Genomic DNA, 139991 nt, shown 5'->3' with positions numbered 1-139991 from the left:
ACATCCGCTGGGGAAATGCAAGCTTAGCAGGGTGAGTTTAGACGCTCATGGGCGAGAATGAGTGAGCTTCATTTATCCATTACCTTTGTCATTCAACAGACATGGATGGAGCACCCACTGGGTGCCAGCTCTGGGCTAGGGGAGACAAGAGGACTCGAGGAACTCCCATCTGGAGGAGAAGGCAGACATGCAGATGCTGAATCCCCTCGCTGCACAGTGAGCACCCTAAGAGAAGGCAGAGGAAGGAGTGTGGAGGCCAAAGGCCGGCTCCTGGGCAACCTTTTCCAGGAGGATGGGAGATGGAGCAAAGTCAGCGAAGGAGACAGGGCAAAGTGGTCAGAGAGCTTGCAGGAGAGTCAAGGGGGCAAAAATCGAGCCCACCCCTGACATTTGCAGGGCCTGGGAAATGCAAATGGCTTCTGGCTTCCAGCCTGCCCCTCCCCCTTTCTTTTCCCACTTTCAGCTTGTCCTGCAGAGTGAGGGTCTCCTATTAATGGAATGCATGCACATTCCAACCATAAACCCCAGCTCCGTCCCTGCGTCCCTGCTCTCCACCTGCAAACAGCTGCCCGTAATTGCCTCTCAGGCCCTGGGCACACGCACCCGTCATGCTTCACCCTCAAGAGGACAAACCAAGGCAGGAAGCCCTTGCAGGCTCTGGAAGTGGGCCTTGAGCTGTTTGGGCAAAGATGCCCAAATATTGGGTACCTGGAGTGTGGCCTAGAAGACAAGTCATGTGCTCGGGGGGTGGGGGGAGCATGCTCTTTGACCTCATGAACTCCTTGTTCTGTCAAGGACTCTGGTTGTCTGGGTCTAAAGGTCATTTTGCAGACAATTATGGAAGCCCTAAGAAGAGGTTTCCTCCTATGTCACATTCTCCAGGGAGGCTGAGTGAACAGGATTAAGAAAAGGCCACTGCCCGAGAAGGTGGCCCTGAGCTTGGTGAGAGTGGAGTCTGTGCAGGGCGGGCGGGGTGTGCAGAGATGTGGGGTGAGTGTGAGGTGAGGGATGGGAGGCAGAGAGCACAGAGCTCTCTTTCAAGAAATTTGGCAGAGAAAGGAAATAAAGCCAGAGGAAGGGAGCGTGAGGGGGAGGGAGACGAGAGGGAACGTTTGTGTTCCTTGGTGTTTAGAAGGCAGTAGACAGGAATATGTTTTAGTCGGAGGGAAAAGAGTCTGTGGAAAGAGAGAGAGGCTGAGAAATCAGGAGAAAATATGTCCAGAAAGGACCTTTTTAACTCATCAGACAGGGGATATGATGGCCTTAAAAAAAAAAAGAATAAAAAAAGGAAGGATTCCTCTTTCTCTGAGTGAAGATGGTGGGAGGAGATTGAGAGATGGAGGGAGCCCTAGTTGGGGGGTCTGGATTGTCCCTGAAATAATCCACATTTATCAAACACCCATTCACTATGTGTCGGGCACTGTTTTAGGGGTGCTAAGCATGTAAGATCTTACCCATGTCTCACGACAGTCCTTAGAGTCAATACAATTATTGTCCTCTCCATCTGACCATAATGAAAATAGGGGCACCAAGAGGACTAGTAACTGGCCCAAAGTAACACATCTAGTTACTAGTGATCTCAGACTTAGGCAAAGGGGCCTCCGACCAGGGATCTGCAGTTTAGAAGGTTCTGCATGTCACAGCCACATGGGAAAAGAAATTTACTAACAGAATGAGACTTCAGCTTCTGGCCATAAAGAACTGACAGGGGCTAGGTTTACTCTCCTGCCTTAAAAAACTAGGACTCCAGACAAAATAGCTGAAAAAATGATTTTCAGACTTTGGACAAAGGCAACACGGGACCAGTCCCTGGGGAGAGGGAAACAAATGAGGTGAGCCCTGTAATTACCCCAGCTCCCCGCCCCCGGCAGTTTCCAGGCTTCAGTGCAGGGAGGAGGGAATGCAAACAGAGCTTGGATGTCTTGCTGATTGAGAAGACAGATTTAGAAAGGTGCTAGAAATTCACAGGCCAGAGTCCCAGGGAAGTGGAGCTGAACATATATCCAGAGATCTGCAGAGGTGTCTCCTTGAGTCTGGCTGAGCACTGATTTGCACACACATGAAAGGAAAGGCTAGGAAAAGCGCCACTGAAGGCAGAGCAATGCCTGGAGCTCACACGGGGCAGGGATTAGTTTGTGTTCCCATCAGGCAGAGTGGAAAGACCTCATAATACACGGGGTATTGAGTATAGTCCTCAGAAGTGTATCCCCTTAGCAGAGGTCTAAATTAACCTTCGACTAACAGCTACTCTGTATCTGTCCTAAAAATCTTAAAAGCAAGCCTCAAAAGTATACATCTTACTTCAAGTATGTTAGCTGTGTGCCAGAACAAAGTCCAACACTGCTTAAAGGAATGCAACAAACTCCTACACCAAACAATGGAAAATTCACAAGGTCTAGCATCTAATCAAACTTCAGACCAATGGCCCTCACGAACGTAGATGCAAAAATTCTAAACAAAATTTTAGCAAATCAAATCCAACAATATATAAAAAGGATAATACATCGTTACAAAGTGGGGTTTATCTCAGGAATGCAAAGTTGGTTTAATGTTTGAAAACCAATCAATTGAATTCACCATATTAACAAATGAAAAAAGGGAAACCATAGGATCATTTTAATAGATGTAGAAAAACTGACAAAATCCAACATCCATTCCTGTTAAAAACTTTCAGAAGACTAGGAATAGAAGGGAAAGTTCCTCAGTCTGATAAAGAACATCTAGAAACGGGGAATTCCCTGATGGTCCAGTGGTTAGGACTTGATGCTTTCACTGTCATGGCCCTGGGTTCAATCCCTGGTTGAGGAGCTAAGATCCCACAAGATGTGCAGAGTGGCAAAAAAAAAAAAAAAAAATCTAGAAACAAACAAACAACAACAACAAAAGGACATGCTAACAAGTAGAAAGGTATGACCCACAATCAGGAGAAAAATCAATCAGTAGAAACAGATTTAGAAATGAAGAGATGAAGTAATTAGCAGAGGAAGACACTGAGATAATATAATTGTGCCTCACTCATATGTCTCATGTATTCAAGAAGGTAGAGAAACATATGAACATGATCAGGAGAGAAACAGAAGTTATAAAAAAAATCCAATTGTAATGTCCAGAAGTGAAAAATATAATATCTTAAATTTAAAAAAATACACTGAATGTGATTAGGAACAGATTAGACACTGTAGAAGAAATGATCAGTGAATATGCAGATACAGCAATAAAAAACATCCAAAATGAAGCCCAGAGACAAAAAGAAGAGGGGGAAAAAAACATAAATAGAACATCAGTGACATTTGAGATACTACCAAGTCATCTAACATATGAGAAATTGGAGACCCAGATTGGGGCAGGGAAATAAAATATATATTTCTCCAAAGGAGAAATAATGATAAAAAAATTTTCAGGTTTGATGAAAACTAAAAACAACAGAGCCAAGTGGCTCAATGAACCCAGGCAGAAGAAACATAAAGAAAACCACATAAGAACACATCATAATCAGATTGCTGAAAACCAGTGAGAAAGGGAAAACTGTATAAGCAGCCAGAGGGAAAAGAACACATCTCAGACAGAGGAACAAAGGAAAAGAGTGATAGCATATTTCTCGTGAGAAACTGTGCGAGCCATAGGACAATGGAGAGACATCTTTAAAGTACTTTAAAAAAAAAAAAAGAAAGAAAAGAAAAGAAAGAAACCATCAACCTAGAATTCTATACTTAGTAAAAATATCTTTCAAAATGAAGGCAACCTACCTAGACTTTCTCAGACCTAGAAAAACTGGGATCTGGAATAGTCAAAGCAAATTTGAAAAGAAGTAGAAAGTAGGAGGACTTATACTGATTTCAAGACTTATTATAAAATTACACAAAATTCAGTGACTTTTATATTCTTCTGTCTGTCATCGTAGAGAAAGCATAGCTTTGTGTACACATGCTTACACGTTTTTTGTTTTAAGGAAGATATATTTGTCAACCTAGGAAGCTGGACCATTTTTTACGTAATGGTTTGTTAGCTTTATTTGCAGCTTTTAACTCTCAAGATATGGAGCTGGGGAGTCTCCTCTGCACTCTTGCCCTGGGCTGCAAACATGAAATGTGGGGCTGTGTCTAGTAGGTGACAGACCCCAGACCTCACCAAAGTGGTCTGACCCCAAGTGCTTCCCATTGCACCACACTGCCTGCTAGTAGAGAATGGGGAGAGTATTGGGGAAGAGTAAAGCACAACTGTATAGCATAGGGAACTCTACTCAATACTCTGTAAAGACCAAGTGGGAAAAGAATCTAAAAAAGAGTAGATATATGTATATGTATAACAGATTCACTTTGCTGTACAGCAGAAAGTAACACAACATTGTAAATCAACTATACTCCAATAAAATTAATTTTAAAAATAAATAAAATAATGGGACTTCCCTGGTGATACAGTGGTTGAGACTCCGCACTTCCACTGCAGGGGACATGGGTTCTATCCCTGGCTGGGGAACTGGGATCTTGTGTGCCGTGCGGCATGGCCAAAAGAAAAAAAAAAATTAAAATAAATAAATAAATAAACAAAATACTGTATTCAAAAATAAATAAATTCCCACTATATTTCTTTCTTTCTTTTTTTTTTTGTGGTATGCGGGCCTCTCACTGTTGTGGCCTCTCCCGTTGCGGAGCACAGGCTCTGGATGCGCAGGCTCAGAGGCCATGGCTCACGGGCCCAGCCGCTCTGCGGCATGTTGGATCTTCCTGGACAGGGGCACGAACCCATGTCCCCTGCATTGGCAGGGGGATTCTCAACCACTACGCCACCAGGGAAGCCCTTTTTTTTTTTTTGCCGTACGCGGGCCTCTCACTGCTGTGGCCTCTCCCGCTGCAGAGCACAGGCTCCAGACACGCAGGCTCGGTGGCCATGGCTCACAGGCCCAGCCACTCCGCAGCATGCGGGATCCTCCCGGACCGGGGCACAAACCCGTGTCCTCTGCATCAGCAGGTGGACTCTCAACCACTGCGCCACCAGTGAAGCCCCCCACTATATTTCAATAAGGGGGAAAAAGGAATAAAGCACAGAGGAGTTTCTGGAAGAGGCCTGTAAAGATGCCAAGGAATGTCTGTGGGAGTGGAATTTAATGTACAGGAGGAAAGTTCAATGGGTGAAGGATGTAAGGGCGGTGGGGATGCTGAGGGCTTTTCTTTTGGGGACAACAGACTCACTGGAAGTAGGGTTATCAGGAGAGAGCTTGTAGCCTGGAGCTGGGAATTCCTTGGGTTCTGACCCCTCTGTTGAGATGATTCTCCTTACTTCAGCCAATGTTCTATTACCCTCAGGAGTGGAAAGCCAGTTCACTTGACGATTGTAAAGGTAAGTGCATGAGGGCTTCCCTGGTGGCACAGTGGTTGAGAATCTGCCTGCCAATGCAGGGGACACGGGTTCAAGCCCTGGTCCTGGGAGATCCCACATGCCGTGGAGCAACTAAGCCCATGCGCTATAACTACTAAGCCTGCACTCTAGAGCCGCGAGCCACAACTACTGAGCCCACGTGCCACAACTACTGAAGCCCACATGCTACAACTACTGAAGCCCACACACCTAGAGTCCATGTCCAGCAACAAGAGAAGCCACCGCAATGAGAAGCCTGTGCACTGCAACGAAGAGCTCGCAGCAACGAAGACCCAACACAGCCCCAAAATAAATAAATTTATTAAAATAAATAAATAAATGCATGAGAAACAAAGCAACATACTACTTTCTGGCAAGATACTTTGCCTGCCGGATACCACTAATGCCGAGCTAGCAATAGCTAGTGGTAGAGTGTGTTAGACATAGACTAGCACTAAGCCAACATCTTTCTCTTTGATGGTATCAAAAGGATTAAAAAAGACTCAAAGTGCAAAGTTACTTTTTAAAATATATTTTAATTAATTTATTTCTGGCTGTGTTTATTTTATTTTGGCTGTGTGAGTGGGCTTTCTCTAGTTGCAGCGAGAGGGGGCTACTCTTCGTTGTGGTGTGTGGGCTTCTCGTTGCGGTGACTTCTCTTGTTGCAGAGCATGGGCTCTAGGCGTGTGGACTTCAGTAGTTGTGGCGCTCGGGCTTCAGTAGTTGTGGCACACAGGCTTAGTTGCTCTGTGGCATGTGGGATTTTCCTGGACTAGGGATTGAACCTGTGTCCCTTGCATTGGCAGGTGGATTCTTAACCACTGCGCCACCAGGGAAATCCCAAGCAAAGTTACTTTTTGCCATCAAATCATCTCTGGGACACCAGTGATATAGCCCGCATCGTCTGGGCCAGACTTCTGAGGGTGCAAAGCCGAGTGGTCAAGCCAGACTTCCCCATCTACCACTGACCTAACGTTATGTGCTGGTACCTTGTCTCCAAAGACAGCCCCCAACAATCTCTCCCATCTCTGTGCCATGTCGCTCCTCCTACCAGGAGACAGAGGCTATCTCCACTCCCGTGAGTCTGAGCTGGCCTTGGGACTCACCTTGAACGATAGAATGCACCAGAAGGGACGTGTGCCAGTTCTAGCCCAGGCATTAACTGATGGCATCTCCCTGGACTCCTTGGGGCCCTGGGCTGCCATGCGAGAAACTCACTTTGCTGGAGAAGGAGGTCCAGCCACCACAGTTGAACTTCCAGCTGAATGTAACCAAGTGAGAGCCCCCACTGCCACCACAAGGAGCACAGGTGCTGCCCAGTTGAGCCCCCAGAATCATGAGAAGTAAATAGCTGTTCTTTTAAGTCACTATGTTTTGGAGCAGTTTTTACACAACAGTGGGCAACTGACCATATGCCAAGCACCGCCCACAGCCTTACACATGTTATTTGTTTAATCCTACAGCATCCCTGGGAGAAATGTTACCTTTTGCTCCATTTTACAGATGGGAAAACCCAGGCTCACAAGGGTGACATCACCATGCCCGTGGTCTCACAACTAGAAAGTGCTGGAGTGTAGACTGGACCTAGTCTGTCCAGCTCCAAGATGGGCAGGACAAGGGGCTGCGTGGGAGACCAGGGGAGAACCCGTGTTCCCATGCCAGGAGGGAGAGAGAGGTGCCTCCCAACTTGCTCTCGTCCAGGACCACCGTTCTGGTGCCCCGGCCTGAGTGCAGCCGGCTGAGGAGGGCACTGCAAGATGGAACAGGAGGCCAGGTTCTGCACTGGGGGTTAACGTGGGGAGAAAGGGGCTCCATGACCAGGAACTCTTTGACTCAGACGGACCCCAGCCCCCCACCCTGCCTGGGACACCACCAGACTTCACATGGTCCCAACTGGATATTATCTCTGAGACGGTCTCCTGGCTTGTCCAGCTTGCTGACCCCGGGACCCACGTGGCCAGCCTCCTGCTACCCAGTGCCCATGCTGTGATGGATACGGGACTGCCCACTGTGGGCATTTCCCTGGCACAGACGTCCCTCCTGCCTGTCTACTGGCATCCTGCCAAATAGTCTTTTCATGTCACAAGCTAAACCTGAAATTCCCCTCCTCCCTTGATCCTGGAGGCTTAGATGGCTGAGAGGGGACATTACGACACTAGTATCTCCTCAGGCCCATAGAGTCCGCACTGTGATTCAGAGCTGGGTGCCCAGGGGTCCCTCCAGGCATCTGTTTGCGTGAATTTACGAACAGACAGGTGGGCATTCCTTGGAGGGCAGGGAAGAGAAGGGATGTTTCTGGTGCCGTAGCCAGGGACAGAGGGAGACAGGAGAGGAATGAAGTGAAATCAACAGAGGGGACTGTGGAGTGTCACTCTCAACCTCCAGTCCACCCTTCTCTGGAGATGTCAGAGAGCTGAAAGCCACATTTCTCAGAACTCGCTGGCAATAGGGATCCGGGTGCAAATTAGTTTCCCCCTAATGTAGACGCATTGGGTGGTATTTGGAAGCAGCAGTGAATGCCCTTTTGGGCTGCTTTTGCTCCCGGGAAACGTGGAGAAAATGTGCCATTTTTCTGCCGCAGCCTCCCAGGGACCATTCTGTAGCTTCCTGGCTGTTGAGAGGCCGGTTTAGCAGAAGTAGTAGCAGCTTCCTGATCCCTGGATGGCAGCCATGGGGTGTGATCTTGAACTCTGAGCTCCAGTGGGGCCTCAGAGGGAGAAGTCCCTGGTGGGTCCCAGATGGTCACCTCCTCTTCTGGGAGATGTCGTTCTCCTGACTTGGGCAGGGCCACACCTTTCTGGTAGGAGCCACGTCCCGCTCTGCCTGTATGCTTGTCTCCCCTCTTCTTGTTACCCCTCCTCCCTCTTTCAGCCCTCTCCCCCCACGAGAGCAGCTCAGTTTCCACTCTGCCACTTATTCTGTAGATTCGAAGGTGGGCCCTGGGCTTGCAGGAGAATGGACAAAGAATCCAGAGGTTGACAGTGTAGCCTTGGAGCTGTCACTCACCACCTGAGCCCCGGGGAACACACCCTTTTTTTTGTGGGTCTCGGTTTTCTAACCTGTAAAATGATAGGGCTGAAATGAAAGTTCCCTCCCAGCTTGAACCGACGATGAGTCATTCCACAAACACACATAATTGAGGGTCTGCTGTCTGACAGGTACTGGGCTGGGCGCTGGGGCAACAAGATGAATGGGGCCTGTTTTTTGCAGAGCTCACCTTCTAGAAGACAGGCAGGTGAATAAGCACGGAATTAAACCACAGAGGGCTATGTGCTGTGCCGTGGTTGAAAGAATAGAGCTCTACCAGTCTTGTGAAGAAAGCAGTAGTGTCCTGGCTCCCTGCCCCCCACCTCCACCCCTCCACCCCACCCCCAGTCCCCCCACTCTCAATTCTTTTAGACGATTCCTTTGAGTTTTAGCATCATACATATCTGTAGAAAAGAGACTTGCATCGCTACTTTTTGACTTGTCAGTTTTAGGTGCCGATTAAGTTCTCACTTGATAAGATGTAGATTAACTTCCCTTTTATCCATCCTCCCCATTAGAACCTTCCCCCAGAATCCCTTCGTGTCTCCCCATTCTCCCAATATGGTTATATAGTCCTCTTGGTTAAATGGGATCTCAGTGTCTTCATTTTTATGACTAAATGTTATTTATAGCTAAACTATGTAGTTAGTATATTATTACTATTTCAACATGTTTTTCTCTCTAGAGTGAGCTGCCCTTTTTTATTTGCTTAGTTTTCCTCATACATATTAGTGATTCAATCTCTAAATCTTCCCTGGTAGTGTGGATCTCATCTCAATATGTCCATTTTAGGCATTCTGTGCACTTCATCTTCTTGAAGAAATCTCTCCCAGAGCCCTTTCACTTCTCCAGGAGGACCTGCTTGCTCTCTACTCCTGGCACGATCCTAATCTCTCTCTTACATTGATTTTCTGCTTTCTTTTTCTTGTGTTTGGGGGAGGGAACACATCCTCCATCCTCCCACTGTGAGAAATGGTAAATGAGAGTTGCAGTTTGGGGAGAATTTGCATGTCTCAACATGTTTTTATTTTACAAATTAATAGTTTAGCAGGGTATGGAATTTTAGGTTGGAAAAAAATCTCTTAGAACTTCTACGGCAATGCTCCATCATCTTCTATGACAGTGCTGTTGAACAACCAATGCTGTTTTGAGTCCTGATCCTTTCATGTGACTCAGTTTTCTCTCTAGAAGTTTGTAGCATCTGTGTCTCCAGTTCTGAAATTCCATGATGCTGTGCTTTGGTGAGGGTACATTTTTATATGCTCGTTGGCCTGTTTAGTTTGGAACTCATGTTCATCAGTTCTGGGAAATGTTCTTGAAATACTTTTAAAGGGATTTTCTCTTTTCTTTTTTTTCTGTTTTCCTTCTTTGTTTTTGTTTCTTTGTTTGCTTGCTACAGTTTGGGCGGATATCTTTAACTTCCAGTCTTCCTGTTTAATTTTCATTCCTGTTACGTTTTAAATTTCTGAGACCTCATTTTGTTCTCTGAATGTTCATTTTTATAGCATCTTATTCTTATTTCATGGATGCAATACAATATCACATGTCTCTGAGAATAAATAATTTTTTAAAAGTTTCTTTCTGTTTTCATAACAGTTTCCTCCAAATTGCTTTCATCTGTTTGTTTTGACCTCTGTTTTTCACATTATATGCTTTCCTCGTATGTCTGTGAATCTTTGGGTTTCTGTTTCTTTTTTTTTTAGTTTATTTAGTTTATTTATTTATTTTTGGCTGTGTTGGGTCTTCGTTGCCACACGCAGGCTTTCTCTAGTTGCGGTGAGTGGGGGCCACTCCTCATTGTGGCGCGGTGGCTTCTCTTGTTGCGGAGCGTGGGCTCTAGGCACATGGGCTTCAGTACTTGCAGCACGCAGTCTCAGTAGTTGAGGCACACAGGCCCTAGGGCTCGTAGGCTTCAGTAGTTGTGGCTCGTGGGCTCTAGAGAGCAGGCTCAGTCGTTGTGGCACACGGGCTTAGTTGCTCCACAGCATGTGGGATCTTCCCGGACCAGGGCTCGAACCCATGTCCCCTGCTTTGGCAGGCGGATTCTTAACCACTGCGCCACCAGGGAAGTCCCTGGGTTTCTGCTGAAGCATGGAACTCTAAAAGCTTTGCAACTGTGGGCAGACCTTTGCTGCCTCTGCCCTTTAGAAACCCTTGATATCAGAGTCCTTCACCCAATCCGCTGTAGTGGTCCTGCCTCTCCTCATCAGTGTTTCCTCCAGTCCAAAGGCCCTCCATTTTACTCACTCCAGAATATGCATCTCCCATCATCTACAGTGGTACAGGCAGGGGAAGGGACCTGCCTGCACAGAGTAGGGGAGGGATCTGGAGGACTAATTGCTCCTTAAACTGACTTTCAACTAGTTTGCTTTTTTTTTTTTTTAAATAGACTTTATTTTTTAGAGAAGTTTCAGGTTCACAGCAAAATTGGGTGGAAAGTGTAGAGAGTTCCCATATACCCCCTGCCACACACTTACTCAGCCTCCCCTGTCATCCACATCCTCACCCCAGGGGACATTTGTTACAACTGATGGACCTACACTGACATATCATTGTCCCCCAAAGTCCATAGTTTACATTCAGGGTTCACCCTTGGTGTTGAACATTCCATGGGTTGGGACCAATGTATAAAGACAAGTATCAACCATACAGTCTCACGAGTATTTTCACCACCCTAAAAATCCTGTGCTCCACCTTTTCATCCCTCCCTCTTCCCAGCCCCTGGCAACCACTTACATTTTACTTTTAAAAATTCACCTTATCACTACTTCTAGAGGTAACCAAGGTAACCCATGCCAACCCTCCCCTGACCTCTGGGCCCTGAGTGTGGAGCCAGGGGAGGCAGGGAGATTGTCTCTCAGCTGCCCTCTTCACTGGCTGAGGACTCAGCTTTCTCTGCCCATTCTCTCTCCAGCTTCTGGAACTTGTTGCTGTTGTCTTCTCCCTTGTTCTTTTTTTTTTTTTTTCTTTTTTTTGCTGTGCCGTGCATCTTGCGGGGATCTTAGTTCCCCAACCAGGGATCGAACCCAGGGATCTTGCAGTGAAAGCAGAGTCCTAACCACTGGACTGCCAGGGAATTCCCTCCCTTGTTCTATTGTATTTGTTTCTATGAGTCTACACCCTAAAACAAGTCTCTCTGCTGTAGTTTAGCAGGGCTTCAGGATGGCTGGAAGGGAAACGCATGAGCTCAACTGGCCACCTTTAATTAGAAGATGCTCCAGTTGGATTTTCTGTTGTCACCTCAAATTCAGCTTGACCCAGACACCCCCCCCCCCACACACACACACACATCTTCTCCTGCAAAATAAGCTCCTTTTCTTAGGAGATTCTTAGTAGGTTCTGATTTCTACCAGTGGCTTCCGCTGCTCTGTTACCTAAGGCTTAACACCATAGGGTCCTCTCTGCACCTGTGCGTCCCTTGCCTCCTGTTCATGAAACTAGTCTCCCCTCTGGTGTCCTTCCCGTTTCCCCTCCTCTGTTCACAAAGGCCACCCAGATCCAGCCTCTCACACCCAGGCCTGAAGGAACGGCCTGTTACTGATCTTCAAGCATCCTTCCTTCACATTTAACCCACGAAATGTCTTCAGACAAACAGACTTGCCATGGTCGTGTCATGCACGGCTGAAAAATATTTTGTCTAGAGTAAAAAGTGCCAATTTCTGAGTTAGGTAGGGGAGTTTCTACAACATGACTCCTAGCTGCCTCTCCTGGCCTCATTGTCCTGCTAGGACCGCTGGGCATGGTTACGGCCACTCTGAACACACACTGGCCCTTCCTGACTCTGTTCCCTCTGCCTGCACACCTTTCAAGACTCAGCTTAAATGCTGCCTCTGACGCAAAACTTCACAAGTTATCCCGGGGAAGTTGCCAACACCCTCTTCTGTGTTCCCAACCTCAAGTCGAATGTCCTAGTGCCATTTTTCTTTAAAAAAAAAAAACAACAAAAAAAATTTATTTATTTTGGCTGCACCAGGTCTTAGTTGCGGCATGGCATGCGGGATCTTTAATTAGGCATGCGGACTCTTAGCTACAGCTACGGCATGCATGCACGTGGGATCTAGTTCCCTGACCAGGGATCGAACCCGGGCCCCATGCATTGGGAGTGCGGAGTCTTACCCGCTGGACCACCAGGGAAGTCCTGTATTGCCATTTTTCGGCTTACATTATCTGTCCTCTTTGGGGTTCTTTGAGGGGAGGGACTGTGTCTTATCTATCTTGTACATTCAGGGCTTAGCTTGGTGCCTTGTATACATTAAGTTCTCAATAAATGTTGAATGTATGAATGATCGACTTTACAGTTATACTTCATTATTTGTGTCTATTCTTTTCTATGCTGCTGGCTTCATTATCACCATATTAATAACCCTTTGATAGGAAGGTCGTTTTAATAATTAAACTCCCTGCAAGTGTCATTAGAAGGACCTTCTTTGTACCAAAGATTGCTCGCAGCAAAAGGGAAAAGAGTATGTTCTTTTTGCATGTGGCCTAGCTTCATTTATTATTTTACTTCTTTACATATCTGTGTTCTTTCTCCAGCTGCTCTGTAAGCCTCCCCAAGGGCAGGGCCTGTGCCTAGCTCTTCCTTCCAGCATTCTCCATAGCAGCCAGCACCAGCCTAGGTAGAGAGTAGGGGCTCAGGGAAGATTTGTAGATGGAACGCGTGTGCTCTGAGGTCGGGGAGGATAAGTGGGCCGGTCTGGGGTGACTCTCTGATGTGGAAGCAAAATCAGGAAGCCCAGCTGGGCCTGGGTCAGGCCTGGGAGGAGGGAGATGGCAAGGTCCAGCGTGGACTATGGGAGAAGGCATCTGGGAACAGCCCATCACAGCCAAGTGTTCTTTGGGAAGCAGGGAGAAGAAGAAGGTGAGGAAGGAGGGAGAGGGAGGGAGGAGAGGAATGTGTGTGAACAGAGGGGCAGAGTGGGGTGGGAGGTGGCCAGTGCAATGGGGGAGGGGCTAAGTGGGTGGGAAGGCCTCCAGGGTCAAGGCCTCAGGGCGATTTCTTCACTCTAGGGGCTGACCAGCCCCGCTCCCCCCACTTCCCTGCCTCCCGTTCGCCTCCAGAGCCCCACTTTGCAGTGTGGGCATCAGAGCCACCTTCAACTTCATTGCTGCTGAATCTTCCCTCCCTCAAGTGAGCGGTACCAGGTCCAGGCCTCTGCTCCGGGATGGTGTGCCCTGCTCCCTCCCTCCTTCCCCTGGTGAGTCCCATGACCCGATTCCAGACTCTCCCTCCCAAAGGGGGCCCCACCCCTCTTCCTGAGCAGCTGTGGTCGAGTCCTGGGGGAGAGACTGAGAAAGGAGATGTGAGAGACACCTAATCTGATGGAGCAGGGAGAGTCCACTCACAGGTACTCATGGGAGAATCAACCCGAACCTCTGCTGCCCTCTCCCCACCCTGCTTAAATATGTATCAGAAAACACAAAATCATTACAGCCGAGGAAACTAATAGCAAAACCTTTTCTTGACATTCCATGGCGGTGTCTCCTCCCCTCCACCTCTGGGGTCCTCTTCTCTGTCTCCCTTTGCTGCTAAACTCAGTGAGAGAGAGATTCCCCCCTCGCCTCCTTACTGCTCCACACAAGGACTCCTTCATGCAGCTCTCCAGTGCTCCTCCTCTCCTCGGAAACTATGCTGTCCTAGGGTGCCAGGGGCCTCCTGTTGCCAAGTCCATGTTGGTGGCGGTGTCATGGAGCCCGAAGCTGTCCCTGGCCTTGCCTTCCGTGAGCACTGCAGCCCTGCCACTGCAGAGCCCCTGCCTCGGCCTCGGGACCGCCCTCTCACCAGTTCTCCTCCCTCCTTGCCCCCTGACCATCTCTGTCTTCCTTCACAGCCACGCCTCTTGCCCCACGACCAGATGTGTGCCCAGATGTGCTTCACCAAGGTCCATCTCTCCAGCCCCTCTGCACAGGGCCAGCTGGCTGTCCTGCCCCTCCCTCCAGGCCCAGTTGAACATCGAACCTCTTCCTTGGCTCTGTCTTGAGCCCAGAGGGGCTGAAAGCATGAGATTTCTTCCTCTGGCCCAGGACCCAAACCTTGGAATCATTCCTCTTTTGTTTTTAAATGAAACATTCCAGCCACACAAAGGTACAGGGAATAATGGAATGAACCCCTCCTGTGTTCCCACCAGCTGGCTCAAGAATAAACCATTATCGATATACTTGAAGCCCCTTGAGTACCTCTCTCCATCCCATCTCCCCTTCCCCAAAGAGGCAGCCACCATCCTGAATTTGTCATTTATCATTCCTACAATTTCTTTAAATGTTCGCTACATGTGTATGTGCCTTACACGATATATAGCTTTCATATGCATGGCTTTAAGCATTATGTAAATGGCAGCACTATGTATCTTTCTTCCATTTTCTCCCCTTCAAATATACCCTGCTGATGACAAGTAGCTCTGGTGTATCCCTTTTTCTCTGCAGTCTAATATTCCATTGTGAAAATGTGCCACACTTGACACCCCCCACCCCCGGTCCTGTGAATAGACATTTCAGATAACACTCAGCTGAGGTCCTTTTGGACCTCTCTTCTCTTGTGCAGTCACCTGTTTCTACACTGTCGTTCAGAAAGCTTCCTGATATCATTTTCGAAAGCAACCTCCCTATTTGGGACTCCTTCGCCCATCACCTAGACAACCCCAGTAGCCACCTAATGGCCCCTGCAGCCCCAGCTTAGCCCACTCGCCCCACAGCTACTTTCTCCCCACACCTGATGTCAGTTGGTACCCCTCTGCTCTAAACCCTCTCCTGAGGGCTGCCCCTGGCCCCCGGCCTGGACTCCCAGCTTACCTTTGGACCCTCCAACAGTCACTTCCGCTGGCTTTCCAATATCATCTCCCAGTCCTGCAGCCTCTCTGGCCTTCTTGACTCTCCCCTAAATGCCCTAACCCATCCCACCCCTGCTTTCTCTGGGTGGTTGCCCTGCTTGCCAGGCTCTCCTGCTGAAACTTACCTTTCCCTCGAGGCTACTACAGTGCCGTATCTTCTCCAAGAAGCCTGCTCTGAACACCTCTGCAGGCCACAGCATGGCGAGATGGAATCACTGATTTCGCCGCTGCCAAGCTCACTTATGTATTTATTGAAGTACCAGACTGTCCCCCTCTGATGCAAACTCCTCGGTGACATGGGCCACAAGTTTGAATCTTCATCAGCAGCACCAGCAGCATCGCTGCTGACAGGGTATCAGCAGGCGTGGGCCCGTATGCATGCTTCACATCCACGATTCCATTTAATTCTCCCCTCGATCTTCTGAGGAGTCAGGGATTCTGATCACCACTTTATAGATAAGGAGACTGCACCACAATTCACGTGCCGGGGGGCCTAGCCCGGTGCCAGAGGAGGTAAATGTGGGTCGGCAATGACAGTGGTGGGCTGGGTTTCTGTCAGTCCACTGGCTTCTCTGCCCCTGCCTCTCTCTCCTCACTCAGCCCTTTGTTTTCTGCCACATGAACCTTCCCGAAGCTCCATCTAGGTCTACCTACAAGCTTAGAACGTTTCTCCTCTTCCCGCTTCCTACCCAAGTTTCCCTCTCCCAGCTGCAGCCTCTCTTCCAGGAAGTCCTCCAGGAGTGCACCGGTCCCCTCACCCCCATGGTAATTGGCATCCAAGACCACATTTTGTTAACAGCTATTATGTGCTGTGGGCCTAATATGCACTAGACATGTTTTGATATGCTGTATAATTAATCTTCTCAACAAGCCAGTGACGATCACCCCACCCGTCTACAGACGAGGAAACTGAAGCCCAGAGAGGTCAGGAAGTTTTCCCAAGGCCACAGTCAGCAAGTAGCAGAGGCAGGATCTGAACCCATGCAGGCCCCGAGTTTTCTCCCCTGCAGTCCTCGGCACCTGGCTGATCACCGTCAGTTTCCCAGCCAGAGAACCAGCTCTCTGAGAGCTGAGTCCCGTGCGTCTCTGGTGTCTGCCCACCCGCGTTCCTGTGTTTGGCCTGCTCCTGAGCCCAGACAGTGCCCGATGGAGACAGTCTGAGTTCCAGGTCCGAGAGCAGGAGGGGCCCTGACCCCTAACAGGGGTAGAAGCCTTCTACTCAGGGCCAGGAGCTCCAGAATGCCCACCCCACCCTGTACCAATCTTGCTAATTCGACCCATCTCCCAAAGTGGCCAGTGCCCCCTCCCCACACCCCCTCCCCGGCCCCTCTTGGGTAGGACAGAGGGCCTTTCAGCCTTGGCTGCCACCGTGACCACCTTCTTGGGACGGGCTGTTTTTCTAAACTTTTGAACCTGAGGTGGAGGCAGACCGCAGGCGTGGAGGGGACCTGGGCCTGTGTGATGGGATGTCACGGTGACTACCGTGTGGTATGTGTCCCTGCCCTGGCTGGCCACAGGATAATTGCAGGCTTTCAAGATAGAAGGGACCTCTTGGTGTAAATGTAGGTAATTAGCAGCGTGTGTGTGTGTGTGTGTGTGTGTGTGTGTGTGTGTGTGTGTGCGCCTTGTGAATCTGCACCCACCCCCACCCCTGCCCAGGGGCCTCTTTGCCTTCATTGCTCACACTCACTCCGTTTTCCAGCAGAAGGCCTCCCAGTACCCACCTCCCAGCCTGATTAGTTTTATAGAGCGTTTCAGCCTTCTTTCTCTGGTTCCCTCTGTCCCTTACTGACATTCCAAGCCCCGACTTACCTCAATCTGCCGAGAGAAGAACAGCATCTGGGGAACTCTGAATTCAGAGCCTGATTCCTGGCTCTGAGGCACTCTGTAACTCGGTTTCCCCTTTGGGAGTCTCCCACAAGGGGTGAGGGGAAAGCCAAAGTGTATAGCGTCACTAGAAAGCTGAGACTAAGGCACCTAGCCGCTGTCTTCCCTTCCCCCACTGCAAACCAGATTCCTCATTCTTAATGCTTCATCTGTTAGCCTCTGAGTCCCTGAGTCTCAGTTTCCTCATCTGTCAAATGGGGATAATAACAGTATCTAACTCAGAGCTGTTGTGAGGATTACACAAAATATAAGGCTTCTAGAATAGTGTGTGGTATGCGATAAGAACATTAAATGTCAGTAATTATTGTTACCATTAAAAATCTTTACTGAGGGGCTTCCCTGGTGGCGCAGTGGTTGAGAGTCCGCCTGCCGATGCAGGGGACGCGGGTTCGTGCCCCGGTCCGGGAGGATCCCACATGCCGCGGAGCGGCTGGGCCCGAGAGCCATGGCCGCTGAACCTGCGCGTTCGGAGCCTGTGCTCCGCAATGGGAGAGGCCACAACAGTGAGAGGCCCGCGTACCGCAAAAAAATAAAAATAAAAATCTTTACTGAGCCCTTGTGGTGCGCAGTGTACTAGGCTCTAGAGGCCTCATGTCACCAGATCACGCTCATCTCTCTTCTCCTATTTCTGCTCAGGGTGCTTCATACGTCACAAGCTGGAGGGGGTCTGGAAGCTCCCAAACAGCAGGAGGAACCCTTTTCTGCCCTAGGCTAGAGACTGCTCTCAGGGACATGGGGTTGTAGGGCCGTGGTTGTCACAGGAAGTTGCGCGCCCTCTCCCCACATCCCCACCTCCCATCCTCCCCTGGAGGGGAAGTTTGCCCAAAGAGGAGCAGAAGCTCGGCTTTGTCTGAAGCGCCCTCTGCTGGCCGTCGGCGAAGGCCTTGGTCGAGGGCGGCGAGTTAAATAGAAGGTTGGGGGAGAGTAGAGCCTTCTGAATGTGAGGGGAAGGGGACTTCTGCCCGATGCAGAGCCCACCGTGCCACCTTCTCACCCTCAAAAAGCTTGGCTTGGAGTTTTTTTTTTTTTTTTTTTTTAACCAGGCTGAGAACAGTTTCCAAAGACAGCTTCTCTCTCCCCTGGTAAATGCAGAAATAGACCAGGACAAGCAGCCAGCCAGAGCTAACAACCTGCCCCCCAACAGCTGCACAGAACAGTAGGAAGGAAAGCAGCTAGACAGCATGCAGAACTTCCTGACAGCAAAACATGATTGGGAATGGGATGTGGGAGGCGGTTCTTATTTAGAAGGTAACAGTGTAATGATGGGGAGGAGTGTCCCGCGTGGGATCTGTCAGATCAGAAAGGAAGTTAATTATTGAGTCTGTACTCAGACGACGGAGGCCCACAGCAGCCTCCTGTTTCTCATGTAAGACCTTCTTCTCTGCCAACACCTGGGAATCATCTTCACCCCATGTCCAAATGTACTGACCAGACATTTGCTGGATCCCTGTGGGGAGGAATCAAAAAAAAGGACTCAAGTTTGAAGCAAGAGAAACTGAAGTTAGATCACTGGAAGGACTGTCCTGGAAGTGAGGCTGGGTGTATCCTTGTCCCTCTAGAGTCTCCCATGTGGCAAGGATGCTCCCAGGGCCAGCCTAGAAAACAAATCTTCTTCCGTGGGTGGAGTAGGGAGTTTGGCAGCCAACACCTCTGGATTTTCTAGAAGGCTGGTGGGTTCCAAGGGGAAGGGGGGGAGGGGAAGCGGCAGCTGCAGTGAAACTGAGGGTAACTGCTTTATTGCGTTGTAGAGAATGCCGTTATCCACACCAATTACATGCAGCTAGTTCTACCGTACAGAACCCTGGTGGCCTCCACGGAGAGCGAGGTGAGGCAGATTACTATATTATCAGTGCCACTTGTTCATAGCGTCTGGTGGGCGAGCTGGTGGGTGGAAGGTGAGGATTCCGAGCCCCCAGGCTGAGCTCCCCTGGCCTGACCTGGCTAGGTCCCTCCTGAGATGCCCTCTGAAAGGAGGGACAGGGGATTCACCCTGCGCTCTACAACAATGTCCAGAGGATTAGAGCAGGGGGAGGAGGCAGGGTGGACAGAAAGTGGGGAGAGTGAGACAGAAGGACACAGAGGATGGTTGAAAGGAGTAGGGAGGGCCTGAGACCCAGAAGTCAGCGGAGACTCAATCTCCAGCTCCTGCTGGTTCTTTTCAGCTCCACTTCCCTCAAGCTTGGCTTTCGTAAAGTTCCAGCAGTTTGGTGATTTGTGGGGTTACTGATTCCAGTTCTGCTTTCTCAACATCTTCCCCCCTCTCTCTGCACTTCCGCCAAGTACACACACTCCTTCCTGCGCCCTGCTCTGGAGGAGGGAGTGTCTGGAAGGTAAACACAGTGCGGGGAGTAGGGAACTGGCCGATAACCCGATAACCCAGTAATGGCACTGGGGTCTGAGGAAGGCGGGGGGGGGGGGTCCCTTGTTGGGGTGGGGCACAGACTACATGGGCTAGAATAACCTCTTTTTCGACCTGAGCCCACCAGTGCTATAGGAAATCTACTCCCTGATGAAAACATCCAGGCCAGGAACCTGGATTTCAAACCCACGAAGGAACCGGGGCAAGGAGCTGTGACTTTGGGAGAAAACAGGTGAACGATGGAGAGACGTGGTTTGAAATTTCCGAGAATGCTAAGAAGACGGATGGAAAAGGGGGCCAGGCGGAGCAGAGAGGAGCCAGAGCCCTGGCTGGGATGAACGTGGAGGCGCCCATGCCCAGGGCTCAAGCCCACTCCCATACTTGCAGGAAGTGCCCCTTCAGGAGCCCCCAGCTGTCCAGAGCCATCTTTGTGCTTTCACGCCCCTGCCCTCCCTCCCCTTGCTGACACACGCAGGGCCCTGTGAATAGAGGACGTTTAATATTTCTGTGCTGGTCAAACAGAACACAGGTGGGGAGTACATAGGGGAGGGGGCGGAGGGCCCCCTGCCTCTTGGGAGGGGTGGCTTGTGAAGGGGTGTATGTGGGGGGTTTCTTGGGAAATAGTCCAAGGAGTCTTCTCAGCAAAGGGGCCTGGCCTGGGGTGTCATAAGCATCAAATACACCCAGTCCTTGGCCTTAAGTTGGGGTCCCCCATAGGGGGTCTGTGGAGAGTCTCACTTTTTTTCCAGCTCCTTTGCTGGAATCCACACTCCCAGTGCGATGGGGGACTTGGTCCTGGAGAGAGGGGTCTGGGGAGCCCCCAGTGCGCAGCCCAGGGTTGGGAAGAGGGCTCCCGTGCCCACCGCCCAAGGGGCCGAGAACCCCGCGGGGTGCCAAGGGCTGCCCATCTCCTCCCCTCTGCCTGCTTTCCTTCCCCCGCCGCCCACCTCCCGCCCCGGGCCGGGCAAGAGCAGAGGGGAGGTGAGCAGGGCCGCCAACCTCTACTGAGTCCCAGGGTCCTCAGGGTGGGGTGGAGGGAGGGTGGAGAGAGAGGGTCTTGGCCACCAACAGACACTGTAAACTTTGGTTTAAAACAATAACTTAAGTTGGGGGGGGCTTCCAGCCTGGGGCCGGGAGAGCAGGGCATATGGGAGGCGACAAAGGAAAAAGCCAACAAAAAGTTTTGGTTTTTGCTTCCGGCATAAGAAAGGTCTTTGGTCATCTGTGTAACTGGGGGGAACGGGACAGGGAAGGGGTGCTGAGGGCGGGTGAGGGAAGACTGTGATGGGGGACCTGAAGGCTGGGGTGGGAGTGACCTGTCGGGTCCCAGCAGCCACCGTATCCATCCCACCCGCCCCTCAAGCCTGGTTTCAGCCTGGCCTTTCCCTGGGACACAGGTAGATGCTTCCCGCAGTCCTCGCACCACCTGGGGCCCCAACTCCAGCCTCAAGGGTAGCTCGGCCGCCTTTGGCGGCTCCACCTCCACGAGTGCACCGGGCACAGGCCTCTGTGGAGAAGGTGGGCACCGGGCCACTTCCTATGCTCCCTGGCCTGGGGGGCAGCACCCAGCAAATGGGGGTGGAGGCCCAGTTCGGCCTGCAGGGGACCTGGAACCAGGCAGCCCTGCTCCCACGGAGCCCCCCAGGCCACGCCACTTGTCCCCCCACCCCCTCACCAGCTGTGGCTCTTGATCGGGTACAGCTGAGGGGCAGGTTTTTTCTGGGGCTGCTCTGAGACTTTAGCTGCCCCCAGCCCAGGCCAGGGCAGGGGTAGGAGCGGGGGTGGAGCTACTTCTTCACAGTAAGGACAAGAAGGTAGAAGGGAGCACAAATTAGGGAAACGGGGGCCTCTGGCCAGAGAGTACCGCCAGAGCAAGATGGGGGGGGGCCCTGGGTGTGAGAGGGTGGCTCAGCCCCGCCTGCGGGTCTCCGTGGCACTGAGGGGCCCTTTGGGGGCGAGCTGGTGGGGGAGGAGGGCCCTGCTGCTGCTGCTGCTGGTGGTTGGGGGGCGGGGGAGGTGGGAATCGGATGTGGGCGGGGGAGTCTGAGGAGGGGTCTGGGCCCCCCGTGTCCTCTGCCGGTCCCAGACCAGGGGTTGTGTGTCCCCTCGGGGGCGGCCGGTCCCTGCCCTCCCACTCCGAGCGTCGTCGTAGGTCAGGTCACCTTGGGAGTTGCTGGCCCAGCCCCCCATCTGAGTCCTGGAAGTGCCTTGAGGTTGGGCGGGGCGAGGAGTCGGGGTAGGTGGGGCCTGGCTTCCGGGAGGGAGGGGTCTCACCCCTGCCCTGCCTGCCCCTAGAGGCCCTTAGGACAGTTCCTCTCCCGGCAGCTCCTCCTCCAGGTCCCTGTCTTCTGGAGGCCCCGAGGTGCTGGGGTTAGGGGGCCCCAGGGGGGGTCCCGGCCGCCTGTCTTCCTCCGCCTCAGCTGGCTCCTCTTTCACCTGCACCTGGTGGCTGTGACAGAAGGAATGATGTGGGCACCCTGGGGGTCCTCTCCTGCCGGCCCCAGCCCCAAATGCATCCAGGGTCTGGGGGCACAGGGATGTGTCCAGAGCTTGCCTCCCCAGGATCCCCTCATCTCTGAGCCGCTGGGGCCTGACGCCTCAGGTCTGGTCTCCCTTCAAAGGAAAGGAGGTCTTGGGATGGACAGAGATTGCCTTTGGTTGGGAAGGAGAGAGGAAGGGAGATGACAGAGGATGGAGAAGGGAGGGAAACAAAGAGGATGGGGGGTGGGCCGGAGAGGGGAGCAATGAGCAGGAAGAGAGGGGCCACCTGCCCTGGGAAGAGAGCTGTGCTGAAGGCGACAAGATGGGGACCCCAGCTGCAGTGGGAGAAGATTCTGCCTTCCTGATGTTTGCGGGGGGCACGGCGGTGGGCTGGGGTCCATGCCATGGGCTCACCTGTACTGGGGTGGGGAGAGGCGAGGGGGGCTGCTGCTGCCGTTGCTGGGCAGCGGCTCCATGGGGGCGCCCACGTCGTCATGGCTGAGGGGCAGGAGGCTGCTGGCGGAGCCAGGGTTCAGCATGCCAGGGCTGTTGAGGAGGGGGAAGCTGCTCTCGGCCAGGGCAGCCTGGAGGGCACAGAGTTGGGGCCTGTCAGCGGGCTCCACCCAGTCAAGTGCTGTCCCTTCCCCAGCCCCAGAGAGCCTCCCGTGTGTCCACGGGCTGGCAGATCTCTGTCACCCCCTCCTAAGGACAGAGCTCCGAAGCTGAGCTGCCTCCCAGCTTTCCTGAGAACCTGGGCCTGGGCCTGACTTCTTCCCTTCCCGGGAGACAGAGGACCCCCACCCCCTGCCCCCGCTGCCACCCCAGATCTGTAAGCCAGGGAAGGGATCACCACTGGCTATGGCAACCTACCCGCTCTGTGCCCCGTCTCTGCCAGGGAGGGTGGGAGAATGTCTCTTCTGAAGACCAGTGTGCTGGAGGGAAAGTGAGGGGGTGGGAGGGCACTGGGCGGGGACCAGTCCACTACCTGGTAGCTGGCGTTAAGTGCTCCATAACTGAGGCCCGAAATCATGTTCTTCACCAGGGTGGGGCTCCTGGAGGAGAAAGAAGGCAGCGTCTGCTTCATTCATTCTCTTGTTCCTCACTCAGGCCTTGACCCTAACTGAGGGCGTGCTCTGTGCCAGGGACTGTCCCAGTCATTATCCTGGAAGGCCACAGTCGGCTGTGCCCCATCTTATTCAACCCTCCCACTGACCTGGCACATCTGGGACCGAAAGCCCCCCCCCCTTCACAGGTGAGCTGCCGGGGCTTCTAGGGGCCCTGGAATGTGCCCAGGGTCTCAAGGCTGAGAAGTAGGACCCAGATCCCTCCCAGTGTCTGTCTCCACGTCAGGTGGCCCAGTATTTTCTCTCCAGTCTAGGTTTCCCGACGTCTGGCAAGGTCCGAGTGATAACCTCCATAGTCCCCTACTATAAAATCCACTTTCTTGCCATCCTGAATTTTGGGACATCCAATAAGCCATGTGCTCAGCCTGTCCCCACATGCTCCACACCAAAGGCTTTTCTGCACAAAAAAGGTGTTCAGGAGTTGGGTCAGGAAAAGCAATGGCTTAAGGCCATCCTTCCACAGTGACTATCCCCAGTTTAGAGGGTGTCTCAGAGAGGTTAAGGAACTGGCCCAAGGTCACACAGCTGGTGAGAAGCAGAGGTGTAATTCGAGCCCAGGTCTTCTGATTCCAAGTTGATAATGGGACATGAAGATTCCAAGCATTGTGACTGGCCCATGGGGGCACTCAGAAGGGAATGGCTTTCCTTTTCGGGTCCCAACCCTGCCCCAGCACCCACAGCTGCCTGAGGGTAGAGAGGCTCTTGTCTGGGGTGAAGGAATCCTTGAGGGGCACAGGCACCCACAGAGAGCCATCTAACTTGCTTCAGAGGCCCAAGATGCGCAGGCAAGCCCACGTGGGGTGCGCGGAGTGGGGAGGTGGTGGCGCTGGAAGGGAAGCTGAAAGAGGAAACCTCCCCCAGGTTCCTCAGTTTCCACTGGAAATGCTGCGCCGTAGAGGTCAGAGACCCAGCTCTGCCAGGAACCTGCTGTGTGACCACCCTCCAGCCCCTTGTCCTCTCTGGGCCTCCTCTCCCTGTAAAATGAAGAGGTGGGGCCTGGAGATCTCACAGACTGGCTCATCCTGCAATAAGATGGGGGAGAGTGGCCCTGGGGGTGGCAGCCCCCTCCCCAACGGCCACACTGGCTACCATCTGCCCTTGCCCCAGCTCCGGCCGGGGCTACTTTGGGCTTCTGTCTCTCTCTGGAGCCAGGTTCCCCTCAGCTCCTTCCCTCAGTCAGAAGCAGAAGACAGACATGTCCTCTTCCTAATCATCTGTCACTTCCAGATTCCAGGCTCTCCTGGGCTCCTTCGCCCCTTTTCTCCCCCACCCCCAACCTCACGGTGGGAAGGATCCGGGGCAGAGAGGTACCCTGGAGAGGTATGGTGGGGTGTGGGCCCACGTACCCCGTCATCTTTGGTGGTCTCCGCTTCTGATACTCCCGCTCGTCCACAGTCCACACGGCGCCCTTGACGTTCTCCACGCGCACGAAGCACTTGTGCAGGCTGAGGTTGTGTCGCACTGCATTCTGGGGGCGCAGTGACAAGAAGGAGATGCTCAGAGGTGGACCCTCCTCCACTCGGGGGAGCACAGACAGGAGGGTCCTCAAGTCCCACCTGGTCCCACCTTCCCCAGCAACAAGCAAGGGGAGGGCCGGGCAGAAGATGCAGCCGGAGCCGAGGGAAGACCCCTCTCGGCCCTTGGAGCCAGGGGCTCCGGCATCCTCACCACCGCCAGCCCGTTGTATTGTCTGCTCCCTTCTCCCTGCCACGTTTTGGAAAACTCTGTCTACCAAGTGAATGATACCTTGTTAGCAATAATCTCTGTTCTCATCATCCTTAGTCAGATGCATGTAGCTTAGCTGTTAGGGCTTCTGAGCGGCACGAGACCACACTCAGGTCCTGGCACCTCAGTGAGCCTGGGACACCTTACCTCAGGCGCACACAGAGTTCCCATTAAGCCTTTATAAGTTTTGGGAATAACTCAGGAAGCCTCACTGCAACCTTCCTTGACCACCTTGGAGCGTGGGAGCCTTGACTTTGGGCTGTGGCTCGGAACAGATGGCTTATTGAGAGCATGAGGTATACAGTAGAGGCCTAATACATACTTGTTAACATAAGGAAGCTGAGAGAAAGGAGAGCCTGGGTTTAGTGGCTGTACAGCAGGAAGAGGAGGGAAAAGTCACCTTGTCGGTCCCACCTCCTCCCAGCAGGATAACTTCAGGAATTGAGGTCATCCGGTTTGTAGGACACTTGGGTGGGGGCAGGGGTGCTTGGCCCAATCCCACCCCCCGCCGGGAACCTGGGCTAGGGCCCTCGTCCAGCCCACCACCGCCCACCATGTGCCTCGCTCCTGTCCCCACGCTCTCCTCCCTCAACTTCACAAGCCCCAAGCCGTCCCTGTCCCTGTTACCTGTCCCCCCTCAGCCTCCCGCACCTCATCTCCATCCTTGTCTCCTCTTTACATTTCTAAACGGGGAAGAAAGCAGGCTGGGCAGGCAGCCCATGCCCCTGGAGATCCCCTCTCCCTTTCTCCCTTCCAACTCTTGCCACTTGCAACTGGCCCGATTTCATTACCAATTTTAATTTGCCTCTAATTAAATCCTGTGTATTTTTCCGACTCGCTTGCTAATCCACGAGGGAGGCGGGCGGCTGGAGTGGAATCTCTTGGAGCGATAATTACAAAGGGCCTAATCACGCCGGGGCTCCTGCCTTGGAATAAATTTGCCCGCATTATGGGGCTCCGATCCTCTGCTTTGCAAATGAGAATGACCCCAATTTCCGAGGATGGCCTCACTGGGGCTTTTTTCCCTCATTTCGAAGCCTGATTCGTGATGAGAGACTAATTCGTTACGCTGAAACATTAACGGCAATTTAAGGGGTCTGGCAGGGGCTGCGTAAACAAAAGGACAGGCCCACAACATGGGCCCTGGGAGGGGACAGACACAGGGGGAGGGCTGGCGAGGACCATCAGCTTGGCAGATGGCAGCTCTGTCCCCGGATGAACAGCAGCTGGCCTGGCCCAGGCCGGCTCCCAACCCTTCTGCCCTGGTCTGAAGTGGACAGCATCCCAGGGTGGGGGCCCAAGAGAGTAAAGGAGGAGGAAGGAAAGGAAGCTGAAATAGTTGAGGAGAAGAGGAGGGACCTCAAGGGGCAGATAAACGTGTCGGAAGTGGGGGTGGAAAGGAAATAGAGTTGGGAGTAGACAGGGTGCATTTCCCAAGTGACGTGAATGGAAGCTTGGCGGCAAAAAATCCTGAAGGTCAGAGTGGACCGCAAGCTGAGGTGGATTCTGCTGGGCCACAGGGAGGGAGCAGGCAGTGCCCCCAGGGGCAGAAGCAGCAGCAGAGCACAGCTAAATGGGAAGGTCACTCAATGAGCTGGCTTCTTGCTGGGACCTAGACTAGGGGAGGGGAGATGGAGGTGAAGACGTGGGAGGGAGACACGCCGCCGAGATGACCAAGGCTGGGCCACCAGTCGAAGGTGGTATGAAGGCCCAAGGGGGCTGGGCTACAGGAGAGGTGGCTTCATGATGGTCATCGAGGGGTTTAAGAAAGTCACCTAAACCAGCTCCTCCCGACCTCAAGAAAGGAGAGAAGTAGAGATTGCAGAGGGTGATGCAGTTAAGAGAGAACAGGAAAGGAGGGTAGGTGGATGAGGGGCACTCTGCCCCCAAGGAGGAGGTTGTCTAGGGCAGTGAGGCTCCACATTGACTCCCCTAAAGGCAGAGGGTTAATATACAATATTAAAGTAAACCTTACATAACAACTGTAATGATCCCTAAAGTTTGTATAGGACTCTGTCATTTACGAAACCTGGTAAATCCAAACCGGCCTGCAGGTTGGAGACTGAACCAGGTGGCTCCAAGAAGGCCCTGATGGCTCAGAGAGAGGGCAGGACTGTGGCTGGCAGGAAATGACATCACTCGCAGCCAATCACAGCAGCTGTCCCAGCCTTGCAGCCTCTTTGCCAAGCTTTGGGAGTTGGGCACGGGGATACAGAAGGTCACGGAGCAGTCTCTCCTGCTGCACTTAGCACAGAGAAGGCAGAGAAGGCTGGGCCCTGTACCGACCCCACCTTGTCCTTGTCGCTGGTAGGGAGGGGGCCCTAGTGACACTTGTTGAAAGCTGGTGGGATGGGGAGGTAGGCTGTTTCGCTGCAGCTTCTGCACCGGCCAGCAGAGGGACTCATGAGCCAGGGATCCAACTCAGGTCCTGAGATGTGGGGGACCCCTTCCCGGGTGTCCATCCTTTCCCAGGGGGCACCGACACTCCCTTCTCCTTCCCCTCACCCCCTCCCACCCTGCTGCACAGAACCTAATATTCTCACCCATCAGACAGACAGACTCATACCCCCCCCCCATGCTGGCTCTAGAAAGACAAATGGCTTAGTGTCCCAGCCCACAACTCTTGCGTCCCATTTTCCTAGGTTCCCTCCCTTGTCTGTTTCTGATCCCCCAGGAAAACTCTTATGGCTGAAGGTGTTAAAATGACTAATTGGATGAAGACAATTATCTTCCTGCAACTGATGGCAGAGCTGGGGAGAGAGTGAGCGTCTGTGTTTGTGCCCCAGTGTATTACTATTACAGTCCAGGGTCTCGGTCCACCCACGTGTCCAGGCCTGCGAGCCCCCTCCCTCCACCCATCCTGGGCTTCAGAGCGTGCGCCTTTAGCCGAGGACTCTGAACCCTGAGGGTCTCCTGTGAATGTAACCCAGGCCTCCCTACCAGGCTCAGGCACTACCGACTCCTGCAGGCCCTACTTCAGGGGGCTGGGGTTTTGGGGCCCATGGGGGGAGCGCTCCTGAGAAGTGGAGGTGGAGGGGCCCAGGGCCCAGCCTGGGGCCTGGTGGGGCCACTTCTATAGAACTGCCTCCCCGAGGGGACTAACTGCTGGGCAGCCTTGGTCTCAAAGGGATCTGGAGATGTCCACGGCCGCCCGGGGCCCTGGCAAGGAGGAGCGGGCATGCCTCACCTTCCAGGTGGCCGTGTTTCTCCGGAAATAGGCGAACATCCTGGTGAACCAGTTATAGATCTCATTCAGGGTCAGCTGCCTGTCGGGGGTTTCCAGGATGGCCTGTGGACAAGGAAGAAGTACAGGGACCCTCAGTCTGGGCCTGCAGGGGCCACAGGCTTGTGTGCTCTGCCCCAGCTCCCCTCAGCCTGGCCCCTAACTCATCTGAGAGCAGAGGAGACCTGCTGCGGAAGCATGTGGACAAGACTGGGGTGCCTGATGGTCCTCTGAGAGGGGCAGGCTGGTTACAACCCAGCCAGAGGCTACAGGGAACACGAGCCTCCAGGGCCATGCACTTGTGCGAGGAGCACGTGAACTTCTGCTGGAGGGAAAATAGCTCCAAGGGCCCCTGCCCTGGACTGGGAAGGAAAGCAGTATTCTTGGGAGAAAGAGGTCCGGGGGTGGGGGCTGTTTGGAATTTATCCTGGTTTTTGTAAAAGGCACCCTAAACATGAGATGGCATGTGGATGTGTGTGTGTGTGTGTGTGTGTGTGTGTGTGTGTGTGTGTGTGTGTGTGTGTGTGTGCGCGGGCACGCGCATCTGAGAGAGACAGAGAAAAGGAGACACACCACAAGTGACCATGAGTCTACCAGAAAATCGTCTCGTGGGGGTGTGCGTACGTGGAAATGAGGGTGTGGATGACACAGGGGGTGTAAGTAGCATCAACAGTGTGTGTGCTCCCACAGACAGGTCTGAGTGACCAGCAGGATGGCTCAGCCGAAGACCATGTGAGTGGGAGAGGACAAGTGTGAGATGGAAAGTTACGTTCTCTGGTCCCAGGACCCTGAGGGAGGGGTGCAGACTGTGTGCCTCCCCCCTCCCCCGCCCCCCCCCCCCGACTCCGTCTACCTTCCCACGCTCACCTGGCGGATGAGGGAGGCGTAGGTGAAGGGGGGCCGGACGTCGGCGTTCTTGTAGAACTCGTGATTCTGGGCCAGCTCTGGGGGAGACAGGCAGAGGCTGAGGTAGCCAGAAGGGGGGTCCAGCTTGGGGAAAGACGCCCCTCCCCACGGCCCTTACCTGAGGAGATGGGGGAGCAGAACTTGTCGCTGGTTCTCCGCCGGGCGGGCCCCCCACTGTGCAGGGAGGCAGAGCCGAGGCCAGGGGGCCGTAGGGGGGTGACGGGGGCAGCGGCCGAGGTGGGGGGATGTACGAGACCATCTGGGAACGAGTCCGCTGCTGAGACGGTCACCTTGGAGAATGAGGAGGAGCCGGGGACTGGGTTCAGCTGTGAGCAACGGGGAGGATGCTGAGACCAGTGCCAAAAGGATGAGGGGTCCCGGGGCGGTTCTTGGAGGGCCGCAGGGAGGGGAGAGTCACTCACCGGCTGGCTGAAGGGCTTGGGCTCTGAGGGCCGCATGTGCAGATGGGCCATCATGGCCTGCAGCCGCTCGCTCTCCTTGGCGAGCTGTGGAGAGGTGGGAGGTGAGCAGGGGTTGTGCCTGGTGGCGGCGGGGGGGCGGGGGGGGGCAGCCGGGCCCTCCTCCTCCTCCACATACCAAGCCCCTGTCACCACCACGCGCCCCCGCCCTTGGCACCCCAGCTCCCTCCGTCCCTTGCTCCTGGAAGACCTCGGCTTTCCCCTGCCCCTCTGGCCCCTCACACCCGCAAAGCCAGGACTGGGGGCTGCCTGCTCTACGAAGCCTTCCCCGCTTCTCCAGACTGTGTGTCCCCAGCCTAGACCCCCCGCGCAGCCGCTGCACCCTGGGGGGCCTTCTTCCCAACAGCACACGCCTTTCCTCCCCATCAAGAGCAGAGGCTGTGGCTGAACAACACCCGAGTTCAGTGGCACTTGTGTGTGAGAGTGCCCTCACACACTGAATGGAGATGCAGGAATGGATGAATGATTCATTCACCCCTATTCATAAATTCAATAGATCTTTTACAACCACCCTCTCATGCAGGGAGCTCTGCTAGGTGCCAGAGGGAAATGGGTAAATATTGATTGGCTGCCTGATGGACTGTCCTGCGTAGCCTCCTGAGCATTCCGTGCTGTAGAGTGAAGACTCCAGAGCCAGACTCTGCCCTGGCTCCAATCCCAGCTCTGCCACCCACTGGCTGAGTGATCAGAGGCAAGTTACTTCACCTCTCTATGCCTCTGTTTTCTGTATCTGTAAACGGGGCACAATAATAGTACCTACCAACCATATAAGGTTGTTCAGAGGATCCCGAGTCACACAGGTATTTAGTAGAGCACAAGGTAAGGGCTCAGCATGTTAGCTATTCATACCATTTTTGTTGTTTGTATTAGTATGAGTCTCTTCAGGACCTTGCAGCAGAGGGGCCCCCAACCCTGGCTTCCCCCTCAGAATCTGGCTGCCCTCACCTTACAACCGTGGTAACGAGGACCTAGAAAGCATTAGATGACCCTTCCATGAGACCCCCTAAATCCCTCCTGGAAAGTCAGTGCTGTGGGTGAGGCAGGGGTGGGAGCCCCCCCACGCCCCTCTCCCGCAGCCTGAGGCCACACCTGGATCTCCAGCTGCTGCACCACCTGCATCTGCACGCGGCACTGGGCTGTGCTCCGGTCGTCCAGGGCGTGCTCTGTGTTGAGGTGTCTTCCGGGGGAGGAGGGGGTGGAGAAGAGAAAGTTGGCCCTGGTTCTCCTGCTGTCACCAACCTCCCCAGCCCACCCTCTAATCCCGCCCACAGCCTGGAAAGCAGACAGATCAAGAGATACAAAGAAGGGAAAGAGATGGGGAAAAAAACAAAAACAAAAACGGGGCAACGGAGGAAGCCGCCTTCTCGTCAGCCTCCTTTGATGTCTTTGCTAAAACCCCAGCTACAGAGAGATCTAACTGCAAATGAACTAATTAAGTAAACCTCTGACGAAGCGTGAAAACAATTTGTTTGACCCTGATGCTGCAAGGGTCTGGGAGACAGTGGAGTTAATCAGTCAGTGACAGAGCCTGGCACGGCTATGGCAGCTGGCCGCCTGCTGCCAGCCGCCTGTCCGCCAGGCCCGAAGGCCGTCACTAGGCCGTCGCTCTCCGGGGCTGGGGCTGGGGGAAGCCGGGGAGGGCGGTGGGGGAAGTCTTCTCCTTCTCCTCACACCCCCAACCTGCTGGGCTCAGCAGCCTGGGGTCGGGGTGGGGAGGCTGCTGGCCCAGGAAATACAGACCGCAGACGGGGTAGGAGTGACCGGGGGAGTTGATGGGGGGCAGAGAAGGAACGAGCCCCCCCCCCCGCTGGGGTGAGGATGGCAGGACAGCTGGTGGCTGAAGGCACAAGAAGTGGCAAGCTGGGTGGCAGGCTGGGGGATGAGGAGCCCTGTTAGGGGAGGCAGGCTGGGGGGCAAAGGAGAGTGGGGCTGACACCTACTTGATAAACTGGCCCAGGTCTTCACACAGGGTCTCACAGCCTGGCCACTTGCACTCTCCGTGTCCGTAGAGGGGGTGGGAGCCGGGCGTCTCCTCGTGGGAGGAGCTGGGAGGGCAGTTGGGAGATGGTGGTCAGGGACCCTGAAGACCCCGGCAGCCCTGGGTCCCGCCCAGCCCCAGCTCCCCTACTGATGACGTTTCTGTCCCTAATACAGGTTCCCCAGAGGCCAGGCACAGTTGTGCGTGCCCCGGGAGAGGCAAACCTGCCAGTCCCTGAGCTCCACAACCCCACCCCAGGCTCTACCACAGGTGCCAGCCCTCAGGGTCAAGGCCAGTCCCCGGGAAGGTCTGCAGCACCTCCTCCCAGCCGGAGCCCCATACCTGTCTCTCCGAGGTGTGAGCACAGTGGGCTGTCCATTGGGCAGGGTGTGGTGGGAGAGGGGGGGTGAGACTTTGGGGGGGGCGGCGAACGAGGTAGCGGTGGTGGCCGTGCCGGTGAGGTCCAGCCCCTCCTGCTTGACGCTGTCCTCGGCGGGCTGCCCGGGGGCCCCCTCACCCTTCCACAGCTGGGGCAGGTCCGTCGGGCACACGGCTGCGATGGGAGGGAGAGAGAGGGGAGGCTGGCCGGGCCCCAGGAACGCATGGGGCCCCCACCTCACTCCCGAGAGCAGGGGCTGCCAGCGTGGGGCTGGGGCTGGGGCTGGCTGAGGGGTGGGCACTCACCTTGTGGGAGGGTCTGGAGGGGCCCCGAGGCTTGGCTGGGCTGCAGGCTGACCAGCCCCTGTCTCTGCAGGTTGAGCAGGTGCTGCTGCTGCAGCTGTTGCATTTGCAGGAGCTGTTGCTGGAAGGCCAGCTGCTTGTTCCCCAGGGCCTGGTGGGGGGCCCGAGGGGGCGGGCAGAGAGGGGTGCCATCAGCCTCAGGCGTGCCATCTGGCCCCCACCCTGCGGCCACCCCCTCCCAGGGCCTGTCGGTCCCCGGAGCTGTCGTTGTGGTGTCCGCAGCTGCAGCCTCCCTGCTCCCGGCCCAGCTTCCATAGGGCTGCATGCCTCCTCGCAGGAAACACGCACGCACGCACGCACGCACGCGCGCAGACACACACGGCCAGACCCAGACACGCAGCACGACGCCCTCCCCGCTCTCGCCTCCCTCCTTCGGCTGCCGCACCACAGCTGTGCTCGCCTGGGGGGGCGGCGGGGGGCTCTCATCACAATGATGGATGAGCCTGTCAGACTCCAGGGACCACTCCCGCCTGGCGGGCACCCTTCCCACATGCCCGGGGTTCCCCCCTTCCGCTCTGAGGAGGGGGCCTTCTCCCCTCCAGCTCCTCTCCTCTCTTGCTTCTTAGATACAGAGAATCAAGGCGTCTGACGGGACTTTAAAAGATGAGCATGGACAGGTCATCAGGACCCAGGCTAGGGAACAGTCACATTGCTACTGCCCAGGTGCCCGCCGCCTGCCCACACTTGCTCACGCTGCATTAAGTGGCTCCCTCTCTCCTGCTCTGGCCCCGCTCCCCCCGCCACCCCCAGATTCAGTACTTCACACAAGCACTGACGAGTCAGCCTGTCAGCAAGCCTTTTCTGAGCCCCAGGAGCCAAGCACGTCCCCAGCGCTCTGGAGGCAGGGATGGCTCGGCCCACCTGCCCTGGAGGTGGGGTAGTGGGCTGGCTATTCAGCCTAGAGACGATGCAGAGAAGGCAGCAAATACGAGACCTTTGAGGGGGAGGCTGAGGGCGGGAGGGAATGACTGGGCGTCAGCAGGGCAGCCTCCTGGGAAGAGGCAACTCAAACTTGGCTGTGGTTTGGCCAGCAGGAGGGAAGTGAGTGTCTGGGACATGGGGTGGGGGGCGCTGCAGGGCCTGGTGTGGAAGCTCAGGAGGCACCATGGCCCAGATGGGGCAGGGGGGTGCAGGCTGGGGAGTTCTCTGGAGAGGCAGGGCAGGATGTTACAAGAAGCAACAGAAGTTGGGGCAGGGCTGAAGGGAGGGACTGAAAGATTTTCAGGACCAGGCTAGAGGGCTGAGGTGCTGGGTCACTAACAGACAAGCAGGCAGACCATCCGACACTCACATACCCATGTAGGCGCATGTGCTCAGATAACACAGGGCTCAGCCCTTCTGCTCTCCTAATCCAACAACACAAGGCGAGGAGAGGAGGACTGAATGGGGTTGAGGGGAGGTGGTGGAATGCGGGCCTCCACCCCCCCATCCTGTCCCCCAGCCTTTCCTGGTTTGTCTACTGTCCCCACAAGGCCATTCTGTCCTGACCACTTTGGGACTCCCAGCCCCTGGCTAGAAGGGGGCTGGCGCTGCAGGTGAGGGGCGGGGGTCCTTTAAGGGGCATATCCGGCCCTGCCCGAGCCCCTTACCTCTTTGGGTTGCTGCTTCCCAGCCTGCTGTTGCGTGAGGAGTTGTAAGTGGAGTTGCTCTTGCTGCTTCTTGTAATATTCCTGCAGCTGGGGGTTGACAGCAGGGCGGCAGTGGGTTAGTGCAGGGGGGGGACTGCTGACCCCAAAGCCAACAGCCAGCCCTCTCGTGACTGGGCCGTGAAACGATGGTCCAGCAGGGAGATGTCTGCTTCGAGAGAGAGGCTCTCCCAGAGCAGAGCCTGGACGGAGAGGGAACGGAGAGGGGAGCCTCCCCGCACAGCACCGAGCCCTCCCACTCCCTCGGTGGGTGAGGATGAAGTGCCAGGATGTTCTTTGTCCTTCCCTGGAGTTACAGGTGGGGCGCCCTCACAGGGCGTATGGGGATGTATGGGAGTCTGCCGTGGGAGAGGCCTGACCTCTGACCCCTCCCCAGCTGTCCTGGAGGAATGCAGGTCAGTCCGGCCGGAGCGGTCTCTCTGGTTTCTGCCACTGCTTTGGCCTTTGGTGATGTTGGTAGTAAACAGGGTGGGAGTGGGGAGGCCAGTGCCTGGAACACCTTGCCCTCCTCTCCCAGCCCTTCCGGGGCGGCGGCCCGGGGCCAGACTCACCTGCTGCAGCATGAGCGCCTGCTGCTGCTGGAGCAAGGCCTGCAGCTGTGGGGGCGACAGGATCTGCTGCATCTGCTGGGGGGTGAGCATCTGCGGGGACATCATGGCCACCGACACGGGCACCTGTGAGATTTGGCCCCGTCAGCCCCTCACCTCTGCCCCACCCTGGGGAGGGTCCGTGCCCAAGCCCCTGCCCACAGCAGGGCAGAGCGGCTCCACAGTGAGCTGCCCGGGCTCACGTTCTGGCTCTGCCACCTGCCAGCTGTGCATCTCTGGACAAGTGACTCACCTCCCTTGTTCTTGGTTTTCTTGTCTCTGAAATGGAGGCAGCGATAGTGCCTGCCTCTTAAGGTCATCACGAGGGCTAATGAGTTAGTACTTAGAACAGAGCCTGCAGGCGGTTGGACATTACTGCAGGATGTGCTGTCTTTGGTGCAGGAGGATTAGACCCCAGCGACACTGGTTAGCAGAGTCCATGCCTTGCAGGGTTTCTCCCCCAGTGATGGGGAGGGGCAGCACCTATAGCCACTGCCGACTCCTGCTCAGTCTGTTCTGAGAACACGATCCACAAGGTGGGCCTGGCCAGGGCGGCAGCCTGCAGCCATGGGAAGGTTTCAAAATGTAGCCCACATGGCATGAGGACCTGGACTTTGGCCCCTCTCACATGCGTGTCACGTGCTCCAGCACACCTGTCTAGACGGCACCACACAGTGACCAGGAGCTGATGCCCAGGGAGCACCATGAGGGCCACCCACCCTGTGCGAGTGTGTACGTGTAATCACCTAACTAGGTCCAAGTGGGGTGGAAAGGACACCATGCAGAGACGCGGGGAGAGGCGGGCTGCTCCTCCTCGCTCTGCAGTGCACTTGCCAAGTGACCTCCAGCCATTCACTGGCTGTCTCTGGGGTGTCAGTTTCCTCAACTATAAAAGAGAGATGCCTCCTTCCAGCTGGAACTTGCAGGATTCTCATAGTAGGGCAGCTTTCTGTCCCCTGCCCTGGGTGAGGCCTCTATAGGAGGCCCAGAGAATCTAGCTACAGGCAAAAGACTCAGGGAAAAGCAGTATCATCATTCTTTTCCCAGTTCCCAACTCCCCTGAAACCCCTAGCCTGTGCAGTCGTAGCCTGGGTAGTCCAAGTTGCAGCACTGTCTTGATGCCCTGTTTTAGCAGGACAGGTGTCCTGACAGGGTAATCAGCCACCCCCATCACTCTTCAAGCTCCATGTGCACAAGTCTCTAATCTCCTGTCTCACTCCCCAGCCCTAGCAGAGCTGGCACATGGCAGGCACTCACTAAGTGGGTGCTCCCCCGAGTTGAGTTACCTTCCTGGCAGATCAACCTTGGGGCAGGGAGGGAGGAGGGGTGCTGGTGGGCCAGTCCAAGGGGAGTGTCTTGCAGAGACTTGTCCTGGTCAGGACGGCACAGGTTATGTCCCCAGCGGATTCCTGGGCCCTTTCACCTTCCCCCAGCCCCACAGGCGGGGCAGAAGAGGAAGAGTTGGTTCCAATCAGGATCCCTGACTGGGGCAAGGCTCAACCTCAAGCCACCTGTGAGGGCATCCCCAGGCAGAGGAGCAATGGGGGGAAGTGCAGTGGCTCCAGGGACATCGGTAAGTCTCACTGCCCCCGCCTCTTCTTGCTCCCCCTTCACTAGTGGCTGAGCCCCAGCCCTGGGCTCCCCTCCTTTACTGCAGCCATCTCTGTGCAAGCATCCCTGGAAGGGGCACCTAGCTTTTTAGCCACGGCCACACCGTGCGAATGAAGGCTCTAAGGGGCCTCTAATGAGGAGCCTTAAGCGGCAGGGTTGGGATTCGTGCCCAGGTCTGTGTGCTCTGCAGTTCCCGCTGTTCCCACATCCCGCACCGCCTGACCCCACCCCCACCCCGCCGCCCAGGGCAGGTCTTGAGAAGGATTAGGAGAGTGTGTGGAAATGGAACCATCCAGGGAGCTCAAGGGTTCGATGAGGCTAGCGATCCCCAAGGCCAACGTCTCTCTTTACAACTGTCTTCTGGGGGAGGCTCGGGAAAGCCAGGCTGCAGGGCTGTTCCGGTCCCCACTCTCGGAGGGGCAGGCCATGGCACAGATCCACAGATTCCCCCCCTTGCAGAGCCAGCCTGTATCCTTTGCTGGGTGCCCCCGAGGCAGCTGTATACCTGTCCTTTGACATGGGGGCCCCCAACATGGTGGAGCTCAGAGCCCTGGATTTCTGAGTCAGATGGCCCAGGTTCTTGTCCCTGACATTGACTATCCTTTGAAATCGCCAAGCCTCACTTTCTGCATCTGCTAACTGGGCTTTGGCACAGCTGCCCTCCCCGCTTCACAGGACTACTCAAGATGATGTTGTTGGCGGTTGATTACATGCCAGGTGTGCCAGGTGCTTGGCTAAGCCCTTTATGTGTATTTTCTCCCCGAATCCTCACAGCAGCCCTGGGAGGGGGGTACCATCACTGTCACCATTTTAGAGGTGAGAGAACCGGGGCCTAGAGGGACAGTGGGGGAAGAAGTAAGTGAAAGTGATTTGTATGGCCATGAAATTCTACACAAATGTAAAGAAAATTACTTTTTAGAACATTCTGGAATTTCCTTTTCCCTTCCTTCCCTCCCCTCCTCCACGAGTGCACCTTAGGTGCGCCAGGGCCCCAAGCTTCTGGCTCCAGGGGCATTATGTGGCAAGGGTCACTTTGGGCAAAAGCTCTGGGCCTCCCATGCTCGTGGCTGTGAGAACTGAACTAGAGGAGATGGACAGGGGCCCCAGCTGAGGAGACTGAGCCTAGACACCCAGGAGGTCTTTCCAGGCACCAGGGGTGTGAGTCACTGCGAGTGGCCTGCAGGAAAGGATGTGGTATTTCCTTCCTTGGGGCTTTCCTACTTGGAGGCAGGGGAATGGAAGAGATGACCTTGGAAGGCCTCCCGGGCCCCTGCTGTTTCTGCCAGCAGGCTGGAGAGGCGGCTGCAGTAATCAGGATGGATTACCTTGTGTGTACTTGTCTTGAAGGTGGCCCAGCCGGGTCAAGAAAGGTCAGTGAGGTGGCAGCTGCCTGCTATCTCCTGAGCTGGCTGAGCCCATCCCTTCCCCTCACACCCCTTGGGGGTTCTGAGGACTAAGCTGGAGCTCCCCTGGTGTCCCCACTGACCCCTCACCAGGCTGGGATGTGTCAGGATGGGCACCGTCAGCTAGTCAGCCCAACGAGGCCCGTGAGTCACCATCTGGAGGGCGGCCAGGGCAGCTAAATGCTCCCTGGCAGTGTGAGCCCCGGGCAAAATGCCGACAGCTCCCTCCAGCCCCTCCCTCGGGAACCCTGCTCAGGCCTGGAGCCCTCCAACCACCATGTAAATCACCGTGGGGCAGACACTAGGTGATGTACAAAATCATCTCGTTTTATCCTCACCATCCTAGGGGATAGATGCCGTTACTAGCCCCATTTTGCAGATGAGGCAACTCAGGCCCAGAGAGGTTAAGAAACTTGTCCAAAGTCACACAACCGACAAAGGGCAGAGCCAGGATTTTAACCCAGACAACTAGCTCCAGAACACACACTTTCCTGCCTACACTGTGATGCTGCCCCCTGTTTATTTAGCATAGTAGTGAACTGCAGTCCCCAGTACAGAGCCCTGGCCCGATGGTTCTCTGGGCTTGGGGAGATGGGGGTTCTTGGGGCCATGTCTGAACTTCTCCAGGAGCCTGGAGCCCCAACCCTGGATACCTTCCTTGCCTCTCTCATCCCCACCCTCAGGTTCATGATCTCCAAGGAAGTGGGGCTTCTGACTCCGCGGGGTCCAGGGCCTAGAAATAGCTTTTCTAAGAACTCAAGGCTGGTGGTGGGATAGGGGAGGGGATACGTTGTTGATCTGGAGCCTGAATCAGGTGGGTGATGCAGATCGATGGCAGCCTCTTTCCCAGTGGTCCCCAACTCAAGGCAGGATTGCCTGCTCACTCACCTTGCAGCCATGTTCACCACCCCTCTCTTAGAGCCAGCTTCACAAGAGTTTCTAAAACCATATTAGGTCTCCAGCTCCAGCCTGGAGATTGTCTGGCTTGTCCCTGGGCCTGGGCCCCAGGCAGGGAGAGCTCAATCACAGAAGGAAGCACAGGTATCTGGGAGTTTGGGCAGAAGGTTGGCTAGGGCAGGTCCCTTAGCTGTGCCCAGCCTTCGTCCCATCTTCTCAGCTCCCCTGCCATTTCTAGAAGTTCTTCTTGGTGTCTCACCACGATCTTTCTTGCTGCAGCTCCAGCCAGGACTGAGGACTACCTTCTGGTCATTTGCAAGGGAGTTTAACCTAAACTAAGCTCTGGCCTAGTCTCCCCACTCACCCAGGGACCCCGATGATCCCCATACTTTAGAGGTTGAGTTTGGGTCCTTGATTCTGGCACCAAATTGTATCCATCCCAACCCTCAGCCTCTAAATAAGCTTCCTCTGTGTCAGGTACCATCCCTGCTCCTCCCAGCCCAGCATACATGGTAAGCACTCTGCAAATGTTGTCAGTTTAAGAAGTACTGAGTAAGCGTTTGTTGAGTGACCCCTCTCGTTCTCTGGGGGTGGGGGTGATCTCCAAAGGAAGATTCCACAGCCTCCTTTCCTTTCTTAATTATTTCAGATCCTACCCTTCTTACCCTGCTGCAAAGTCCTTCTTGATGTCTGACCTCAGTCCCTCCAACCACCATCCAGCTCCCTCCCTCTTACTTGGGTCAGGAGACCCTCTCTGGGTTGGGGAACATTCCTACTGGTCTCCAGCCTACCCCTCCCTGTTCTTAGAAGGGGGTACTAGGCTGGGCCCAGGGTAGAAAATTCAGAACAGATTCAGAACAGTAGCCGGAGGGCCACTTCAGACCCAGGGAGTATATGGAGGGCTCCCTAATTCAAAGAGATTCAGTCCTGACACTACGGGGGCATGAGAACCTACTACCTCATTCCAGCGTGAGAACCTTCTTCTTCCCATTAGTGGTTATCCGAACTGTCCTCCCCTTCCCTGCCCAGGCCACTACCCCTCTTTGCCCAACTCCTCCCCCTGAGGGCTGTCTCATTAGGTTGGAGACTTTTAAAAGAGGGTCACTGCTCAGGCCCCACAACTGTCCTGTCCGGCACCTTCAACTTCTTGAAAGCACTTTTGGAACGTAAGCTTGCTTGTTTCACAGAAAACCCAGATATGCCCTCGGAGCCGCAGAGCACTGGAATCTGCCCCAAGACTAACCCAGTCCCAGGTCCTTCTCCGGCTACCCTGTACTCCCTCCCCGCGCTGCTCCTCTCGTCCCCCGACTCCCTCAGCACCCCACCCTTCAGGCTTCAGCGCTTTGCTGATTGGATTGTGTTCACCCTTCCTCCCTTAGATAAACTTCCTTCCAAAGCCCTGCTTAGTCCCCTTCCCAATTTGGAGCCACCACCCCTCCCCCTGCCCCCCCCCACCCACCGAGGGGTAGAGAGAACGAGGAAGCCCAGCTGGGGCGGGGGGGAGAAGCCAGGGGGAGGGGAGCGGGCTGCCCTCGGAGCTGTGACCCACCCCGACTCAGACGGCAATTCTCCCAAGTTCTTTGTGACACAAAAGGTAAACAGAAGGCCTGGCTTACCCCCGCCCCCAACACCATCTCCCCTCCCCTCCCCCAGCCAGCCAGATGGGCCAGCACGCTGCGGGGAAGGGAGAGGGGGACAAAAAGGGCAGATTGTGCAAAGGAAAACAAAAGAGACAGAGAGACATCAAGAGACAGGAAACATGGGGAGACAGAGAGAGTTGGTGGGTGAGAGAGGAGGAGGTGGGGGGAGGGCGTGGTGGCCTCAGCAAGTGAGAAAGCCTGGGAGGGGAGCAGAGAGGGACGGGCCCAGTGACCCAGAAATGCCAGGGAGAGACCCTGAGGGCAGAGCCAGGGAAGAGGAGGCAGGCAGACAGGAACAGAGACAGAGGGCTCAGACAGACTCAAACTGAGCGACAGACACGCGAGGCTTGGTGGAGGAAGGGCTGGGCGGTCAGGTGCAGATGAGAAGGTGGTGTTTCTTCACCTGCCCCTGCAGTGACTGCAATCCCTTCTGGAAAGCCGCCCCCTCTCTGGCACTGGGGATGGGGCCAGAGCAGTTCTCCAGCCGGTCCTTCCCCTTCCTTGGTGCCAAGCCCACCCTCCGACCTGGCACCAGCCCAGCCCAGCCCAGCCCAGCCCAGCAGGGCATCCTCCTCACCTGCACGGCAGAGGCCGACTGCTTGCTGTCATTGTTCCCTGGGGAGCTCAGGCCCGAGGCCTGCTGCAGCAGGAACTGCCGGGCCACTTGGAGAGCCTGCAAGACAGGGGCAAATCAGTGCTCCTGGCTGCTCCAACAGACGTGGGAGGGCAAGGGTCAGTGCAGGACCCTGGATTCAGGGAGCGTTTGGAGAGAATAAAGGGGAGGAGGTCAGGGTCATGTAGAAGGTCTTGGGAATGAGTGAGAGGGTCACGGGGTCCACCTGGGCTAGGGGATAAGGATAAAGGTAGGAGTCACTGAGAGAAGCTGCCAGGCTTTGGGGTTCAGAACCTGCAGGGAGAAGCTGCCAGGCTTTGGGGATCAGAACCTGTAGGGACTCACTCTGGGACCTGGTGAGGTTTTGTTGGGAATCAATGGGGTCAGCAAATGGGTCAGTGGTCAAAACAAGGACCCAGGAGAAAGTACAGTGGTGGACTCAGGCTATTAATAGTAGGTACAATTTGTCGAGCATCTACGATGTGTCAGGCACTTTACAGGCAAGATGTCATTTAATCCTCTCCTGGGAGGGTGTGAGGTAGGGATTATCAGTCCCATTTTGCAGATGAGGAAACTGAAGTTAAGTAATACGCCCAAGGTCACACAGCTAGGGCGTATTATCCAGAGCCAGGATTGGAGGCCAAGAAGCCTGGCTCCAAGGCCATCTGCCTTACTAGGTGGTCGGTCTGGGGGCTATGGGAGTAGCATTCACTTGGAGTCAGAGCACACAGTTGGGGGGATGAGGGTGGAGTCTCAGGGTCTGAGTGCTACGTCGTCATCGTTGGGACAGGAGGTCTGGGAGCAGGGCCTTGTGGCACTGGGGGAATTGGATCAAGTCCTGAAGGCAGTGTGTGAACTATCAGTGAGTTACACTGACTGTAGTGGTCGGGGCTTGGAGGCCACAGTGGCTCAGACTGGACTCTGAGCCAGTGGGCTCATGAGAATGGGAGGTGCATGGAGTCTACAGCCAGGCAGTGGGCCTAGGAGGTGGGCAGATGAGCAGTGAGACGTTGAGTCGGAGAGGTCAGGTAGGAGACAGAGGCCAGGGAGTTCTCTGTAAGGTCAGCCAAGCCCTCCATCCCCCGCCACTCCAGGTCAGTAGTGGGCACCTGTCTTGAATCCACATTTCAGGAGCACAAAATATACCCAGGTTCCTCAAAGATCTCCTTGGGGGCCAGAGCAGTTGTGTCCAGGCCTTTGACAGCGGGGCCTGGCATCAGGCAGACCTGGCTGTGAAGCCCAGCTGTGCCGCCTACCGGTAGTGTGACCTCGGGCAAGTTATCCCCTCTCTCTGCGTTCCAGTCTGCTCTGAAAAACTGGGCCACTACCTAACTCTGAAATACTTGCGGGTGGGGGTGGGGTGTTAAAGGACCAATGCTTGGCACTTGGTCAGCATTCGAGGAGCATTTGCTTCCTTCCTGTATCCTGAATCTCTCACCTCCTCCAGCCTCTCCCCAGCGCACCTATTAAATGAAACGGACCACCTGCGGCTTCCTCGCACATCTGTCCACACACACACACTTGTCTGTCCTCACGTGGACTTCCACTCTCCTACCCACTGCGAGCACCACCAAGGCGGACCTATAAGGCGGGACACGGATGCACTCACAGCCCCCCACCCCGCCACTCAGCAAACACTTAGGGGGCACCCACTGTACACCAAGCATATATACACACCCCCTTTGCAGCCCTTTCATTGAATAGCTGAGCCTCCCTGAGGCTTAAACCTAGTTTACCTTAGGACAGTACCTAAATACGCCCTGGTGTATCTATGCGAGCGTGTCCCAGGGCAGACCTGGCGTCCAGATTGGCGTGCAGCTCACCAGCGCCCCAGATCCTAGGCCTCTTCCACACCCCTCTTCCCCGGGACCTCACACTGGGAGGAGTGGCCCGGGGTTGCTTCTCTTCAAGATTCACATCAGAAAGTAGAAATCTGACCTGAGTCAAGGGCTCTGAGAGGCTGTGGGAGGAGGTACAGGGTGAAGAAGAGGGGAAGGAGGTGGCCAGCTGGTCATCCGGAAGGGGCCCTGCCTCTGTGTGCCTCGTTTTTTAGGGACCCCGCCCCAGGTCTAATGACACAGCTGGACAGATGCTCTTTGTCCTCCAAAGGTAGAGATGGGGTAGAGGGGTCAGAGATCAGGGGGCAAAGTGGGTGAAGAGGATGGCTCAGAGGGGCTGGCAGCCCAGGCGACCCAGAGGGGATGCTGGTCAGGGTGGGGGGAGGGAGCCCCTCCGCAATCCCTGGTGGGAAGAGGGGAGCCACACGGGAGGGTTTTCCAGGGGAAGTTGGAGGGAGTCCTGAGCAGTCTCCTGGTGGGGGGAGTGGCCTGGGGGGCTGGATTCTCTCCCCACTGACTCACTTACTTGGTGGTCCCCTGGAGCATGAAATTACGAGACTTACAGGAAAAAAATGACAGGGCCTTGCAATCTCATTCCTGTGAGACCTCCGTGCGACAGGCCCCACCCCTCCTATCACTCTGAGCCTTTCCTCCCCCGTTAGGCCAGATGACAGGGGACCAGGTGAGACTCTAGGCCTGGCCAGGTTGTCACCTCCTCTGACCTCCCCCCCTTCCCCCCACACTCCTTCCTTCCATTTCCTACGTGCCAGGGACGACGGTGCTAGGTGCTGGGGATACAGAGAAACAGAACTTGGCCCTGCCCCAGGGCTCAGGGCCTGGTGCTGTGATGAGACGCTCGTCACAGACGGAGGTGGAGATGGACACCAGCACCGGGGCCCAGACGAGGTGGCGGCACTGACTGGAGGCTGGAAGGGCAGGCTCACCAGGTGGACAAGGAGGGTGAAGGGTTCAGGGCGTTCCAGACGCAGCGACCCTCACACCACAGACGACTGAAATAGCCGCTGAGTCTGGGGACCTGGAAACCACTTGCAGGGACAGAAAATTCAGCTGTGTTGGAGGTAAGTAGCCAGAGAGGCTGGAGGAGCCCACGGAGTCTGCTCCTCTAGGCACTTCATTCATTCATCCTTCACTCATTCCTTCATTCACTTTCATGGCCACGCACCTCATGCTGGCTTGGAGAAGACGGGGAGATGGCAGTGGGCAGCACACGCTCATTTCATGGACTTTGCCTACAGCCCAGCCTTGACCCAGTTAGGGACTTGGTACCACCCAAAGATCACCCTATAGGTGCCCAGGGGTGAGGGTGATGGGCAGACCCTGGGTTTGGGGCTCAATCTCCCCTCCCCAGATGGCCTGGACATGTCACTGACTGCTCAGCGCCCTGTAATGCTGCACCATCCCCCACCCCCATCTGGACCCCTGGCCAGGGACGGTGCTCTGGGAGGAGGGGCTGGGGAGGCCCTCTGGCCTAGGATGTCCTCCTCCAGGGTGGTCACCCAAGGGATCAGGTAGGTCTAAGACTTTCTAAAGCCCCATCCAAGTCACAGTCACCATTCTGGCACACCAGGCATGTGTCTGCACTGCCTGCTGTGGCTGGGGCCTGATACACGGGGTTCAGTTTCTCTTCCTTGTGGGCCAGATACAGCTTTGGGTAGGAAGAGGCATTGAGAATCCCACCAGGGAGAAGGGATGGGGGGGGCTCAGGGCAGAATGGGAAATTGGAAGCCATTTGGCCTTTTTTTTTTTTTTTTTTTGCGGTATGCGGGCCTCTCACTGTTGTGGCCTCTCCCCGTTGCGGGGCATAGGCTCCGGATGCGCAGGCTCAGTGGCCATGGCTCACGGGCCCAGCCGCTCCGCGGCACGTGGGATCCTCCCGGACCCGGGCATGAACCTGCGTCGCCCCCTCTCAACCACCGCGGACTCTCAACCACCGCGCCACCAGGGAAGCCCCCATTTGGCCTTTTAAACCTCATTTTCCTGCTCCCTCTGCCCCTCAGACTGAAAACCAAATGCCCAGCTCTGTGGTTTGGGGAATGAAGCCTAGTTTTCCTCTAAAGGAAGCAGTACTGGTCCATTCAGGGCCCGGACCCTGGTCAAAGGGATCTGGATCCAAATCCTGGCTCCACCAAATACTGAGTCACCTTGGGTAAGTCACATCACTGCTCTGAGCCTCGGTTTCTTCCTGTGTAAAACGAGAATAACCCTGTAGTCAGCTCACAGGTTTGCTGTGAAGAATACATGTGACAGTGCACGTGGAGTACTCAGCATAGTGCTGGCACTCAGTGGGTCCTGGATGGACATTAACTCTTGTGATTGTGATTATTGATCTTTCACCTTCCCAGGCAGCTCCTGATCATTTGTCCAGTGCCACCCAGAAGGACTTGTTAACCAAGCCCTTTTCCATCTACACCCACCCCCATTCCCCCCTCAAGCCCAAGGGCTCAGTCTCGCTAATGAAGCCGAACCCTCCTCCCCCAACCGCCCATTCAGAAGTCATTAGCAGGAGCTTCACAATTAGGAACAAATGGCTTATAACGGATGGCATCCAGGGAGGGCAGCGGGGTTGGAGGGGAATGAAGCTAGTGCTTTGAGGGCCACAGCGAGCTGCTATGAAAAGAAAAACAAGTCTTGGGGCAGATGCATCTCTCATCTGCGGGATGAGACTACACCCTCATTTCTGTCTTGGAGAATTTGGGGGAGGACCAGCATCCTCTCTGTGGAGGCCAGGTGCAGGGTTGTTTACTGGTTCTTTCTCCAGGCTGGCGGATTCCAGGTCTGTGTCGGTCCCAGACTTACTCTGTGCGTTTGGGAGGGCGGGGACGTGGTGCTCAGGGAGACAAGCACGAAGGGCTGAACTTTGAGAACAGAGAAGCAGAGTCGTGCAGGTCACAGACCTGGTGAGCTGGCGTGTTAGAGGGTATCTAGTCTAGTGTTTTCCCAATTGCTGGTAATGAGCTAATGGTGGGTCATATAATATCAATTTAGAAGGTCAAAAAAATAGGAAAAAATACACACACACATATACACACACACACGAAAACATCAGAGTTACTAGGTAAGCATAAGCATTGTTTCGTGAAACTCTTGTGTGCTGCCACTCCAAATAAAAGGCATTTCTTACGGCAAGATCTCCAGCAAAAAGGTTCGTGAAACACTTATCTACTAGTTCACTTTATCGATAAGGAACCGAGATCCGAAGAGGGGCAGTGAAGCGCCCAAAGTCACACAGCGGCAGAAGCAGAGCCTGAGTCCTCCTGGGCCTGACACGGGGGCTCTGCACGGGGATGGGGAGCCAGGAGCTGGGCAGACAGGATGGAGGAACCCCCGCCGCCCCAGCAAACTCTGGTCTAATCCCGATGGTGGAAAAGAGCAGCCAAAGTAAACAAAACCCAAACTTCTTCTGTCTGCATCTAGCTAATTTTGGCAAAATTGGGATCTCAACTGTCTTGACAATTTCAACTGGGAGCTGGCTCGATTTAGGGGAAGGGGCCCTAGAAGGGTGTTTGGTGGGCCGGCCCACCCCCAAACCTGAAAAGCCCTCCCAGGAAGGCCCATCAGCTTCCCCCACCCTCCCCCCCGGAATATGACTTTTGATTCATTTATCTATAATTCAGCAAGTATTTGTGAAGTCCCACAGGGCACTCACACTGTCCTAGACACTGGGGACATGGCGTATTTGCTTTAATGGAGCTCACATTCTAATGGCATGAGACAGACCCTACAAAAAAAGCGAAGCGAGAGCTGTGAGATGGTGGCCAGCGTTACGCAGAGGACGGCTGGCTGGTTACTTAGATTGTGTGGCCAGGGAAGGCCTCTCCGAGGACGCATTTAGGATGAGGGGGCTACTCTTTCAGGGGAGGGTATTCACCGGTTGGAAGGAGCTGGGGCTCTTGGTGCAAGAGCCTGGCAGTGGGCATATAAGGTTGGAGCATTAGGAACCAAAAACGCCAGTGTGGCCAAGCTGAGTGGCCTGAGAAGAAGTCCCAGGGGTGAGCAGCAGCCACATCACTGGGACGATGGCTTTTTATTGCCTTCTACACTCAAGGAAAAACTGCTGGAGGATTTTAAGCAGGAATTGATACAATCTCTGAGAGGAGATACCTAACCCACTGCTAGTAAACAGTAGATACCTAATAAGTATTTGTTGACTTGAATTAAACGGGAAACCTCTCTCCATCTACCCCTTGAAATACAAGTCCTCTGGGACCAGAGTGTGGAGGGAAGGGGTGCAGGGAGAAGGGTCAGGGGTCAGGGGCCCCCACCAGTAAGGGTGCTGACCTGGGGAGACCCAGGTTCTCCACCAGCCAGGCTTTATCCTCCAGCAAAGAGACATAAAAATGAAATTACACAGAGAAGGGGGGCAAGGAGGATGGGGGAGAGGAGACCATAAAACCCCCGAAGTGATTCTACACCTTTTTCCCTTGGAAAAAAAAAAAAAAAAAAGCTTTTTGGAAAAGGCTGTAAATTTTTTTTACACCAACCTCGTAAAAATGACATCGGCGCATTCTCAAATTAGAACCATTAAAATGAAAACCAGCAACGCGCAGATACAGACAGGCCCACGTGGGTGGGAGACGCACTGACCGGTTTTAGGACCCCTTCACCGCCAAGAGAATGCCTCCTCTCCACGGAACAGAATTAACAAATGAACCCAACAGTGCCCCAAAGGGCAAGGCCCTCCCCAGAGGCTCCTTCCTTCCCTCCCTTCGTGCCCCCAACAGGGAGCAGCCCCAGGCCCATCCAGCCCCTCTGGGCCCAAACCGCCTCCACCGGAAAGGTCCAGCAGTGGCATCTGGGAAGGAGCTGCAAGAGTGCGGGGCAGTCGCGGGATGGTGGCGCTTCTCCTCAGAGAGACGCCTCCCAGACGCCTCCCGGTAACTGGAGTTCTCCAGAAGGGGGGTCGTCTCTTCCCAGGCCTGGGTTCAGCGCCATCCTCACGCTAGCCATTCCGCAGGGGCTGTAAGTGTGGGGTTTAGAGTGGGGACTGTGGGGGGGGGCATGCGGTTCCCTCCCCACTGACTCCCACTGGGGGCTCCTCAGAATGAAGGGGCTCCGGTAGGAGAAAACCTAGCTCACCCGCTGGGCAGAGGCCCTGGGATGCAGGCCGTCCCCGCTTCAGTCCTTCACCCCCAGAAGCGGAAACACTCACCCCCTTTCCCCAGTTCTCCCCGGTCCCCAAACTCCTACCAGTAAGGACAAGAACTCTGGTAATAAAAAGGGGGTGAGGGGGGGATAAAAGAGGGGGTGTCAGAATTCCACAGCAGAAGGGGAACCTGGGAGCACAGTGGACTTGCTCTTCCCTAGTCCCAAGGAAGCAGGGGCCTGAGCATTCCTTTCCGAGGCCCCGGGCCCTCTCCTTGACCTTTCTCTCCCCTCTTAGGGAAGCTTCCTTTTTTGTTGGACTAGGGGGCAGAAACACAAAACAGGGTGGCCTTTGGCTTAGCAACCCAGGAAGGGTAAGAGAAGGGGGGTTAGGTCCTCTCCCCTGAGGCATCCTCTCAGGACCCTGCCTGTCACCTTACTACCCGGGCCCACCTCTCACCTGCTCTCTGTTCCCAAGCTGGAGGGAGGGGTCGGTCGGTCGGTCGGTCGGTCGGTCGTTTCTAACACTACCCCACAGCGGTCCCGGGTCAGGGACCTCACCCACGGGAACTTTCTAAGTCTCGCCTCTGAGGAGTTCGGCTCCCAGCTCTCCCTGCAGGCCCCCAAGCACTTCCTGGGAAGGGGCTCATTCTACGGAAAGAAAAGGGGAGTCTGGAGGGTGTAGGACTAGAGATGAAGGAGCAGAATCTGGGGCAGGAGGGTGGGAGTCCCAAAGACTGAAGAAATGGGCCCCAGACCTCAAGACGAAACGCAACCGTTGACAGCGTGTGTGAGGTGTCTGCACTAATTCACCACCGAAGCCTCCCCTTTCCACCCCATCCCCCTAGAGGAGGGCCAGATGGGGGAGGAGAACAAAAATCTCTTCCATTCTTCTTTCCCCAGCTCCCTGACACTCCCCTCGCTCCATCTCTATGGAGGGGGGCGAGTTAAAAGCCCATGAATGTGCAGAGCCCCCAAACCATTTTGAATCTCCTCACAGGATGTGAACAGGGTGGGATTTGGCCCCAGTTGCCAAGGCAACTGCGCTGGGAGTTCCCAGACGCTAGGCAACCCTCCTGTGACCCCCGCTGACCTGTCACCCCTCGCAACCAGAAGACAATAGGAGCGCAGGCTCCGGAGGCCCAGGACGCCTTTCAGCTCAGCCGCAGAGCCAGCAGCCCTGCCCGCCCCCACTGTCTGGCCCAGTCCTCCTGGCCCCAAGTCCAGCGAGCATCCAGCCTGGTCCCCAAAACCTCCCCAGGCCCTCCACCTCACCTCCCCAGAGCTGGCACACACTTCTCCCAGCCCTGGCTGCCCCCCCATCAGGGATATCTGTGGAGTCTCTGGGGAAAGCCCTACACACTGGGAACATTTTCATACAGGTGAAATTAGATTAGGAGAAAATGCAGGGGCGACCTTCAAAGAAAAAAGCCATCCTAGAGGGGAAATATGAGGCCGGGGGGCCACTGAGGAAGGAGACTTAGACTTGGTGAAGGAAGGGAGGGGGTTGACGGGCAGCTGGCACGCCTGTTCGGTTCAAGGCATTCTCTGACAGCAGCTGGGGATCACCAACTCCAGCGGGCCAGCAGGGTGCCAGGTGCAAAATAAGGTGAGATGCATGTTTGCTGAGTGAATGCACGCTCCAGGGCCCACAGCACTCTCCTCTCCACGCTTCCTTCTCAGGGGTGAGTCTCCAGGAGACTGGAGACCAGATGAAAGCCCCAAGGACAGAGTGGAGGCGGTGTGGCTCTGTCACTCACCAAAAAGAGGGCTGGGGGGAGGGAGCGGGAAGCTGGGGCCTTGACTGCTGAAATGGGGCAGCCAGAGGGGGACCCTCTCTCCAGTCAGACAGATCCTGGCAGCTGAGCCCTGTCCCCCCTACCCTGCCTCTGTTTAAACAAGCTCCCGGCCTGCTGTTGCATGGAAACAGGCGCCTGCCCTTGTTCCAAAGTGACGTGGCTGCCCTCTTCAGCACTGTTTGTTTCAGCCTAAAGTCCTGTCACCAGCCTGACTTCTGACTCGCCCTGTTTATCTCTCTCTCCTTTGTCAACTCATTACTCCCAAAGGCCAAGACTGCATTTCCAGGGCTTGTTTGTCCAGAGCAGAGGGGCAGGGACCAACAGACCCACCGACAGACAGACAAAGAGGAGCCACGGAGGCACGGGGAGGAGGGACCAGGGCACTGCCCACAGACCCACTCACACCCTCTGCCTCCGGAGTGGCCACTTAGAGACGGCAGCCATTGCTGCTTTTGTTGGTTTGTTTTAAGAGAGCTTTTAGACTGGGAGTGGAGTGCTCTCATTCACTCACCAGCAGTAGTTAATTTAGCACCTACTAGGCGCCAGGCCTTGCTGCCTCCATTTCCCTCAGGGGACTGTGAGTGTGGTGGGAGCTGAGCCCTGCACTAGGAACCGGGAGACCTGAGATCTAGCCTTTCCCGTGTCACCTGGACAAGTCAGTGCTACCTCTGCTGCCCCCTCGTTGTGATATGGGAATTATAACACCCATCTCCCCAGGATGGTGAAGCAATTAAAGACCCAAAGCACCAAACAGAGGCAGGGTGTTTGTTTGTCCTCGAAGGACTTCCTGGTGGGGGTCGAGGAGGAGGGGGCACTCGCTGGGCCACGGCCCTGTTTTCTATGTTCACTCTACCCCACAAACAGTCAGAGACACTTGTTGGGGGGACCAGAAAGTGTTACCCTCAAGCTCCCCCCAAAGCCTCGCTCATATATTGGAGGGAGAAGGACAGCCCACAGACTGTTTCTTTTTAATTGAAAATTTTGTAATTTTAATTTTGCAGGGTTCTTTTCATAGTCTGGAGCCAAGAAAACCTTTTTTAAGTCTCAAATATTTTCCTTGGCCCCAGGCACTACGCCCATAGTGAGCCCAAATGGATAAAACAGCCCTCCCTCCGCCCGCCTCCAAATCTCCACCCCAGTTTATTTGTGAAACAGATATAGGATTTTCCAGGACTTTGGGATATTCACCAAAACAAACAGGGATAACTGGAACGTGGAATATAGATGGTAAAACATGGCCTGAGCGCAACGCAGAACAGAGAAACCTGATCGGTACAGACAGTTCTGTCTCTCTCCACCCCACACCTCTCCCCACTTATCCTGATATCTGTGTTCAGTCTTCTCTTTATATAATTTTTTTAAAGAAGCTTTCCAGTTTCAGTATTCCTCCCAGCCCTCCCTCGACATTCAAAATTTTTCATAGCTCTGTCTGCACAGAGGTGCAGGAGGGGAAGAGTTTTCACCCATACAAAATGGGTGGCCTTGGAGATTTCTGGTGGGGTGTGTTCTGTTATTATTTTGATGAAGGGCAGGGTTCTGCCCTTTGACCTTCTGTCCCCCGTAGGTGGTACAGATTCTGTGGGTCTCTTCCCCAAAGAATCTGCTTAGGAGGGCTTGGGAGATACCAGCAAACTCCCAGGGACCATCTCCCTGGAGAAAGGAGACGGGCCCTTTACTGCTCAAGTTTCCACTGTTTGCAAGAGGAAGGAATTTTTTAAAGTCCTCAATTCTGTTCACATCTGTACTGACCAGGGATTTTTACACCCAAACTGCATCTGATCCTAACAACGCGTGTACTTTAGGTGCCAAGAGGTAAGGGAAGCCCAGGACTGGCCAAGGTTGACTGCTGGGAAGGGGCAGGCTGGGACTTAACCTGGGTTTGTTCAGTTCCTGCATCAGTGCTGGCTGACCAGCTCAGTGCAGAGCGTGGGGCTGGGCTTCTGACGGTGCTGCTTCCAGTCTGACCTCTAGCTTCAAGAAGTGTGGTGGCAAAGGGCCCCTTAGGGGCTATGGAGTCGGGGGAGGAGCCCCAGGGCAAACCTGGGAGAGAGCATGAGGGCGATGTGGGTACACACATCTGTGTGCACGAGGCAGGGGTGGGGTATGGGCAGGGAAGAACATGCAGTACCCGAATTTTCCACATTCCCAGCAGAGCCCCCAAGGGGCTATGCCACAAGCAGTGATTTGAGGAGCAAAGTCAAATAAGAGAAGGAGCATCCCAAGGCCGGGGCTGGCTGGGCCGGTTCTCCTGAACTTGTCAAGCACGATTCTCCCTTTTTCCCCGGGTGGGGCCGGGACCTGGGGCCCCTGCTCTGTCATAACCCAGCTAGGCTTCCCCACCCCGTAAAGCCTCTCTCGATCCTCAGAGGCTGGTCTTGGACTCCTGAACTCTGCAGTTTAGGGTGGGAATGATGAAGGGGAAGAGGGCGGGGGACACAGACAGGGCTTCCAGTCTGAGCACTAAAAATGGAGGCCTGCCTCTGTCTACTGCTCTTGACCTTTTCCCAGCTGCCTTGACCCTTGGTGCCTGGAAGTTTAATCTCACAGCTAGCTTGCATCAGGGGCTCAGGCAGTGGTGGAGGTGGGGAACATTTTATAATACAAATAAAATGAAGATATACCACTGTGTGCACAGCCCCCCTCCCCCAAAGAGCACACACTTAGAGCAGGGTCTCCCTCCCCCAACCCTGTTTGTTAACTTAGCAGGAGTGCGGGAGGAGAGCCCAGGCGCCCACCCACCCAAGACGCACACCCTCAAGCCTGCTGCCCAGGCGTCTGTCTGCCCTTGTGGATATTTCTGAGGCTGTTCTAAGGTTCATGATCTCAGGGAGCCCAGCACCACTTCTCTTTCTGGGAGGGCTGCTCTCCCCCTGCCTTAGTGACCACTCGAATGGGAGCGCACAGAGGGGGTCCCTGCAGGCTGGACCTTCTCAAGAATGTTCAAGTGAGGCTGCGTGGCAGGGAGCGGTGGCCCCCAGGTGGCCAGGGCGTGGCGGGAAGAGGCCTGGCGCCCCTCTCCCCTCTCCTGGGTTGCTGGGGAGAGGCGCCAGCTCCTACCTGTTGCTGCTGGAAGTGGAGCAGCTCCGCAGGGCTCATCTCGCCGTTGCTGTCTGCGCCCGCGGCCGCATCCCTGCCTGCGCTGCCTCCGGCGGGGCCCGCAGTCCCGGCCCCGCCGCCGCCGCTGCAGCCGCCATCGGCCTGCCCGGAGAGGCTACCCACGCCGTTCTGACCAGACGGAGCCGACCTGATTGTCTCCGAGGCGGATTCCACCATCATGTCGCTCTAGCGGGACCTGGAGGGGGAGGAGAGACACGGGGGAGGGGCTGAGGCTGGACAGGCAGGGCGGGTTCCACCCGGGGAAGCGGGAGATGCCCCTCAACACCCCATCCCCAAATGACACAACCCCCACCAAGTCCTGGGGCGGCTTCTCCCTCTCAGCTTCCTGGAGGCTGATCCTGGGACCCCTGTTGTGGTGCAGACCCTCCCTCCTAAGGTCACCCTCCGCCCCAGGCAAGGGCAGCTCCAGACTGAAGTGGAGGCCGCCCCGTTGCCCCCCCTCCCCCACATTTCCTCAAGGAGGCGCTACCCCCCCAACCCCCCCACACACCCAAACCGGTTCAGGTCTCTCCCTCCACCAGGTTAGTGTGTAGGGCAGAGCGAGGAGGGGCGGGGGTCCTGCAAGGACTTGAAAGCAGGTGAGCTAGTCCCGGGAACCACCATATTGCCCCCCGCAGACCCGCCCCCGCCCACACGCACCTGTAATGGCCTTTGTGTTTGTTCCCCCCCTAGATGGGGAGTTCCCCAAGGGCAGGTCTCCTTCTCGAACACCCCACCCCCCACCCCCCGACACACACACACAGCAAAAGCCGCTGCCATTTTCCCAGCAACTATTGGGTGCCAGACCCTCCGCTGGGCCTGGAGCTGTGCAGGGAAGGCAGCTAGTGGTCCGACTTCTCTGACCTTCCATTCTAAGGCCCTCAGCCCAGCACCTGGCCCAAAACAGACACTCAATATTTACTGTCTCTACAGGCAGCAAGATCCCTTCTCACAAGAACTGTGGGAGAATAGTTTTTGGGGTTTTTTTAAAAAAATTATTTATTTATTTTTGGCTGCGTTGTGTCTTCGTTGCTGCACAAGGGCATTCTCTAGTTGTGGAGAGCGGGGGCTACTCTTGGTTGCGGTGCGCGGGCTTCTCACTGCAGTGGCTTCTCTTGCTGTGGAGCACGGGCCCTAGGCGTGCAGGCTTCAGTAGTTGTGGCTCGCGGGCTCTAGAGCACAGGCTCAGTAGTTGTGGTGCACGGGCTTAGCTGCTCCACGGCGTGTGGGATCTTCCTGGTCCAGGGCTCAAACCTGTGTCCCCTGCATTGGCAGGTGGATTCTTAACCACTGTGCCACCAGGGAAGTCCCGAGAGATAGTTATCATCATCTTGATTTTACAGATGGGAAACTGAGGGTCCAGAGAGTCAGAGGATTTACCCAAGGCAGAGTCAAGGCCTGAATCCTGTATCTTCCCCCATCTCCCACAACTGCCTCTCAGGAGTGGCTGAAACATGCTCAGAAAGAGAGAGGGTATGACTGGGATGGTTATGGTTAGCGAGGAGGAGGCCTGGGTTTCCTTCTACAACTCACGGAGGCTGTACTATCTCAGGGGCTCGTACACAGACTATGAAGCGGATGGGGGACTTAAATATGCAGAGCTGTTCTCAAAGTCTGGGGTCTCCAGCTATCCCCAGATTCACAGCCCCTTGAGAGGAACAAAAATTTCAGCCAAACACAGGACACAGTTGGTATTCCCCACTGACCTTTGACATGAGTCTTAAACTCCCTAAACCTGTTTCTTTGTTTGTGTAAGTAATTACTCCAAGCCTCTCAGATCCTGTGAGGAGTAAATAAAATAGCACATACAAACCACCTAGCAGAGTACGCGCCAATAATGATGAGTCCCTTCTTCACCTGCCCTATTTGTAAGGGTGAATACCCTGGTCTCAGAGAGGTCAAAGACTTGGCCCAGATCACACAGCAATCGGGCTGGAAGCCAGCCAGCGTTCTTTCCCCCCTTCTTGATTACCTTTTGGCCTTGGCAGACCCCACGACCACACAGTGTCCCTGACCCAATAAATAGGTGCAGGAGGGCCTTAATAGAGAAACTGCTGGAAGGATTATTTCCCGAGTTCCTTCTCCGAGGTGGCAGCTCCCCAGTTCTCTTTCACTCTGGAAGAACTCTTTTCTCCTCACTCTACTGGGCCACTTGCTGTTTTTTGTCCCTGCTCTCAGCAGAGTGGGGAAGACAGTGAGGGTATCTAGGTGTGCATGGGGGGCTTGGGGGGACAGAACACTGTGAAAGGCCCATGGGGAGGCCGCTAGTTCACGTGTGTGCCATATCACCCTGCTCTTGTGACTCTAGGTGTCTGTCCCAGTGGACCTGTGTGGCCTCCTGGGTGACCCTGTGCTGCTGGAGTGTCCCGCGTTTGTGCATTTCTCTGTGTGTTCCCAAGGGCTTGTTGCTCCCCTACCCCCCAGCTTCTGCTCCCAATCCTGGGTTCTGCGAGGAGCTGGGCTAGGGGCAAGAGCAAGGTTGGGGGCAACAACGGTTCAGAAGAGATTGAGCACTTGGTCTCGGCCTTAATGGCCATGTCAGCCCCAGGGCCAGTAGCTACCAAATGATGGATGGGGTGGGCACCGTCCTCCACCCGCCAGAGCACAGGGCTCCAGCCCCTCCCCACAACCGCCCACCTGGATCCCTCACTCAGGCCTGGGCCCCAGCTACACGAGGGGTATGGGGAGACAGCAGGGGCCGCTCTGCTCTCCCTCTGCCTGACCCTGGCCCTGCTGGGGGGTGGAGAGCAGCTGCCTGCCCCGATTCCAAGTCAAGCTTCCCTGAGATCTGAAAACTCCTGGGCCCCAGGGGACAAAGACCAGAGCCTCAGGGGTGTGTGTGCACAGGAGAAAGGAGAGAGAATCCAGCAGTTTCTTCTTCGGGTACGGGAGAGTGCCCCCCTTCCAACATTCACACACACCATAAAGTTGCTCAGACAGCAAGTTTGGAAAAGGGAGAAAAAAAGGAAGGAGGATGCAAACAGAGGTGCCCTTTTCTTTTCTTTTTATTGGTGGGGGGGGGGGACAGAGCGACACCCAGTGAACAACATAATTGCTGCAATGTGGCGTGTAATAACAGCTATTCAAGGGCCGATCATTCATATTAAACAGGGTGAAGCAAGCCTCTCATTTGCATGCTTGAGATTATATGCATTTGAAAAGTCATTTCCGCAGGGTGTACGAATGGCGTTAATTCCCACGTGGTGCGCTGCTCTGCCCCCTCCCGGGGCCTTCACCTCCTTCCAGGCTCGCGCCTGCCTGTCCACCAATACCCATCCAAACCTGCAGGTGGGTGTTCCCAGGACTCTCCTTACCTCTGCCCGGAGACACCTGTCCTCCTGAGGAGGAGCACGGCGGCAGCCTCAAGCCTCCTGCCTGTCTCTCTGCAGGTGTCGCAACAGCACTGGGGTGCTCCCTGCACTGTGGGTGAGCAGGCTCTGGGTGCCTGGCGCCCGGCCATGTAGGGATGGGGTGGGGTGGAGTGGGGTACTAGAGGCAGGCCTTGATATCCATGCCCTGCACCCACAACAAGGGTGTGTGGGCTGGGGGGGGAAAGGCAGCGTCCATGGGAGCCTGGACTCTGGCTAGAGTCCAGGCAGGGGACTGGGTGTCAGGGGGCCTGAGCTCAGTCACAACCAGCTGTGACTTCTTTGCCTTCCTCCTTCTCTGGGCCTCCATTTCCCCATCTCTACATGGAGAGGTGATCTTGAAGGTCTCTTCTGACTTGGAAGCTCCAGGAGGAAAACTCCCTAGTCAGTATGTACACAAGAAGCCACTGTGTTCTAGCGGCTGGTGAGAGCCACCGAGGTTCCTCTTGAATCACAGCTGTCCCTTTCCCAAAGGGAAATGTAGGCCTCGAACCTCCCAATGGGGACCTGCTCTGGTACTGAGGGGGACCCTCCAAGAGCCCCTCCTCCATTCACTCCCACCCTTCCGCCTCTCTCCACACACTCCTATCCTGCCAATCCGTGCTCCCCCCGCAGGCACCCATTTCCTCAGCAAAGAGCTGCTGACTCCCTGCAGAAGTGGAGAGGCACTCTGGGAATGAGACCATCTGGTTTCAAGGGCCAGCTGTGTGACCTTGGGCAAGTCATTGGGCTCATACCAACAAGGAGAGGAAATTAGAAAGTCTTTCTAGGATTTGCTAAAATTGAGGCCCACCCCAGCCTTCCCTGCACCCTCTCCTATGCTGCACTGGGGGCAGAGGCCGAGTCATTTCCTGTGCTCTAGGATTTTTGTCTGGGGCGCTGGTCCTGTCCTTAGGTAGGTCCTGGTCTTCCGTCTCTCGGGGTTCCCTTGGGGAGCCAGGGACCTCAGAGCCTTTGGCCAGTACCCCGATGCTCCCGAAGACGACGCCGTCGAAAGGAAGGAAGGAAGGAAGGGAGGGAGGGAGGGAGGGAGGGAGGGAGGGAGAGGTTGAGAAGAAAGGAAGGAAGCAAGCAAGCAGGGTCAAAGCCACAGCCGCCTCTTCCGCTCCGGGGGAGTCTGCGGGCCGCCGTGGGGTATGTGTGTGTGTGTGGGGTCCCACTTCCCGAGGCTCCTGGCCCTTCGAAGAACGCGGGCTCGCAATGACGGCCGCCTCGGAACGAGCCCGGGGCCGCCTCTGTCCCCTCCCTGGCCGGAAGTGACGAGTTCCACCTACCTTGGGGCCAAAGGGAGGACCCAAGGGCTAGGGTGCTTTCGGGGGAGGGGAAAAGGGACGGGGAGCCCCACACGCGTAGAAACTTTTTGTGCCTTTTCCGCGGGCCCATATGGTGTACGGAGTATTAATTACCGTAGCTTTTTAATTAACAATCGCTTAATCTGAGCCGTAACATTTGCCACGACACCCTACGCCTCGTTGCGAACCCGCGCCGCCCGCCCTGCCAACTCATCAATTAATTTTTATTGACGTTTTCTTCCCCAAACAGGCACAATACCAGGGTTTTCCAATTAACACCTCCGCGATCTCTAATTAGTGCAATTAACAGACTGATGGATGCCCGGAGTTTACCCGCGAGGGAGGGAGGGAGGGAGGGAAGGAGGGAAGGGGCGGGGCAGTCCCCGGCGCGCTCTCTCTCCCGGCGCGCCTCCCGCAGGGCACACACGTGCATGCGCTCAGCCTGAGAGGGGGCGCACCCACAGCTCCTAGAGGAGCAAGGCAGGTGGGGGCGTGACCACAGGTAACCTGTACCCAGAGCAATGGTGGTGATTTGAGTTGAAATAGCAGACACAGTTTCCAGACCTTTCGGAAACCTAGACACCTAGTTGGAGACACAGCTGAAAGCCTGAGACTAGAAGTTGGGAAACTGGCTTCTAGCCCCAGCTCTATCACCAACTTGCTGTGTGACTTGGGCCAAGTTAGTTCTCCCCTTTTCTTCTCTGTATGATGGGGGAAACTAGACTAGATGTAGCTACCTATTTATAATGCATACCCCTTTCAACTTCCAAGAAAGACTGGGAAGCAGACTGCAATAAAAAACAGATAGGGCTTCCCTGGTGGCGCAGTGGTTGAGAGTCCGCCTGCCGATGCAGGGGATACGGGTTCGTGCCCCGGTCCGGGAAGATCCCACGGGCAGTGGAGTGGCTGGGCCCGTGAGCCATGGCCGCTGAGCCTGTGCTTCCGGAGCCTGTGCTCCGCAACGGGAGAGGCCACAACAGTGAGAGGCCTGTGTACCGCGTGCGCGTGCGTATAGTATCATGGAGTAGTAGGAAGGGAGAATAAATAGGCCAAGATCTTAAGCCAGAGGATCTCACACTTGAGTGCATCAGAATCACCTTGGAGGGCTTGTTGAAATACAGATTCCTGGGCCCCAGGCCTGGAGCTTCTGATTTTAGGTCTGGAATGAGCCTGAGAATTCATTTCTAAAAAGTTCCCAGGTGATGCTGATGCTGTCTGTCCAATAACAGGGCTTCAACGATGAGCACTGGCTTTCAGTTATGAGCTTCCTGGTGGCCAAAACGAGATGATCTACCTCCAAGACCATTCATTCATTCAACATGGATTTAGTGCCCAATTAAGCCAAGCACTGAAGACCTATCTGCAGGAAACTGAAATTTGGTCCTGGCCCCCTACAGGCTTACAAAACACAAACAAGCTGGTACAGGTGTCCTGGCTGCTTTGAGGGCAACTGGTAATAATGGAGGTCCTATTCCCCCTCCCTTTTTTTCTGGGTAAACCTGGCATTTGCCTTTTCGAAAGTTTAGCCACTAGTGGAGTTACGGTCATGAACAAAGTCATTCTTCTCTCTCCTCTGATGCTGGCCAGGAGAATACTTCACCGGCAATGACCCTTCATCCATTCATTGGTTCAACAAATATTTAATCACTTACCCATGTGCCAGGCTGTGTGTGTGCAGACCTGAACAGAACAGGGCACAGGCCCTGCTCTCCTGGAGCTAATGTTCCCAGGAGGTGAGGCAGATAATAAATAAGGACACAAATAGATAAGCTCAAATAAAATAAATTCTATCAAATATGAGTGCAGGGAATAAACAGGGGGATCTAATTTACACGGGGGCAAGGGCAGGGAAGGCCTCGTTTTAAAATGGCATCCAGGACTTCCCTGGTGGCGCAGTGGTTGAGAGTCCGCCTGCCGATGCAGGGGACACGGGTTCGTGCCCCGGTCCGGGAAGATCCCACATGCCGCGGCTTAGGCCCACGAGCCATGGCCGCTGAGTCTGCGCGTCCGGAGCCTGTGCCCCGCAACGGGAGAGGCCACAACAGTGAGAGGCCCGCGTACCAAAAATAAAAAGAAATAAAAATAGAAATAAAAAAATAAAATGGCATCCATACTTAGAAAAGAATGAGCAGGTATGGGTCAGGTAAAGTGTACACTGAATGCAGGGGAACAGCATATGCAAAGGCCCTTATTTTACAAGAGAAGTCACTGGTTTCAGACTTTCTTCGGAGCAAAAAGTCTTTGAAGTGGACACATTTCTAGATTATATAAAAAGACACATAAGTGGGTACCACATAGAACAGGGAGCATGAGGATGCCGTCTATTTCCTTCTTTCTCTTTCTTTTCCTTTCTTTCTAGCTGTCCAGCTATCAGTTCTTACTTGTGTCAAGGGACGTAAAGCAGAGGGCTTTTCAGAGCAATGAGCACCGGCATTTCAAGTAACTTGGGATACTTCCCAGTTTGTCATCCCAAGACCCAGGGATCCCCTTCCCCATTCAGCTCAGGCCCCAAGGCCCACTGGCTTCAGGCCACCAGGTGAGGGAGGGCTCAGGCAGGAGCCACTCTGGGCCTCAGCCTTTCTTATCAGCCCCTCATGTGGCATCCTGCCTGCTGACCCTGCTCTGATCTCTTACTACTTCTGTAATTAGAACATGAGCAGTGAGGTCACCATTCTGAGCCTTGGTTTTTCCTTGTTTACCATACGAAGCTAATACCAATAACCCTGCCATTCAGGGTTGCTGTGGTATCAAATAAAATACACTGCCAGAGAAGGTGTTCAGAGAAGGGTATTTACTACAGTTATGGGGACCCAGCAAGTCCAGATCCCATCCCCTCATCCTAGCCTTATGGTTTGGCACTTGAGGAAAGTGAGACAGAATCCAAGGGTTAGAATGTCTCTGTAGCTCCAAAATGGGTCCCCCCCCCCACCAGAGCAGGGTGATGTGAGTCACATGACTACTTGGTTCTCTGATCAGCCCTGCAGTGTCTCTCCTTAAGCAGATGGGGCTGTCAGAGTTCCAGAAAAAGCTCAAACCCTCTCCAGGCCAATGCCCTCCCTGTACTCAGGGACTCTCCCTCATGTGGGTCAGAGGCTGGCACCCTTGGTTTTCTCCCTAAGACTCCCACTTCAGCCTGAGACTCTCCCTAAATGACACACTAGGAGCTATCTGGTCCAACTTTAGGGACCATTCAAAGCCTCTTCTTAGCACAAAACTTCCAAGCCCAAGAAGCTAGTGCACGTGGCAGGGTGAGGACACACCTCTAAAAGGCTGCAGCAACCTCTGATTTGGAAGGGGAGCCACCATCCTGGGCTGTCTGTTCCAGATTCTCCCCCAAGTTTATTTATTTTAAAAATTAATTAATTTTTGGCTGCGTTGGATCTTTGTTGCAGTGTGTGGGCTTCTCATGGCAGTGGCTTCTCTTGCTGCGGAGCAAGGGCTCTAGGTGCGTGGGCTTCAGCAGTTGTGGTTTGCAGGCTCTAGAGCACAGGCTCAGTAGTTGTGGCACACAGGCTTAGTTGCTCTGTGGCATGTGGGATCTTCCTGGACCAGGGATCAAACCCGTGTCCCCTGCACTGGCAGGCGGATTCTTAGCCACTGTGCCACCAGGGAAGTCCTCTCCCCCAAATTTAAATAACTTTATTTTCTAATCATAAAAGTAAGACATCCTGATAGAAAAGTATGAACGAAAAGTAGGTAGACTTATAAGTACCTGTAAGTCTACCAGCCAGAGATCCTTTTGGGATCCACCCCTTCCAGTCTCATCCATTTTTGCTCTCTTTGGGCATATAAACATTTAAAATGTGAGCTTGGGTTCATAATCTGTACATGGTTTGAATTTTTCTATTTTCCCACTCACCACTTATGGTCATAACCATTTCCACATGACATCAAATATTTTAATTAACAGTTTTTAGTGGTCACAGAGTTGTGTGACTGGGCTGTGTGTTCCAGAATTTATTTAGCAAATCCCCTAAAGCTGGACATCCAGACTGCTGCCTATTTTTTCACTATGACACTGTAATAAACACCCTCATGCGAACACAATATTCTCCATTTCCATTTACTTAGGATACATGTTTAGGTGGAATTGCATATTTTTAAGGCTCTTGATACATTTATTCCTTAATTGATGTCCATAAAATGTGTGCTGACTTTGCCCTACCTTCAGCAATGCACCCCTGTCCCAGAGGACTCACAAGCTCTCTCTTTTTTTTTTTTTCAGTACGCGGGCCTCTCACTGCTGTGGCCTCTCCCGTTGTGGGGCACAGGCTCCGGACACGCAGGCTCAGCGGCCACGGCTCACGGGCCCAGCCGCTCCGCGGCATGTGGGATCTTCCTGGACCGGGGCGCAAACCCATGTTCCCTGCATCGGCAGGCGGACTCCCAACCACTGCGCCACCAGGGAAGCCCACAAGTTCTTTTTTTTTTTAAGCTATCTTCCTCCATTCTCCTCAGCTCCTTCTCCAGAGGATTCTCAGATTCTGCTTATGGTATTGAGAACCCAACACTACCGACCCTCTCAAATCTGGGCACATTAGCTGGGTGATGGGCCTCTGCCTGCAACTGACACTGGGTACAGTGGGTACTGGCATTTGGACACACAGAGGGGGATAAAACACAGCCCTTGCTTTTGGGGGTGGGTTATAGTTTGGTGGAGAAAGAAAGACATACAGACAAACACAAGCATTTAAAAATACCCATACTGGGACTTCCCTGGCGGTTCAGTAGTTAAGACTCCGAGCTTCCACTGCAGGGGGCATGGGCTCAATCCCCTGACAGGGAACTACGATCCTACATGCCATGCAGTGTGGCCAAAAATTAAAAAACAAAAACAAAAACATACCTAGGTTCCACCCCAGATCAATTTAATTGGATTATCTGGGATCCAGGCATGGATAATTTAAAAAGCTCTTCCAAGTATTCTAAACTTCAAGTACAGTCAGGGGTGAGAACCTCTGCCCTACACAACACACACAACTTTACAAATGTTAAGTAGGTACTGGGGGCTGGGGTGGTTGCTGGCTGTGGGTGCCTAGAGGGAGTGGGGGTACTCCGGGAAGGCTTCCTGTAGGAGGTGACTTCTGAGCTGAGTCTTATGGAAGTGAAGCCTGGGCACACAATTTGTGCATATATCTTAATAACCACTATTCCACTCAGAGTCCTTGAAAGTTCTTTCCCATACCCTGTCACACACAACCTGCATTCACTCTGACAGATGAAGGAACCACACTTCAAAGATGCTTAGTGATGTGTCAAGGTCACTTGGATGCTGGAGGTTGAGCCAAACTGAAACCCTATAGCTCTTCCGACTCCCAAACCAGTGCTCTTCCCCAGAATTCCACCTCAGATGTGGCAAGGCCCAGAGGGCGGTCACTCTGGAATTTCCCTGGAATCTGAACCTTTCCCCACCACCATCACCACACCCCTGTGACTTTCACTGGCTCTGGCCCCAAAATGCTCCCAGCAGGCCCTAGCAAGGTGGCCTCCCTCAACACGCCTTCCAAGTACCATGACCAAAAGGAAGAATTAACAAAAAGGAAAAGAAAAAAGAAAAAAGAGAATCAAAGATCCCACTCCATCTCATTTAGAAAGTAAACATAAGAGCCATCTAAGTGTCTAATTAAGCTTCTAATTAGTCCCTGCTTGTTACTAATGCAAATTAGATTACTTCGCTTAACTACAGCATGTCCACAACACCCTTGTTAATTGCGGCCTTTTGAAATTAAATTACTCCCTAATTAGCATATCAAAGCCATTGATTCGGAGCTGGGAAAGATGAGGGCCAAAGGAGCGGAATGCCAAGTTTGGCTAATCAGAGACGGCTAATTAAATAATGCCGTCTTTCGTGGGGGGCCTGCTGGTTAAGGGGTGGGGTACTCACCCAGGGCCCAAGTGGCCATCTGGAGCCTGGTTCTGGTAGTGCCCTTGGCACCAGGGGGCTCCAGTTGGCCTGGGACAGACCAGTAGTCTGGCCTTCTCTGGGGCCCTGGCTGCTCTGCCCAGCCCGCCTCTGACATGCCCTGGCCCCTCCCTTTGTCTCTCCTGATGATATCTAGGGGTGGCATTCACAGGGATCTTGGGTACCAACTCAGGGGCATCCAAAAAACACACCCATATTCGAATGTGCAAGACTCAGCATCCTTCCACATCTCTCTCCCTGTTCCAAGATGAATTCTGGAAAGGTGACTGCTCCCAGTGTTTCTCTAATCCCCACCTGTGGCTCCATTCTCGGAAGGAAGTCTCCCCACCCCCAACAAAAAGTACATAAATTTCGGGGGGGTGCAGGTAAGAGGGTGATGACTTTCATAAAGGGGCTCACCTGGGCAGGGATGGGCTGATTTCAGCTTGGAACAGACCCCTCAAGACACAAGACCCTGTAATTCCCTCCGTGCTAGAAGGAAGGGGAAAAAAAACCACCCACCACCATCAGTTCTTTAGCAGCTGTGCAAGAATTAGATTTGGGTCAGGGTGTCCTTAAAGGTCTTCTCTGAGCTCTCATATAGACCCTGCAAAGCCTCAGACACCTGACTCTCCCAGCTCTTTCTAGAATACTGAGGATGGGCAAAATCTCCATGAAAAAGTTGCTAACTGAAACGCCCTCAGGGGCTAGGCCGGTCCCCAAGGGGGCCAGGTGGGAAGCGGAGGGTACTCAATCCCAGTCTATCTTTACCCCACAGAAATGCAGGCTCGCTGTTTGATAGGGTTTGGGTTTTTCAAAAGCAGCCAAGTGGGGATATTTACGTGAAATTTACCACTGTAATAAACTTTGTGTGAGCCAACAAAACACATAAGGGGTGAAGTTAGTCCATTTGTGACCTCAGCCCTTGTGGCCAGCATTCTAGACAGGCAGGTTCCAGTCAGCTGTGTGACCCCGGACAAGTTACATCACCTCTCTGGGCCTGGGGACCTCACCTGTCAAACAAGAACAAGGAGGTATGTGAAATGGCAAAGCACAGTTCCTCAGTCAGGGTCTGGTGACCACCTAGTTCTACTCTGTACCTGCCATAATCCCTTCCCAGACTTCGGATGTCTTCTAGAACCTTCTTCCTCCATCTTCCATGCAGAAGGCAGAGTCTGGGCTTCCAGGTATCCTTGGAAATGCTGAGGGCTTGTTCCTACAAATGCCTGACTGGGCAGCTGGGCAGCTAGGAGGTACACACCTATGCTCTCTACCCTGCATTTAACGGATTAGCCTTGGTGGGTGCAACAGATCTTAAATGCCTCTTCTAAAAAAGACAGAACAGGGCTTCCCTGGTGGCGCAGTGGTTGAGAGTCCGCCTGCCGATGCAGGGGACGCGGGTTCCTTCCCCCGTCCGGGAAGATCCCACATGCCGCGGAGCAGCTGGGCCCGTGAGCCATGGCCGCTGAGCCTGCATGTCCGGAGCCTGTGCTCCACAACGGGAGAGGCCACAACAGTGAAACAAACGCATACTGGAAAAAAAAAAAAAAAAAAAGACAGAACTTGCACAAGAACAAAATCTTGATGACTGACAGGTCCCTAGCCTGGTCCTTCAGTGTCCCCCTCCCCCAACTAGGGTGTGTATATGTGTGTGTCTGTGTATGTGACTCTGTCCACAGCTCTCCTTCCCCCAGTTCGTTCTCCTCTCCAAGTTTCTCACTAGCAGCCCCCACAGCACAAAGAGTCAGGGTCGGGCTTCCCTGGTGGCGCAGTAGTTGAGAGTCCACCTGCCGATGCAGGGAACGCGGGTTCATGCCCCAGTCTGGGAAGATCCCACATACTGCGGAGCGGCTGGGCCCGTGAGCCATGGCCGCTGAGCCTGTGCGTCCAGAGCCTGTGCTCCGCAACGGGAGAGGCCACAAACAGTGAGAGGCCCGCGTACCAGAGTCAGGGTCATGGCCAAATTCCCCAAGGGTTTGGTTTTGCTGATTTACGGAGGGATCAACCAGGGCCCAGGGGAGAGGAAGCCCCCGCCCCCCACCCCGCAGCGCCCAGCTCAAAAGGGTGAATCTCAGGCAGTGCCCAGTCCACGGGTATCCATCCAAACCAAATTGGTCTAAAGGGCCCATAGCAGTGGTTTTATTTTAGAAAATAAGTGAAATTTAAAGCAAAGCAGAAAAAGATAAATGGGGAAAGGGGTGAGGCTGTCCTGGTGTGAGGGGGAGGGCAGAACGGTGGCACAAGCGGGCCAAGCAGCAGCCCGCCTTGCTGAGCTCTCTCTCCCAACGAGATTCAATTAATTGATAACAAGAGGCATCAAATTAATTCCTGGAGGATGTGAGATTCTGATGAAGGGAAATCTCATAGATGGGGATCGGGTGGGAGGCGGCGGGCAGCGCCCCCTCTAATCAGGCTCTGCTGCCTAATTGGGGAGGAGACTTGCCTGGGCCGCAGGGTCCTCTGCCCCACGCTCCACAGCGCCCCTTTCGGGCAGGACACACGGAGGCAGTGAGCTCCAGATGCGTGGAACAAAGGGGGCCGGTCTCCTCTCACCCAACGCCCAACTCCCTCCTCCTGCCACCAGCCCACAGCTGAGGGAAAGGGCGGGGGCAGGGAGAGGCGAGTGTGGGTGCTCCCTCACCAACTGCACAGTTATGAAAACCAGGGCCCAGAGAGAAGACCGTCATGCCTAAGGTCGCAGAGGGAATGAGGAAGCTGGTAGCACTGCGCTTACTGGTGCCCCTCAGGGGTGAGTCCCAGACCCGCGCGACCCAGACAGGCGAAGTCATCCCCAAGCTCAAGGAGGTCAGCACACAGCACGGGAGACCCTCCCTGTAGCTAAAAGATAGAGGCCACCCGCCCCCTCTTCCGGAGTTCCCTGGACCCCCAAACCCCAGCATCTTAGGGCCGAAGACACCCGGCGCGTGCGCTTCCCACACCTCGCAAAGATGTGCTCGTGGAGGCTCAGGGTAACAACACTGGCCCACCGGCCGGGCTAGCAACCCAGAGCGAGTGCCCGCAGCTGGGGGGCGAGGACCGGGAGCCCTGGCTCTCCTGAGAACCCCGGAGCCTTCCTAAAGGAAGGATTCTCCCAAGTGGACCAACTGTGCACCCTCAACATCCGACCTTTGCAAGTGCCTCTGTGCCTCCCGCTCCAACCCAGAGATGTGGAAGCCTCCAGAAGCACTGCCCTCAAGCACTTAGAGTAGCCGCCGCTCCCTCGGTCTCCTGCAAATCCTGAGTTCCCATCTCTCCCCCAAATTCTCCTCAGCTGCGCCCGCCCTTTTCTTTCAGGGTGTGATACACATCTGCCCGAAGAAGCCCTTGAAGGAGTGAAAGGAGGAAGTATATGCTACCCTCTTTTGGACCAACTTCTTTCGGCCTGGGTCTCCTGGAAGCCTGAGCTCCAGAGCTGCGGAAACGAATCCCAGGGAGCCCGCCCTCCAGCACGCCCGGTTGAAGAAACAAGAACAGAAGACCCTTCACCAGCCCACGGGCCAGCTTCCCTTCACACAGCTCAGCCCTCCTGAAGGCTCTCAGGGCCAGCACCGGCATCCTGTGCCGGCTGCGGAGTGTGAGGACCAGAGCCTGCCTCCAGTCACCAGAACCTGTGGGGCACTTGCTCCATTTCTGATTTTCCAAGTTGTAAGCGAGCCACCTCTTATTAAACCTCCTCACCTGGACTCCTGTGGGCCACTGCACACAGCGATGGCTCCACAATGTTTGTGGAATGGAGAGAAGGAGTCCCGATCTCCATGCCTGGATCCACCCTGCCCTCCTGTCGCCACCATCTGTCCCTCCCTTGTTGCCGGTGGGAATTCTGGGTAATTTCCACCCGCTGACCCTGCCTACCTTGAACAAATGCAGAGAGTCACTAGTCCACACACCTCACTTTGTTACCGTCTGAGGAAAAACCATCTCACCTCCCCTCCCTCCCATTTGCACCGTAGCCCAGGTCAGATGCCATCAGCAACTCCCAAGTAGGAGAGAGGACTTTCCCCATGCCCTGCACCGCCAACGACTCCACGCACCCTCAGGTCCCAGCTTGGGAGGCTTCAGCTGGACAGAGGATGGGGCCTGGGTAGATGGGCGGAGCTGCTGGGATTTGGGGAACAGGCTGCATGGCTATGACCAGGGCTGGGGAGAAGCAAGGCACAGGGCTGCACTGGAGCAAGGGACAGCCAGGTAAAGGTCCCGGGAGGAGTCATCCTGGGGCAAGGAACAAAGGGAGGAAGGGCATCAGCCTGGCCCAGGCATGAATGGCTCACTCCTTTGAGGGACCAGATGATGCTTTGACTCTGGCTCAGCGCCCTGTGGCCTTGTCCAAATGGCCAACTTTTGTGCTAGGAGCTCTTGGTTTCCAGCTCAGGCAGGCATGCCCCGAGTCCAGGCTCTGCACAGGGCCCGCGAAACGCCATCTCACAAGACCACTGCATCTGCAAGCCTCAGGGTTTGGAGTAGAGGGTTCCTGCTGTAATCCCAGCAGGGCAGAAGAGGCTGTGGGTGAAGGTGTGCATTTCCATGGAGAATCCAGGAAGGCAATGCTGAAAGAGACAGAAACTTCACGCTCAAGGGAAGTTTCCTTTTGCCTTTTTAAGATGATCCATCCAGGAGTAGGTCCCAGATCGATCTGAGACTGCCTGCCAAGCTTGTCTTCCATAACGCTGCATAAACCAGGGTTCCAAACCATAGAAAGTCTCCCTTTTTGGAGAAAGGTGGTGCCAGCCATTTTTCCTCCTCTGTGTTCTAGGGAATTATCCCTCCCCATTTTTGTTTCCATGAGCACCTTAGGATGTTAGGGGGAGGGGGGATGACTGGACCTTCCAGGGTCATGTGCAGGTGGGAAATAATGCCAAGTTCTGAGCCCAGACCTTCCCTTAAAGGGAAGACAGGAGGAGGAAAACCCAGCCTTCTCCTTGGAGGACTGAGGGGGACGCAGGCCTGAGCTTTTGAAGGGGGGATGGGGAGTGGCAGGCCCTCCCATCCCCTCCTTTCTCCATTCCCCACAGCAGAGGCTCAAGCCCTACCGGTTACACTGGGAGCCCTAGGAGCCTCACATGTTAATCCCAGCCCTACCACTAACTAACTGTGTGACCTCAGACAAGTTGCTTCTTCTCTCTGGGCTTCATTTTCCAAACCCCTAAAATGGAGATTAGTTTCCAGTATTCAGTACAGCACGTGGCCTGGCAGTGCTGGGAATCTAATAATAAAAGCTACCCCTTGGTCAGTACTGCCCTGTGCCAGGCACTATGCTAGGTACTTCACTACATCTGCTCTTCCATCCTACTCCCAAACCGGCTCTAAAGGGCTATCATTGACCTACTTTACACATCAGAAAACTGAGGTTTGAAGAGCCTAACTAAGCTCTCCAGAGACCCATCACCACTGGCAAGTTCCAAAGGCTTTTCCCCTGTGACCCATGTTCTGCCCCGGGGAGGCCTGCGTTCCTTGCCCTGGGTTCCAGAGTTCTGGAGCCAAGTCATAGGAAGTCATTTCAGCAATCGGAGCCTCAGAATCCTGTCAAAAACAGTGCCTGCCCTGCCTTGGTCTGGGAAGCTGGGAGATTTTGAAAGGAAACTGTGCGGAGCTCCTTGGATGGAAGAAATTATTACTTTGCACAGTTTGGGTTATTAGAAAAGTAAAGACATTGTGCCTGCTTGGGATGGGCATGGAGGGGTTTGCATTCAGCTGGAGAGACAGGAAAGCCACCAAGGCAGTGGGGCAGCAAAGGATTAGGATGTAGGGAAGGAGGGTGCAGCTACTGTAGGTATGGAAGATCAGGGTAGCCTTCTTGGGGAGATGGTCCTTCCCCCCTTGCACCTCATACCTTTCCTCTGAAACAGACACCCTGCTCCCACCCTCCTCCCTCTAATGTGATATCTTATCTGCCTCTCCTACTCTGACAATGTGCAGACCCCAGCCTTCACTGCTTGGGCACACCGGTGCCCAGTCTGGGACCTGCCCAGACAGAGTAGGGGCTTAGCAAACCTTTGGGGAATTAATGGATTAAAGGATCCCCCCTCCTCTCCTGCCCCTAAGGAAGAGGTGTGTTTGGAGTAGAGGCCCAGCAGGATATGCACATTCCTGGTAAGAAGGGATTTACCTGCCAGCAGCCAGAAAGGAAGTTTCTGGCTAAAGGCACAGGAAAGGAGGTGGGGTAGGGATGTCTAGGTGTGAGAAGGGTACCTACACAGAAAGGGACAGGGACAGGTCTTTTTTCAAGTTAGGCCCAACCTGCCCCTCCCACCCCCCAGCACTGGTGTCAGGCCTTTCTTTCCGCAGGGCTCACGGGTTCACCAACTCCATAACTCCTGCAAAACTTGCCCAGGACTGGGAGAAGGACAGAAAACCCCACCCAGGGGCCCAGCACTTAGTGCCAGGAGAGAAGGTTCCCATGGTCCCCCAGTTTACTGCCAAGACTGGGACGGGGCTAAGGTAGTGAGGGGGGGGTCCAGGAGAGAGTCACATCTTACAGGGATCCTGACTTGGTGGGGAGCACTCTCTAGAGCCACCTCCTCCCCCTGCCACGTTACCCCACTGATGAGAGGGGGAGTGACGCCAAATGGGGAGCCCCATGAGACATAGCCCTGCTTTTGAGAGGCTCAGATCTAAGGGTGCCAGAGCGAGCAAGCTGTCCAGGTGCCCACAGCACAGTCTCAGGGCCCTCCCTCCCTCCTGCCAGGTGACAAAGATCCCCAGAACCCAGGCAAGACAAAGTTAAAACAAAAATAAAAACAAAATAAGCCTGCAGATTTCCCATCCCCTGCAGCGGTTTTCTGCCAGGTTGGGCAGGGGTTGTCTGGGGCAGGGGCTGTCTGAGGTGGGTGGCTCTCCTTAGGGCAGCTGGGGCCTGGCCAGCTTGTTGGGCCTTCAGCCCCTGCACCCACCCCCTAGCTCACCAGGAGGGTCATCGGCTTGAAATGCCCAGCGCCAGCAGTGCTCAGTCCCAGAAGTGAGCTTCTGGGTTCAAATTCTTGGTGTCGAGGTCTCCATTACCCACTGTGTTCCACGATGGGACTGGTCAGACCCTCCCGTGGCTACAGGCAGTACAGATGATCCCACAGCTCCTTCTTTCTGGGTGGGAGAAGGGGGCACCCAGGTAAGCCTCCAGCTCTGACCCTAGCTGCATCTCAAACTGTGCTCCCAAGGCTCTCAATCCCAGACCCAACACAGTTCGCCCTGGGACAATCCAGGCGTGTGCTTTAACACGGATGAAGATGCTGAAGTTCAAGTGAAAACCCGCATTGGCCAAAATGCTCCTGGGCTTTCTCAGCAACCAAGGGGAAGTCAGCTTCAGACTTGGGTTTTCTCCTCCAGGCACCCCACCTCCAACCCCTGCTCCAGGCTCCGAGGTCAATCAGCAGGGAGACCCGGAGCTGGGGTGCGACACACGTGGTGATCTCCAGACGCCTTAAACCCCAGGCACGGAATGAACGAGGAAATCAGTCAGGCGGGGGATGGCAAGAGAGACCGGCGGTGCAAAGGGACGATCCGGGTGTTCTAAGGGCTCAGGGTCTCCGCGTTCCCGTATCCTCTTCCCCTAACCTAGACAGTCCAGGTGAGACGCCGATGTGTTCACGAGGTCGCCCCAGTTGTAAAGAAGGAATCCGCAGCTGTCAGGGCCTCTGACTCAGAATCCGCCTCCTGCGAAATCGCATGGTCCTTTGCCGGGGAGGCCGGGACCCCAGGTCGCCCCGCATTCTAGCGTCTCGAGCTGTAGCCGGGCTCAGCTCAAGTTAGTTAGTTTGGCGTTGATGGGGAGCGCAAGACTCGAGCGCTGCCGAGGTGACCGCCTCTCAAAGAGGGGTGTCTGCCAGGGGGCTGTCCAGGGGAGAGGCCACAGTCCTGGATCTGAGGGGGGTCTTGCTTGGTTATCCCGGGGCACTCTTCCCTGGCGGCCTCCGAACCCTGCTGCCGCCCTCTCTCCCCACTACATGGTGAGGCGGGGCTCTCCCCAAACGGGGTGAATGAAGATATCAGCCGGGTCAACCCCCCCACCCTCCAGCAACGGCGCACAGAATCACAAGGGGCCGTTTCCAGACGCTCTCAAGTCCCCAAGAAGTTTTCCGCTCTATCTCCCAGCCGACCCAGGTATGGCGGAAAGGCGTTGACTGGCCCCGGAACCTCCGAGGTGCGACCGCAGCAAACCAAGTCCCCTCCTCACCTAAGGCGACGCGTTGGATAGGACCACGGTGCCCCCCCATCTATCTGCCTCCGGCGCGTCTTGGGGAGTCCTGGACAGACTGGGGTTGGGGGAGCCCACTTCACCACTTCCCTCCCCGGCTCAGGAAAAGTCCGGGCTGGGAAGTACTCTTTGTCTGACTCGGGGTGGGGGGGTGGTCGCACCCCCAGACACCCCATTCCCCGCGGCCAGGCCGGGAGGAGGCCAGTCCTAGATTCTTGGGGGGAGGGCGGGCCTTAGTAACCTTTCCAGCTCCCCCAACCCCTGCCGACCTCCTCTGCCCGCCCCCCCGGCGCCGCGCCGTAGCCCCCACCTGTTCCCCAGGCAGCTCCGGGCCGCGGGGGCCTGAGCCGGGGCGGGGTGGGTGTCGCGGCTGCGCTGGGTCAGGGCGCCGCAGCCGGCCCCGGCTGGAACAAAGTGCGCCGGCCTGGGCCCGGCTCCTCCCGGCGCGTCTCCCGCGGGCAGTTTGCAAACACAAAGTGAGCCAGTGAGCGGGCGAGAGAGTGCGCGAGCGAGGGAGTTGGTCTGATCGCCGGCCCAGCCCCCACCCGCGTCCCCGAGCTCGGCCAGCCACCTACCTGTCCGGCCCGGCCGCTCCGTGCGGGCTCCGGCCCGTCAGCCCGCGCGGGGCATGGGGCTCGCTCCGGTCGCCGCCCGGGCCCGCCGCCGCCCGCTGGAACTGCCCCTCCGCGCCTCTCGGCGCCGCGCAGCTCCCGGGCGTCCTCCCTCCGCGCCGCGCCGGCCGGCCGCCGAACGCCCTACCCTCGCCGGGGCATCGCACTTTGGGGGCAGTTCGGCTAGCTCCGGCTGTGCTCCTCCTTCCCGATCCGCCCGCGACGCTCGTTCGCTCGCTCGGGCGCCGGGGCTCCGGGACCCCGGCGTCCCCGCCCCCGGCCCAGCCCTGGTTCCGGCCCGGGCTCCTCCCCGCCGCGCCGCCGCCGCCTGCGCCGCGCCCTCCTCGCGGGCTGGGGGCTACGTCCCGGCCGCCGGCCGTACAGTCCGGTCCGCAGGGGCGGCCGGCTCCGGACTCCGAGGGGCTGCGACTGAGCCCGGGCAGCGAGTGGCTGCGAGCGGGCGGCGCGCAGGCGGGGTGGGAGGGGGCGGGGAGGAGGGAGAAGGAGGGAGCGCGCGGAGAGCGAAGGAGGAGGGAGCGAGCGAGCGAGCTGCGGAGGGAGGGAGACCAACTTCTAGCGCTACCATAATTCACCTAAAGCAGGTGCAGCAACTTTCACCCAGCACGGCAGCCAAGTCGTGAGCGAGAGGAGACCACGTGGACCAAACTTTAGGGGAAGAAAAAGTGGGGATCTAGGGAGAAGACGTAGGGCTGCGATCCTGTAAAAAGGTGGGGGAGGTGGAGAGACCCCAGGGATTCACCCTGGCCTTGCGAATCCCTTGGCGCGCTTTGCAAACTCCAGCTTTTCCCTGGAGTCTGGAGGTACTGCCAAGCCCTGCTCCCACACGGTTCATTGGTTCCCGGCGGGCTGCGCTCTATGCAGGGAGTGGCCTAGGGGCCCAGAGCCCAGAGCCCAGAGCCGGTGTCCTTCCTCCTCTCCCTTCTGCGCCCCACTGCGTGGGGCTGGGGGTGGGCTTTTGAACCGGGGGATGGGGGAGGTGGGAAGGCTCCTTCTGGGCTTTGTGAACGGTCACCCCGGACGCGCGCCGCCTCCCTCTCCGGAAGGGGAATTTCCCATAAAGTGCTCTGCGAACCGGTGAAGAAAGGGCCCAGAGCCGGATCCACGCGGGCAGAGCTGAGTGCAAAGTAGAAGCAATTACCCGGACAAATTAGATTGTAAACAAAACTCAACGTCTTTTGCCTGAGGGCGGGGGAGGGTGCGGGGAGGAATCGGAGGGATTGTGGCGGTAGCCAAGGTGTGTATTTGAGTTGGGAGGGGGAAGTCTGGATGAGGAAAGGCCCCAGATCCAAGGGGGAGGGCTGTGCTGGTAGCAGGCGCCCCACTCAGAGACCCATGGAAACCTGAATAAATCCTCCCCCGCCACCCCCATCCCCCCCGCCTTCCACCCCCAGAACACCTCCGGTCTGGCTCTGTGTGTTGCAGTGGGGAAAGGTGAGGGACACCTCAGGGGTTGTCAAGGAGTGCCCATGACCAAGGGAGGACCCTGCTGTGGGGGGAGGGCAGGAAAGCCGTGGCTCTAGAAGGCTCTCCTGCCCAAAATCACCCGAGGCAGGTGGAGACGGGCAGACACAGGATGTTCCTGTGGAATGTGAGCTGTGGGTGCTTCAGGGATTGGAGCTTAGGGTATGCCAGGGCTGTGGCCTGGGGAGAGAGGATTTCTTGGAAGAGAAACCTTTCCAATGGGAATTGGAAGAAAAAGAGAAGAGGCTCCCCCTTGGGTTCTCCATCCCTTATTCCATCCCTTTTCTGTGGGTGCAAATCGCCAGAAGGAGCTGTAATGTCAGTGCTGTCTGCCCAGGTCTAGATCCTATGTATTGCCCTACACAGGGCAGGTGTGACAGGCATATTCAGCTTCTGCTGGAGCATTTCAAATAGCTAGGTGTGAAATTGTTGGGAGGAGGACCCTAAGCACCATTTATGTGGATACCACAGGGTCCTTTCCAGTGTAGCAAGAACAGAAGCAATAAGAATAAAATAACCACAGCTAACCTTTGAGTCGTACCACATGCCAGGCATAGGACTCATTTCATCTTCACAATAACCCTATAAGTAGATAGTACTATTACCTCCATTTTACAAAAAGGTTAAGTCACTGTCCAGGCTTACCTGGCTGGTAAGTGATGAAGCAGGATTTCAACCAGAGCTACTTCTGTGAGGCCTTTAAAGCAGCACTGCCTGCTTGTGGGTTACCTGAGGAGTATAGTTTCGGAGAAAGGAAGCCTTTGGTGGTGTGACTCTATTTTCTATGGAGAGTCAGCGCTGGTGGGAGTCAGGGTGTGTGGACAGGCCTGGGCATGGCCTGGAGTTGGCAGGTTCTTGTCTAAGCCCAGCTGGATTATGACCACGCCATGCCCCTCAGGTCTCCTTTCCGTCCGTCCTACAGTGGCTTCAGGTCAGGTGAGAACTAGGGACTTTCAATACAAAAGAAGGAATGAGGTGACCTCCAGTGGGCTTCTCCGGCTGGCTGTCATGCTCACTGCATCCTTTCCCATCACCTTCCTGCGGCAGCCCTCCATATCTCACACATGGATTCAAGTGCCCAAAGGGATTGCCCTAGGAAATGCTTTGGCTTTCATTTCAGTTTACCCTCATCTCCAGGCCAGTTCAGTTCCCAGCACCCTGTGAGTCACAGTGGGGGGCCCAAGGGAGGCAAAAGATCCTGTCTGGGCTTCACCTAAAGGGCATTTTAATGAGGAAACACAGGCTCAACGGGGAGAAGTCTCACAAACAGAATGTTGAGCATAAAACCAAAGAAAGATACAGAACACACACCCCAAAATTAAAGCAGCCAGTCCAAAGCCCTTCCTTCTGATGCAGGACCTCTAGGAGAAGGTTCAAAAAAGTGGCCCTTGGCTCCTGAACCAGAGTACCTGGGAACAGGCAGGAGGGTCCTCTTTCTGCCCTTGCTCCTTCAAAAGGTCTAGGCTGTGGTGTGGCAAGAACCAGGGCCCATGGCCTGTCCTACTACGGAGGCTATGGTTAAGAGCACAGAGACTGGAGTGAGACAGCCTAGGGTTGAACTTCAGTGTCTGTCACTTACCACCTGTGTGATCCGGGCAAGTCACAGGAGGGAGCCAGTTTCCTCATCCACGACATTGGGAGAATGCCTCCTCGGGGGTTGGGAGGGTAGCATGAAAAAGCCCGGGCAAAGCTTCTAGCTCTGTGACCTGTTCATCTGATACTTTCCATAAACACTCATTTTCCGTTTTGTGAGCTCCAGTTTCCTCACCTAAAAATGAGAATACTGACTTCACAAAACTGCAAATCATGCATACATCTGCAGTTGATACTTAGTAAGTGCCTGCTGTGTGTCAGGCACTTGATTCACGTGCTGTTTGGCTGCATCACCCCTGGCATGGTGGCTTTTCTCATTTTACAGTGAGGTACTCAAGCTCAGAGAGGTAAGGCCACCTGCCCCAGGTCACACAGCTAGAAGATGGTGCAGCAAGGACTAACTCACAGGTCTTCCTGCTCTGAAGAGTTGCCCTTTCTCAGGGTCAGCTTCCTCCCTGTTGTGGGGATGCAGTGGGTTAGTGGGTGAGCTTGTTCTTAGTACCAGGCCTGGCATTGCGTGTGTGTGTATGTCCAGAAACATTAGTCAGTCCTTTTATTCCCACAGTCCCAACACATCTAGACCCAGGTATTTTATGTTTCCAGTCATCCGATTGCTTGAATTTTACTTCTTTTCCCTCTTCAAAACCTTTTTTTAAGGGAATTCCCTGGTAGTCAAGTGGTTAAGACTCAGTGCTTTCACTGCCATGGGCCCGGGTTCCATCCCTGGTAGGGGAACTAAGATCCCACAAGCCACATGGCGTAGCCAAAAAAAAAAAAAAAAAAGTCAAAAAAAACCAAACCGGGCTTCCCTGGTGGCGCAGTGGTTGGGAATCCGCCTGCCGATGCAGGGGTCACGGGTTCGTGCCCTGGTCCGGGAGGATCCCACATGCCGCGGAGCGGCTGGGCCCGTGAGCCATGGCCGCTGGGCCTGCACGTCCGGAGCCTGTGCTCCGCAACGGGAGAGGCCACAGCAGTGAGAGGCCCGCATACCACAAAAAAAAAAAAAAAAAAAAAAAAAAAAAAAACCAAACCGTTTTTTAGTTAATTAAGGAATAAAACTTTACTAGCATGATGTAGTGGCTCGACACCTAAGTATATACCAACAGAAATGCATAATGTGTTCACCAAAAGACAGACATTAGAATGGTCTTAGCGGCCATTCTACAAATAGCCATCAGCAGTGGAATGGGTGAATAAATGCTGGTATTCTCATGCATGGGCTAGTACTTGGTAATGAGAATAAACAGGCCATTGCCACACACAGCAACAGGGAGAAGTCTCACAAACAGAATGTTGAGCATAAAAGCCAGTCATGAGGGCTTCCCTGGTGGCGCAGTGGTTGACAGTCTGTCTGCCGATGCAGGGGACACGGGTTCGTGCCCCGGTCCGGGAGGATCCCACATGCGCGGAGCGGCTGGGCCCGTGAGCCATGGCCTCTGAGCCTGCGCGTCCGGAGCCTGTGCTCCGCAGCAGGAGAGGCCACAACAGTGAGAGGCCTGTGTACTGCAAAAAAAAAAAAAAAAAAAGCCAGTCATGAGAGAGAAATTCCCCCTATCTGAAATTCAAAAATTGGTCAAACAAAATCGAGGTGTTAGAACTCAGGAGAGTGGCTACTCTAGGCAGGGGAGTAAGTAGGGGTTCCTGGGGGACTGAGAATGTTCTGTATTTTTTGAATTAGGGATTTGGTTACATGGGTGTGTTCACTTTGTGACAATTGAGCTGGCGTACACTTATGATCTGTGCACCTTTCTTTATGCTTTAAAAAAGAAAAAAGCCTACAAACTGTTGATGATGAAGTTGAGAACCTTCCATATCCTTCCCTCCCTTTCTCCATCCTTCCCTTGCCAGAGGTAGCCAGTTTCCAGAAGCTGGGAGGTAGCCTTCCCAAGTAAGTTTATTTATTTATTTATTTATATTTTATATTTGGCTGTGTTGGGTCTTCTCTCCGCATGGGCTTTCTCTAGTTGCGGTGAGCAGGGGCTACTCTTCGTTGCGGTGTGCGGGCTTCTCACTGCGGTGGCTTCTCTTGTTGCAGAACACAGGCTCTAGGTGTGCGGGCTCAGTAATCGTGGCTCACGGGCTCTAGAGCGCAGGCTCAGTAGTTGTGGCAGGTGGGCTCAGTAGTTGTGGCACACGGGCTTAGTTGCTCCGCGGCATGGGGGATCTTCCCGGACCAGGGCTCGAACCTGTGTCTCCTGTATTGGCAGGTGGATTCTTAACCGCTGCGCCACCAGGGAAGTCCCCAAGTAAGTTTTACGCTCTTAAACATTTAGTGTGTGTTGGGTGTCTCAAAATTTTAAATAAAAACTATCCCGCTGCTCCTTGCTTTTACTATTTATTGATGGTATTATTTACTGAATTTCTTGTTGCTGAGATTAATCAGGTTTGCTATGTGCATCTCTAGGTCATTAATTGAAAAGGCTTGCGTTCTATCACATCAGCGCACTGCCATTTCTTTACGCGGCCTCCCAGTGATGGACGGTTGGGTTGTTTCCAACGTTTGGCTATTGTGGTCACACTGCAGTGGGCTTCCTTCTGAGCAGCGTCTCTCTACCCACCCACCCAGGGCCTCTGCTTCTCTCTCCTCCTTTGCCTCCTGCTCAGTCAAGCTGACCCCCTTTCCTTTTGTGGTTCCTCCACTCTGGCATCTTCTCCCCTCCCCATCTCCCAGCTGCCCCTCCCCACCCTGCTTCCCAATCTTTCTGACTCAGAAAGACCCAGGATCTGTGCTGGGTGGAGGTGGGGGAGGGATGGAAGGGGGTAGCCTCTTTCTTTGCCACAAAGGCCCCTGTTCTCCAAGATAAATGACGATTTTAACAAAGAAATATTTCATTAAGGGTTGGTATCTTAATGAACTGTGCCAGAAACCTCTAAGGCACTCTCCAGACTCTCCCCCTTTTTAAGGGGGGCTCCTACTCTTGAGGGGAGGCTTATCAGTTTACCATATTGCCCTGAGTAGAGGACCATGCAGTGTGGAGAGCTGTCCCTGGGGGCTGTGGAGGAGGGGAGGGCACCCAGGCCTGCGGGTGGATCCTGGTTACCCCTCTTGGTGGCAGGTGCCGGGCCCTGGGAGATGTTTACAGACCTCACTTTTAGGGCCTCAGAGACTCAGGCCTTATCCACGGGGTGTGGGCATGGGACTCCAGGCTGATTGGTGGAAAATCATTCATTAAGGATCGGGCAATGAACAATAACCTGACAAGCAGCGAACAATTTTCCATCAATTAGAACACAGCGTCTTTGGGTTAAACGAGACCCCCTCCGTGGAGGGATTTCCGAGCAAGGAGAGAGCAGGACACAGGCAGGGATGGGCCAAGAGAGCAGACTCAGCACCCTTTCCCTATCCCATGCATCACACCCAGCCATTCACCAAGCGGGTGGGGGGCCGGGGGGGGGGTGCGGGGGAGGCCGTGCCCAGGGACAAGGATTCAACTGCAGAAGAGGGAGAGAGATGAGGGTCCAGCAGAGGTGGTGAGTGAGTGAGTGAGTGTAACACCTGTAGGGTTCTCCACCGGGTGAGGCATCTCCTAGATCAGAGCCATGATCATTATCTCTTGATGCTCCAGCCCACTTCTACCACCTCTTTTCGGCTCCTCCTTAGCTGGCTCTTGTTGATTTTATAATGTGTTGTTGGCTAACCAAGTAACTTTTAATACATTGTATTGTTTGTTCACTGTTTAACCATGTATGCCTCATCTCTCTAACTAGATAATAAACTGAGGTCTAGGCCCATGATTTTAGTCATTTTGGGATTTCCTCTTGCACCCAGCCCAGTGTGCTTTGCACAGTAAATGCATGTTGAATTGGTTTGATTGTAATTTGATACTTAGTTAAAAAAAATAGCCTGACACCTCAGGGCAAGTTGGTGCCCTGCAGGTAACAGTGAGGGTGGCTGGTGGGGGGCGGAGTTTTAGGAGCTATGCAGTAAAACTGTGTCTTCAGTGATTGGAGGGAAAGAGCTGGGGGTCAAGGGGGGGACTTGGATGGAAAATGGGACAAGGCAGCACCGTCACTCCCTCAGGGCTGTCGCCTCCTGACAGAGGGCTGTGCCCCCCATTCTTCTCATGACTGCTCCCTGCACCTTTTCTGCTTGTCCACGGCAGATGCCTTCAGAACTCTGTGCTCAGCAAGGGAAGCATTCCTTCCTCAGGGAACCTGGAAGGCCTGCGTTTTGGGGTCTCGGCCCGTGGCGCTGGAGGGTGAGGTGGGATGTGAAGGAGGAAAGTCAAACAAAGCCAAGGTGGCCTCACACTGCAAATAGCTACCATCTATTGAGCACCTACTGTATACCAGGCACTTTTCATATGTATCTCTGATCTCCACAGTAGTCCTAATGTTTGATTCTTTTGTTTGTTTATTTTTAAAGAGAACACAGGACTTCCCTGGAGGTGCAGTGGTTAAGAACCTGCCTGCCAATGCAGGGGACACGGGATCAAGCCCTGGTCCGGGAAGATCCCACATGCCACGGAGCAGCTAAGCCCGTGCACCACAACTACTGAGCCTGCGCTCTAGAGCCTGTGAGCCACAACTACTGAGCCCGCGTGCCACAACTACTGAGGCCCGTGTGCCTGGAGCCCGTGCTCCGCAACGAGAGGCCACTGCAATGAGAAGCCCATGCACCGCAACGAAGAGTACCCCCGCTCGACGCAACCAGAGAAAAGCCCGCACATAGCAATGAAGACCCAATGCAGCCAAATATAAATAAATAAATAAATTTTTAAAAAATAAAAAATAAAGAGAAGGCAGTGCCCGAAATGGCAGAGGCAATCGATATAGGGTGGATGTAAGGGGAGAGAAGAGAGAGTCTTTCTATGTCTCTGATTGTGTGTGGTGTCTGGCGAGGCCTGTGGAGTGGGGCTCACACACTTTCCTGGGCTTCTTCACACTGGTTTGAGTCCATTCCGTGCTGGGCCTGGACTCCAGTGCCCACCTCCTTCCCAGTTCTCCTGCACCCTCTCTTCTTTCTGGCCTTCTCTCTTCCAGACCCCTCTGCTCTTGACCCCTGGCCCTCCAGCCCCAAAGACCTCTCTCATGGTTGCTGGGCAGCAGGAAGTCCCTGGAACCAGGCATCTGAAGGCTGGAGTGAAGCTGGATCTTTTTTTTTTTTTTTTTTTTTGCGGTACGCGGGCCTCTCACTGTTGTGGCCTCTCCCTTTGCGGAGCACAGGCTCCGGACGCGCAGGCTCAGTGGCCATGGCTCACGGGCCCAGCCGCTCCGCGGCATGTGGGATCTTCCCAGACCGGGGCACGAACCCGTGTCCCCTGCATCGGCAGACAGACTGTCAACCACTGCGCCACCAGGGAAGCCCGAGGCTGAATCTTGATTAGAGAAGAACCAACTGTGCGCCGGTCCCTGTGTTAAGCACTCTTCATTCATGACGTCATTTCATGACGTCATTTCACCTTCCACCAGCCCTCTGAGATGATATAGCAGATGCTGTGAGTGCCCTGTCTGTGTGCCCTCAACCTGACCACTTATACCCCTAAGGCTTCCAATCATCTATCTGCCTATCTTTGCCTGAGGGCATCCTCTGGGCATTGGACTCTGCTTTGCCACTATTGGGAGACCAGAAGTGCTGGGGAATTAACACCATCCAGGAGAGCCTTGCACCTATGACAGATGAGCATTGGTGTGTGAATAACTGAGGTGTGTGCTCTACATGCACTCACAGGGTTTCCCCAGCAGGACTGAGCCCACCCGAGGAGCTAGCTTGATAACCAACTTGACTGCTTTCCTTCCTTTCCTTATCTTACTTCCCCACTTCTCTACTGGTGTTTCCTTTACCTCCTACATCAACCATGTGTACTGGAATAGTTGTCTCAGGGCCTGCTTCTGGAGGAACCCAGCCTAAGTCAGGTGGGTACCATTATTATCCTCATTTTACAGACGACAAGACCAAAGCTCCGAGACGTTGAAACTCACACACAGTTCCACAATTATGTAAGCGAAGTGCCTGCATTCACACCCTGGCTTGTTAGACAGCAGAATGTCCACATCATCGCTCTCCTGTATGCCTTCTTGAAGGCTCTTCCCCCTCTGCCCCCAAAGTCTTGTTCAAGGCCATTCCTCCTGGTTTCCTGCCTTGAGAGGTAAGAGATGAGGAGCAGGATGGGTCGGGAGTACACTGGCCAGAACTGGGGAGTGTTTCCGGGTCACTCAGCTCTCCCCACCTCCCCATGGGTCCCGGGCTAGTAGTCAGAGCCAGTTCTTGGATCTCAGACAGAAAAAGAAGCGATGACCACCCACAGGACTGGACATAGGATGAACAGAAAAAAGTGAACGCTACTTGGAGTGCTGGAAAAGGAGAGGACAGGGTCAGGGGTACACGGAGGGACAGACTCAGGGCTGGGGAAGCTTTCCAAGCCTTTGCGTTATACGAGGCCCTGTGATCAGACTTCCCCGCATGCAGCAGCCCCTGTAAAAGAGGAGCAGCCAGGGTGAGAGCTAGGAAAGGATTTCTTGATAATGGAGTTTGCTCCGACTTGGGCTCTGGAAAGTCCCTTCCTGGGAACCTCAGGCCCAGGGGAGAAATCGGCCAGCATCTTCTATGAGTGTGGAGAACATCTTGCAATTTTCTACTTGGTTGGTTTTCACGACATCTTTGACTTAGCTTATGTTCTCCAGAAGCAGACTCTGACGCAAGGATTCAAGCATGAGTTGGGAGTGGGAAAGTGGGGGGCTGGGCAGAGGGTGGGTGGTCAGGAGGCCCGCATAGGGAGTGTTAGCATGTACTGTGGGTGAGAGGGGCGCAGGCCTGCTGGGGAACCCCGGAATATGTTTGAGGCATGCCTCAAGTTGTCCATATGATGGGGGCAAGGAAACTGGGGTATTTATCCACCAACTCCCTCTTTGCCATTGGTGGAGGGCTGCTTCTAGACACATTAACTCTCCAGCTCTTCCAGCTTGTCCTGAGTCTGAGCCAAGGGCATCTCCATGGCCAGGAAAAAAATAAAAATAAAAACCCTCAGGCAAAGGGCAGGTGTTGGCAGTAAGCAGCCTTCTCCGTTCGGAGGTAAGTGCTGAGAGACATAGGCAGAACCCCAGCATCTGCCACACTCTGCCCTCTTCCTTGACTTCTCCTTTCCACGTGCCTTTGTGAGCTTGTGTCATCTCCCTCTTAAACGCTTCGGGTTCTCAAGCCTTCAGCCTTGACCCATGGCTCTCCTCAAGCTACATGTCCTCTTGGACAATCCCATGTACTCTCATGGGTTTAACTACCATCTGTGAGTTGGTCCAAGTACCATCACTTTCTTGGACCTCGCTCCCACCCCCATGTCTGTGACCCTCTAGTGATGGCATACCCAACATGTCCCAGACCCAAATCATTCAATATCATCTGTATCCAAAGACATGGCCCACCTCAGCATTTTCTCCTCAGTGGTGGCATCACAATCCAACCAGTCATGTAGAAACTATTAGAAGTCACCCCTTGACTCTCCCTAGCCCTTTCTTTCACATCCAGTCACCAAGTCCTGTGGATGTGGTTTGCAAAATATTTCTCAGAGTCATTCCCTCCTCTCCATCCCCATTCCTACTGCCGTTGGCTGGACCCTCACCATCTTCTACCTGGGTTATTCCAGTAGCCTCCTAACTGACTCCTGTTTCCAGCCTGATCCCCTCCCCATACCTCCTCCCAGTCCATTCTCCACAGTGGTCAAAGAGTTCCACCTGCAGTGCCAACTTGAACTTGTCATGCCTTGTTCAAGACCCATTCCCACAGGGCCAATTTCAAGTACACCGGTCTGGTGCCCAGAGCACAAGGTATCCTTTCTTGAACCTTCGATTCCAACCCTGGCCATTTCCAGCTCTGCCGCTTTGGTCTTGTGGCGTGTGCTGTGCTCTTTCCTCTCATGCCATATCCTCTGCTTGGAATACCTGTTCTTCCACTTGCTTTCACAGTTGACTCGAAGACCCAGCTTTGATGACACCTCTTCTCAGAAGTTTTCCTTGAATGCTCCGAGCTGGATTAGGCACTCTTCTTTTGTGCTCTTGTATTGGTGCAAGCATCAAAAAATTCACTGCAAATGGGCTTAAATAACAATAGTAATAGATTGACTTGTGTAACTGAAACATCAAGGGGTAGGGCTTGCTACAGGTGATGTGTGATCTAGGGGCTTAAAAAATTTTGCTGTTGTGGTCTCTGCATTGCTAACTCTGCCTTACCCTGGGTGGGCTTCATTCTCAGAGTCCTTGGAGGCAGTCCTATAGCTTCAGACTCACATTCTGCCCAGTTCAGTCCAATGAACTGTTCAAGCAAACGCTGACTTGTTGGGACCTGTCTAGGGATTTACCTGCCCCTCTCCAGACCAATCAAAATGTCCAAGGGCTTAGAACGTTCTACTTCAGCAGTTGGCAAACTCTGGCCTACTTGTTTCTGTAATGGCAGAGTTCAGTAGTGGAGGCAAAAGACCAGCAAACTTTTTCTGTAAAGGGATAGATAGTACATGTTTTAGGCTTTGTGGGCTGAGGCAAAATCAAGGATATTATGTATTGACAAGAGATATTATGCATAACAAGACAGAAAACAAATTTCCACAAAATTTTTATTGATGGAATTAAAATAATAATTGAGTACATTTTATTTTTTGTAATAACAGGTCTACTAATGAGAAGAATGGGATTTTTTTGGTAAGGGTGGGAGGGATAACATTTTGCTTAATTGGAGTTCAAGGTTAATGCTCCTTACCATCAGACTGATGACAAATGTTCATCTATAAAAATTATTCTTGGCACTTCCTGGTGGTCCAGCGGGTAAGACTCTGCGTTCCCAATGCAGGGGGCCCGGGTTCGATCCCTCGTCAGGGAACGAGATCCCTCATGCATGCTGCAACTAAGAAGCCCAACTGAGAGTCCTCATGCTGCAACTCAGAAGTCCGCATGCCACAACTAACGACCCCCATGCCGCAACGAAGATCCTGCGTCCCAGTACAGCCAAAATAAATAAATAAATATCTTAAAAAAATTATTCTTAGTTCACAGACCATACAGTAACAGGCAGGATTTGGTCCGGGGGCCATAGTTTGCAGACCCCTCCCCTGAATTATGTCAAACCATTATCAAGCTAAGGGAAGAGACTGTGGGAAGCTGGAGAAGGAGACAGCAGACTACCCTGATGGTGGAGATGATATCAGTACCAGAGGGCCTTGGCTGTGGAGCTACCTTTGTGACACACCATTCACTGAGTCCGGCTGTGGGGGGGCATTTTATCAGACATGTCTTTATAGGACAAGTTCACATCCATTAGGCCTCCTAATCCTGACGCCATCCCTACAACATAGGCAGGGCAAGGGTGGTTGTACCCTTTTTACAGAGGGGAAAAGAGGCTCAGAGAAAAGTGACTCATCTGAGGTTTCCCAGCAAGGCCTCTCTGGGATATGTTTGAGGATTCTAAGACATGGGCTTTGGGATGTGTGCTTTGTTGAGTGAGTAATTGAACAGTTGTGGTATCCCCTGGTTGGAGGGCAGAGGCTGGGCCAGCAGGAGTAAAGGCTGGTCTGGACATGTCCTAGGAGGCTAGGTCTGCAGCAGGCTCTGTGATATCCAGTGTCCACTGGGATGGGCATGGTCAGCACAGGTGCTCAGGAACCCAGCTCTGTTTCAAGAATCTCTGGGCTTAGGTCTGTCTCCCAAGCAGGACAGGTGATACCAGCTTGGTACCCCTGAGCTAGGCTTCAGGTAAGAATGTCTGGGACACAAACAACGAATTTGACCCCTTACCTTATGGCCTCCAGCCTCCAGGTCTGGCCTCATCTCAGTCCCTGATGAGCTCTCTCATCCTGCGGGCCAGGGTGGGGTTTATAGATTTTGGTTTTGGCCACACTACAGAGGATGTGGGATCTTAGTTCCCTGACCAGGGATCGAACCTGCGCCCCCTGCATTGGAAACACAGTCTTAACCACTGGACCTCCCAGGAAGTCCCTAGGGTGGAGTTTAAATTTTGATGTTGGAATGACCTCAGGGTGGGGGCAGGTTGTGGGCAGCCCTCAGCAGGACCATCTCAGCCCTCTTCCAGGGCTGACCTGGCCTCAGGCAGGGCTGCCCAAGGTCAGGGAAGGGTCTGGGGGTGGGCAGAGGCAGCCAGAGGTGAAGGATGGTTGCTGAGGTCCTTTCCAGAATGATGATATAGGGATACCAAGTGTGTGAGCGCAGGTACAAACACACACACACTTACTGGTCTCACAGAAGTATTTACACACTCCCATAGGCAGATGGTCACATCTACACCTATCTTCACTACCAGGATCTCACACACACACACACACACACACACACACACACACACACTCCAATGGTTTCCTACACTTATTTATACACTCCCAAGCTCACACCCCATGTTCATACACAACAGTATTAGTTTCCTAGGGGTGCTGTAACAAAGTACCACACGCTGGATGATTGAAAACAACAGAACTTGGTTATTGTCTCACTGTTTTGGAGGCTAGATGTCCAAAACCAAGGTTCTGTCTGAGACCTGTAGGGGTGGATCCTTCCTTGCTTCTTGCTAACTTCTGACAGCCTCAGGCATTCCCTGGCTTGGAGATGCCTCCCTCCAATCTCTGCCTCCATCTTCACGTGGACATGTTTTTCTGTTGCCACATGGACATCTTTTTTTCTTCTTTTTTTTTTAAAAACCTCTTTATTGGGGTATAATTGCTTTACAATGGTATGTTAGTTTCTGCTGTATAACAAAGTGAATCAGCTATACATATACACATATCTCCATATCTCCTCCCTCTTGCTTCTCCCTCCCACCCTCCCTATCTCACCCGTCTAGGTGGTCACAAAGCACCGAGATGATCTCCCTGTGCTATGTGGCTGCTTCCCACTAGCTATCTATTCTACGTTTGGTACTGTATATATGTACATGCCACTCTCTCACTTCCTCCCAGCACACCCTTCCCCCTCCCCGTGTCCTCAAGTCCATTCGCCACATCTGTGTCTTCCACACAGACAGCTTTTTATCAGGACGCTAGTCATTGCATGAGGGGCCAGTCTACCCCAGTACAACATCATCTGAACTGATTACACGTGCAATGACCCTATGTCCAAGTAAGGTCATATTCTGTGGTACTGGGGGCTAGGACTTCAGTGTATCTTTTTGGGCAGGGACACATTTGACTCTTGACAACACCTCATGGCCATAAAAATCTCACATGTACCTATCATACTCCCACAGTGACACACAGATGTATACACTCAAAGCCACACAGACACATGTTCACACGTTCTTGTAGTCACAAAATCGCACATACCCACGTATGCCACCAGGATCACACACCCACACCCACACGTACACTCACAGACACTCCCTCTCCTTCAGTCTCCCTGTCTTACACACGCCCCGCACCCGTCACAGTCACTCCTTCACATGCCTGCGTGCCCCAGCCTCTCTCCCACACATCGTCCCCGTTACCCCTGCCACACTCAGAGCCCACCCCGTGAGGGTCATGCTGGAGGCCCACGCTTGGCTTGTACCTCTCACACCCTCTCCACCCACACAGTCCCTCCCCTTCTGACTCCTTCTCCATCCAGCCCACCGGATGCTCAAGCTACCCTCCGGGCGGGCGGGGAGGCAGCAGCCAGCCTGGCGGGCACCCTGCCCCACCCCAGCCGGGGCACCAGGTGAAGAGCCCCTTGCTGGCTGGAATCAGGTTCCTCCCACAAGCCTTCTCCACCGTAGACTCCCACTCTTCCTTCCCTGCGGCGGACAGACAGATGGACACATGCACACGCGCTCTCACGCTCACCCCCGCGCCCCTCTGGCAGCCCCACGGCGGCAGCCTGTTCCTCATTATGGGCCAATGTGCCTGTTTACTCACCCAGCTGGATATGGTTAGAGAGTGATAAATAATGAAAGAGAAAACAGGCTTTTCCCCTCTGTGGCTTCTATTTATGTAACATGTGTCACAGCTCACTCACAGACTTTGTTTCGGAGCTGGTTGCAGGAAACAGTTTATTTTTTCCGGACAGTGGCTTGGGAGGCGGGGTGGGGGGCCGGGGTTTGGGTTTCTGATCTCACACCCGTGGGAGTTTCGGGATCTGCTTCCCAGAGTCCTCCTCCTCTGGTGTCTCCCCTCCCTGCCCCCCCCCCCCGCCCCGGCCAACAGCTCTGGGGCAGACATCACAGTTCAAGGCTGCCTTAGAACCGGGTTTTCTGACTCCACCGATTTGGAAGGAGTTGGGGTGGTGGGGGGCCCCTCCCAGCTACCTGTGAAGCCCCTCAAACAGAGGGGCTTGTTTTAAGAGCCGCACAGCTTGAGGCCAGGACTCCCTGAAAGGAGTAGGTGCAACAGGGGGCTACCCAGGTAGCCTGCACCTGTAAGGCGGGAGGAAGCAAAGGGATTCCTTCTATAAAATATGAATAATAATAGGGCTTCCCTGGTGGCTCAGTGGTTGAGAGTCCGCCTGCTGATGCAGGGGACACGGGTTCATGCCCCGGTCCGGGAGGATCCCACATGCCGCGGAGCGGCTGGGCCCGTGAGCCATGGCCGCTGAGCCTGCGCGTCCGGAGCCTGTGCTCTGCAACGGGAGAGGCCACAGCGGTGAGAGGCCCGCGTACTGCCAAAAAAAAAAAAAAAAGAATAATAGATCCACGCCTTGTGTGCACTTAGCACTTTCACGTCCGTGGTCTCAGCTGCTCTTTCCCAGGTGCGAGGTTGAGGAACAGGGATCAGCGGGGAGGACTGGCTTTGGTCTGCTCGGCTGGTTGTGAAGAGCCAGGACTTCAAACTCACCCATCCCACCGTGCCTCCTCTCCCAGGGCACCTCCCTCAGAAGAGTTCTGGTCAACTTAACATACACTAAGGCAGGTGGGAGTAGTTACAAGGGTGTGGGGACTTGGGATGTGGAGGATATGAGTTGTCAGAGAAGTGAGAGGGCCCCCCTCCTGTCCTTCCCCCAACACGAAGGTGGGCATCCTTTGAGGGATGCTTCAAGGAGGGAAGAAGCAGCAGGAAGTGGTCCTGCTTCCCAACCCCCAGTGCAAGGAGGGCCTTGGGAAGTTTAAAGACAGCCTGTCCCCTTGGAGCCTCTTTTGCCGGGGCAGGGAGCCCATGCCTTGTTTGACATGGAGCCTCAGTAGGGTCCCAGGTCACCTTCTGAGAAAACCCCCGAGGTACCTACCTCTAAGGAAGGCAGAGTCTGCTGTGGAAGATGGACTGGGAAGCCCCCAACTCCAGCAGACTCTGCCTGTGTGTGTGTACAGGTGACATGGGATCAGTCCTGCCTGGTGGCCTCAGGCATTCTTTCGGGGACTGTCCCACAGGGATCTCCTGGCTGGTGGAAGAAGTGGACACATTCCTAAGACAAGGACTTTTGAACACTGTCTGACAAGCATAAGAAGATGCGGTGAACAGTGGAGGATTACCGGACTGAATGTCAATATTATGACATAGTATGAGTGTGTTTCGTGTTTGGTGATTACAATCATTGTTGCTTTTGTCGTGGTCATCCATTTACAACGCTTGGTGTCAGTTTATTTATCTCTTGTAAAAATAAAATACAGTGTGTGCATGTGAAAAAAAAAAGAAGACACAGTGAAGACTCAGTGAAAAAGAGAAAAAGCACGAAGGAGGTGGTTTTCAAATTTAATGGGTGTCAGAGTCACAAGGGAGCTTATTAAACGCTGATGCCTAGGCTTTTGCCCTTGGGTGTTAATTCAACAGGTGGAGAGTATCCAGGAATCGGCATGGCTGACAAGGTCTTGGGAATTCTGAGACGGGTGGTTTCCCAAAGGCTTGGAGACAGTAGAGCCCTCAGTGGGCTCCGGAGGCACCCCTGCCCCCCCAAAATGAGAAGGAAGCATTATGGTCAGGAGGAAATCTGACTTTTCCCCAAAGAGTGGGAAAAAACTGGTCAGAAGAATGATAAAATTGGTTTGGTTGGAAAAAGGGAGAGAGGAAGGGAGGGAGGGAGGGAAGAAGGAAGGAAGGAAGAAGGGAAATGAGCATTTACCCACACCAGTTAGGTACCAGACACAGTTATATGACAAGTGGGTCTGTCTGCTTTGACTTTTTGACATCTATACCCATTTCTGAAACCTAAAACACTGTCAACATTTTATTCTTATTACCAGGTAATGCTCACACAGAAACACCCACCTTACCGAGTCATAACTTTTTGTATCAGACAAGTGGTTTGCACACCTTTGAGCACACACTACATACCAGGCACTGTTTTAAATGCTTTATATATGTAGTTTTATATTTACGGCACCCCAGTCCTGACAAGCAATAATATTCCCATTTTACTGAGGAGGACATCAAGGCTCAGAGACTTATCTAAGGCCACCCAGCTATGCAAATCCTGGCCATAGGAAGAGTTAGTGCTCTTTTCACTGCTCCAGGGAGGACTCCTGTTGGGGAGCTAGAGTAACTTAATCCAGAACCTGCTTTGCAGCCCTCTCTCCAAGACTCCCTCCCTCCCCCTTCTCCCTCTCCCCTCCCCCCTGAGAAATGGGGAGGTGACCTCTCTGCTACTCCTGCAGGCCCTTGCCTTTGGGACCCTGTGGACCCTCACAAAGCCCACCCAGCCTGCATCCCAGACTCAGAGCTCTCTGCCTGCAGGCAAATGCCCAGGACAGGAAGCTAAGCACCCGGGGTCTCTGGTATTTAGTCCTGGGAGCACTTGAGGTTCTGAGGGGGTCCCAGGAGAGAGGGGCCATGTGTGGGGGGCTCAAGGAGCATCCCTGCCTAGGTTTCCAGGAGCCCGCTGCATCCCTGTCCCTCTGGCAGGATGGGTGTGTCACAAGCTAGAGAGGGGGAGTGTTGGGTAGGTGCAGGGCTGGCCAGAGCCCCTGCCCTGGGCATTTGTTCAGGCTGCAGGCGAAGCTTGATTTCAAACTTAGGGACTCATGGCAGTTTCCCAGAGGTCCTGCCCAGACACCCCACCACCACCACAAACATTCACCTGCACACACACATGCCCTCAGGTGATTCCACTGCACTCAGGGCCCCTTTTCATGAAGACCCAGGCAAAGCTCTGGCCTCTGATGTCCCCTGTGGACAGTGACATGATAGTAAAAATCATCCTAAACCCCACAGGCTCTGCACACCTTGTCTCTAAACTTCATATAGATCCTGCAAGGAAGCTTTTATTATAACCACCCCCTAACCTTAGACGTGAGAAAAATGGGGCTCAGAAAAGCCAAGTGACTGGCCTGAGGCCACACAGCCAGTATGTGACAGAGCAGGATTGGGATCCGGATGCTTCACCCGTATTGCCAGGCTGCCATTCTTGTTTCTCTCCCAGCACCGGGCACCCAGTATGCATTCAGGACGTCAACCCATTCACGTGCATATGTGGGTTTTCTTTCATACACAGTCAGCACAGGCCCCAGCTGCCCCTTTCTCCAAACCCACCCTGAGCTGTGATCTCACGGCAAACTCGGAAAATTGCAGAGACCCCTCTGCTTCTGCCACAGCCAGAACTAGCACCAGCCTGAATTCCCTGTGGGTTCCAGACTCAGTTTCCTTCTGCCTCTCAGGCCCCCCCAAACCTGAGCAAGTCTCCCCCTGCTTTGAGGAGACCGACAGCCCTTAGCCTGGCTCCTGCCCCAGGTCTGACCCTCACTCTGGAAGCCTCCGGCCACCTCCACCCTCCCCTCTTCCTGGGAAGCATCAGACCTGGCACTGCCCCCCTGCAGCCCCCTCTTCCCACAGCCCCCTGGGAGCCCGGGCTTTGCTTGAGGGCAGCAAGTGAAGCCGGCTGTAACAGAGAAACCTCGGGCTCCTCTTTAGAAGTCCCTGGAGGAGGCAGATCTGAGGAAAGGCTGCCGAGAAGGCGCCTGCAGCAACGTCAGCTTGAGAACAACCTGGCTGACAGGATGCTGAGCAGGGATTAAGGTCAGGATCAGGGAAGCCAGGGAAATGAAGGCAAGTTCCCCGCTCCCCTTCCTGCTGCCACCACGGCCTCCTCTGCTGCTGGGTTTGTCTTCTTGTTTGTTCTCTGGGAAAATGGGTGGAGAGGGAGGTGGGCAGGGGTGAGGCAGGGAGGTGGGGGGAAGGACAGGGGAGAGGTGGGGACGGGTAGGCAGGGGACAGAAGGCGATTATTCACCTCTGGTCGTCAGGACTCTGTGAAGGGCCGGGCAGAGGCATGGTGATCCTCGCCTGGGACCCTTCCCTGCTGATTGTTCCCAGTTGGCCCTGGGGCAGCCAGCAGCTGCCCTGTTAACCCTCCCCCATGTGCAGAGCCTGTCCTGAGTGTTGGTGGCAGGACCCGTGAGGACAGAATTGTTCTTACTCTGAGAGAGGCTCCCAGGCCAACACGGCAGATGTGACACAGCCTCCAGAAAGGGGACAGGCCTGTTTCCACCTGCCTACAAATGCAAGCTCTCTGTTCTACAGAAAGGCCTTCACCCCGACCTCCCTCATCAATGAAATGTCACGAGAGCCCAGCCAAATGGGTTTCTGAGTTCTGGATAAGCCAGTGCAACAGAATTCTAGTGAAGTCCCGGACCCTTGCATTGTCACTGGCAGGGTTAAGAGCACGGCCTCTGGTCTCAAATGGCGTGGGTTTGAATTGTGGCTCTGCCACTGATTTGCTGTGTGACCATCAGCTAAACTCTCTACGCCTCAGTGGCAGAAAATGGTAGCACCCCCTCCTAAGGCTGTTAAGATGAAGCGAGTGAACACACGAGCAGTGCTTGGGGTAGGGCCTGCCACAGGGGATGGATGTGATAAGGGCGGTTGCATTTATTTTGGGGGCAGAGGACAGGAATGATAGTGATAATCCAAAGTCAATCACTCAAAAGCTTCCTGGAGGAAGGGAGTGTGGAATCTGATTTTGGAGGCTGAGGCTTGACAAGGAGTGAAGAGACGAGTGAATTGGGGGTGAGGGACAGAGCCCCTGTTTGCCTGGTGAGTATGGGGTCTGAGGGGGGCGGGGATTTAAGGATGTGTCTGGAGAGAGGTAGAAAGGGTTTGTTTTCCGGGAGACCCACTCCTGGCTCATCTTTCTCCAAAGTTCTCGCTCTAACTAGGGGTAACATGACTACTCTCTCCCAGTCCTGCCAAGGGCGAGCCTGGGGTGCAAAGACCATGAAAAGATGCTGTTGATCATCGTGACCTTCCCAGAATGGGGCATATTTCAGAAATCCAAGCCATTCAGAGAAGTTACCAGCTGTACCTGTGTTCTCTGGATCTGGTGAGGGACAAGACAAATAGAGAAACATGCAGAGGCTACAAACATGGTGGCAGATGGTCCCAGGGGGGTTGGGTTCCAGCTCTGCCACTGACCAACTGTGTGACTTGGAGCAAGTCAATTAGCCTCTCTGGGCTGGTCTGTGACATGGGATAAAGATCCACACAGGGGGCTTCCCTGGTGGCGCAGTGGTTGAGAGTCCGCCTGCCGATGCAGGGGACACGGGTTCGTGCCCCGGTCCGGGAAGATCCCACATGCCGCGGAGCGGCTGGGCCCGTGAGCCTTGGCCGCTGAGCCTGCGCATCCGGAGCCTGTGCTCCGCAACGGAAGAGGCCACAACAGTGAGAGGCCCGCGTACCGCAAAAAAAAAAAAAAAAAAAGATCCACACAGGAACAGAGGAGGGCTCTTTCCTGGCCTCCTCCAGGGCTGTAATTACAGGGCCCACGCTGGCCCACGCTGCAGTTCCTCTTGGGGTTCCTCAGCCCCTCTCCCCATCTCTGGGCACCCTGGCTGCAGGCTGGGTGTAGAGAAGGGTCTGGGTGGGAGTGAGAGCCTGGGATGGGTACCAGTAATTGAGGAAAGGGTCTGCTGAGTCTGAGCTCTGGGGGGAAGCACTGGGCCAGAGGGCCTGGTCTCTGCAGGGGTGGGTGGGTAGCTCTGGGCTGGGGATTTTATCTCTAGGAGACTGGTTTCTGGAGAAAGTAATTTCAAAAACTTCTTTTTTAAAAAAAACAACCCTGTCAATAAAATTTATGTATATTTATTGTAGAAAATTTGGAAAATACAGAAAAGCATAAAACAGGAGATAAAGTTCAACCATAATCCCACCACTCAGAAATAACTGTGGTAAGATTTTCTGGTATCTCGTAGTTTTTTAAAGTACACACACACACACACACACACACACACACACACACACACATTCACACACTCAGAATCACTCACACTCATGAACATTTACACATCTATTCACATTTGTATACTCACACATGTATTCAAACACTCACACGTTTACACACGTATGTGTAACTATTATAGCATAATGCACTTGATGTACCTATATCTCAAAAAATGTAGAAATGGCATCGTGGAATCATGAATACATTTACGAAATACAGTTTTGTAAAACTGGTTTCTTCATTAAATAAAATATCGAGACACTTTCCCTCATGTCATTGAATATTCTCCTGCAGCATCATTTAAAATGACTGCACAGGACTTCCCTGGTGGCGCAGAGGTTAAGTATCTGCCTGCCAACGCAGAGGATACGGGTTCGAGCCCTGGTCCAGGAAGATCCCACATGCCGTGGAGCCACTAAGCCCTTGCACCACAACTACTGAGCCCATGAGCTGCAACTACTGAAGCCTGTGAGCCTAGAGCCCGTGCTCCGCAACAAGAGAAGCTACAGCAATGAGAAGCCTGCACATGGCAACAAAGAGTAGCTCCCTCTCCCTGCAACTAGAGAAAGCCCCCCGCACGCAGCAACGAAGACCCAACACAGCCAAAAACCAAATAAATAAATTTATTTTAAAAATAAAATAAAATAAAATGACCTCACAGAGCTCCGTCTCCTGAGTGTGTTGTAAGGCATATACTTTCATCCGTCCCCAGTTTTTGGTCATCCAGAATGTTTCTAGATGTTTGCTATTATAAGCAACACTGTGACAAACATCATTGTAGAGAAATTCTTGAGGGGGTGGCTAATTTTGCAATTGTTTATTGGTCTGTCTCCCCGCAGACCAGAGTGTGAGACTTTGCAGGGCCAGCTCTGCATCCGATTCGCAAACCTTGCTCCTGGTTCCTCGGAGACATCCAGTAATTGTTGAATTGCATTGCATTTCTGGAGCTTGTGCTCTGGACTGAGGGACTGGGATGCAGGGCTGATTAAGACGGAGCCCACCTTCCCTGCTAGAACACTCAGGGGTCCCCAGCGCCCTATGTTGGGTCCGCCAACTTCTAGGAAAAAAACCATTTCCAAGCCCAGAGCCACTGTCCATCCTGGAGCCTCGCTGAACCGCCTCCTTTTATCTTCCTGGGCAAACCTAACTTGCCTCCCCTTGCACACCCCGCTACATCTGACTCACTTGAGTCCTTTTGTTGTGTCTTCAAGCTGAAGGCCTAGCCGACGGAGTCCTTTCACCTGCTCATTACTGCTGGAGTAATGTTGTGGTAACTCGCTGGGCTCCGCATGAAGCAGCCCCCTCTCTGGCCCCCATTTCTCACAGCACAGCCCCTTGGCCCCTGGGAAGTACCCACAGGACACACCTCAGCCCTGCCCCCTGCTCTGCTGGCCACCTCCGGAGGCACCAAGGAGCCTTTGTCTCTTCCTCCCTGCTGGCTCTGGGCGGATGCTGTCATTCTTCCTAGTACAGATTTGTAGAATTACGGATTTTGGAGCTGACACCCAGCTCCCCGTTTCTCAATGGGTCTTTAAAATGAGTGAGAGGTAAGAGACCAAAATGGAGAGGTAAAACTTACTAATTTAATTTCCCCCCTCAAGCATCCATGCCCCCAACCTCCAGCGGTTCTCTCTTTTTTATTTTCTCGTTTCCTCCCTCTTCTTTTTCTCCCTCTTCCCCCTTTCTCTCTTCTCTCTTTCAGCTCCGACACTCTCTCCCACCCTCCTGTCCTCATTTCCCCTCCTCTCCCCTTCTTTTTTAAGTTTTTTTTTTTCTTTTAACTTTCAAGGTCATTCCGGACTCCTGATGCCGCCAGTCCCTTGGTGAGACGTGAGCGCCATTGGCGTCTGTGGCCTCTGTTTCCGTGGCAACCCAGTAACCATTAATTTTCAATTAAAGGAGACAAAAAGCTCGATGACAGCTCCAGGTCTGCTGAAGATGTCAAGAATCTGTATTAATATACAGCAAGAGAGCATAATTGTGTGTCCATCTTCCAGAGCAGCGAAAAATGGAGGGATAATTACCAGCTCGAAAGCCACTCTGTAATTTAGTTCTTACTGTCACCACAGCCCTACACATTAGCATAAATTAAAAGCAGAGTTTATTGTTATCAAAGTACATTGATATCGCCAGACCCGCTTTCTTCCTTTTAACTGTTTGTCGTGGGTGAGTGACTCCCCAACTCTCTCAGGGTCTCCCTGGGGTGCGGAGAAGTTCCAGCGCAGGGGCTACCGAGGTACGGATGCTGGATCTGAAGGTCTTGGTCATTTCTGCTGCCATCCTCCCTTGGGGTGGAGGCGGGCAAGGCTCAGGGCATCGCCCCTCTGGCGGGGTCTGGGTCTGGGGTGGGGAACTTGGATATTGATTTGCCTTCCACCTGTGAGTTCTTTGGTTTGCCCCCGAGGGCCCTCCAGCTCTTTCCGGAGGGGGCTGCTGCCCATCTTGGCGTCCCCTTTCAGAGCCTAGTGCAGCGCAGGGCAGGTGATGGGTGCTCAAAGCCAGCCTGTGAAAACAAAATGAAGGTCGACGGGTCTCCTTTCCTGGGGTAGATGTCAGCGGGGGCCCTTCCTGCTTCCCCAGTTCAGGCTGTGAATTTCCCAGCTCAGTGTGGAGATGCTCCTGGCTCTGGTCCAGTTCCCACTGGCCACTCGGGGGCCCCAGGGCCCAGTGGGGCCCCTCTGGATGCCCCTCCCCTTGCTGCTTGGCCTTCCATTACCACCCCCTCCCCTCGCCTGGGTCCTGCCTCCTTGCAGACTCAGCTCCAAGTAGTTACAGCGCCTGGAAGTGCCTCGCTGCCAGGGTGCCAGTGATAACAACAGAAATCATGAATTTCTGTGAATGGGAGATGCGGGGTTTTCTTGTGTTCTATCCAGAGAGAGCTGTCCTTCAGAGGGGAATTTAGTGTAATTACCCTTAAGGGAGCGATCCTTACACAGTCAGTCACAACACTGACCTCCTGGCTGAGATCTGACAGCAAAATTACAGGCTGTGTACTCAACAGAAGGGGCATCCTCCTTTTTTGGGGGGCGGAGGCGGGAAGGAAGGAGGAGGAGGGGAAGGAGATACAGAGGCTTTGTAAAGAAAAGTGCTGGCTTCCAGCTGCCAGGAGAGCGGGTTCTCCTAGGCAAGGCATCTGTGGGGCAGGTTGAGATGTCCAGAGATTTCCCCCTGTACTTCCGCTGGTCCTGAGGGGGTGTTGAAGTGGGCATTTCGGCCCTTTAAATCTTTGAGCCGTGCGTGGTCTGTGATCTTCGCTAAAGTTATCTTATTGTAGGTTAGGGTTTAGAGGATACTATAATTTATTCAATAAACCACCCACACATGTTTCCCCAAACACATCTATCTGTCCCTTGGTCTCTCTCCTGGGGCCTGAATTTCCACTATTCCTCCTATCTTTGAGTTAATACATCCTAGATCCTGTTAAACTGCTCCTGGGTTATTTACTTGGCAGGGCTCACATGCTAATCTGTGACCACTCCAAATTTAGCATGGATTTATCTGTCACACATGCTGGCCTGTCACATGGCAGAAGCCTAAGGACGCAGGTAAGGCAAGTTCTCACAAGGCAATAGAGAAAGTCCGCTCTGTGGGCAGATCGCTACAGACTGTAAAGCCAGGGAAGGACTGGAAATAGATCCCCAAATCTCCCAGCTGGGAAGGACCCCCAAACCAGCAGATCCAAACTCCTCCTAGTGCAGGGGTCCCCTCTGCTCCACTTCTCTCCAACTCTAAAGAGGGCCGTTCTGCACTCAACACCACCGACTCCTGGAAAATTCCTCCTGAGTAGAGTGAAAATCTGTTTCCTATCTTCCCTGCGGAGCCCAGGGACGAATCTAAACTTTCTCCAGTGGGACAGCCTTTTAGCTACATGGACACAATGCTCAACATCTTCTCCTTCACTTCTGGGACCCAGTGGGCCCATCACCATCCAGCCCACCCTCCCATGGAAGAGCCGAAAAGGAATCTCAAAGGGCGAAGGAAGGCCTGAAACACTAGTCCAGAGTTTACTGAGCATCTACTACTTTCCAGGCACAGACACCCACCGTACTTCCTTTCATCCTGTCTAGTGAGGAGAGGATATATTATTCCCATTTTACTGTACAAGAAAAAAGAAGACCCAGGAAGCTGCAAGTCACTCGCCCCAGATGACCCAGTGGCAGAGGGGCAGAGCCGCTATGGGAAGCCAGACTCCTCGTGAGGCTTTCTTTGAGCATCCAGCTGCCTTGGCCCCCAGGCCCAGCAAGCACCCTGAACTCTGTCATTGCTCTGCCTGTCTCCCCACCTCCAACCAAGACGCTTTGCTCCAGGGATGCCTTCTCTCCTCTCTCCTTGGCAGGGAGAAGGAATTCCAGGGGAAATCCAGCTCGAGTCCTGCTTCCTCCCTGAAAGCTCCCCTGCCCTCGGTAACTGCTTTAACGACAGCACCAGCAATTATTTACGACCACAGGACCACGCTCCAGAGCTTGTAATGTTCTAAATTAGGGCATTTCATTCAATTCCCCAGGCTTTCTCCCCGGCTGAGGGTTCTACCTGGACCCCTCTCCCCTCTGAGATCTGTGTCTCCTTCAAGACCACCTTCTCGGTGCTGCCAGTCCTAACCATCCTTTCCCGGTTCCGTCTCTTCCCACAGTTCCCATCACCTTTTAACATAGTATATAATTTGTTCATTATTAGGCTCGTTGGCTATTTTCCTCCACTTTCACCTCCAAAAGGCCAGAAACTTTGTTTATTTTGTTTACTGTTGTGTCCCAAGCACTTAGAACCCTGCCTGGTAAAAAGCAGGTGCCTGATTCGTATTTGTCAAATGGGTGGGAGGAATACTTAAAACCCAGGCGTGTTAGTTTTACAACAAAGAGGAACTAGGGCTCTAATTATGGGTTAGGTGGCTTGTCCAAGGTCACAGAGCTGGTGGTACCCAGATCCAAGCCCTCATTCATTAGGGCCTGCTGAGTATGGGGCTCTAAGTCGGGCCTGGGTGGGCGGTGCCAGGCGGGGAAGGGCGGCGGGGGGGGGGGGGGGGGAGCAGTTGGCTTCCTGGGGGATTTCTGCCTGCATGCCCACCAGCAGGTCCTTCTGGGTCCCCTTCCCCTCCTTCCTCTTCCTGCGGCTCCTTTCAGCACCTCTCCCAAGCCCCAGCCGGGGAGGGGCCTGCAGGTGCAGTCTGACTGGCTTCCCTCCCCTGAGGACTGGTCCCTGCCTGGCCTGGAGTCCACACCCAGGGGCCCTGGGCGCCCCTGGGCGCCCCTGGGAGGCCCCCGTTCTGGTCTCTGAGTGGCTCCTCTCCCTGGGATGTGAATCTGGGCCCCAGAGTGGCCACACAGAACATACATCTTAAACAAACACTTCTCCTTGCTGTTTATCTCCCTGGCCTTTAAACAAACTCTTTCAAAGGTTTCTGCTGATAGGAGAGATTTACTGAAAACCATTCCTTGCTTAAAAGCTCTGGGTTTATGCTACTGGGGTGGAGGCACGTGGTTTATCCTCCGGACCACGTGTTTATCCTCCAGGACTTGATAGACAGGCAACACAGACTAATCTTTATGGAAAAGAAAATAGGAAAAGCAGGAGAGGGGAGGGGTGGAGACGGGGGGAGAAGTTTGGTTCTTGTCTTTGACTCCGGGAGGCCTTGGCAGGTCTGGTACGGCAGCACCCATCACACTGCAGCCCGAGGGGGCAGGGTGTGGCGCCTGGCAGGGTGGGGCTCCCTTGAACTTTGGACGGAAGGCCCTTGAGCAGGTGAGCCTCTTCTGGGGCCCCTAGTCCCGGACAGAGGCCCGAGTGGGCCTCCCCTAGTTGGAGGGGGTGAGGGCAGGAACGGACGCAGGGCAGCAGTCACATGACAACATTTAATCTTGTATTCGACCAACATTTAGGAAGCACCTAGAGTGTGCTGGGACCTGGGCTTACAGAGTTGAGTAATTGTTAACCTCTACCTCAGCATTTCTGTCGGCCTGGTGCTGTTCTAAATCGCTTAGCTGAATTAACTCATTAACTACAGCAGCCCTAGAAGTAGTTTCTGTAATTATCCTAGTTTTGCAGATGGGGAAACCAAGGCACAGAGAGATTACAGAGCCACACCCCAGAGGTTTTGGTTTAATAGGGGTGCAGTCCGGGCATCATATTCTAAAATATATCCCAAGCAGAGAGCTACTGTTGTTATAGAGATGGACGTACTCCTTGCCCCCTCCTCGTCTTCCCAGTAGCATAGCATTTCATCAGTTCTAAGGCACACACATCTTTGACGTCTGAGATGTGTCTCACAATCCATTGACAGCAATATTTCTTAGTGGAACATAAAGTAATGGTGCATCTTACAGTCTTAGGTTTGAGAAAGTATAGAAATAGAGAACGAATCTCTACCACCTGTGGGCATGGGCTGGGTGGGTTGCATACGTTTTCTCATTACTCTACTTCCCAAAGCTTTGAGACACATCTTGTGAGCACCTCTGATGAGAAAACAGAGGCACCAGGAATTTACTAACTTGCCTAAGACCAAATCCAAACTGTGGATTTGAATCCGCAATTAAATGGCCTAATATTTATTCCTGACCCTTGAAGGGTGCTTTATACTTTTCAAGCTGTCTTCACGTTTATTTTGTCCACTGAAGAAGAAAGACTGAGTGGTCTGTTGTAAGTTACACACCTGACTTCTCAGCCTGTAAATGTGAAAGACCCATGGGAGGTTTTCTTGTTTTTGTTTTTGTTTTTAAACCTCCCTGGGCTTTTGTAGATAGAAGCTGCTCCTAAGAGGAGAATGGGGCCAGGGAAGTGGGCCAGGGCAGAGGCCCTGGGCAGGGGCGGATGTCATTGCAAAGACTCGGCTGATTTCCGTCTGTGCTTTGTTTGTGAAGTGTAGGGGCTATTGCGGCAGGTGGGGATGGGAACGCAGGTAGGAATTTCCACTCCTTCCAGGGCCTCCGCTCAGGCCGGAAGCCACTGCCCCTCCTTCGTATTTACATTTGACAGGCCACACCCCTCAGGATGGCACAGACTGACCCCACCTTCCCTCATCCGCCTGCTCTGAGCCAAATGCCTCTCCCAGCACCCTGAAAATACTTTTTTCAGCACCTGAGCCCTGACCTGGGCCGGGCTTCCAGGGAAGAAAGGGGGAGAATGTGATAAGGAGGTTAGGGGTGGGGTGACGTAAGATGAGGAGGTAGCGTGTAGTCCAAGCTAGGACAAAGTTATGTGATTGTCTTGCACTCACCACCTTCCTTTTTGTATTATTTTTTTATATTGGGACACCCAGTTTCTAAAACCTTTCCTCCCCACCTAGCAATTCTTGCTCTAAGATACACCATTCACAACAAGGTAAACATGACCGAGAGCAGCTTCCAAAGCCACCCTTTCAAGAGAGAAGTGCATTTTGGCAATGGCCTCTTTGTCCATTCATTCTTTGATTTACTCAACAATTGCCTTGGGCATTCCTGGGGACCCTCCATCCCATCTGAAAGCCTTATCTGGGCCATCTCTGAGCTGTTTGGTGGGCTACTGTCCAAGTTTTGGCTTTGCCAGTAATGACACCCTTACCCTCTTATACAACATCTAGGTATATTGGCAGCAGCCCAAGCTCTCTCTTTCACAATTCAGTGAAAGAAAAGGTAATTCACTCTCACGAAAAATAGTTTGGGGGACTTTGCTTTAAATAAAAAAGGTGGTGCTTTACCCCAGCGTTCATTGCAGCACTATTTACAATAGTCAAGACATGAAAGCAACCTTAATGTCCATCGACAGATGAATAGATAAAGAAGATGTGATATATATACAGTGGAATATTACTCAGCCATAAAAAGGAATGAAATAATGTCATTTGCAGCAACATGGAAGGACCTAGGGATTATCATACTAAGTAAGCCAGACAGAGAAAGAGAAATATCATATGATATTGCTTGTATGTGGAAACTAAAAAAAAAAAAAGATGCAAATGAACTTATTTACAAAATAGAAATAGACTCATAGACATAGAAAACAAACTTATAGTTACCAAACAAGAAAGAGGGAGGGGGGTAAATTAGGGGTTTGGGATTAACATGTACACACTACTATATAAAAAATAGATAACCAACAAGGACCTATAGCACAGGGAATTATACTCAATATTTTGTAATAACCCATAAGGGAAAAGGTCTGAAAAAGAACATATATCTATAGCTTTATCTATCTATCTGTCTATCTATCTATATAAATGAATCACTTTGCTGTATACCTGAAACTAACAAAACATTGTAAATCAACTATTCTTCAATTAAAAAAAAAAAGGATGGTGCTTTAATAGGACATTTCCAGGTATCAACCAACCAGTCTATTTAGTTTGGTTGTTGCGCTGCACTTCTTAGGGAAGTTGGGCAGGAGCCCATCCAGGACATCAGACCCTGGATGGAATTTCCAAAGGGGGACACTGCCAGTCAGGGCTCTGGATTTGTTTTTCTCTCTCTGTCCTCAGGAGAGAAAGAGCTGACTGTGAGCTATTAGGAGAAGACTGAGCTCAGAGCTGGAAGGGACCCAAAGAATCCTCTAGTCTCGTTTATAGAAGCTAGAGTGGCTTAAAAGTAGTACAGCCTTTTAATAAACTTAATTTACGCTGAAACCCCAAATATAAAACAACTAGGAGCTGTAGCTCTAGTTGAAGTGGGAAGCTGGATCCTACCTACTCTGTCTCCCCAATTACCTTTTCAGTGGTCCAAAGCTCCCCCGTGGAATCCCAAAGCTTGAAGTACACATATATTGGGTTGGCCAAAAATTCATTTGGGTTTTTCCATAAGATGTTATGGAAAAACTCATCTGAACTTTTTGGCCAACCCAATAGAATCCACTGAGCTAGTTCAGTGATCCATGTTACAGACGAGTAAACTGAGTCAGAGCATGATGGGGAAGATAGTGGCCCCTAATTTGGGTCCTCCACCTCCATGGTCTGCTTTGGGTTCACGTTCATTCCCTAAATTCATGATGTGTTTTCCTTTCCAACTTGGTCTGCAAAATCCTACCTGCCATCAGGCTCAGCTCAAATGCCACCTCCTCACGGAGCAGTCCCCAATTGTCTCATGCAGTTCTGGCTCCACACCCAACCCCGTCGGTGTTCCCGGAGCTGGCTGCTTTTGCACCTCTCTTAGGGTCAACTTCCCTTGCATTTCTGCTCATGAAGCAGGTCTTTTCTCCTTCACCAGACTGTTGAGCTCTCTGAGGTCAGGGCGTCTTTTTCATTTCAAGCATCCAGCCCGTGAGTAGGTGTGTAGTCACATTGAAGCTGTTGACATGTTTTCTGGGGTGAAGGTGAGATGCTTTGCCCATGGTTGTGGGAGGGTCTGCCTACTGGACAGCCCTAGCTCTCATCAACTCAGCTGGGGAAGGCCTTGAGTTTGATTAGACGGTTAAATGGAGAACTGAATTAGGGTGGGGGAGGGACAGCCTTTAGACCTTGTGGGGAGGGTCCTTACTGTCCTGAACTGGACCCTTCCCCACCCCCCAGAAGATGGGGAGCAGAAAACCAGGTAGGGGAAGAGAAGCCAGGGCCCCTACACCTCCCTCCATCACTGGTTTCCCTCTTCTCTGGCATTTTAAGAGCTCAGACTCAAACCCTTCAAGGGCTTTTGAAACAATTAGATTTGCAAGTGCCCAGCACTCAGTCTAATTGCTTAAAAGCCACTTCAGGCTCCAACTGACCCAGAGTAAAGCCTGGGGAGTGGGCAGGGGGGAGGGGAGACCCGAGACACTCTGTCGCCTTGCTTCCCAGGCCTTTCTTGGCGACCAAGGTCTGCAGCAGGGGTGAGGCCGAAAAGGGACCTTCGATTGTCCTCAGGTAGCAGAGCAACTGAAATGTCCCTGTCCTTTCCCCAGCGCTTGGCTCCAGGGAACTCCTCACATCTAACCCTTCTCTCACACACCTTCTCATGCAAATCCCAGCATCCTCAGGGGTGGTCAGGGCAGGTGTGTTTATGACCAATTTTCAGAGTTCAGACTAACCCAAGGTAAGGAGGTCCAGAAGGGTCAGACAACTCTGGGGGTATCTGACTCAGAGATGATACTGTTCCTCTGGGATCTTCTGCAATGGGGGCATGAGGGGCTTTTGCAATCTCTAAGTCAGTTCCACCTCTCCACGCTTTTCTGATTACTCTTCCCCCAGATTCTGGTTTTTATACAAAATTCTTCTCTCTGGCTCAAGATCCTACAACGCTCCATATCAGATAGGGTCAAATATTCCCTGCAGCCTTTGAGCCCCCATAATTTGGCCCACATCACCTTCATGCCATCCCACCGCTGTGCCTTTTCACATGCTGTGCTCTTGCCCTGCGCTCCTCCACCATCCAATGGAGACATCTATTTACGTGCCCAGCATCAGGCTCGGCAGTGGGGACACTGGGACAAATAAGTCATGGGTCCTGCTTTCAGGATGATACATTCTAGGTAGAACATAGAAATATGAACAGATGAATTTCTTTGCCAAAAATTTGTTGAGCTCCTACTATGTGCCAGATGCTGCCCTAGGCTCTAGGGACACAAACTAAACAGATAAAGTTCCCATTCTCATGGAGCTTATATGGTGGAAGAAGAAACAGGCAGCAACGTGTAAGCAAAGAGATATGTAAACCGCCAGATGGAGGTGCGTGAGTGAAAGGAAACAAAATAGGGGGAAGAGAAGGATCTTGGAGGTGGCGCCATTTGAGCAGAGACCCGAGTGGAGGGAGGGAGCAGCTTGTGCAAAGTTCCTGAGGCAGGGCTGCTGTCCGTGTGTTCAAGGAGGAGCAAGAGGCCAGTGTAATTGGAGAAGAATGAGTGAGGGATGGCAGGAAGAGATAAACTGGGAGATTGGGATTGACATATATACAATACTATATATAAAATAAATAGCAAATAAGGACCTACTATATAGCACAGGGAACTCTACTCAATAATCTGTAATAGCCTAAGTGGGAAAGAATGTAAAAAAAGAGTGGATATATGTATATGTGTAACTGATTCACTTTGCTGTACACCTGAAACTAACACAACATTGTAAGTCAACTAGAATCCAATAAAAATTTTTTTAAAAAAAGAACGAGTGAGAGAAAGAGATGAGATGAATCAAAGGGAACAGGGGCTGGATCATGACAGGGGCTGTAGATTCAGCAAGGGCTTTGGATTCTAGAATGAGATGGGACCATTGGGGATATTGAGCGGGGAGTAATATGAACAAATATATGTTTTAAAAGGCTCACTTTGGCTGCTGATGGAGAACAGCCTGGAGTGGAGGCAGTAGAAGAACTAGGGAGACTAGTTAGGAGGCTACTGCAATAGTCCAGCAAGAGCCGGTGATGGCTGGGGTATTGGGAAGTAGTCAGATTAGAGATCATTATAATACAGTGTAGACACTCTGTTATGAGAGCACAAGTCAAGGATCGCTAGAGGTTTGATCACAGAGCTGAATCTTAAGTGAGGAGGAACTGGTCCAGACAAGAGATGGGAGATAGGCTAGAGGGGACAGGAAGTGCTGAGGTGCTAGCTTTACAGTTGTGAGGAGCTGGGAGCAGGTAAACAGGCCAGAGCATCATTTAGAGGCAGGGAGTGGTTTAGCCTGGGGCTGGAGAGCTGGAGAGGATGAGGAGCTGGATACCAAGGGTGAGAGCTTAGTTGAAAAGTTTGGGCTTCCTTCAGCGGGCAGCAGGAAGCCACCAAGGGTGGCAAACCTGACCGGTTCCCCATCCAATTTGTGCTGGACAAAGGTCACTCTGAACATGGAGGGCGGGGAGGGGCAGGACTGGGGGCTGGGAGGCCAGTTAGGAGGCTGACCTGGTGACAGAGTGGGAGTGGCCTGGACCACAGGAGCCCGGATGGAAAGTTGCCAGGATGTTCAGGCGATGGCTGATTGGATAAAAAGGCATAGAAAATGAAGAACGAAGAGTGATCCTTGTTCAGCTCCTGTGCCCTTAGACTGGGATGAGGGCCCCCTCACTTAGGGCCCTCCTCACCAGCCAAGAAGTCTATAGAGCCCACCGGGACCGCCCTCCTTCCAGATCACTCTCCAGATACCCAGGCCCCCTAAATTCTCACGTGCAGGGTCTGTGCAGGCTGCCTCCCCAGGTCTACCCTCCAGGGTGAAGGTGCCAGGGCTGCAGGCTGCATGGGGGATTACGCAGAGCTTGGGCCTGCAGACTGGGGTGGCCGAGTGGTGCTCCCAAAGCCCTTCCCAGCTGAAGGTGAAGCTGAGGATGGGAAGGGAGGGGAGGCTGACTGGGGGCGGGGGCTGGGGGAGCACAGAGGCCCAATCTCCCTGCACTGTCCTGAGCAGAACTCCAAGAGCCTGGGAACTTTAAATTTCAACCTGGCCTTCCAGATCTTTAGAAAGTATATGTGTCAGCCTGGGAGAATAGAACATATTTTATTTAACAGTTTGTTAACTTGATTTATAACTTTTAAATATTTAGACATATGGAATGTGGGCCTCCACTTGTACTTTTGCCTGGTCCAGGAGGGGTGAGTGGAAAACTCCTCAGGGCCAGGATTATGTCTTATTTGCCTTGTTCACCCTCCCTCCTCCGTCCCCCATCCCTGGGCCCCTGGGCTTTGGTAATTTCCATCCGACTGGAAAGAGAATCAGATCCCGGCCTGATAGTGAGATATGTGGGTTTGCTGTGGCCCCAGGGGGGAAAGGTTGGTCAGGTGACTGCAGAGGCCTTTGGATGGTGTGGCCTGGGCAGGGATTGGGGAAGACACGGACTCGGGGCCAGGGGTTAGGAGCAGGGACTCCAGGCACAGATGGCCCCGTTCACAGCCCACCTCTGCTCTTTAGGATTGTGTGGTTCTTGGAGGACAGGATAATGAAAATAATCCCTAATTACCCCTACCTCACAGGGTATTGGGGGAAATGCAGTGAGCATCTGGCCTGTAGTTAGTGCTGTAAAACATTTGTTATTACTATCACATAAAATGGTCCCTTTGAGGGAACTTTTAAGCCAAGCTAAGGGGCAGCTCCTGGCAAATCAAGGAAGGAGTCAAAGTTGGTTTTGGTGCCAGATCTTTCTCTTCCCACTTTCAAAGTTCCCCATGGGGAGTCACTCAGTGATCAGGCTGTGCCTCCCGCTAACCCCCTCTAGCGACCCCCCACAAAAGCTATCTGCTATTTCTTCAAGCTCCACCTTCTCTATCCTCCCATTCCCTGGAAGCCTGGCCAAGAAATTCACTTGCACACATCTTGCGGGATCTCAGTGAAAGCCTGGAATCCTAACCACTAGGCCACCAGGGAACACCCCACTTGCAAATCCTTGAGGCTGTAGTTCACAGGAAGATGTCAGTGGGTGAGAATGGGCCCAGCACTGTGCTGAGTGCCCTAAACTCACTATCTCATTTAATCCTTTTAGATAATCCTAGGAACTCTGTTCCCGATGCTAGGATCCCTATTTTGTACATGGGGAGACTGGGGCAGAGAGAGGTTAAGTAACTGGGTCAGGATTTCTCAGCAAATAAGTTACAGAGCCAGGACCAGCAACCAAGAATGAGTGGCTGGAGTCCACTCTCTTTCCCAGGAGGAATCCAACCTTATTTGGAGCTCCTGTGATACTCCTGCGGAATAGAGTTTAGACCCTCTGGAGACAAGGCCCTGTCCCAATGGAGACACTTTGAAGATGGGAGGATTGCAGGCACTTAGCAGGCTGATGGCGGGCTGAAGATCTGGTTTGTCAGGGAGAGGAAGTTCTTTTGTTTTCCTTCAGATTATAGTTGAGGACCTTCCAGGCAAAAAACAAGCAAACAAAACAACCCTCTCTTTTCAAGGGACAAGGGCTATGGGTGGGTCTGGAAAGGAAGGTACTTTATGTTTTGGAAATTCTGAGACAGAGGTTTTTTGGGGCAGTACGGTTTCTAGTTGGAGGGGGATTCTATAGGGACAAGGAGCTGCTCCTTCTCCTCTACAACCCTGGTGACTTGGGCTCCTTGGAAAGCTGCCCGATTTGGGGAGCAAAAGCCCATGAAGTGATACTCAGCCATCACTTGCTTGTCGAGTGGAGACAGAGACATTTGATTCTGGCCCCTGCCCTCAAGAGCTTACAATCTCATAGGACGATGGATACACACACGCGGGAGCTTCACATGGAAAGAGCACCAGCTGAGGCCTGCCTTCTGGCCCGGATGTGAGCCTACTGTGTGACCTTGGGCAAGTCACTTGCCCTCTCTGATCTTGGTTTCTCATCCATAAAATGAGAAAGTTAGCATTGATCACTGGGTGAAATCTTTTTTTCCCTTTTAGCAATGGGACCTGGAGTTCTAATGCCATTCAATACAGGACTCTGGTACAAATAGCAGAGCTCCTCTGCTTCTGAGAGGTAGGGAACACACACTCTATCTTCTTTCTCTTCTTTTCCAGCCCAGTTCTAAGTGTCTCTGATGGTAAGGCCTGAACCACATTGAGAAACCTCAGGAACAGCCTCATGGAGGAAGTCAGGTGGACTTGAAGGCTAGAAGGATTCTGATGGGTGGAGGTGTGGGAAGGGCACCAGGCAGGAGGCAGGATGTGAGAAAAGATGCAGAGACAGGCAAGGACAAGGTTGACACAGGTGCGACCAGCCTGGCTGGAATGGAGGAGATCTACATGAAAGGAGGTGAAAAGCGCCTAAGAAAGAGGTTCCCAGGTGGCATCCATGGGAACTTCACAGGTGCATCAAGGGGTAAAGATGATTTCCGCCACAACTGGGAACACACGTCCAGGTTCCTTCCTACAGAAGGGTGGGGTATACCCTGCTGCCAGGGGGAGGGTAATAGTATTACTATTACTATTATTACTATTACTAGTAATAATAATGGTATCTACTTCAGAGTGTCGTTTGGAGGGTGAAATGAGTTAGTGTACGGAACTGTGTCTGGCACATGGGGAATGTTGCATAAGCCTTTGTTAAATACGGTCAGACCAGGAAGGACCCTGAGGTTGCCAAAGTTGTGCATCTTTTCTGGCCTCTGGCCTAGCATTGGCAGTGATGGCTTAGCATTTCTCCAGCTTCTGTGCTCGCCCCTGATGGTGATTCTGCGACGTGTGTGCGCACGCGTGTGTGCACGCGTAGGGTAGGGAGTGTAGCCACAGGTGTCTGGCCACTCCCTGACACACACGCACACACGTTCCCGTCCCTCATTCCTTTCTCTGTTGCTGGTTTACTCCTGGCCATCCCACCCTCCAGAGCCCCCGAGATTTCCTTCCCACCCTTGCTCCAAGCCCACACCTCGCTCCCAGCCTCCTCCCTCTCCTCTCCCAGAGCCCCTGGCCCGCCACTCACCATAAATCTGTAACTCTGGAGGGTGCGCGTATGGGGTGGCGTGGGGGCTGTGTTGGAAAGGCAGCAAACCAAACCACCCCCAGCTAATGAAAACGGCGATAAATCTCTGTCCGTCGGGTTTGTTGTGAGCGCAAACATTGCCAAACAAGGGCCCAGATGGCCTGCAGGCCCTCCTCCCCACCGTCTTTAGAGCTTTAAATGGAAATGGTTGCTCTTACATCTATTTACTACTTGGAAATGGGGCTGGGGGGATGCCTGAGTCCAGGAGTGCTTGGCCACGAAATAGGTTTGGGCCAGGTGGGAACCCTCTGTGCCCCACACCTGAGCAGGCCTCCTCTGGCCAGTCTCCAATGTCTCCTGCCCCTGCTCCTGGAGAGAGCTTGGGGTGAGCTCCCTTTGACACAGGCCAGCTGCGGGGAGGGGGGAGGAAGAGGCTACCTTCACAGGCCGGCCTCAACCTGCTTCAATCCCCAGACACACATCCCCGGGGCAGCCAGACACAGCTCCTCTCTGTTGTTTCCAAAGTTCTTCACCCCCTGCCCAGAACTTTCCTTCCTTTCCATCCGGTCAGTTTGAAGCCTACCCTATCTTTCAAGCCCAAGCCAAGCCCCACCTCCTCCAGGAAGTCTCCCCACCCCTAGTCCTCCTGGACCTCTCCAGGCTCATTCCTACAGCCTTGCCCACTGGGAGCCGCCCAGTGCAGTCATTACCGGAGGTGGACAGGTCTGGGTGTACAGTATAGCTGGGCTTTACCGCTGAGCAGAGAGACCTGGGGCAGGTTAATGCGCCAGCCTCAGTTTCTTACTCTGTAAAATAGGTATAATTATGGCACAGTTGTGAGGAGTAAGTGAAGCGAGTATAGTATGTGCTTATAAAGTGAGGGGCATGAGGGGTACAGTCCAAGAGCTCCATGTCAGCATTTATTACTGGTGCCACCCACACTGGACAGCACACTTCCCTGTGCCCTATCTTTTTTCACAGAGATGTGCATATGTGCATGTGCATGTAGGCATGTGTGTTTGTGTGTGTATGTCTGTCTTAGTTTGGGTCCCCTGAAAACAGACTCTGAGACAAAAACTTGAGTGCAGGTGGTTTATTTGAAAGGTGGTCCCTGGAGGCTGGACGGGGGTGGGGGAAAGGGGAGGTGAGACAGGCTGGGGAGGAGGAAGAGCCAATGAAGGGCAGGGCGGGGTGGTTAAGGAAGAGTGGGGGCTTGCTAAAGCACTGTGACAATACCTCACGGAACTGTCCTACAGAGGTCGGGGCAGCGGGGGTATTTTTCCACCCACTCCTGCCCCTCATTAGTGAAAGTTGTCCCTGGCATTTCCCAGCTGCCCTGTGGGCTGAGTAAACCTCGAGTGGGCCCTGCACAGCAGAAACGGTGCAGTTGAGAAGCAAGAAGCTTCCTTGGGGTGGACAATTCCAGGCTCACTGTCCCCTTGCCACCACAGCTGCAGATGAACTAAGAGGCAGGCCTAGGGGATACGGGGTGAGGTACCAAAGGCATCCTCTGCTGAATTCTCCACTTTTCTATCCCTACAGCCTCCAGCACAGTATTTTGCACACAGTAGGCACACCATAATTATTTATGGACCGAAAGGAGGTTTGGGCTAAGGGATGGGAAAACCTGGAATCTCCCCACTTTTCAGTTTTTTACTCTGTGTGATGCTGAGCACGACACATGACCACTCTGGGCCCCAATCTACTCCTGTGACACGGCCACATTCCTGCTGTGATGAGTTGGAATGGTCTTTGGGGGCTGCTCAGAACCGGGAAGGTGTGGCTTATGATGCTTATGACGATGATGATGTGGGATAGGGGAGGTTCCCCAATCCAGGTTAGAGGTGCCCAGCGGCATGTTATTGACACACACTCTATGGTCAGAACACACAGGTGTGTTCCCCTGGCCCTACTGGGATGCCTCCTGTCTCTTCCTATCCTGTGACAACTCCAGATGTAAAGGATCAAGAAAGAAAAGACCAAAGGGCTTTGAATTCCTGACTCCTCTGTGGAAAAAAAAAAAAAAAACAAACCCAAAGGGAGCCAAGGGGGTCCAAAGGGATGCTCTGTGGTTCCGAATTTCTAGGTCACCAGGTGGGTTTACCAATGGCTGGTGAATGTAGAAACCATTAAGGGCAGAAGTTCTTCACTTGGAGGGTCTTGGAATCCCTAAGACGTCCATGGATAAGTTTGAGGAGTTGCTAAATCTCTTGAAAATACTTGTAAAATGGAGCGTGTGAGTATATGTATGCACGTGAACTGCTTGAAGTCGGTGATCTGGAACTTCCAGTAAATTCTCAAAGGAGTCTAGGACCCAGGAAAAGTAGATTTGCTCTACCCCAGATCTCCCATGTCAAAGGGGGAAGACAGGGCTTCCCTGGTGGCACAGTGGTTGAGAATCCGCCTGCCGATGCAGGGGACACGGGTTCGTGCCCCGATCTGGGAAGATCCCACATGCCGCAGAGCGGCTGGGCCCGTGAGCCATGGCAGCTGAGCCTGCGCGTCCGGAGCCTGTGCTCCGCAATGGGAGAGGCCACAGCAGTGAGAGGCCCGCGTACCAAAAAAAAAAAAAAAAAAAAAAAAAAAAAAAGGGGGAAGACACTGAGGCCAAGAGAGGGGACGTGAACTGCCGGGTGACACATATGGAGCCGAAGAAGCCCAAGGTCCCTAACCCCATGGGGTTGTGTGGATCGGTTAGGTCTGCACAACCAGAAATGCGGGTCTGGCTTCCCAGGAGGCTGTGCTAGAACCCATGGGTAGCGTAGTCTCTCCTTGCTCCTGGGGACACAACTCAAAGGCATGATGTCATCACTATTCCCTGGCGATGAGGGTGGGTGCTGAGGTCTGTTACCATGGAAAACAGAACAAGAGAAAACCAACCAAAAATGGAAAGAAAAGGAGCTCCCTATTACTGAGAAGCTTGGGTACATTGGCAGGCCTCAGTTTCCAGAGGTGGAAATGGAAATGATAGTGCTTACCTCTCTAAGTTGTGGTAAAGAGTAAAAGAGACCAGGAGAGTGGAAATGGCTTACAAAAAGGCAAGCTGTACACAAACACTAGTAACAATTCTTACAGCAGAGGTCCGGTGAGCACCGGTTTTGCTGCTGAGAGGAAATCGTATACCACCTGGAGGACCCAATTCTGGACAACTCTGAAATTCTCCTGCAGGCCCTTGCAGCCTGATGTCAGAGCAAGAGCCCTGGTTTCAGAGTCAAACCTGAATCTGTACCCCAGTTCCATCTCCTGTGAATGAGTGTTACACCTTGGACAAATCACTCAGCCTCTTTGGGTCTCAGATTGTCCATCTGCAAAGTGGAGACACACATCTACCTGCTGGGGACGTTATGAGGATTTGATGAGTCAGTGTAAATGAAAATACCTGTAACCATGACTGGCACTTAATAAGTGCTCAATAAACATTAGCTATTTTGTTCCTGTTCTTTGACAGTTAGCAACTTTGCATAGTTTCTTTGTTCACTACTAAGTCTCTGTCTCTGTCTCCCCCATGTCTTGTCTTCTCCACTCAAATGTAAACTCTGCAGCATAAGGACATGCCTGTCTTGTTTACAGTTGTATTCCCCAAGCCTGGCACACAGCGTGCAACAGATATTTGTTAAATGAATGAATGGAAGTAGCAAAGCACGTTCTTAAGGATGGGAAGGAACTCTGACAATGTGAGAACACTCATCAGTCTGGCCCAGCCCCAAGAGGGACCCGGAGCTGTGCCAAGAGCCGTATTAAGGATCAAGAGACTTGGCTTCCGGTCCCAGTGCTGCCACTTAACTGCTGAGCCACCTCGGACATGTTGCCGCACTCTCTGGGCCTCGCTGTGCTTTCTCCAAAGCATGGGAGCCCTGACATTCCCGGGCTTCCCCCTACGAGGCTGGCCTCCAAGGAGCTCCGACCAGCTGGGGAGTGTGGGATTGTGGGACTTGGGGATAATTCAGCCACTTCATTAATGACAAGGAAGGAGTAGTGGGAGGAGATGGTGGGAGGTAGCAATCCTGGAAGAAAAATCAACAGAAGGCTGTGGCAGCTGCGGGTGGGGTAGGTTTGGGGACAGCCACACGGGGCTAAAGCGCCGAGCGGCTGTTCGCGCCCCAGGAGCGTGTCTCCTCCGCGGCGTGTGCGCCCGGGGCTCGGCCTGCCCCTCCCTTCCTTGCGCGCCTTGCCAGTTCCCGCCGCCACTGACTTTCTGACTTCTTAACTTGTCAGCAAATCCCAGAGTTAAAAATGCACACGCACCCCGGCCAGCCGCCAGCAGGGCCGTCTGGCCGCGGCTCCAGATGTGGGGCCACCGCGCGGGCCGCCCGCCCCGCCGCGCAGACTAAACAATCAGCCTTGGCCGTGAGCGCAGCGCAATTCCAGATGCCGCGTCCCTCGCGCCGCGCGCTAATTGGGCCGCGGGCGCGAGGCTCTGTCAGCGCTGGCCAGGCCCTGCCGGGGGCGGCCTTGGCCCCGGGCCGGTCCGCTTAACTACTTAGGGCGGGGGCGGGGCGGGGGAGCAGGAGGGGAATGGAGGGAGGAAAGAGGGAGAGAGAGAGGGACTCAGAGACAGACACACACACGAAGAGAGGCCGACAGAAAGGGACAGAGACATTCTCAAAAACAGAGAGCTAAAGAGACAAATGAGAGTGCTAGATTCAGATTTAGGAGACAGAGACAGAAGGGAGGGAGAGAGATACACACAGAGATGCAGAGACAGAGAAACAGAGGCAGGGCCGACTAACACGAGGGTAGAATCAAGAGAGGCACAAAGACACGGATGGCCGCGAGAACACGGCCCATGAGACCTACGTGTTTACCGCCGGGTCGATGCACGGGTGTCCACCCCTCTTGTTTTAAAGAACCCCCTTCTCACATTCACACTTTTTATAATTCTTCCTAGACCCCGGCGAAGCAGGGGACTGGGCCCGCCGCACGGCCACCTAGTCCTGGCTGTGAGGAGCCTCGGGGACTGCTTGGAGGAAGAGCCCTCGCCCCAAAGGAACCTGAGCCTTCGAGGGTTCACCCCCAATCCTGGCTGGGAGACTTGGACGCTGCAGGCGGGTGCGGGAGGGGGCTCTGAGGGGGTTTGCCTGGAGGCAGGAGGACACCCGGACTGACTCCAGCAGTGCCCCTCCTCCACCAGGCAGCCACTCCGGCGGCACCCTCCTTTCCCTGGCGCCCCGGGGCCTCCTCCGGGCCCCAGAGACGGGGGATGGCAGGTTAAGCCGAGGCCCAGGGCAGGGAAGCCCACCGGGGACCACCCGGGGGAGTCCCCCCCACCCACAGCCTCGTGTTCCGCCCACGCCGGGAGGCCCGGGCGCCCCGGGGGTGAGCGCGGAGGGCAGTGCGGCGGCTCCGCGGCTCTTGGCGGCCCCTTTCTGACAATCTTTCCTTTGTTTGTTTTCTTAAATCTGGGAGGCCCGAATTCCTGCCGGATTCCGTAGGTTTCACTCAGGAAGGAGGCGCCCCCACCCCCTCTCACGTCGGGCCCGGCTGCAGGGGGAAAGGCAGGTTCTTCCCGTAGGCTCGCGGCGCGCAGCCCCGCGCCCCCGGGCAGAGTGAGCGGGCGCCGGGCGCGGCGGAGAGTCCCGGGCGCCCTGCCCGCGCGCGCCACCGCGAAGCCCCGCCGCAGGGCCACCGGCGGCCTCAGCCGAGAACATTAAAAAAAAAAAAAAAAAATCAAACCAGGAAAGTTTAAAAAGGTACAAAGAGCAGCTCTCTCCTTCCACCCCCACCCCAGTCTCATTCCACACCCCTGCACCTCTCACACTCCCCTCTTTTTTTTTTTATTTTGGTCTCCAAACTTGAGCCTCATTAATTTCCAAAAAAAATTTCCCCCAATAAAAGGCAAACATGGAAAGAAAAACAAACTATTAGAAAATAGAGGAGGGAGGAAATGTTATTTAAAAGGTTAGCAGACCGCATCATTTTCCAATGATATTATATACTCCCAGCAGTATCCAAAATATATATGGGCCGTGGGCCAAGAATGTAAAAAAAAAAAAAAGAAGAAGAAAAAAACTTGAAAAAAACCCCTCACTTAGACACAACATCTGGACCTGTGAGCGAACAAACCCCCCATTTATCACACTTAATCCTCCAATGAAGCAATCGACAGTTGACTTCTGTTTTGCTAATTTAGCTGCTTTCAAGCGCCGGCCCAGTCCAGACCGGGAATTAAGTGTCACTTGTGGAGGGCCTGCCTTGCCCCCCGCCCGTCTTTGCTCCCTCCCTTGCCCCAGCGTCCCTCGGATAGGGAAAAAAGACCATTAAAGAAGAAAGAAACTTTTTATGAATCGCCTTTATGTCCGCCCACTCGGGTCAGTGAAAACCTCCACTCTGACCTCCTTCTGCCCCCCGGGCCCAGCACCCTGACATCCACTTCCTTGGTGACACATGCCCACCGACCAGCTAGCTGCCTCCCCCCTCACACTGGCTATCAGTGGCAGCAGCTGGTCACCCCACTTGCTCACCGGTTGCTCCTCGGGTTGACTAGGTGCTGCCAGCCTGGTGCCTGGCAGTGCCCAGTGGCCTGGCAGCCTGACCCTCAGGCAGGGGTAGAGTACAGCAGAGGGAGGGCCCTGGTGCTTGGGCAGCAGAGGGCCTCTATTCTTCCCCAGAAGTGGATGGAAGGCAGGAGGCCCCGAGGTGGAGGTCATGGGCCAGCAGCATTTGGAGACAATGGGATCTTGTGAGGGCACAAGCAGGAGAGAGAATGAATCAGGGAGAGTGTATCATTTGAGGATTAGTCAATAAATTCCTGGGACTCTGGCCCATGGTGCCAGAGGCCTGGGTGGCCGGAAGTGCAGACTTCCCTTCTCAGTAACTTTCCTCCCCTGCCCCCCATTCCCCGCGTCCCCCCCGACAAGACCTCTGTGGGTCTCTCTCCTCACCTCTCTCTGTCCATCTCTTAGTCTCCAAGGCTCCTTTCCTAGACCTTGGAGCCTAAAGCACAGCCATTTGCCATTCCCCTCCCCTGTTGCTGGGGATAGCTGTGCAAGGGAGCAGCGAAGGTTACAGGCTTAGGGGACTGTCCTCAGGGACCTGGAAACAGAAGAGGCTGGAGTATGTGCCCCAATGCATCCTGCCACTCCTCTTCACTCAGATCCAGCCCACCCCAGCCCCCAGCTCTGAGTCCTGGCAGAGTCCCCAGGAACAACCTGCACTCATGAAAGAGGCCCCCACCACCCTGAATCCCAGTCTTCTGCAGGCTCTCATGATGGTCTGGCGGGGCCTCAGACTTCTTGGGGAGAGACCATCAGTGCTGGCCCTATCCAGAGGTAGTCCCAAACCTCCTGGTCCCCCCCTCCAGGGCCCACATGTGTACTGTACTCATTCCAGTAGGCATTCATCAACAGCGATTGCAGGCCAGGCAATGTGCTAGTCAGGGTATGGAGATGGAGGAGGATCCTTGCCTCTGGGGGCTTAAGCCTCTACCGGGCCCTATTTTCTGTTACTATGGGGATATTACCCAGCTATCCTCATTCAAAAATCAGTCATTGAGCACATGCCCTGTGCCAGACACTGTGCTAAGCCCTGGGGATCTGGAGATGATAGAAGACCATTTGTGTCTTTAAACTTGTCAGGGAGAGAGACATGCCAACAATTAATTCTAAGACAAGGCAGAAAATAAGAGCCTAAGTGAGGCATTTATAAAAACTTCAGAGTGTGCCCAGTGGAGAGACTGACTTACCCTGGCTGGGATGGAAGGAGGGTACGATGGACCGCTGGGTGGTGGTGGTGGGGCCTCATTGCTCTAGCTCTTGAAGCTCATCCTAGGGGTAGTACACCTAGTGGTTAAGAGCAAGGAGTCTGAAGCCAGACGGAATGGTTCAACTTCCTGCTCTGCCACATCAGCTGTGGGATCTAGGATTTCTTAGCCTCTTTGATCCTTGGTTTCATCATCTGAAAAGTGGAACTAACAATAGTAACTGCTCTGTGAGGATCCAATGAGATAATACAGGGCGAGCAGCTGGCATATAGTGAGCTCTGAATGAATGTCCACTTCAGTTGTCTTTCTTCCAAAGCATATGGATGGACCACCTCGTAGCCTCCCTGCCATCCTCCCTGTGGCCTCTTTCTCCAGCCTGAGGACCTGGCACAGTGCTGGGTACACAGAATAAATAGAAAACCTGTCAACTCTTGGCTCAAGTGACACTAGGTAGAAAATACTGTGCACAGTGGGTGGTGGACCTAGGTGTGCCATCTCCTCCCTTTGATACCTGGCCATAGACTGGGTGAGCCATAATTGTTCTTCTTGCTCTCACATCTCTGGAAGCCACCCAGAGGATCCTCTGAAGCCCTCTTTCCCTGCTCAGCAGAAAGTCAAGAAATGTTTTTTGGCCTGTAGCCACTATTCTGTGACTCTGGTTTGAGTTCAGACCTGACTTGCTATGTGTCCTTGGGCAAGACATGTCCCCTCTCTGGGACTTAGATTCTTTATAGGTAAAGTGAGTGAATGCTTTCCAAGCTCCGTTGTAGCCCTGCTTCTCCTTTGAGCTGGGGGAGCCTCCTCTTCCTTTCTGGAGGCTGCAGCTCTTATCTGAGGGTGTAATTTCTACTCCACTTCTCTCCTGCCTCTTGGCTTTTCTCAGTGATATCCCCCCTTTCTCCCTTCTTGCTTCCCTCAGCCCTTCTCTTCTTTTTCTGTCTCCTCCTCTTCCTCTGCCACAGTCCCAGGACCTAGAGAGTGTGTGGATGAACTGACTTTTTCTCCAGGTTTCTCCCTCCCATCTCTACCCAGCTTTTTGATCCCCAGACAGAATCTGGGCCTGAGGAGCTATGCCTCTCCACCTGTCCTCCTGGATGGGAGTCTACCACTAATGGCCTTGGTGGTGCCCTGATCCGTGACCTCTGACTTCTGAAAGAGTGGGAGAATGGCATCCTAGCTGGACCAAGAAAGTGCCTAATATGGGTCTTCTGTCCCCAGGGACTGGCAGGCCCTGTATTCCCACGCTGCCCTCCCCCCAGAATCCCAGGCACAGGGAAGGGTGCAGGAAAGGAAGCCTTTTCTAAGTCTGCCGACGCTCAGCCCCCTACCCACCTCCTCCACGAGATGCCATCTCCCACCTCTGAGGCTGGGAGAAGCCCTTCCTTTATGGATGCCCATGTGCCTGGAGGTTATTAATGTCCCCAAGGAACCAGTTATTATTGTCAGGAACCATTTCTGGAGAGCCTACTATATGTGCCCGATACTGTGCTCTGAGCCCAGAGGAGGTGTCTGTGTTGGGGTAGAAGGGAGCAGGGTAGGACAAAGGCTGGGGGTATGCTGCTGCCAGGCTGAGGCTCGTGGGCAGAGGGTTTGGCAATGCCTGTGTGTGGGACCAGTTGGAGTGGCACCTGAGAGGGAGCCAGGTCCTGGAGGCAGGTAAACAGGATGCTGTGTGCTGGGTGTGGTGGAGGAGGAGGGGGGACACGGAGGGGGCAGCACAATCGGCTATTGTTGCTCTGGAGTCACTGTCACTCCTGGACTCTGGGCTTCTCCTTCCTCTCCGTCACCCTCCCACTGGACTATACAAATGTCAAGATATATGGAAGATGAACTCAGAGTCATCTGCTATTGGCCCCCTCTGCTCTCACCTAGATTGCAGTGGACCAAGATGATGTGGTACATGCTGCATGGCCCAGGCCTTCTTTTTTTTTCTTTTCTGTTTTTTGTTTTTTCCTCCAGCTAAGGAGGGAACAAGGAGGGAGCATCTGGTCACTGGGAGCGGTTGACAGAAATGAGATCTAGCCACGTCTGGTGACTGGGCCCTGGCCTCAGCTGGGTCACTAGCTAGCTACGTCTGTCCTTGGGAAAGTCACATAACTACCCTAAAACTCAGTTTACTCATCTGTAAAATGAGCTAAGGGTGACCCTTGCCCTGTCTTCCTCACAGCATGGTGTGGTGCTGTGAAAGACACTAGACATTGTCAAGAGCTGTGCACAGGGAAGAGCTGACTGTTTCTGCCTCTGTTCTTACTCTGCTGCAAGACCCCTTCTGCCTGACAAAGTTCCCCTTCTGAGGGTAGGAGTAGGGAAACTTGATGACTGTCCATGGGGGACTATTGAGAGATCTAAGGACAGGAATGAGGATTCAGATTCTCAAGGTATTCGGCCAACCAGTCTTCATTCAATTAACCATTCAATTCATTAAGCATTCATTCAATTAAAATTTTTTTTTTTTTTTTTTTTTAGTTTCCTCTCTAAGCCAAGTACTTTGAAACTCTGGGCCTTCAGAGATGAACAAGGTATATCTTCTGCTCTCAGGGAACTCCTAGTCAGCTGGGGGAGGCTGAAAACATACACACACACACACACGCACAAACACACACACACACACCATTAATATATAATAATGACAGTTAATATTGATTGAGCACTTACTATGTGCCAGGAATGGTTTAAGCATTTTACATGCATTAATTTATACAATCGTTCTGATTCTGAAGAAGAGACAATTGAAGCCCAGAGAAGGTAAGCATCTTGCCCAAAGTCACACAGCTAGTAAGAAACAGAGCCAGGGTTCGATTCCAGGCACTCTGTTTAAAGCCTGGGCTCTTAGCCAGTACATAGTACACACAGCATACATGAGCCGACACAAACAAGAGTGAAAGAAGAGTTAAGAGAAGATTGGGTTGAGCCTCTGAAGGAAGAGAAAAGGGGAGTAAAGATTGACTATTGTCTACTTCCACTTGGACAGGACAAGGTGAAACGGGCTTGACTTACAATATCTCAGAGAAGGGGGTCCTGGGATGTATTTTTAAGGCAGGAGGCTGAGTCGGTCTTTCTTGAAGACAGTAGAGAGATTTCCGATTGGGATAGATTCCCTGTCAGCCCTCTGCTTGTGGTCCTTTCCAACCCAAAACTGGGAGGGAGAGCCCTCGGGAGGTTCCTGGTAGAGGAATGTGACTCCTACATATAAATGGAGCACACCCCCACCCCAGCCCAGAGCCTGTTGGGCCCCTTGCTCTTTCTCTTGCCTGTAGCTGCTGGTGAGCTGGGAGGAATGAAGTAGGACTGAGTGTTCTAGGAGGTATTGCTTTGGGAACAAGTGATGGAAACCCAACTCCAAGTAGTTTAAGCAAAAGGAAAGGATTCATTGGCTCAAACAAGCAGGAAGAACAGGACTGGTGTATGCACATGCACACACATGTGGGGTGGGAGTGGGGGGAGCAGTTTAGAGATTCTCAGGCCTTAAAAGATACCATCAGCTTTCACTCTTCTATTCTTTCTTGATCTCATCCATATTTTGGCTATGTTGTTTGGTGTGTGAGAGCCTCTTTTTCTCCCCCTCCTGGGAATGGGGGAGGAAAGCGAGGTCAGGGCTTCTTGTCTGCCGGAGGACAAGGAGAGCTGGGTAGAAGATCATGGCAACAATTCATGCTCACATCTCAGAGAAAAGAGAACATCTGTCACTCTCAACACCCTCTGTCTATAAAATCCTAGGGGAGGACTCCTATTGGTCTAGTTTGGGTCATGTGTCCACCTCTTAGACAAATCAAGTGGCTAGGAAAATGGTGTGCAGTGATTGGCTAGACCTGGCATATGTGCCCACCCTAAGTCAGGAAGGGTGGAGACTTATGACTGGCAGCCCCATAGAATGGCATGGAATGAGGGAGCAGCTGTTCTGTGAAGGAAAGAGGTACAATCACCACAGTGGACAAGGCTGCCAGGCAGACACAAACAACAAATGCCCACCCCCACCCCCCACGGGGGACAGAGGAAGGAAGAAAATAGACTTGGCACTTCTTCTTGGAGCTTCAAATTTTAGCCCTAGATTTTTGAGGAAAAGTTTTTAATGACATTTTAAAACATTATTTTTATTTATAACACACATAGCTATGATATGGAGTAAAATTTAAAGCTCAGATAGACTTCTAAGATAAAACAGAGGTATCAAAAAATGGGGGGCTTGTAGCAGGCTACAAGCTGTTTTCCTTATCCAACCCCCTCCCACTCCTTGTGTATTTTTTCTAGCTTCTCTGATGTTAAGGATGGAGATGGTATGGAAATGGGGTTGGAAATTTGAGTCGCACTAGGAATGGAAATAACATGGATTTGGGAGCCAGAGAGATGTGGCTTAAAATCTTGCCCTGCCATTTTCTGACTGAGTCTGTTTGCTCCCCTGTAAAATGGGTACATCAATGCCTGCTTGGGAGAAGGGAAGTGATTAGAAGCGACCTAATAATGAAACACCCAGGCCAGCGTCTGGCTTGAAGGAAGACACTTTGTAAATGTCAGCTGTCACCTCCTGTGTCTGCAGGCTCTGGAGGCCACCTCTGTCAATCCAGGGCCCAGGGAGCAGGGAAAGGGGCCCCCCACTCATGGCCCCCAGCTAAACCCCTGCTGCTCCTGGCAGAAGCCTTATAGCTCTCTCCTCTCGGGAGCTGTAACCATAGACATGAGTGTGGTGATAACGGGCTTTGCCACCTGGTAGACACTGACTAGGCATTTAATCCTCTACTAGTGTAGACACAACATCACCCTCCAAGGGGGAATTCACTGACCCACGTTCCCAAAGCTCCTTGTGCTAACTTCTTTTATGGTTCTTATTACCAAGCACTGCAATGATGCGTTTACCTGTTTATATGACTCCTGCTGCCACCAAGAGTCAAGAATTTGTGAATTCTAGGAGACAGGAATTGTTTTCTCCAACCCTGTACCTCCAGTGCTCAACACGGAAGTTAGCATGGAATAGGGGCCCAGTGACTGTTTGGTGACTTAATGAATAAATAAATGGATGGAGCTGCAGCCCTGGGTTGCTTTTTTGTCCAAGGATTGTGTTACCCCCAATTTACTGAGCCATTAAGATGTATCAGGCATATACTAGGGCTCTTTCATTGTTCTTTCATAGAATCCCCCAAACAACCCCGTGTCACAGGGACTATAACTTGCCCCCATTTTAGAGATGAGAAACTGAGGCCCAGAGGGTTAAATTACTTGCCCAAGGTCATCCAGCCTGTTAGCAGTGGCATTGGAATGCAAATCCAGCTCTGTCAGATGTCAAAGTCGGGGAATAAACCTCTACATGCTTCTGTCTTCCATCCCAGGTCGTACTGAGGTGTCCAGAGAAGAGGGCCATGGTACAGAGAACCCCCCAGGAATGAAGATGAGATGGGGGGGGCCTTTAGAGAGAGCAAGGGTTGGTGATCAGAGAGGCCACTGGCTTTGGTTGGGGAGAGGGGAGGGGAAGGGGCAGCTCTTGGGGGCTGGAGGTCATGGGGAAGTTCAAGGGGACTTGGGTCTGGGGAGAGGGAGGAGGTGTCAGGGCAGGGTCTCCGCCTCAGAACTGGCTGGGGCTGGGAGTCAGCCCTTTCAGGTTGTTTTCTAGCCGGATTGGGGGGTGTTTAATATTAATAGTAATGACTGTGGCGGGAAGATAATAGGCCTCAGTCAGATTAGAAGGGGGTAAGCGCTTATCTCTGGCTGCTGAAGACACATGTCTTTCACCTGCTCCTTTAATATCCCCCCTCTTTCATTCCACCGCCCACCCCCTCCCACCAGCCTAGAACAAAAGGGGTATTATGGGCCGGGGTGTTTTCAGGCTGCAGCCAAGGAGACCTCCCCTTCCCCCTCCACTCCCCCGGTACACCCCTCCCCAAGTCTGAATGAGGCTTTTTCCTCCCATAAGAGATTAGCTCCGTTTGACAAGGCAGTGAACTTTGGGAGGGGTGAGTGGGGGTCTCCTCCGGGAGCCTCCAAAGTGCAGCCCTAACGAATACTGCTGGAGAGAGACCCCAGGAGACAGCCCTGAAGACAGACAGACAGATAGACAGATAGAGAGACACAGAGCAGAAAGGGCATTGAGGTAGAGTTAGACTCTGAGACACAGGAACACACACACACACACACACACACACACACACACACACACACTTGAGGATGTTGGGGAAAGAGAGGAGAGACAGGGGAGGAGAGACAGACAGGGAGACAGACACACAGACATCCACCAAGAACAAAGAGGCAGAGAAACACACACATACACACTTGTCACCAGACAGACTGACCCAGAGAGAGACAAAGGCAGAAAGAAAGATGGGGGACAGAAGACGGAAGGACAGAGACACCAAAGAAATAAATGAGGATGAGGAGAAGAAAGGAAATGAAAGAAGAGAAGATGAAACTGGCAAGAAGCAGGGGGAGAAAGGAGACTTCGGAGAATTGCACAGGGACTGCTGGGCTTTTGACCTTCCCTGGGGCTGGCTCTGCTGACCCCGGCCTGGGGTCAGGGCCAGTCTGGAGCGGGTGTTTTTATAGCTTGGGAGGACTCGGGGTGGAGATGGAGCAAAGGCAGGAGGAGACGTGGAGGAGAGAGGGAAAGACAGACAGACTGGGAAACAGGCCCAGAAAAAAAGGTAGCGAGTTGGAAAGGTAATGGACAGAAAATGCCTGTGAATTGCCTTGATAAGATAGCTCCAGCCTCTGATGGGTGTGATCAGGTGTGAAGGTGATGGGCTGGGGGACGGGGCTCTGAGGAGGCTTCTTTTGATATAATGTAGGAAGAGGACCCATCCCTTCTGCTGGTGGCAAGGTGGAGAGAAGAGAAAAACCAAGGGCCACTTCCACCGCTATTAAGAGCCCCAGCCCCACTCCATGTCAGAGAGGTCTGATGGCATAGTAGCGAGGGAGCCAGGCTGTTGGACCCCAAGGGTCCTGGGTCCAAATCCCTGCTCTGCCTCTGCCTGACTTCAGGTAAAGGACGAATACATCTTAGCCTCCCTTTCCCCATCGACAGAATGGAAATAAGAAGGATGTCTCCCTCAAGGGTGGTGTAAAGCTCAAATTAGGACAAGGTCTTGGCACCATCGAGACCCAGAGTAAAGACTAATATCTATTGGCTACTTGCTATTTGCAGCCCCTGTTCCGAACAATCTTTCAAATATTATCTCATTTAAATCTGAGAACAGCCTCTCCAAGATCTAACTGGAGAACACGGCAAATCACAATCCAGTCAATGGTGGAGTTACGATGTGGCCCTGGCCAGCTGGGGGTTGTCCACCTCTGCCCCCGACACTCCCATCCTCATTAAGAAGAGACACACAGGGCTTCCCTGGTTGCGAGTCCGCCTGCTGATGCAGGGGACGCGGGTTTGTGCCCCGGTCTGGGAGGATCCCACATGCTGCGGAGCGGCTGGGCCCGTGAGCCATGGTCGCTGAGCCTGTGTGTCCGGAGCCTGTGCTCCGCAACGGGAGAGGCCACAGCAGTGAGAGGCCTGCGGTAGCACAAAAAAAAAAAAAAAAAAAAAAAAAAAAAAAGAAGAGACACACAGTCCCAATCCCCACCGTCCAGAAGGAGCTCCACTGACTTTTCAGGAGGAGAAGCTGATTTTTATGTATCCCAAGGGGCTTGTGGCTCCTGCTGGTGGAAGGGCAGGAGAGGCAGAGGAAGGCTGGTAACTTCCACAGCCGGCTCTCCGGGAGGGAAAAGGAGTGCTCGCCAATTTCCACGGTGTAAATACTGCCGCCATGGCCGGCTGCAAGCTATGAGAGTGACCTTGACTGGATGGCAATTGGAAAGAGATGCCTGCAGTCTGCCTGGCTGAACTGAGTAAGCAGGGCCCAAGTTGCCTGTGCAGAGAGAAGATGACTTCTGTGTACCCCTTTTCCCCCCTGGGAGCTTCCTGCCTCATTCAGGAGAGAAAGGGCACCTGGTACCCACACTCCGTGCTCATGCCAGGGGTTGAACAGAAGATTCCAAGCCAAGGGCATATGCTATGGAATTTGTATAAGTTCAGAAGTGGGAAGGGAGTGTCGGGGGCTGGCTGCGGAGGGGTGTCTGTTTTGTGTATCCCTCTGTCCTCGGCGGCTGGAACTCCTAGAGGACAGGACGGCCTCTTTTCCTCCCCCCATCCTTGACCCCCTTCCCCTTCCAAGTGCCCAGAACACCCCACTAGGTGCTGTGAACTAGTGTGCAGTAAAAACCGTGCTCGGGGTGGGGTGGCACCAAAGCCCTGTGGTCTCCCCTCCTCTGGGCCCTCCAGGGTCTTCTATGAAACCAAATACTCCCCCCAGTCGCCCACGCAGACACCTGACTCCCTTCTGGGGCCCTCTCAGGGTGCAAGCCGTTTCCTGTCTGGGTCTTGGTAACCCCCTGAAATCCCGGCTTCCCTCCCCCGATCCCTTCCAAATGCTTATTAAGCCGTTTGCAAATCCAGGGCTGAACTGAGCGGTGTGAGTTTAATAAAGCAGAAGACAGATGCCATCCATCACGGGGGCCTCGGGCGGGGGGTGGGGGTACGCGGTGAGCTGATGGGCGCACACCCTTCTGGCCGCTTCTAGGTCAGCTAGCCACACGGGATGGGGTCCTGTGGTCCCCATTAGGACCACCTCCTGGCTGCATGTAGCTACTCTTTAGGTCACATGCCTGCCATGAATCCTGTTGAGGGGACCATGGCTCCCTGTGGACAGAGAGAGTGTCTGGGAATTGAGAGAGGGGGCAGCCCAAGCCGGCATTCCACGTGGATATCTGTAACAGGCAGGGTCCAGACTAGGATACGAATTTAAGTGGGGACCTGAAACCTCAGTAATCAAGATAAATGATATTTTGATGTAATATTTTAAAAAATCAGAAGCAATGCCAAAACATCCATGATGAGCAAAATAGCATAATTTTGAATAAAGACAGTCCGTTTTACCAATTGCCCTGTTGCCTCAGTATCCAGTATGAACCATTGTGGCACTGAGAGCAGACACCCCAAACTCGGAGGGTTCAAAAGCAAATTCCTGACCTGCCCTTACACCTGCACCTTTGAGAGTCTTCCCACCTCAGGAAGGGCAACTCTGTCCTACCAGTAGCTCAGGCCGAAAAGATGGAGTCATCCCTGATTGCTCTCTTTCTCTCATATCTCACACCCAAACTTTAGGAAATCAGGTTGGCTGTAATTTCAAAATACATCTAGAATTCGACGACTTCTCACCACCTCCACTGCTGTGCTTCTGGTCCCATGTCACGCCTCTGTTCAGCATCCGCCACTGGCTCCCATTGCACTGGGAGTAAAAGCCCTTTTACAACAGCCACGGCGCCCGACGTGATTTGCCGCCTTCCCTTCTCTGACTTGCCTCCTATTATTTATTCTCTCCTTTGCTCCCTGCACTCTGGGCACATTAACCAGCTAAGCACACTCCTGCCTCAGGGCCTTTGAACTTGCTGTTCCTCTTCCTGGAACACTCTTACCGCAGATATCCACACATGTTTCCTTCCCTCAGCTGAGGACTGTTCAAACATCACCTTACCACTATATCTAAAATAGCATGCTGCTGCCCCCATGGTCTTCCCTATCCCACTTGCCTTGCTTTTTCCCCCTTTTTTTTTGGGGGGGGCAGGGTTTGTCTCTAAGTCCCCATTGTGACCACAGTGCCTGGCAGTAGAGACACAGTTAATGCTGTCTGCCAGCCCCACCTTTGAACAGAAGGCTCTCCACTGAAAGTGTTTCCTCCTGCCTGTCTAAGTCTCTGATCCTAGTCTTGTTCCAAGTCCTACAAAAGGCACCTCCTCCAGGAAGCCTGGCTCTTGGCCAAGGGTGTGGAGACTTGAGTCAGAACTGTGGTGTCACAATAAGGGCTCTGAACAAGGAGAGCAGCCCTGGGATTCAGCCCTGCTCGGGGCTGACTCACTGTGTGTCCTTGGGCAAGTTACTTCTCCTCTCTGGACCTATGTTCGTCCTTTAAAAAGGATTTGGACCAGCTTCCTTCTATCTCTGACCTTTGAAGATTTAAAAGTCTTTCCTGAGAACCTAATGTGGTCTCTGGGGTCAGACTGTCTGGGCTCAAATCTTGGTACCACCACTTCCTAGATGGGCCAGTTAGATGTTCCAGGCCTCTTTTGTTGCATCTGTAAAATGGGGACCATTATGGCCCCCTCCTCACAGGACTGTTGTGAAAATTAAATGAGAGGATGAGTGCATTCATGTTCAATGACTCAGAAAGCACCTAAAATACTCCAGAAACGTTAACTGGTTTCATTACCATTAGTAGTAGAGTAATCGTGGAGAATCCTAGAGTCTTCTAATTGGTTTTTTGTATTTTACCAAATACATATACTTATAAAGAGCAGCAGTAACAAACCTTTCATCCCCAGGAAATAAAAAGGCTGAGAAGTGGCCAAGGGAAGCCTGCTCTCAGCTTCTTGCCTCTAGACTGTCCTGGCTTCTCTCATGCCAACCAAATTGTCAGTGGCCTACACCTTCCTCCAAGGGGCTCCCACCCCCTACCCTCTGCTCCCTGGCCTCCTCCCTCCTGCAACCCCTGGTCCCAGCCTTCCCTACCCTTGTCCTCTGAGCCAGGCTCTGTATCCCACAAAGACCCAGGCTGGGCTGTGGCTCGCCTTTCACACCCAGATGCAGGAGGCGGCGCGGGAAGTCCTGCCTGGGTCTGGGCCAGGGGCCAGCTCAACATCTGGCATCAATTACCAACGGTGGCTGCGGAATGGACTCCTCTGCCTGCCACTCACCTATCTGCCAGGGTGACAGAGGAGATGGGAAAAAGGTTTTCACAGCTGGAATAAATTGAGGGGAAGTGGAGGGGGAGGGTCAAAAAGAGACAAAAAACAACACTGAACTCAAGATGGAAGAAAGACAGTGTTAGGGAAGGTAATGAAGAAAATATGTGTGAGCATGCCTGTGTGTGTGTGTGAGAGCATGCCTGTGTGTGTGTGTGTGTGAGCATGTCCGAGTGTGTGTGTGTGAGCATGTCCACGTGTGTGTGTGAGCATGCCTGCGTGTGTGTGAGCATGCCTGCATGCGTGTGTGTGTGAGCATGCCCGCGTGCGTGTGAGCATGCCTGTGTGTGTGTGAGCATGCCTGCGTGTGTGTGTGAATATGCCTGCGTGCGTGTGTGTGTGAGCATGCCTGCGTGTGTGTGAGCATGCCTGCATGCGTGTGTGTGTGAGCATGCCCGCGTGCGTGTGAGCATGCCTGTGTGTGTGTGAGCATGCCTGCGTGTGTGTGTGAATATGCCTGCGTGCGTGTGTGTGTGAGCATGCCTGCGTGTGTGTGTGAGCATGTCCGCGTGTGTGTGAGCATGCCCACGCGTGTGTGTGTGAGCATGCCTGCATGCGTGTGTGTGTCTGTGAGCATGCCTGCGTGCATGTGTGTGTCTGTGATCATGGCTGTGTGTGTGTGCGTGGGCGTGCCTGTGTGTGTATGAGCATGCCTGCGTGTGTGTGTGAGAGCATGCCTGAGTGTGTGTGAGCACGCCTGCGTGTGTGTGTCTGTGAGCATGCCTGCGTGCGTGAGTGTGTGTGTGTGAGCATGTCTGCGTGCGTGTGTGTTTGTGCGAGCATGCCTGCATGTGTGCGTGTGTGTGCGTGTGTGTGTGTTGGTAAGTCAGCCAGGGTATTTTATTTAGTGTTATTTAGTATTTTATTTATTGTGGGAGGCATTGCCTGCTTCTACTGAAGACTGGGCAGAATCCCTGTTTGAGATCTCCCAGCAATAAGAGGTAAGGTGGGATGAGAAGGGGGAACAGGGAGGAAAAGCGGGGAAGCGGGGCGGTGAGGACAGACCAGGAGGTACCTACTGAGGGGGCCAGAAAGGGAACAACAGAAAAATATGGCCCTTGGAGTCCCCTGGATTGGGGTCCAGAACCTGTGCTCCTCTGGGTGGGGTTGATGGCTGTTGGGGGGGCTTCCCTCCCCCTCCCCCACCTGCTGACCCCACACGGCTCCCCCATCCCTCCCTCCCTCCCTCCCAGCCTCCCACACCTCGGAGGCCAGGCCTCAGGAATTCCCCTCCTTCCCCATCTGCTCCCCATTGACACGATGGTGCTTTCAAGGTGCTTTCAATTGCCTGCTCGTTAGTCACCAAGATCTTTCCCCTGGACCAATGCCCCCCCCAAAGCTGTCTAGCTTCTATTGAGCCAGGGCCAGAGGGGTCCCGGCCCCCCATTAGGCCCCTGTTTGCAGAGAACTCTTCTGTAATAACCTGGTCAGAATGTAGGCACGGAGCCCCTCCAGAGGCCCTCCGAGTGTGTGCAAGGGGCTGGGGGCAAGCGGCCCACTGCGAGCGGCCCACTTTAGGTGGCTGACGGCCCTTCCTAATATTACCCCTGTTGAGTCCATAAAAGCCCCCTCTAGCGTTACAGCATTTGAGAGACTATTAAGTTTTAAGGCCTCGGACCTCCGGGGAGGAGGCACGTTGACACGGGTGTTTTGTGGGTTCTGGGTTGCTGTGGCAGCCAGGAGACTGACTGGGGCTGAGGATGACGGCCCAGGCCTTGGAAAGTGGTGGGTAGGTGCCAGGGAAGAGGGTGGAGGGCCAGAGTGGGGCCGGAGATCCCGCTTTCTCCCTCTCTCTGTGCCTGATCAGTGGCTCTCAAACTCTTGGGGGGGGGGTGAGTGGGGAGAAGACAGGGTTTTTTCCCCATGAAATAGGCAGGGTTGAGGGACTCCGGACCTAAACGAGTGACACTCTGTCTCCCATCATCCGCTGGGCCAGTTTGTGGCCCTCAGGGTCGCCCCACTCTGGCCCCCTTTCCCGACATCTCCCGTGGAGGATGTGGCAGCCATGCTTCCCCCTCTGCTTTGCTACCTCTCTCCTCTGGAGCCTGGGGCATTGGCATTCTCCCCACTTGTCCTAGGCCCTCTGCACCCTCAGGCCAGCCCCGAGGCAGTCCTGGCAGGCAGAGAGGCCCCCCCTGGGAGCAGAAAATCTGTGTTTGAATCCAAGCCCTGCTATGTATGAGCCCCGTGACCTTGGTGCTGTTCTTCCTGCCTCAGTTTTCTTACCCATAACCAGAAGGGACTGGAGTAGATCGTTCCTGAACGTGCACCAATTCTCTGTGTCTAACTTCACTGTGAGAAAAGGAGTGAATATTAGATTCAAGTGAAAACTCAGCACATTTAGAATAATAGCTGACATGCCTGAGTGCTCGCTAGGCACTAGGCATTTTACGTGTAGCCTCTCATTACAGCAACCCTCTGCTGTGGCGACTATTCGTTCCCCCTTTGCCAGTGAGGACACCGAGGTATTGGGAGACAAAGTGCTGGCTCTGGACTGACCGCATCTAGGGCCCGTGGCTCGGCTCCACTCTAGGCAGCCCACTGCAGGGCCCTGACCACCTGTTAACCCGTTAGGTGGTAGTCTTGTGTAGGAGGACTCGGGATATAGATGGTGGAGAAAGGACAGCCCCAGACCTCTAGCTGTTCTCAGTACCTGTGGACGCATTCTCTGCGCCAACCCCTCTGAGCCTCACTTTCCTCCTCCGCACCTTGGAGATGCTAATGAAATGAATAGTACCCACCTCATCAGCTGCTGAGAAAGAGCAAAGGAGAACAGGCCCTGAGCACGGGGCCAGCCCACACAGAGGGCTCCTTCCTTGTTAGTTACCCCTGTCATTGTCACTGCCATCCTGACAGGTTGCAAGATCTCTGCTTCAGTCAACTCTGGAGGAAAACCAGCCAGAGGGAGTCCACGTGGGGGGTCAGCGCAATCGGGAGGTGAAAGGAGGCCAGCCAGCCCTGTCACCAACCCTCCACCTGCCTCTCTTTTCCTAAAGCCTGCAATTTGGAGATAATAGTAATAATAACACCGCACATTTGGAGAGCCCTCTCTTTAGCATTTCAATTCAATTCTGCAAATATTTACTGTGTGCTGACCACATGAGGGGCCTTCACATCGATTACCTTCTCCTAACTGGCCAACCCCTCCCCTCGGCCCTGGCGCACACGTGCATCCACACACAAACCCATGTATGTACGTGTATGCACGTGCACACATGCACATGCACGCAGATGTGAGCACAGGCACCTATCACATACATGCAGGGCTGCTGCTTGCCCTCTCCCTCCTCTCTCAGCCTTCATATACATTTTACCCTTAATTTAGGACATTCACCTTAAACTCTAAGACTCTCAGCAGGCTGGGACCCGGACCTCCTAAGTCACTCTGCAGAGGGTGGTTAGGTAGGATGGTAGGAAGGCACTGAGCTGGGTGATTAACACATGGACTTGAGAGCCAACCAGCCCCAGTTCAGATCCCTTCTCTGCTGCTTAGCAGTTCAGGGTCTCCGGATGAGTTGCTTAATCTTTTTGTGCCTCAGTTTCCTTATCTGTAAGATGGGGAGGATGATAGTAGCCACCTCATAGGGTCATGGAGGATTAACAGGACAACACACCTGGCCGGTGTACCAGGGGCGATGGTGATGATGGTATGATGACAGATGTATCAACAGGTCTCGTGAAGAGATAATTCCTCAGATGACACCTGAGTATCATTGTGAGGGATCCCAGCTAAAATATAGTTTCCCTTATCAGTCTGCGATCAATGCCACTATCAGTATTTTGGGTTAAGGTATTTATCCTCTATTTAACTATGCCTGGAATTCAATAGCTTATCAACATCATGTGAATGAGTTTAGCAGATCCCTTATAATTTGACTCTAGTTATGGGATGGTCCCCCTTTCCTTCTTTAGAAAAGATCTCTTTTTAAATTAAATTAATTTGTTTTCGGCTGCATTGGGTCTTCATTGCTGCGCGTGGGCTTTTCTCTAGTTGTAGTGAGCAGGGGCTACTCTTTGCTGTGGTGTGCGGGCTGCTTATTGTCGTGGCTTCTCTTGTTGCGGTGCGCGGGCTCTAGAGCGCAGGCTCAGTAATTGTGGCCGCAGCATGTGGGATCTTCCCGGACCAGGGCTCGAACCCGTGTCCCCTGCATTGGCGGGTGAATTCTTAAACACTGCGCCACCAGGGAAGCCTGAAAACATCTATTTTTCCGTGCTTTTCTGGGCTTCCTATGTGCTGAGTGTCAAAGACACAAAGGTGAATAAGGCACAGAACCTGCTCCCAAGAAGCTTCCTGCCTAGAGGTGGAACACACCATGGCAGCCAGTGAGAAGAGCTATGATGGCCGTAAATGCTGGAGTTGAGGTTGCGGGGGTGCTGGTTCCGGGAGACAGAGCAGAATGAGTCTGGGAGGAAATGAGCACTCGGTCTCCCAAGGTGATGGTGGACATTCCCGGCTGAAGGGCAGAGTGGGACTTTGTAGACAGGGCCATGCTGGGGGGAGGGGAGCGGGGGCAAGACCATGGCGGGGACAGACTGCATCTACTCTGAAGTTTTCCAGAGGCCTCTCTGCTGCCCTGCATTCTCCACTCCATCCTGAAGTAGACAGCTGGCTTCCTTTTAGGGACCTCACTTATTGAAAAATACGTCTCTTTTCATCATGAGACTCAGGGTTTCCCTGGTGGCACAGTGGTTAGGAATCCACCTGCCGATGAAGGGAACACGGGTTCGAGCCCCGGTCTGGGAAGATCCACCAGAGCAGCTAAACCTGTGCGCCACAACTACTGAGCCAGCGTGCTGCAACTACTGCAGTCTGAGCGCCTAGAGCCCGTGTTCCACAAGAAAGAGAAGCCACTGCAATAAGAAGCCTGCACACCGCAACGAAGAGTAGCCCCCGCTCGCTGCAACCAGAGAAAGCCCATGTGCGCAGCAACAAAGACCCAATGCAGCCAAAAAAAAAAAAATTAAAAAAAATAACTGTTGAGTTTTTCCAGATTTTTGCTACTACATATAATGTTGCTATGAACATTTGCCGACAAGTAGAATTTCTGGGTCATAGAGTGTGCATGTGTTCAGTTTTATCAGATAATGCCAACGGTTCTCAGTAATTGATGAACCAATTTATATTCCCACTAGCAATGCATCATAGTTCCGTTTGCTCCACATCTCATCAACACTTTGTATCCTCTTTTTCTTTTAACCACTTTGCTGGATGTATGGTGGTGTTGTATTGTGCTTTTTTTTTGTAAATTTATTTACTTATTCATTTATTTGGCTGCGTTGGGTCTTTGTTGCTGTGCGCAGGCTTTCTCTAGTTGCAGCGAGCGGGGGCTACTCTTCGTTGCGGTGCACAGGCTCTAGGCACTCAGGCTGCAGTAGTTGTGGCTCACGGGCTCAGTAGTTGTGGCTCGTGGGCTGTGGAGCGCAGGCTCAGTAGTTGTGGCCCACAGACTTAGTTGCTTCGTGACTTGTGGGATCTTCTCAGAGCTCGAACCTGTGTCTCCTGCATTGGCAGGCGGATTCTTAACCACTGCGCCACCAGGGAAGTCTCTGCAGTGCAGTTTTAATTTTGTGTTTCTCTGATTAATGAAATTGAATCCCTTTCCTTATGTTTATTGGCTATTTGGATATCCTCTTTTTGTGAAATGCTTACCAAGTCTTTTGCCCATTTATCTTTTTCTTTTTTTTCTTTTATTTTTTTAAACATCTTTATTGGAGTATAACTGCTTTACAATGTTGTGTTAGTTTCTGCTGTATAACAAAGTGAATCAGCTATATGCACACATATATCCCCATATTCCCTCCCTCTTGCGTCTCCTTCCCACCCTCCCTATCCTACCCCTTTAGGTGGTCACAAAGCACTGAGCTGATCTCCCTGTGCTATGCAGCTGCTTCCCACTAGCTATCTATTTTACATTTGGTAGTGAGTATATGTCAATGCCACTCTCTCACTTCGTCCCAGCTTACCCTTCCCCCTCCCGGTGTCCTCAAGTCCATTCTCTACGTCTGAGTCTTTATTCCTATCCTGCCCCTAGGTTCATCAGAACCTTTTTTTTTTTTTTTTTTTTTTTTAGATTCCATATATATGTGTTAGCATATGGTATTTGTTTTTCTCTTTCTGACTTACTTCACTCTGTATGACAGACTCTAGGTCCATCCACCTCACTACAAATAACTCAATTTCGTTTCTTTTTATATTCCATTGTATATATGTGCCACATCTTCTGTATCCATTCATCTGTCGATGGACACTTAAGTTGCTTCTGTATCCTGGCTATTGTAAATAGTGCTGCAATGAACATTGTGGTACATGACTCTTTTCGAATTATGGTTTTCTCAGGATATATACCCAGTAGTGGGATTGCTGGGTGTTTTTCTTATTGATTTGTAAGAGATATTTATCTCCTGGATATGAGTCCTTTGGTGGATACATATTTACAAGTATCTTTGTGTCCTCTTTTTAAGAACTCTTTACCTACCTCAAGGTCATGAAGATATTGTGTTTCCTTCTAGAAGCTTTATTGTCTTATCTTTCACACTTGGATCTTACTGTCCATCGGGAGTTATTTTTGTGTATGCTGTGAGGTAGGGGTCAAGATTCTTTTTTTCTTTTTTAAAAATTTATTTATTTTATTTTATTTTTGGCTGTGTTGGGTCTTCGTTGCTGCACGTGGACTTTTCTCTGGTTGCAGCGAGCGGGGTCTACTCTTTGTTGCGGTGTGTGGGCTTCTCATTGCGATGGGTTCTCTTGTTGCGGAGCACGGGCTCTAGGCACGCGGGCTTCAGTAGTTGTGGCACGCAGGCTCAGTGGTTGTGGCCCACGAGCTCTAGAGTGCAGTCTCAGTAGTTGTGGCGCACGGGCTTAGTTGCTCCGTGGCATGTGGGATCTTCCCGGACCAGGGATCAAACTCGTGTCCCCTTCATTGGCAGGCAGATTCTTAACCACTGTGTCACCAGGGAAGCCCAAGATTAATTTTTAAAACATGGGCTAGCACCATCTTGACCTTTGACCTCATCCACTTCCCAAATGAAAGATCTACTTTAATGAAAAAGAGCTTTTGTGTCCAAATGTGTCCTTTGACAGCTAAATTCAGAAGCAGCCCTCTGGGTCCCTGTGCAGGGTCCAAGGCAGAGCTCTCAGTGTGTGAGGTCCTGAAATTTGCCTGGCCCACGTCTTCCTGGGAAGTGGCCTGGCACAGGAGGAAAATGGAGGTAGAGGGATGAAACATCTCCCTCCACCTTTCAGCTGGGATTCTACTACCCACCGAACTCCAGTGACAGGATCTAATGATGCCCTGTGGAGTTCTGACTTTGGTGTTCCCGTTCAGAATTTGAGGACTTCCCGCTTTCTCTGCCCACAATTAGTCACTCAACAGATGTTTGGTTGCCTACTCTAGTCACTGGTCACTGGAGGTTCAGCCAGGGAGAAAACAGACAGCAAATCATGCCCTCATGGACCTCCTTTCTGATGGAGAAAGGCAATTAGAACAGAAATAATTAAAATGCATAAAGAAAAGTATGAAGGAAGATAATCACGTTATGGAGAAAAATAAAGCAAGACAGAAGGAGAGTAAGTGCTAGGTGGTGTTTTTGGAACCCAGGGATGGGGGTTATCCAGCAGAAGCTGCAACCATGGTGGTCTGTAGGCCAGGAGCTGGAGCCATGGCGGAGATGTGGCTGGAGACACAAGAGGGGATAAAAATACTAGCTTTTCTCTTCTTCCTGCTCTCCAATCTCCTGCCAGTGCCTCCTATTTGCTGAACCTGGCCAGCAGCCAGCTGATACAAGAGCTGGTAAGAGCAGTCTAGGGGAGCAGCCCCCGAGAGAGAGAGCAGAGCAGGAGAGAGAAGAACTGGACCTGAAAATGGACCTTCCAACAATGAGACACCTCCTCACACTCACTGAATGGCTAAAATGAAAAGGATGGACCCTACCAAATGTTGGCAAGGATGGAGAGCAACTGAAACTCTCTTACCTTGCAGATGGTGTGTAAGATGGTAAAACCAGTTTGGAAAATTGTTTGGCAGTTTCTACTGAAGTTGTACATACACCTACTCTCTGACCTAGCAATTGTACTCCTAGGGATATACCTAAAGAGAAGCGAGAATCTTTGTCCACAAGGACTTGTACTAGATAGAATGTTCATGTCAGCACTGTTAGTAATAGCCCAAACAGTGGAAAGAACCAGTCCAAATGTCCAACAGGAAAAAGGATTAAACTGTGGTAAAATCATCCAATGGAATCGGCATTATAATTAAAAATTAACTACTGCTACATGCAACAATATGGATGAATCTTCAAGACACTACACTGAGTGAAAGAAGCCAGACACAAAAGAGAATGTATCCTGGGATTCCATTTATATAAAGTACAGAGACGGGCAAAACTAATCTATGGTGATAAGGGATCCAAACCATGTTGCCTGGGGGAAGGAGGACTGGCTGGAAAGGGGCACCAGGGAAACTGTCTGGGATTATGGAAAAGTTCTCTACCTTGACCTGGGGTGTTGATAACTCATTTATATTGGACAAAACTTATCAACTGCACACTTAAGATCTATGTGTTTTTCACTCTGTGAAAATTATACCTCCATAAAGGAAGAAAATGCAAAAATAAACCAAAAAACCCCTTAGACCATCGTCTCCCCTCCTCTGCCTCCAGCCGAGCTAGGGCTCCTCACAGGTCTGGGACGGCCGTTTCATCTCTCAGCTGTCAGCCATCTGCAGCCTCTCCCAGCTCTCCCCATCCTGCACACAACAGCAGACCCATCTTTCTAAATCAGCAGTGGGGGTGGGGGTGGGGGGTGGAGGGGAGCAGGCTTGGAGCCCAAAGATCCCAGTTTAAATCTCAGCTCCACGTCTTTCCAGTGGTGTCATCTGGTTGAGCTACAGTGCTTCTTTAAATCTTTCTTTGTCATCTGAAAAATGCGATGACATCACCTTCAGAGGATTGTTGGGAAGATGAAAATGGGATAGTGTCTGGGAAAGAGCTTCAGAAACTGAGGAATCCAGCACCCATAGGGTGTTACTCATACCACTTCACTGCTTAGGCACTTTCAGTGGCTGTTGCCTAGCAGCTGAGGCTGGATCATTGTCCCAATTCTTCACTCCCGGCAAAGGGATTCTACAGCCACGCCCTCTGTCACGTGACTCTACTTTCCCACCACCGTGAGGGTGGGCTTGGTCATCTGACTTGCTTTGGCCAATGGCATGTCAGTGGATGTGGCCATGGTATAGGATTAAAAATGTGGGGTTAGGCTTGGTCTCTTGAGCTCCTGTGATTGCCATGCTGGTCCAAGGAGAATATGGAGTCGTCTTGAGCCCCACGCACGATTTGTGAGTGAGAGAAACAAAGACTTCTTGATGTAAACCGTGAGTGTTCATGTTCACGTGATTTGCTAGGCAGCATTACTGTGGTGATGGCTGACGAACACAGCCTCAAGGTCATCCCCCAGCAGGTCTCCATTCACCTACCTCTCCAGGCCCATTTCCAACAACTCAGGTCCAGCCAAACCAGTCTATCCAACATCCCTTGAAACTTAGCATTCCCTCTCACTCTCATTTGCCTAACTTAATGTTTTATTTTCCATCTCTATCCTTTCTGTTTCCTGAAGACCAAAGTTTTTCTCCCTTCACTATGGCAGTCTATACCAGTACCAGTCTGTACCAGCCATACCTATCCTTCAAAAGACAACTGAAGTACTACGTCCCTCCAGAAGCTTTCCTTTGCCGGCCACCCGCAGCCCATGTCAGCACAACCTTCCTCTGCTGAGCTCCTGCAGCCCGGCCCTTCTCGGGATGCTGAGCACACTCTGACGAGCACCACCACTGGCTAAATCTTTCCAAATGAATAGAGATGTCCTTCATCTGTCTGTGGCTTAGGAGTTTTCTGTTAAGCTGTGCTTGGGAAATACCTGTTGAATGAATGAAGCCACGAATCAACAATAGCCCCTGTGTAACTTGCTGCAGAACACCCCACTTCCCGGAAATTGTGATTTGCAAGTCTAGCTTCAGGCCCAATCTAGCAGTTGCAATTGGGGTGGAGAAAAAGGCAATGAACATCAGCCACCCAGCAAGAGAGAGAGGATATATCTGCCCCATGGGGTCAAGGGGAAGAGAAGGGCCGAAGCCTAACTCCACTCTTATCCCTTCCCTGTCCCTATCCCATTCCTTTTCCTGTCTCCATCTCTATCTCACTGAACAGCTGTACTGACTTCCTATTCTTAGACCATAAACCATCATCCACAGCTGGAATCTCGATTGTCTTACTTATCTTGGTTTTGATCTTAGCGTGGGTGCCCAGTGCTTTGCATCTGTTGCTCAATAAATGTTTAATGCCTGAAGGAATGAATGACATGCTCTTTTCAAGTCTGATTGGAAAATGATTTTATATTCAGTAGTTTGGGGCCCAGTCTCCCTGAGTTTAGAAACATTTAAAAACTCCAACACCAACTATTTTGGGTTTGGGGTGATGATAGCAGAGAGCCCATTCTTTGGAAAGTTAAGGGGCCAACTGGTGGATATCTGCTGTTTGAAGGGGTCTTCCAAGACCAGGGGCCATCTGTTAGAAAGTCCCTCCCCAGAAATATCCCCCATCTTCACACATCCACCTAATGACAAAACTTTGCGTTAAAAAGCCCCTATTTTAAAACTCAGACACTCCTCTGAGGAGATCGATCTGTTTGCTCAAGGTCAAGCTCCCAGAGTGAGGCTGATGGCAGAGTGTGAGCCCCAGTCCAGGTCTAGAGACAGGCAATCAAAGGGCATAGGTTTCAAGACAAACATTCCTCATTCTGCACTTTTATCTAAGACCCTGGGGCCAAGAGAGGCCCAGATATGGTAGGGTGGATTATCTTGAGCCTCCCTGTAGATTCCTAGGCCTGGGTCCACACGCCCTCGTGGTGCTGGGAAGAAGTAGGTGCGGGTGTAATCTTAGGTGGGAGAGACTTGCTTCTGGGGCTTGGCTGTGAATGCTCTGTAGGGTGGGGATGGGGGAGAAGGGAGTCCCGAACGGGAGTCCAGGAGAGGGGTGTGGGGGACGTGGGGCCCAAGAAAGAGTCTTGGCATTGCTGTGCTTCCAGACCATTCTGCAAGCCTCCTAGGGCACAGGGCAGGGGTCCGGGATTAAACCTTCTCCGTGGGACGCAACCAGGCAGAAATAAAGGAGGAGGAGGCAAGTGTTGAATTAAGGCTTCATAACTCCCGGGGGCTGAACTGAGTGCTCTGTGGGGCCCACCTGAGCCCCGCATCTTCAGGATTTATGCAGTTGCTGTGTCTCCTTGGCGCTCTGCCTCCTAACTCAAGTCATGGGATTATTTATTCCTGCTAGTGTCGGCTGAGAGGGCTGAAGTCAACTCCAGCTCACCCAGAGCCCACAGGGAGCAAGCCCAGGGGGCTGGGGACAGGGCAAAAGCACAGTGCACGTGTGCAGACAGACAGACACACAGGCCAGAATGGCCCACAACCCTACCCCCGCTCAGCCACGCTGCAAGCCCCAAGCTAGACCCCTGCACCCACCCCACCGTGCTTAGGGAATTGCCGAGGTTATTTTAAGGTTGTTTCCATGTCCTTATCTCCCTGCCCCCATCCAACAAACAGTCAGACAGAAAAACAAACAGGCTGGGGCCTGGGCTGTTCTCACGGAGAGGCAGATCCCCTCCTCCCTTCCCCCACCCCCAGACTCTTCCCAATCAAATTCTTCCAGGCAGGGCCCCTATGCTTCCCTTCAGCTCATTCAGCTCACCGAAGGGGAGAACGCTGATGTCCATTTTGAAGAGCTGTTTCCCCCAATTGCTTTTTCTCCCCCATTTTCCAGGAATGCACCACCAGGGCCTTGGATAGGATGGGATGGGGCACTTGCTGGCCAGGTGAGCCCCAGCGCTTTCTGGCCATTTGGGTCAGACATCCCAAGTGGAGCGTTTAATTTTGCTGCAGGATAATTTGTGGCCCCTGTACGAGATCCTCCCAGAAACACTCAATTCCAGCCTCTGCAGGGAAGGAAACATTCATGAAGAGTAGGAAGAGATAAAGCAGGATATTAGGGGTCCATAAGGGGAGAGGCCATCTCTGTGTGCCCAGCTAGGGGTGGGGGGCTTGCAGGATCAGAACTGTAAGATTGACTTAGTCAACAAATGTTTATTACTCAGTGTTTACCACAGGCTAGGCACCATGCTAGGCTCTGCAGAATACAGGGGAACCTGACAGCCTGGCCTGGGCCTCATGGAGCTTAAATTCTAGTTGGAGGAAAGAGAGAAGGCTGGGAGGTATGGATGGAGCAGGGTGAGGAGGGACCAGGGAGATGAGACTGAAGTAGAGAGATAGGACCTGAGGCACAGCAGGCCTTGGAGGTTCTTATCAGTTCAGATTTTATTCTAACCAAAATGCGAGGGGCAGGAGAGAGATTCTTGGAGCCCACAGTCTTGTAGAAGGAGGAAGGGATCACCTGACATGGAGGTACCACAAGAGGTCTCCTATGAGCTGGGCTTCTGTGAGGGATGCAGTGTCCCACATAGGGGGTGAGGACCGGGGCTCTCCCTGGCAGTCTCAGTGAAGGGGCTCAAAGGCAGCCTGTCTTCCCACCTGACTCTGGTTAGGGCCAAAGGAGTTCTGCATTTGGGCTTTGGGGCCCTTAGGTCAGCCATACAGCAAAGGCAGCCCAGGACACAACCAAGACATGACCCCAAGCCTCGTGGGCCAGCTGGAGCCCTGGTCTGAGGAGATGAAACACTCTCCTCCGGCTGGAATGCCTGTGCCTCTGCCTAGTCCCACCCCCAGCTCAGGCCACAGCTCCTCCTTTATCCCCAAGGGCAGGCTGGACATTCTCAGGACAGAGGTCTGAGCTGCAAGAGAGACCAAAGAGACCCATTGCACTATCAATCAATCCATCAATCAATTTAACCAGACAGGCAGGGACAGAGCTCCAACTGAGAGGTTCACTAATTTGGAGAATTTGTGGATGTCTAATCAAAATGGAAACTCTGCTTTGCTCTGTGGGATAAAAGTGCCCTATAGGTGACCATTTGGCACCTTTTGTGTTTTGCCCTGGGGGTAGGGCAGGAGGCAGGGTCCTGCAGCTTGATGATCTGGGTCGTGGGCTAGTGAATGAGTAGGAAGTTGGGGGGTGTCTCTGTCTTCCTCCTCATTCATCCGTGTCTTCTTCCAACACAGATGGTAGGAGGAAGGAGCCGTGCACTTCAGGCCAGGCCTGAAAAGTTGGTGGCTTGGGTTCAGCCCAGTGCCTGAAGGACCTAGGAGCCCTTTGGAGGGTAAGGTAAGTCCCACCCTGCTGCACGTCTACAACTCCATCCCTTCTAGAGCGGGAGGGGACCGTGGGGTCACCACATTCCGCCGGGGGCCCAGGAAGCGGCAAGAGGGACCAGCATCTGGAAGCAGAGTAGTGACCCAGGTGTCCCAGGGCTGCACCCTGAGCCTTTCTTGGACGCACAACGGAATCAGCTCCCGCAACCCCCCGCCACCC

General features: G+C 53.3%; 1 protein-coding gene across 3 annotated transcripts; it reads right to left on the bottom strand.

Moving 5' to 3' along the window:
* Positions 1–19937: 19937 nt before the first annotated feature.
* Positions 19938–71755, bottom strand: FOXP4 (forkhead box P4). 3 transcript variants are annotated; one of them, XM_059075657.2, is made up of 17 exons: positions 71668–71755; positions 52307–52541; positions 40474–40569; positions 34310–34432; positions 33702–33788; positions 32056–32203; positions 31714–31924; positions 31334–31438; positions 30483–30570; positions 29337–29420; positions 29033–29240; positions 28876–28952; positions 27973–28074; positions 24407–24528; positions 22922–22988; positions 22351–22520; positions 19938–21904 (listed from the first exon to the last, which is right to left on the bottom strand). In XM_059075657.2, the coding sequence occupies exons 2-17, from the start codon at positions 52523–52525 to the stop codon at positions 21757–21759; spliced, it is 2055 nt and encodes a 684-aa protein (XP_058931640.1). In that variant the 5' UTR covers positions 52526–52541; positions 71668–71755; the 3' UTR covers positions 19938–21756. The 3 variants fall into 3 exon arrangements, with proteins under 3 accessions (XP_058931640.1, XP_058931641.1, XP_066862286.1); XM_059075658.2 differs by having other exon boundaries at positions 29033–29204; XM_067006185.1 differs by lacking the exons at positions 52307–52541; positions 71668–71755 and adding an exon at positions 47911–47970.
* Positions 71756–139991: the final 68236 nt, after the last annotated feature.

This window comes from Kogia breviceps, chromosome 10 (genome assembly GCF_026419965.1).
Source record: "Kogia breviceps isolate mKogBre1 chromosome 10, mKogBre1 haplotype 1, whole genome shotgun sequence".
Taxonomy (NCBI): Eukaryota; Metazoa; Chordata; class Mammalia; order Artiodactyla; family Physeteridae; genus Kogia; species Kogia breviceps.
The sequence above is the reverse complement of the archived record's forward strand: the minus strand, read 5'-3'. Positions and strand labels throughout refer to the sequence as shown.

Coding starts and splice junctions, on each gene's coding strand:
- FOXP4 (XM_059075657.2), bottom strand. CDS start 52,525: ATGATGGTGGAATCCGCCTCGGAGACAATCAGGTCGGCTCCGTCTGGT. Junction 34,433..40,473: donor AGTCGGCCTCTGCCGTGCAG/GTGAGGAGGATG, acceptor CAAATCTCACAG/GTGCCCGTGTCGGTGGCCAT. Junction 29,241..29,336: donor CCAAGCCCTTCAGCCAGCCG/GTGAGTGACTCT, acceptor CGTTGCTCACAG/CTGAACCCAGTCCCCGGCTC.